The sequence below is a fragment of the Callorhinchus milii genome, unplaced genomic scaffold, assembly GCF_018977255.1.
Source record: "Callorhinchus milii isolate IMCB2004 unplaced genomic scaffold, IMCB_Cmil_1.0 Scaffold3, whole genome shotgun sequence".
Lineage (NCBI taxonomy): Eukaryota > Metazoa > Chordata > Chondrichthyes > Chimaeriformes > Callorhinchidae > Callorhinchus > Callorhinchus milii.
The window spans coordinates 11,193,264-11,333,777 of record NW_024704744.1 but is presented as its reverse complement, the minus strand read 5'-3'; the positions used below and the strand labels follow the sequence as shown (position 1 = coordinate 11,333,777).

Genomic DNA, 140,514 nt, shown 5'->3' with positions numbered 1-140,514 from the left:
ATTGCACGTTGTAAATTATGCTTTCAATTTGTGCCTTCCCTTGAAGATTGATCCTATAATTTGGTTGGACCTGGATTTGCGCATGCACTCACATAGTGCTGAATGAAACACGGGGTCTATTCTGAGAGCTATGTAAATTGAACATAAAAGCATGTCTACAGAGGGAATTCATATGCCCTTAACTATGTAATCAACAACCGTTGACAAGGATATTACAGTTTGATTTTACACCCAGTAATAGCCATGACACAGGTCAGATAGAAATCACAGATATCCTTCCATTAATGGCACAGTGAACCACAGCTCCCAGCTCAACATTGAAAATAATCAATGAATTCAGATAATTACACAACATTTCAGAACACTCACACTATGCATTTGTAAGAGGCTGAGCGCTTTTGCGAGGGCAAAATGTTAAACGGATTTGGCTAGCAAAGCTTTTTCTTTGGTATGTGTGTGTGGGTGTGTATGTGGGTGTGTGGATGGGTGTGCGGATGTCAAAGTTAGATATGTTGCCCACATTCTGAGACGTGATCTGTCGATGTTTATCATCAGCCACCAAATGTCAATCCTGCTATCTGAAGGTTAACATTATTGCTTCTCATTCTAAGAGAAGTTCAGAAGTTAATGATAGATCTTTTCTGCAGTTGCATCTGCCTAGTGCTGTAATAGGACATGGAGAAGCCCAACATCCCCAGCAATACTGCCGAACGTTGCATCAGTCTGTCCGAGGTGTTCAGGGTTATTTTGCCGGCAGCTTGAGTCTAAAAACAGGGAACAAAATGACATTGAGCAAGTAATGAACATTTTATACTGAATTATCATATCAAAATATCACTTCAAAAGTAATTATAGTCCTGTAGCTTAGTGGTTAGAGCACTCGCCTCACAAGCGAGAGGACCCGGGTTTGATTCCCGGGCAGGGCGAAATGTCGGGTAAGTTTTCTTATTCCACATGCCTCTGTTTACCTAGCGGGAAGTAGGAATCCAGTTTTTAGTCGATTGGTGTATTGCTTTTCTGGGGGTAATACTCACTTAAAAAAAATAATTTGGTCACTCAATTCACGAGTGTTTGTGTGCAATTGGCTGCTGCGTTTCGCCCACAAAATATTCATTACACTTTACATTATACTCTGTGAAGCGCTTTGAGACATCTCGAAGACGTAATAAGGTGTTTTATCAAATGCAAGGATTATAGTTATAGTAAACTGTAGTGACTATATATGCAAATTGGCAGTAATCCCTGTGAAGCACTTTGAGATGTCTTGATAACATAAGACACAACGTCAAATGCAACGATTATTATATTTGCAAACAGTTGCAGCCATCATTTACATCAATGAATACAGCACCAATGCAATACTTCCACAGTGCAACATTGTCCTGGAATTACCAGACCAGGTTATAAGTGTAATAATCCTTGCATTCAATATAGCACCTTATCACGTCCTTGAGACGTCTCAAAGTTCTTCACAGAATATACTGTAAAATGAGCGGACTATATAATTTGTGGGCAAAATGCAGCAGCCAATTGCACACAGCAGTGTCCCACAAACAGTCGTGGATTGAGTGACCAAATTTTTTTTATGTTCCAATGCGAGATTTGCACCCACAACCCAGAGTGTTGCTACTAACTGAGCCAGGTCTATTTTTACTTTTTCTTCGTATTGCAGGTAAAGGAACAATGCAAATCTTTATTTGCACAGTTCTTGTATGAAAGCTGCTGAGATAAGTGAAATCATTGAAATTAGTGTTGAAAGCAGTAAGCTTTCAAACCAATTCAATATAATTTTAATTGCCTTACAGTATGTCGCTGTATCAAATGGAAGGATTAATATTATTTTTAACAAAGCAAAGCATGAATGGTACTGTGAAAAGAGATTCCAGAGCTGTTAATAATGCTTTGCTTGATATGAAGGATTAACAGATCAATTGGGATGATGACCTTGAGTACAGTACATGAAGTTCACTTGTTCTTCACAACAACAAGATTAAACAGATTACTAAAACAAAAAACGTTAACCTTTTTGACCTCAAGATAGAAAATCCTGAATGATCATTACGGTCACTATGCTCATGAAATCAGAAATACAGATTCTATTCAGGTTCCATCAAACAATAGAGCATACACATTAAGCAATTTAACTCCTGCAATTCTACATGAGGTGTGGATTAATATTTTGAGCCCCCAGGAGTCGTTACCGCAAAAAAACTCAACCGGGTGGAGGAGGTAAAATGCACCTTGTGATGTCAAGATTGTCATCACTGATATAGTAAAGTGGCATAATAATCATCCTTGCATTTGATACAGTACCTTATCATGTCTTTGAGATGTTTCAAAGCGCTTCACAGAATATACTGTAAAGTGAATTGACGGAATATTTTGTGGGCAAAACGCGGCAGCCAATTGCGCACAGAGGTATCCAACAAACAGTCGTGGATTGAGTCACCAAATTATTATTATTACTATTTATTTTTTGGAGGGATTATTACCCCCAGAAAAGCAATTCCACTAATTGACTACCAACCGGGTTCCTACTTACTGCAAGGTAAACAGAGGCGTGTGGAGTAAGGAACCTTGCCCAACTTTTCGACCCGCCCGGCAATCAAATCCAGGTCCTCTCACTTGCGAGGTGAGTGCTCTAACCACTCAGCTACAGGACTCCACGAATGTCGAATGTCAAAATATCTGCACATCCACATCAGAATCTCAGGCAGACATTAACTCAGGACAACAATACTGACAAAATAAAACAGAAATCCAGCTGTCCAAAAAAAATTAATAGAGTTCTGCCTGGTAGGGGCAGTGATACGAAGAGACTCAGAGTCCTGGGACATTGCGAATGAGGTTTTTCACCTTATCTATGAAGAACTGCACGGACAGTTCACTATTGGAAATTGCCAACTGAACTGAATGTCCCCAGTGCCACACATTAAAACTCACTGTTACAAACAAAAATGTGTTGGCTGATGTTTTCAGAGTAGCGTGGAGGAGGTGCACATGGACAGACAAACACTTTATCACCTCTGCGCTGCCTTGTTAGAAGCCAAAGGCAATATGAAGCCTCTTCATTAAAATCTATATCATCTCCAATGTTCGCTGTGCAGGATTAGGAGACCTGCCTGACAATGTACATACTTTTTGGAAGTGAAAGGAGGTTGGTTAAAGTAAAAGTTATTATTGGTTCAATTTGGAGTTCAAATATATAAAGGCAGATTCCTTCACTGATGTAATGACATTCAAATTATGGGGACCTTGGACTAAAGCCCTGCCATAGTTATTCTTTACCAGATAACAATAAGGTTTATTATTTCTACTGAATATACTTTACAATGCCACTCAAAATGACATATTGCAATGCATTCAAAAATAATAATCCTTGCATTTGATATAACACTTTTCACTTTTCGTATCACTGCCCCTACCAGGCAGAACTCTATTAATTTTTTTTGGACAGCTGGATTTCTGTTTTATTTTGTCAGTATTGTTGTCCTGAGTTAATGTCTGCCTAACACTTCTAGACGTCTCAAACCGCTTCACAGAATACAACAACAACAAGATTACATTTGTGTAGCGCCTTTCACGTCGGGAGGATGTCCCAAGGCATTGGACAGTGCATAGCATTTCAGACCTGAGCTGGGGTCAGGGGGTGAGAAGGGAGGGGAGGGGAGACAAATATAAAGTGAATTAACTGTATATTTGTGGGCGAAACACAGCAACCAATTGCGCACAGCAGTGTCCCACAAACAGTTGTGGATTGAGTGACCAAATCATTATTGTTTTTTTCTTGAGGGATTATTATCAGGCGTGTGGAGTAAGGTAACTTGTCCAGGGTTCCAGGGTTTCATCCTGCCGGGAATTGAACCCAGATCTCTCGCTTGCAAGTCAAGTGCTCTAACCACTGAACTACAGGACTCAACTCACTCAAATATTTACTGTGCATTACTTAGGTATTTTCTGATTGATAAACAACACCCAATCTCAAGTGGTGCTGAAGAGTGAATTAACGTGTACCTTTTACTAAACAGTGTGCGGTTGCACCTATTCTCTTCACAACAGCGAAGATGTTCTCAGCGGTGAAAATTGTCTGTCATACTACAGTGGTACTCTTCAGGAGTGCCATTTTGTGGGAAGATTCAATGCATCAAGTTTGCTCTTCAATACATTGAAGCTATTTTCCTTCAAGCACAGTTTCCGGCAGCGAGTTCCACATTCTCAACAGCCTTTAGTGTTTAAGTGTTTGTCTAATTGCTTTTTAAATGAAACAAGTTTCTGTTTATTCCTGCATAGTGCTGGCCGTTTGCGAGTGCATCAACAATCCAGCACGGGACACGAGGCTTTAAAAATACCTAACTGCAGTGAGATTTATTGTATATTTTAAATGCTGTATACTTAAGCGCTCAGAGACGCTGCCCTCTGTGAAGGGCACTACATAAACACAAGTTGTTGTTGTTGTTATTTTAATTTATTATAGTTTTCAATCACATTCCACATTCTCAAAGCTGTTGCTGGGATCCACAATAAATAATCACTTCTATTTCTATGTAAGGGGTAAGAGACAACATTCATCGGCTTAGCTAAAAGTATCAGACTAATCTCTTTTAGATTATCTCCCAAAAGTAGGTTGACTTATAAATGACTTTTAAATTGATTTCACTGTTCCACAAATTCACCCTGTATCCATGTGGAAGGAAATAAATCCAATGAAATCGCAAGTCTAAAATACATAATAAAATACATAAAATGAGCTCCAAAAAACATTACACAGACTTAGAAAGGTTATTATGAATATTTTAATAATAATATTCGTTGGATTTGATATAGCGCCTTATAATGTCATTGGTGAGATGTCTCAAAGCTCTTCACAGAATATATTGTAAAGTAAATTGACTATATTTTGTGGAAGAAACGCGACAGTGTCCCACAAACAGTGGTGGATTGAGTGACCAAATTATGATTATTATTTTATATATTTTTTTGAAGGGATTATTGCCCCTGGAAAAGCAATCCACCAATTGACTAACAACCGGGTAAAGTAAATTCCTACTTACTGCTCGGTAAACAGAGGTGTGTGGAGTAAGGAAACTTGCCTAAGGTTTCGCCCTATGCAGGAATCGAACCCAGATCCTCTCACTTGCGAGACGAGCACTCTAACCAATATGCTGCAGGAATCCACATATGGTATAGGACTCCATATTTTCTAACTTGTGTCAGTGCTGTAAAAGATCCAGTGCCTTCCTTTAAGAACTTTAAAAGCTCCTCGTCTATATATATGCACCACCTCACAGGTATCCTTAAATATCTTGCTGCGCTGTTAGAATTAATTTGTTTATCCTCAGCCTCAGGTTTCAGCACAACTTTAAGCTTGTTTGAATTTATCACTGCACATTTTGTGTTCACGGCACTAGCTTAACAAGGCTGAACACCCTGTCAGGTACACTGCACCTGCGTCATAAGAAGATAAGAATTTACTCGGTGAAAGAAGACCAAGGTCCATCCAATTCGCCTTCCACCATCCTGGCAGTCCCTTGACATGTTGTGTCCCAAACTATATATTGCATCTCCAGATCTTATTTTCTAGCAAAAATCTTTCTAATGTGTTCTAAACTTATAATTAAACTTTTTTGACAACAGAATTCTTTGTGACCTCTGTGGCAGCTTTTGTTACCTTTGCACCTCTTTGTAAGTTGCTTACTTGCACCCACAGTGAAAAGCACAGACAATCTGATTAAACTACTTCAGACTTAGTTGTGTTTCATGGGTTGTGGAACATCATTGGCAGTGCTTACCTGCAGCAGTCTGATATATCCAGGAGTCAACCTTCGTAGCCTGAAAATCATTCCGGAATGAGTATTATCTTCTTTTCCAGATTCTGCTACAGTTATTAGAGAGGTTCTAGCTGATCTCAAATTAAATATCTCTATATATTAAATATTAAATATTTATGATTCTGATTTCAATCTCTTCAGATTGAGCTTTCTATGGTATTCAAAATGCCACTGGCCTCCGCCACTCCGCATTGAACTCAGCCTCTTTGTGAGCTCTTTATATATTGGTTTGCAGTACATATATAAAGACCAGATAAATTGCTTGAGCTGTCACATGTTATCAATCTGATGTGCTTAGACGTTGGAGGAAGAGCTTGCATGAGAATGCTAGCGGCTAGGACTGTCTACAATAATAGAAATAGGCTTATCTCCATTTTCATTTACACAAAACAGATGGAGAGATTTACAAAAACAGGACATTGTGACTTCTGACTGAGGCTTAGCTGTCCTCGATCATAACTTCTCTTTTCACGCACCAGATATTGGCTGGATATTGGCAAATGTTGAATTAATTGTGAATTTGATGTGTGAGATTCACCCATGGGTGCCTTAGCGTCTCGGATGTCACCATCACCGACAAGGCCATCTCTGATCACTATTTCATCTCCCTCAACTCCTATATCTCTCTCCCCACTTCCTCCAAACCTACCACCATCTCCTACCGCCCGTGTAAGAAGATCTCGCTGCAATCCCTGTCTGCTGCCCTGGAGACCTCTGAACTCCTCTCCCTCTGGCCCACCTCCCGCCCCAACCCATCCTCTGCATTTACTCTTCTCCACAGCACCATCTCCACCACACTCGACGCCCTTGCCCCCCTCACCTCCCGAACTGCCTCCTTTTCCCGATCCTCACCCTGGCTCACCAGTCACTTCCGCTCGCTCAGGGGCCAGGTGCGGAGAGCCGAACGCACTTGGCTCAAATCCGGCCTAACGGTCCACCGGCACATCTGGCTGGACCACATCAAAACCTACCGCTCTGCTCCCGCCTCAGCCAAATCATCCTTCGATTCCAGGTTAATCCTGGAGGTGAAGGGCAACCCCAGGCTCCAGTTCTCCACCACCAACTGGCTCCTCTGCCCTCCCCGACACCCTCACAGATTCTTTCTGCCGACTCCCACTGCAAGGAAATGCTGGACTTCCTTGAGTCCAAAATCGAAGGAATCCGTTCAACTGCCACTGCCCTCCCAACTTCCAACCCCTCCCTACTACGTCCCCCACACACTCTCCAACCACTACCCATACCTTCTTCCATACCTTTGAACCTGTCACCACCTCCTCTGTCATCACCACCATATACTCCATGAAGCCCACCACCTGCTTCCTGGACCCCATCCCCACCCCTCTTCTTAAATCCCAACTCCACCTCCTTGCCCCACTACTCGCCGACATCATCAACCTCTCCCTGTCATCTGGCACTGTTCCTGCCCCCCTCAAAACAGCCTTTATTACCCCACCTTGAAAAATCCTTCCCTTGACCTATCACAGCCATCCAGCTACCGGCCCATCTTCAACCTCCCTTTTCTGTCCAAGATCCATGAGCGAACCGTTGCTACCCAGCTTCACTCTTTCCTCTCCTCTCACTCCCTTCATGAGCCCCTCCAAATGGGTTTCCGTGCTGCCCATAGTACTGAAACTGCTTTGGTCAAGGTCACAAATGATATCCTGACCATGTGTGACCAGGGCTCCCTCTGCCTCCTCGTCCTCCTCAACCTCTCCGCCGCTTTTGACACTGTGAACCATTCAATCCTCCTCCACTGCCTCTTCTCCCACCTCAACCTCCAAGGTTCTGTCCTTGATTGGTTCAGGTCCTACCTTTCACACCGCCTCCACTTGGTCTCAGCAAACGGCTTCTCCTCCAGCCCCCGCACCATCTTGTGCGGTGTTCCTCAGGGCTCTGTCCTCAGTCCCCTCCTCTTCAGCCTCTACATGCTTCCCCTTGGTGACATCATCCGCAGACATGAGGTAAATTTCCACATGTATGCGGATGACACCCAACTCTACCTCTCTGACTCCACCCTCAACTTCAGGACTTCTGGCATCCTGACCGATTGCCTGTCCAACATCAAGTCCTGGACGAGGGGCAGCTTTCTCCAACTCAACATCAGCAAGATTGGCTCCTCCTGATTGGCTCGCGCCAGCACCTCCGCACCTCAGGCACTGGCAGCATCAGCCTCCACGGCTGCACACTCAACCTCACTAAGCCAGACAGGAACCTGGGTAACTTGTTTGACTCTGAACTGTCCTTTCTCCCCCATATCCACGCCATGACCGGCACTGACTAGCACCACCTCCGCAACATTGCCAGACTCACCCCTCAGGCTGCCGAAACCCTCACCCACGCATTCGTCACCTCAAGGCTCCATTATGGAAACTCCCTCCTCATCGGCCTTCCCAATTCTTCCCTTCGCAAGTTGCAGATCATCCAAAACTCTGCAGCTCGTGTACTCTTGTGCACCATCACTCCCATCCTCGCCCGACTCCACTGGCTCCCCATCCCTCAGAGGATCGAATTCAAGATACTTTTCCTCACTTTCAAGGCCATCCATACCCTTGCCCCCTCCTACCTTTCTGGCCTGCTAACTCCTTACCAACCTGTCTGCTCCCTCCGTTCAGCGCGCTACGACCTGCTCCATGTCTTCCGTCCATCGGTGGCCCGGGCTTTCAGTCTCTCTGCCCCCACATTCTGGAACTCCATCCCAAGGTCCCTTCACCTCGTTTCCTCCCTTGCCTCCTTCAAAGCCGGCCTCTTCGATCGTGCCTTCGGTCGCTCTCCCACCTCTCTGCCTTCCCTCACTCCTACTCCACCCCTCCCCCATGGTTGGGTCCTGATCCCTGACTGTCCAGCGCCTTGGGACGTCCTCACAACGTGAAAGGCGCTATACAAATGTAATTTTATTGTTGTTGTTCGCTATAACAATTGCAATTTCCAAGCTGACAAACTCTGGAGAAAGGCTGGGGAATAAGTTGGCGGCTGTTTCCTGATGACTTTTTTCAGACTTTGCCAGCTTTGTGGATTTGTGGTTTTGCCATTTCATTCACCCACAAAACACACACAGTCACCACACTATACATCCCTTGAAGCACTTTGAGTCGGCCCCCTGACTTGAAAGGCATTATGCCAAATGTAAGGATTATTATTATTACAGTATTATTATTTGTGAATTTCACATTCTGGTATTCACAGCTGAAGTCACAATTGGCACAACTGGTGTTGCACTTCAGACGCCAGTGTAGAACGAATCTTTTAACTGCGAATGTTCAAACATACTGCGTGGAGGGCGCCATATAAATCCAGGTTGTTGTTGTTGTTCTGCTGTAATTTTTTATTATTTAATTCTAGCCTGGTCCTGCAGAAATTTACCCTGTTAACTTATTCAAAGAGAGTTAGTCTGCAAGAACTTTAACACAGAGATTTATTCTTCTGGATCTTGAATGTGGAACACCCCCCACAGACTAAACCAAGCCAAATATAAGTGGCACATTGTGACACTATGCTGAGGAGATTAGTAGGAGAAGAGGCTCATATGGAAAATAAACACGGACATGACATGGATGAGTTGGGCTAAATGGCCTGTTTCCATGCTGTAACATTCTGTGCCATTCTATGTAATTCTGGTAATGCGCTATACAAAATAATCTTTTACTATTTCCAAAACCAGTGGAGTCCTGTAGCTCAGTGGTTAGAGCACTCGCTTTGCAAGCAAGAGACCCGAGTTCAATTCCAGGCAGGGCGAAAGCTTGGGCAAGTTTCCTTACTCCACACGCCTAATAATAATCCCTCCAAAAACAACAATAAATTGGTTATTTTCAATCTACGACTGTTTGTGGGACATTGCTGTGGCGCAATTGGCTGCCGCGTTCGCCCACAAATATACAGTCAATGCACTTTACAGTGTGTTCTGTGAAGCGCTTTGGGACGTCCTCCCGACGTGAAAAGCGCTATATCAAATGCAAGGATTAAAAAAATATATTTTTGGATTAATTAACTTATTAATTCACATGGCAGAATGAAAATTCCCAAGAATCAAATATTACCAATAGCCATATCAAGTGTTACCCGTTGCTAACCTGAACTAGGCAATAACTTGTAATGAATCAACTGAAAAATAGTGATAGGTCACTCCAGGCTTCTGTGATTCAAATGTCAAATGAAGATAAAACGATTAGCTTTACCACGGCGACAGAACGGTGTATGAGCTGATAGAAAGGGATGAAAGAACGAGTGCTTGATGAAATGCGACCCAATAAGAGCAATACAGGTCAAACAATCCAGCAGAATGGCTGATATGATTTTCAGTAACTATATTGAATTCCAATCCATATTTTACAGGAAAATTATTACGCGCATCAACCCAGCCCTCGCCAAACTCCATTGGCTCCCTGCTTCCCAGGAGAGCAATTTAATGACCTGACAACTCTGATCTCCTGATTTTCTGTTACCCTCCTCTGCTCATCACCTCCTCTGGGCAAACATGGGCTTGCTGCTCATCCACCACCCGCTCCATTGCCCTCAGCCCCTAATATCTGCAATTCCCTCCCTCTATCTTTCTATCTCATTCCTTCTTTAACTTTGTCTTTAATGTCTCCAAGATGTTACTCTACATGAAGGATGCCATAATAAATGCAAGATGTTGTTGTTGTGTTTGAATGTTTGACTCATTAGTTTGGCCAAAGTTAATCAGACAAAAGTGTCAAACTGTGATGAAGTCTTTCAACTTCTGCTACTGCTCCAAATCAAGGTGTCAGCCTGGCTCAGTTGGTAGCGCTCTCATCCCAGAGTCAGACAGTTGTGGGTTCAAGCCCCACATCTGAACTTCAAAGTCATAGTCTTGGCTGACACACCAATTTAGTGCTCTGCTGCAGTGTCAGGTCTGCCATCCTTCAGATGAAACGTTAAACTGGTGCCCCATCTGCCTGTTCAGGTGGACATGGTACTATTTGAAAAGATAACAGAATTTCACCCAATGGCCTGGCCAACAATCCCTTAAATAAAATTGGTCATTCACTTCACGTCTGTCTGTGGGACAATGCTGTGCACAAATTGGTTGCCGTGTTCACCCACAAAAAACACTCACTATCCGTTGAGGACACCTCAACACCATGATAAATCATCCTATTGTTATGTACTTTATATATATACTAGCTGTACCTGTTCCAGCTTTGCTTGCAACCAAAGGATCCAATGTGGAATGTAAATTGATACACAGACAGACACACAGTCTTTATCTTTATCTATACTCATCTGGGAGGACTCCTGTGGGAAACCTTGGGCAAGTTTCCTTACTTCACACGCCTGATAATAATCCCTCAAGAAAACAAAACAATAATAAATTGCTCACTTCAATCCACGACTGTTTGTGGGACACTGCCGTGCGCAATTGGCTGCCGCGTTTCGCCCGCAAATATACAGTCAATTCACTTTACAATACACTCTGTGAAGTGCTTTGAGACGTCCAGAAGACATGATAAGGCTCTATATCAAATTAAGTGATTATTATTATTATAATAGGACTCAGTTGGAGGACTCGGCGCTTTAAAAATGTAAATTTAAAAATTTTGTTGTTGTCGCTTCTGCCTGCTTAGCTTCATCTGTGCTCTTTATTTTGTTCCCGCCCACAGTTTGGCTATATGCGTGCTCTATGATGCTGGATGCCATAGTGCCATGGTCAGCCGGCGTGGCCACCAGGTGTAACTGCAGCAAAAAACTCACAACTGAAAATAACTCATGACTAATAGGAGATATCTGAAAACAAATATGTCCATGTCATTCCCAGATGCAAGACCTTTCAGATGAGGTATACATCATGTCTCTACGTCAATCGGTTATTGAGATCCTTCTTGAAGCGCAGACAGACATCGTCGTTTTATGAGTATAGAAGATATATATAAGGATTATTATTATTATATCAAATGCAAAGATTATTATTAAATCCATACTGGATTAATCTATACGAAGAGGGTGCAGAGACACTGGAATATCATTGCAATCCCAGCCTCTATTCACTTCAGCACTGCTTATTGCAACACTTTTTGCTTACACCACTGTTAGCCCTAATACAATGCGAACAAAAGGTGTCACATTGCACTGAACTAGCAAATGTTTTTTTCTTAAGCTGAGGTGATGAAATCTCCCTATACAGTAACAAGGTATATTCAATCCAACCACAGGAGTTGAAATAACAATCCATGTGACAAACAGGAATGGCAGATGGCAAGTTAATTCTACATACCCGCTCACGGTCTCAGTTTTTTTAATCAGGGACCAGATGCCTCGCTGAATCACCACTGAATTGTTTGAGCTGGCAGGTAAGGGAATGTCGTGGCAGTACATGTTTCAAATGGGAGCACGTTAACTTAACTCAAAATTCAAACTGTATTCTGCGTGGAAACAAAGCAGGAAGTGCTATTATATAAGAGCATTACTGAATTGTATTTTAGAGCTTCAGGCAGATCATAAATGCAAGTCTGTCATCTAACTTCAATTGTACTATCTGTTTTTACAGCTAAGCCTTGAGCTAGCACCTGCTGAAAAATTCTCCTGTTGAGATTTGCAGCGCACAACAGAATCTCACCCATAACTGGGGCATTGAGGGAAGGATTTGAGGTCCTGGCAACAGCTATGCTTTCAACCCTCTGTGGGTTGGGATCGGTATTGCAGTACTTCCGATCTGAGGAGTTTGATCTGCCCTCATTAAGAAGAACAACAGCAAATTACATTTGTATAGTGCCTTTCACGTCAAGAGGATGTCTCAAAGCATTGGACAGTCAGGGATCAGGAGGAGTAGTGGGCGGGGAGGGTAAGGGTAGAAGGGTGACCGAAGGCACGGACGAAGAGGAGGGTTTTGAGATGAGTCTTGAAGGAGGCAAGGGAGGGAGTGAGGCGGAGGGACTGTGGGATGGAGTTCCAGAGGCTGGGGGCCTTTCCACATTCAAGATCCAGGCCTCTACGAGATCTAAGGCCAATATCAACCTGCCCGCTCCCTCCTGATCCACGTTCCCCCCACCCCAAATCTTCCAGTTAAAAACATGGTCGTGATGAAATTTAGTTAAGTGTGGGAATAAGTGGGAAAATAAGAGACACTCCCACCAAGTGTCCATTTGGTATATTGCATCGTTTCTTTAAAGAAAATCATATTACACTAATTTTGCAATGTTACGCTCACACTAAATCTTGCAAGTACAGTGATAATTAATGTCAACAAATTAATGTCACACATTTATTCTACATGAAGAAGGGAAGAAAACTCCCTATTGTGTTTGAATAGCACCATGGGATCTTTAACATCCACCTGGACAGGCAGACTGGCCTTTGGCTTAACGTCTCATCCGAACGATGGCACCTCCGATAATGTAGCATTCCACCAAAACTGGGTTAGAGGGTCAGCCTAGACGTGAGTTCAAAGTCCCTATGTGGGGTGTGAAACATCTCTCTGACTCAGAGGCAAAAGTGCTACCAACTGAGCCAGCTTGACAGGCAAACACTGAATCAGTACAAAGCCTGACTTGTTATTCTACTGCACAATATGCTGATCATTCATAGCATAACGTACTTCACTCTATTATTGAGTCTATTTGTTTGGATTAACATAAAACATCCAATGATTTATTCAAAAAGAAAATGGGGTTCTGATATCTTGACCTACAATTCCTCAGATTGATTAGACTATTTGAGAGTCCTTGCCTTGCTTTGTACACAAAAGCTGCTGCCTATGCTCAACAGTAATTCCTTGCGAAACACTTTTGAGATATTTTGATATAATGAAGCCTTATAAATCAGCAAACTGTTTCTATCTGTTTAGCCCATTTCACAAACGTTCAAACATTTGCTTTCCTTGCTGTTATTTATTCAATAACTAAACTTTATAAATAATTTTAATCCAGGATATTTATACGTAATGAATGCTACAGGAAGCTTTTAGACAGTAGATAGAGATGGTCTTTTATGGAAAGTTAAGGTAATCATAGAATCCTAGAATTATACAGCGCAGAAGGAGGCCATTCGGCTCCCTGAGCTATCCAATTCAATCCCAGTCCGCTTCTCTTTTGCCATAGCCCTGCAAACTTGTCCTCCCCAAATAATTATCTAAACGTGTAAGTAGGTCCACGTTGTGGCCTGTAGCTCTCACATGGAGTTCAACGTGAAATAATAAGGAATATACATGCTCACAACAGCACTTTAAAGTAGACTTTTAGAAATCTCCCTTCAGCTGTCAAGATTTAAAATCACGTCTTAAAGCTATGTTACACAAACAAGTTAACCCATGGGTCAATCTACGCCTTAACTCCACAGTACACAAGCGTGACTGAGCACTAGACACAAAGCCTGATTGTAATCTGAGAGAACTAATTGTAGACTTTATCTAAATAACACTGTACTTAGTGCCTCCACAGGTCCTTGATCATTCATCTGTGTGTAACTTAAGATAGACCAAGGAAGACATTGAAAAGATGAAATTACTGTGATATTTCTCGATGTTTCTTTTGGTCAGCCACATGCGGAAACCTATTATCACGCTTAATACGTATGTCAATTATGCATAGGCAATTCTGGCTGGGCTGGAATGTACACTCTCCCTGGAGGGACGTAGCCTGCTAATCTAATTCGGAAGAATATTGGGTGCAGGTTGGTGGGGCCAAGGCTTGGGGACTTTAGAGTGTACCTTGAGGTACCATTGGAGGTTAACCAGTTAAAACCACATCATCACTCTTTGTTAAGTGGAAACATTTGGCTGACCAAAAGCAACATATCACAGTAATTTCATCATTTCATCACCACACGAGACAGTGCGGGGCCTGGAGGAAAAGCCATTTGTGGAAACAAAATGAAGACGGTGGAAGAGGTAGGACCTAAACCATTCAAGGACAGGGCCTTGAAGGTTGAGGTGGGAGGACAAGGGGTGGAGGAGGATAGCGTGGTCGACTGTATCGAATGCGGCCGATAGGTCGAGGAGTCAGAGGGAGCCCTGGTCGCAGATGGTCAAGATGTCATTGGTGACCTTGACCAGGGCAGTTTCTGTGCTATGGGCAGCACGGAAACCCAACTGAAGGGGTTCGAATAACACATGGGTGGAGAGGAAATAGCGCAGCTGGGAGGCGACAACTCTTTCAAGGACCTTGGACAAGGACTTGTCTCATGCGGTGTCCCTCAGGGCTCTGTCCTCGGTCCTCTCCTCTTCACCCTCTATATGCTCCCCCTGGTGACATCATCCGCAGACATGGGGTTAACTTCCACATGTATGCCCAACTCTACCTTTCCTCCTCAACCGTCAACGCCACGACCACCGATGTCCTGACAGCCTGCCTGTCTGACATTGAATCCTGGACGAGAGACAACTTTCTTCAGCTCAACATGCGTAAAACTGAAGCCCTCCTGATTGGCTCGCGTCAGCGCCTCCGCACCTCTGGTGCTGACAGCATCAGCATCCAAGGCTGCACTCTCCACCTCTCAAAGTCAGTCAGGAACCTTGGGGTTCTGTTCGTCCCTGAGCTGTCCTTTCTCCCTCATATCCGCGCCACAACTGGCACCGCCTTCCATCACCTCCGGGAACATCGCCAGACTACGGCACTACCTGACCCCTCACGCTGCTGAAACACTGGTCCACGCCTCAAATTCAAGATCCTCATCCTCACCTACAAGGCCATTCACGGTCTTGCTCCCTCCTACCTCTCCGACCTACTATCCCCCTACTTACCTGCCCGTACCCTCCGTTCCTCTGGCTCTGGTCTGCTCCACATACCCCGCCCCAACCGCCCTACCATCGGTGGCCGGGCCTTCAGCCTCTCAGCCCCTAGGCTCTGGAATTCTATCCCCCAATGCCTTCGCCGCTTCCTCCCTTTCCTCCTTCAAGGCTGGTCTCAAGACCTTTCTCTTTGACCGTGCCTTCAGCTCCCCTCTCAACTCGTTACCCCCTCCTTGCTCCCTCCCTTCCCTCCCCTCACGCTGACCATTTCCCCCCTGCTCATGTCCTGACCCAACTGTACAGCGGCTTGGGATGTCCTCCCGACGTGAAAAGCGCTCAATAAATGGAATCTTGTTGTTGTTGTGTTGTTGTTGAAGGCGAGGTTGGAGATGGGCTTGATAGCTGATAGCTGCGATGCATCAAGGGAGGGTTTTTTCAAAGTGGGAGTGATGGTGGCAGTTTTTAGGGGAATGGGAACAGAGCCAGAGGAGAGGGACAAGTTGATGATGTCTGTGAGAAGTGGGGCAAGGAGGTGGAGCTGAGAGGTAAGGAGTGGAGTGGGGATGGGGTCAAGGGAGCAGGTGGTGGGTTTCAGGGACAGGATGAGTTTGGTGACAGAGAGTGGGGAAATGGGTTCGAAGGTGTATAGGGGAGGATGGGTAGGAGTCGGAGTGTGGAAGGGAAAGGGTGGGGGGAAGTTGGAGGGAGAGTGACCGCGGAGCGGATTCCCTTAATTTTGGATTCAAGGAAATCCAGCATCTCCTCGCAGTGAAGGTTGGAGGAGATGACCTGCGCGGGGTGGCGACGGAGGAGTCGGGATGCGGTAGAGAACAGAAGCCTGGGGTTGTTCTTCGCCTCCAGGATTATCCTAGAGTAGAAGGACGACTTGGCCGAGGCTAGAGTGGAGCGGTAGATTTTGAGGAGGTCCAATCAGATTTGCCGGTGGACCGTTAGGCCAGATTTGAGGCAGGTGCGTTCAGCGGCCCGCACCTGGCTGTTCCGTGTGTGGTGAACCAGGGGGAGGAGCGAGAGTAGGAGACAGTACAGGAGATGATGGGGGCAAGAGTGTCGAGTGTGGAGGAGAGAGTGTTGTGGAGGAGGGTGAGAGCAGAAGAGGGGTCAGTGAGGGCTGAAGGCAAGAGGGAGAGGAGTTCAGAGGACTCCAAGGCAGCGGTTACGGATTGTGGGGGTGACTTCTTCCAGGGGCGGTAGAAGATGGTGGTGGATCTGGTGGAGGTGGGGAGGGGGGTGGAGGTGGTGAAGGAGATGAAGTGGTGATCGGAGACAGTCTTGTTGGTAATGGTGACATCCAAGACACTGAGGCCCCGGGTGATCACCAAATCGAGTGGGTGGCCGTGGCTGTGAGTGGCAGATTTGATGTGGAGGGAGAGGTTGAGCGAGGAGAGGAGGGAGAAGTCCGAGGAGATGGAGCAGGAGGGAGTGAAGTGCAGGTTGAAGTCGTCCAGGATGATGAGGCGAGCAGAGCAGAGGGCCGGTGGAGGAGGATTTTGAGTGAGAGAAAGGAGGGGTGGGAAAGGTGAAGTGCTTGGGAAAGAGCCAGAGGAGTAGGGGAATAGAGCAAGTGGTGTCCTTGAGATAAGGGCTACACCACCGCCCTGGCGGTTGGGGCAAGGGATGTGGTGGGAGCTGTAGCCGGGTGGTGTGGCCTCCGTGAGGGGGAAGGTGTCGCCAGGGGTGAGCCAAGTGTCCGTTAAGGCCATGGTGTCAACGCTCTCATCAAGGATGAGATTGTTGATCACCAGAGCCTTGTTACAGGAGCGGACGTTTTGTAGTCCGATGTGGAGGGAGCGGTTGACAGAAGGGTAAAGCAAGGATGAAGGTGAAAGGGTCACAGAGCCTGGTGTCGAAGGCATGAGCTGCAGAGTTCTAGATGACCTGCAGCTTGTGGAGGGAAGAGTTGGGAAGGCTGACAAGCAGGGAGTTGGCATAGTCAAGTCTGGATGTAATGCGTGGATTAGGGTTTGGCAGTCTGAGGGGAGATACAGTGGCAGAGCCAGATGATGTTGGGGAGATGGGGGAAGGCAGAGCGGGTCATAGCACGGATGTGGGGTAGAAAGCATTTGAGGGTCAAACAAGATGCCAAGGTTCTGGCCTGGCTCAGCGAGGTGGAGTGTTTGCATTCATGGATGGTGACGCTGACGGGAACCAATCAGGAAGGTCTCGGTCTTGTTGACTTTGTTGATATGAGCAGCTATTTCTACACTTATATGAAATCTACAAATGCAAAGTGAGGCTATGATTCACTAAGCTTAAATATAAGACTTGTTATTCTAAGTTTATCTTCTTGGTGTTATGAAGTCAAATTTATTGTCAAGGACAAGTTTGTATTCAGTGATAAGATCTCTTACAACATTTCATGTCCAGTTAAATCTGTTATAGCAGCAGGGAGTCATCATTTATAGAACAGATTAAGGACTTAACTGTTATCTCTCTGTATTGCGGAAGCTTTCACTGAAGTCTCTCTGTTGACCTGCCGTCAAATGTCAAAAGATTTTAAGGAAATGTTTTGCTACTTGCTAAATTTACAGGACTTTGAAAGTTGCATAACCATTATTGACTTGATCAAAACAAATTGATTAAACAAAGTTTATTCTACCTCCTAAGCCTGATCATCTTCAAGATTTGTTTGCTCAGCTGGACGGACGCAGAAATTCTTCACCATGCTTCAGACGATCCAAACTATGGCATGCTGAAGGTAATTGACTGGTATGTTCCAGTTACACTTAACATACCTCAGGAATGAAACTTTTAAAAATTCCTGATCTATATAGCTAAATTCTATGCTACTTGCTCAGCGTTCCTATCTCTCATTCCTTCTTGATTCTTTCCAACACTCCTGAGAATTCTTCACATTCTCTTTCCAGAACTCTTTTGTCCTGAAGGTTGAGATGGCAGCTTTACCAACTAAGAGCTGACTTCCAATTCATTTTTCTCTTCTAACTGATCTCGATCTTTGTAAACATCATCAGTTTCCTCTTTAGGACAAAAACTTAGGCACATAGGAATATCGGGGACCAAAAAGCATCTTGTGGTTCACCCTGCTCAAAGAATGAACCAATCATGCACTTCTATCTTGCTCAATTGTTTTTTTCACCAAATAGCTAGAATTTCCTCTTGAATTTTCTGAACAGATTGTTCATTCCATGTACAGTAATATACCACTCTGTATAGTCAGTCTAAACAATCTATTCATCTTCCCCTTTTTGAGATTGTAGCTATGGTAAACAAATTAGAGTTCATTCAATTTCTAATTAGAGTTCAATTAATTAGCATTCTATTTCCCTTTAAGATCTTTTCTGATTTATTTAGTAAAATTAAAAATGTAATTAACTTAAGCATTTAAAAAAACAAATTCAGATCATAAAAGGAGTATGTTGCAAAATGCATACACAATTATGCAGCAATTGTTTCTATTCAGATTGGTTAAGGCACTAAATATTCTCCATTTAGAAAGTACAATAAATCTTGTTTATTCATAAGATTCAATACAGTATTTCAAAAATAACAATCATTGTGATTTGTAACAAGATTCTGTGCAATGCATGTTCTTTCCATAAAATATTTATACATGGCAGTCAATTCAGTTATTTTTTGATTTTTTTTTAAAAGATAAACTATTTAGAAAATCATTCTTGTAATATTATATTTGTTCATTTCTTAGACTTCACCCACAAATAGTCAATTCACTTTACAGTATATATCGTGTGAAGCATTTTGAGATGTCTCAACGACCTGATAAGGCGCAAATCAAATGCAAGGATTATTATTCCGGTTATTCTTATTCATAGACAGGATGTCGGTGACCCAGTAATGGAAGAGAGAACATACTGCAGTGGCCTCTCCTGCAAAAGATCAAAAACAGGCTTTAGAGTATTAGTGTAAATATCAGATTAGTGTACAACATCAATTTAGTGTAATGAGCACAATAAAATATTTCAACAATTAGAGGAAAACCTGGATGAATGAAGGAAATAAAGCAACTGTGATTGACATTCTGCTGGAGGTGTTTGTGTTGGTCAAGGAGATGATCTGGCTCGAATGTTTCTATTACGACGAATAATATAAATAATGTCCAATTGAGCAAGGTACAAGAGGTACCCCTCTTGGTTAATATCTGGCCCAGTTGGTAAATGTGGGAGGATTGTAGCGTGAGTTTAAATGTGGGCCTGCAGATATTAAAAAAAATATTTTTGGGATCAGTCAATGAACCAATGCACCCTTACTTAAAAGTCTCTTTGGTCCAGTCCCGAGTGGTTGCAGGTTTGACTGTATTTAAATGTATGCCTTCTGGTTACTGACTCGTTGACCAGTGGAAATATTCGATTACTACTGACCCTATTGTAATCATTCATAACATTGAAGACTTCTATCAGATCAATCCATAACCTATTCAACAGTAGTAGAAATAACATTTTCAAGTCTCTCTTCATAACTAGCAATATTCTTGTGAATCTACATTGTCCTTTTCCATTACTTTATACCCTTCCTATTATAAAGGGGTTCCCCAAACTGTACAGAATACTTCATTGTAACCTTACCAAGGTCTTCTTCAAGCTCATAATTACTTCATTGCTTTTGTACTCTATATTTCTGGATATAAATCCAAGCATTTTGATTGCCCTTTTTACAATCTTTATTTATCAACCTGCACCACTATTAATGACCTACACAGACACACACAGTCCCTCTGCTCCTACAATCCATTTAAACTGCATTTCCTTATTCTTACACCAACATGTAGTGCTTCACATTTTCCAGCAAAGACATTCTCTCCAGTCTTACCTACGTCCTCCCGTGGTCTTTCACAATTTTTGTTATATCTGCCATGCCATAATGCCTCCACGCCAATTTGATGACATACAGGATTTAGGATCATAGATAAATTTGGATTCATGATTTAAGCCTTTAACTCAGCCACTGGATAATTTCCCCTCCTCTCAGGTGTGATTTCCCCTCTCATAAACCACCACCTATAAACCACTCGCTTAATTTAAAATGTTTTTATTTCAACAGGTGTCCCCACATGCATCACTCTGAATATCTATTGAATAGTCAGCCTAACATCCATTGTGAGCAAACGTTTAGAGACAATACAGGAAAATAATCTCTTGGAAAGATGGAGTTTAAAAGACATTCAACATGGATTTGCTCAAAACAAATCTTGCTCAACAAAGAGTTCTTTCATGAATTCACCTAGAAAACTGATAAAGGTAATGATGTGGATGGGGTGTAATATATATGGATTTTCTGAATGCTTTTGATAAGGTCTGCAGAGGCTTGATGCGTTAGGACCATTGCTTTTCTCCATCTATATAAATGATCTGGATTCTGATATAAAGACTACCATCTCTAAATTTGCTGAAGACAATAAGGAAATGCAGCTTATAGTAGTGAACATGACTAAGAAACTTTAGGAGGACATGGATAGATGAGCAGATTGGATGGAAAAGGACAGATCAAATTTAATGAAAGAACGTTATACATTTTTGAGAGAAAGAATAAAGAAAGGAAGTATTTGATAAACGGTGGGGTGGATAGGGGAGCGAATATGAAGTAGACAGGTTTTCGCTGAATTAAGGGCTGGTAGGGTTGAAGGAGGCCAAAGAGGTAGCAACAAAATCATGCGCAGATTTAAATGCAAGAATGAGGATCTTGTGGAGATTTGTGGAGCCTGGAGCAAGAAAGAAGACCTGGGCTGCAGAGTTCTATATAGTCTGTAGCTTGTCTGGGGAAAAGCAGTTAGCAGGGCATTGGAGTAGCAACCCTGGACATAATAAAGGTGTGGATAAGTGTACAATACAATGTCATTATAACCACTAGAAATCACCATATGGCCACTGACACTGGTTTATTGTGCACTGTTACCCAGGCATCTTCTGAGCATCAATCAAGCATATAGAAAACATTTTGTACAAACCACTGCATACCAGGAGACATCATTGCATTTTCCTTGAACTCCTTCAGGACAATGGTTAATCTGTTAATATCCTGTAGAACAACCAGATTCTTTAAACGATGCAGAAACAGTACATCAGAAGATGGCACTGTGCCCGATTCAAGGCTCTGCAGGATTCTGTGAACGTCTTCCAAGGCAGGACATACATCTTCAGCTCTATTTTTACCTTAGAAATCAAGAAGCACGAAGAGACATTAAGCTTTCCAATTCTGTTTTAAATTTCAAGGAATTTAGTTCCTTTTTGAAACTAATTTCCACAGGTACAACAGAGCACAGATTATCCACATTACAATACAAATTTACATTTAGGAGTACGTTCCAAGGCACTGATCAGTCTAGGGTTGGGGTAGGGGCCAGGAGATGAAAGTGGGAAAAGATGAATGAAAGCATGCCAAAAGAGAAAAATCTGGAGGCCGACTTTGAAAAGGTAATGGAAGGGAAGAGGTGAAGTTGCAATATGGAGTTGCAAGAGTGAATACAGATACACTGAAAGCCTGACTGGAGGGAGCACAGAAATAAACAACACAATAGGTCATCATTCAAACCATTGTATGTACGTCATTGTTTTTCTTCCAATGAAATCTCATCCCAATTTCCTGCTCTCTCTCCACTACTCTTACTCTGTATGCCTTTATCCAATTCCTTCATAAATGCCCCAGTTGACTTTGTTCCAACAATGAACCCTGCCAAATTATTCCATATTCTGATAACCCTCAGAGAGAAAAAAAATTGCTCCTCATTTCCCCGTTCACAATCTATCTTCAAATAACAATTTACATTTAGGTTTTTTTTGTGTCAGGGGGATGACTCACAATACTTCACACAGATGACTGAGCTAGTTGCAGGGTACGAGATGGTGTAGCAGAGAAATAAAAGGTGACCAAAAACAGTGGAAAAGGTAAGTCCTAAACTATAAGTAATATCACCTAATATTATTCCTTCAAACCTTCCTAAATTGAAGTGAATTAGAGCACTGCACAACAGTGGGGTTCCCGCAATCCAGTGGTCTAGAGTTACTGCTCTGTGAATGTTATCTAGAATAAGATTCTTACTATTGAGTCTTACCACCTGCAATATCACACTCTTTCATCACTGTCCTGAAGTTTCTTACAGGTTACCTCAATCCATCATTTTGTTTTCTGCCTCTACAAATTTCGCTGTCACTACGTCCCTCCTCAAAAAACCCACCTTTGCCACCTCTAACCTTACAAATTACCATTCCATTTCCAATCTGCCCTTCCTTGCCAAAGCTCTGGAACGCTTTGTCACTAATCAGCTTTGTTCACACTTCTCCCTCCATGAGCCTCTCCAATCTGGTTTTCTCCCCGCCCGCAGCACAGAGATGGCACTTGTCAAGGTCACAAATGACGTTGCTGCTTTCTGTGATCAGGGCTCCTTCTGCCTTCTCGTCCTCCTGGACCTCTCTCCTGCATTCAACAGTCAATCGCGCAATCCTCATCCACTGCTTCTCCGCCCTCACCCACCTTAGTGGGACCGCACTAGTCTAGGTTGAGTCCTACCTAACAAACCACCTTCATTTTGTCTCTTGAAACGGTTTCTTCTCCCGCCCCCGCCTGGTCACCTGTGGCGTATCCCAGGGCTCCATCCTTGGCCCCCTCCTCTTCCTCATCTACATGCTCCCTCTTGGCGAAGTCATCCACAGACACAGGGCAAACTTCTACACGTATGCAGATGGCACACAAATCTACTTCTCTTCCTCCTGCTGCAACTCTAGGTCCACCGATGTTTTGTCAGCTTGTCTGGCAGCCATCAGTGCCTGGATCAGGTAAACTTCTTGCAACTAAATGTTGACAAGACAGAAGGCATACCCTTTGGCTCCCGTCAACATCTTCTGTCCTGCGGCTCTGAACCCCTCAACATCCCTAGCCTATCCCTCAGACTCACTGAACTGCCTAGGTGCGCAACCTCGGCATCAGGTTTGACCCACAACTGTCTATCCTACCCATCAACAAATGGATCGATTTCAAGATCCTACACCCATTTTCAAACTCTTCACGCCCTGGAACCTCTCTCTACCTATCCGACCTGCTTACTTCCTCTGCTCGACTAGCTCGGCCCCCTTCCGAAGTCCTCAGAAACTGGAGAATAATGTTTATTTTTAGGAAAGATTTGTAATAACTTACCATCAGTAAAATAAATTTCCTGTGTTGCTTGTAAGAAATCAATGATCTCAGATGCCTTTTTTTCACCTTCAGCATCATCTTCTTCACTTCTGCCCTCTTCTGGTTGATATGTGAACTCCAGAGCAGTGGCTTTGGATAAAAGTCCAGCAGCCCTTAGCTTTTCTTTGTGCCGTTTCTTTTTCAATTTTCTTTTCTTGTTTTTACTTAAAGTTTCTGTTGTATGTTTTGCAGAATCTATATGAGTTGTTTGCAAGATGTCTGTTTCAAACAACTTTGGTTGCTGTTCCAGTACGGTTTGTGCATCATTGCTAAAGGAGAAAGAGCTACAAAGCTTTCTTTTATGCCTACGTTTTCTTTGAAATCTTCGGGGACAATCACTTTCTGCAATGAAATAAATAGTGTAAGGTGTTCACAGATTACTGTGCAACATGAAAGTAAACTACTGGCAAAATAAGATCCAACTGTGCCCTTTGTGGAGAAGAAGCCACATATTTCTACTGAAATAGAAGTTTGTTCTAAAGTTGACACAGTATTGATGGGAAAAATAAAGTATTTCTATACAAGGGTAAAAGGGCTTGAAACAATTGTACGGAATTAGAATCTCAGCAACAGATTACGCAACCCAGAAGTTAAAAAGTTACTGATCATCATTGGATTTTTTTTGAAAAAAAATAGAAGACAAAGACGCTGGACAGTTGAGAGTCTGCAATGGTGGATTTGAGAGGATGGGGGTGGGAGGGGAAGATGACAATAGCATAATAAAAGAGGAAGGTGGTCTTGAGTCAGACTGTGAAGGAGGTGAGGGAAGGGTGAAGTGCAGGGACTCTGGGTTGGAGTTCCTGAGAGTGGGAAGAAATGCAGAAAGCCCAGGCTGATGACAAGGTAGGCAGGGTTGGGGACATGAAGCAGACCAGTGCCTGACGAGCAGAGGAAATGGGTGGGTTGGTAGTATTTTAGAAGGTTGCAGAGGTAGGGTGAGGTAAGAGAATGGGGGGGATTTAAAAGTGAGGAGGATGAAGGCACAGGTACAAAGGCACAAATTGAAGCTTTTCTTACCATCTTGTACTTCATCACTTGAGTCATGCGACTTGGGCTGCTCATTTTGTCTGGTTGAGCTCATTTCATATTGAGATGGGGGCAGGCTCACTGTATAGATTTTCCTATGCACAGGAATGGTTTGTTTAACATCTGTAAGGAAGACATCCAACAGCATTGACTTTCTGGAGTGAAAAAGTTTCTCCTTGGGTCTCACTCTTCTTGTGACTGTCGTATAACTATGGCCCCTAGTCACGGACTCCCCCCAACAGAGGAAATAAATCCTTATTTAGCTGTCAAAACCTTATTACTTTTCTCAAGAACACTCTATGGGCAAAGCATTCCCACAGGCTAGTAAACCTAACAATGTTCAAACTTGTACCAACAGAAACATCATGTAGATTTTATCTATTGTATCAATATTTTCTCATTAGCTTTCTAAATTCTAAATAAATAAAATCATAGGATTATTAAATTATTAAACTAAAAGATTATTTTACATCCTACTAATGAGTCTGGAATGCACCTGACACTGTGTCATCTTTTTAAAATGCTTCCAGTACTGCCGAATTTTAGTAACTTACAATAGTGAAGCACTGGAAAGTTCTTACCCCAATTTATCAGACATAATGTAATAAACCCAAGGGGTTGAAGAGTGGCAATGTGAGTTAGAACAATTTTCAGCTGAACCACTGTGGATCTGACCTGATAATTGCACAATAAAGGAATTAATTAAAATATAAGTACAATATTGTACTAGTTTTTCTTTGCAAATCACCTGCGTATATCTTATATAACAGCAAATCTAGCTTTTTTAAAAAAAATTCTGGTTTAGACAATTAAAACATCTATAAAATGAGCTTGAAAAATGAAATAAAATTTTTCAGGTAAAAATGTTAAACTTGCAAAGGAAATAAGACCGGTTTTCTATCCCAAATACTTTTAAAAATCCCCTTTTAAACAGATTATATTGTTACAATAATATTGTTTAAGTATTACAAAATTGAAAATAAGAAAATATTATAATTGTGTATGTGCTCCCTTAAGTATCAAGGCAGTTAAACAAAAAAACATGAATACATTAGAACATACAGCACAGAAACAGGCCGTTCAGCCCAACTGGTCAATGCCGGTGTTCATGCTCCACATGACCCTCCTCCTGCCCTTCCTCAACTAAGCCTTCAAGAATAACCTTCTAATACTTCCATCAACAGAGATGCAATGCACTACACTTGGTAACTGCTAATAATAATTAGAAAAATTAAACAGCAATACTTTTGGATTTTACTATTGGATGATACAGGAATGCTTACAAAACAATTTTGGAATGCTAAAATCATACTGTACTTAACAAAATAAAGCCTTTCTGTTGTGTGGTCAGCTGGATCCAATCGCTCAGCATTATAAATGAAGTGCGCAAATTGGTTAACTTTGGGTTATAAGGCCGTCACAAACTTTTCTATGTGAAGTGATGCCAGCTGCTATCCTTTGGATGTGTGTAAAGCGCATATAGTAAAATTAGTGGCTACCATTTTTTAGCGCCAGAAGCTGGCTAGTCAGTGCCAAAAATCGCAGTTCTGGTTGGTAGATGACCGCAGTGGGCAGCACTATAGCAAAGTTCACTATAATGGGATTCTTTTGTATATTTAGCATCTAATATAGTTCAATTTCCATGGTCACAATATGTACACTGGTTACCTATTGATGAATCACTGATTTTGCTCCTCTGCTCTTGGTTTGCACTTGATTGTTTGGTAGGGGCTTCAAGATTCTTCTCTTCAATGTGAGGTAAACCATACAATTGGTTAAGAACATGCTGTTTAAACACTGAAGGAATGGGGAAGAAAAGAAGAAAGTGTCAAGTGCTTATTTTGTACAAGGCTCGTTGTGCAGAGATTTAAGGTGATGTTAAACTGAGGCCGTGTCTGCCTGTTCAGATGGACATTAAAGATCCGATGGCACTATTTGAAAAGAGAAGGGAGTTTCGACCAGTTCCTGGTCAACAATCCCCCAAATAAAAATTGTTCATTCACTTCATAGCTGTTTGTGGGACACACACACACCTGTGCACAAATTTGCAATTGCATTCGCACACAAAGTATAGTCACTTCACTTAAAGTATACCACGTGGTGCTAATTTTTACCTGACGCGAGTCTCTGGGACAGTCTTAAATAAATTAATGTCTAAAATGAATAAAGGTGCTCCAAGATTCAAATGGTTGTCTATTGTGGTTAGAAAAGCATTGTTATGAAAACAAAAAAATTATTCAGTACTGCAGTGGTAGCCAGTTTTTAAGGTCAGCCAACAAATGTTCTTGATTAAATATTTCTTGTCACTCACTCCATGGCTGTTTGTGAGTAATTGTGGTGTGCAAACTGGCTGCCGCATTTCGTCCACAAAAGAGTCACTCCACTTTACAGTATATCCTGAAGTGCTTTGAGACATCTTGACAATGTGATAAGGCATTATTTCAAAGGCAAAGATTATTATTATTTATTATTAACGATTTAAGCCATAAATCAAGAAATATTTAATATTGAAAAACCTGGAAACACAAGTCGAACACGGACGTACCTGGACAGCATCTTATATAGAAAAGTGTTTGAAGCATTTCATAGCAATTTCTTTAAAGTGTAGCATTTGTGCGTGAACACAGCAGTCAACTTGTATATAGCAATGTCCTTCCTATAATCAGCCATTCAGTGAAAGACCAATTTCATCTGGAGGTTTGTTGGCCAGGACACCGGGAAAAATCTCTTTTCAAATATTGTCATGGGATCTTTAACGTTCAGCTGAGCAGACAGGATATTCGTTCAACAGCTCATCCAATGAATGAGACAAACTATAACAATGCAGCACTTTCCCAACATGATACAGGAATATCAACCTAAACTAAGCAAGCCCAAGACCCCAATATGGGACTTCAACCTACAAGCTGCTGACTCAGGAGGCGACAGTGTTACTATCAACTGAGTTAGTTTAACACCAAAATTAACATCTTCAGAGTCTTGCCTCATTTTACCTGTGACCCCTTTAACCATACAGACTTGGCTGCTCCCTTCACAAACATTGGCTGGTCCGCTTCATGTCCCCACCTCATACACTCACCATCAGTGGGCAGGTTTTCAGCCACTCAGCTCCCAATCTTTGTAACTCCCATCATTTGCTCTCTCCCTTTTTCAAGGCCAGTCTTAAGATGTACTTATTTGACCCGATGACTCATCTTTCCTCTCCCTACCTCCTTCAGTTCTCACCCCAAACTCGGATACCCACCAACAGTGTAATGTTCTTTAAGACATCTTCCTGACGTGCAAGGTGTTGTAGATATGTAAACTGTACTACACCTTACACCAGGTTAGGACTACAACCACAAGAGTAGACCTCAGTTAAACATCTCACCTGAAGGGCAGCGAAAGTGGGCAATAGGAACGGAGCAACCAAAATAAATGTGATGTACTGGAGAACCAGCACACACTATGAGTGCAAAGTCACTACTCTGGGGCCTGAGCCCTTTCATCTCAGGAGGTTTCAAAGCAATTCACAGAATTTAGCATGAAATGAGATAACTGCGTATTTTGGTGTCTAACATAACAGCCAATGTGCCCACAGCAATGTCCTGCAAAGAACCATGAAATAAATGATTGATTGTTGGGTAGGACACCAGCAGAGACTCGTTTGTTTTCGAATGGTGTCTGTTAATCTGAAATGTCCATCTGAACAGTCAGATGGGACCTCAGTTTAACATGTCATCCAAAGGACAGCACCTCCAACCGGGAGGCGAGAGGGCTACCAACTGAGCCACTCTGATTCTCTATTATTTAGTCAGTTCCCTTCAGTAAAGTGCTGACAGCCAGCCAGCCATTTGAAACAAGGTTACCATGCATCCTGATCATCAAGATTCACTTCATTTCTGATCAGTTTACACTGCTTTGAGACAGCATCTGGAGGACACCTCAAAGAGCCTCACAAAACAGTGACCAAAAGACAAAGTCTCCCACAACTTTGTGGGATACTGCTGTGGGCAATGGGCTGCCGCATTTCACTCACAAAATATACAGTCAATTTGCTTGACAGTATATTCTGTGATGCACTTCGAGACGTCTCAACGACGTGATAACAACAAAATGACATTTGTAAAGCGCCTTTCGCGTCGGGAGGACGTCCCAAGGTGTTGGACAGACAGAGTTATGGACCCGAGCTGGGGGTAGGGGTCAGGGAGGGTGGAGGGCAGTGGGGGGGGGGGGAGGGAAGCTGGGAGATCGAAAGCACGGTCGAAGAGGAGGGTCTTGAGGTGGACGCTACATCAAATGCAAAAATTATTATTACAGTAATTACATCAGATAAATAAGTTGCATCAGTTGGGACCGTACATTTAATACAACTTCGGCTAAGTACGAGTTACATCAAACTTTTGTGGGCATAATTGGCTTGGGACAGACGTACGACTTTAGGCGATTTATACAGATCAGACTTACGCAAGTTTTTACTATTATCAGAGATTACGACTAAAAATGGGGCTTTACAGCGGGAGAGGGACGGAGGTGGACTCCTGCAGTCAGCGAGGACGGAGTGGCTGAAAGCTCACTCACTCCCCGCTGTGGGTGGGGGGGGTCAGTGGGGGGGACAGACCTGGGTTCAATCCCAGACAGGGCGACACCTTGGGCACGTTTCCTTACCCCACACACCTAATAATAATCCCTCCAAAACCCAAAAACAATAATAAATTGGGTCCTTTTCAATCCACGGCTGTTAGTGGGACATCGCCGCGCGCAATTGGCTGCCCCCCCCACCCCACCCGCCCCGCGTGTCGCCCACAAATTCACTTGACAGCATATTCCGTGAAGCGCTTTGAGACGTCGGGAAGACGTGAAAAGCGCTCTGTCAAGTGCAAGGATTATTACTGTTATTCTCAGGGAGGGAGCAGGCCGGAGGGAGCCTCCGCTCGGGTCGCAGGAGGTTCCCCCCGAGGGGAGGGGAAGGGGAGAGGGACGTTTTCGTTTGCGCGAACAGCAGAAGCTCAACACGAACGCTCTCGTCTCTCTCTGTGAGGAAGAAAAGGGCCGCGAAAGACGGCCGCGGCTCCGGCTCCCCGAAACCTCGCAGCGCGGCGGCCGGCGACTTAACCCGACTCGCGGGCCGGCGGCCCCGCTAACTTGAGGGGGAGGTGGGTTGGTTGGTGGAGACACTGCAGCGGAACCAGCCGAGCTGGTGGAGCGGGGCCCGCGCTGATCTTACCGTCGCTCCTCCGCGACATCACCTCACGCCACCAACCCTCAACCGCCGCCGCTTTGAACTACAAACTGCCGCAGCTCGAGCGCCGTAACGTGCATCGCGCAGGCGCGCGCGCACGCGCGCATATACACACACACACACGCACACGCGCCAAACGTTGCCCGATTGGGCGGTTATCCGCCCAATTGTGGGCGGGTTTCACGCCCAATTGGGCGCGTTTTTTTGTTCCACTTCGGGGCGGTTGCCTAATTTTTAAAAAAAAACACAAAAGTTAAACCTGCAAAATGTTTGTTTCCTCCCATTCCCCCCCCCACCAACCCACCCACCCACCAATGAAAACCTTTTTTCTCACGGTTTCAAAAGCGCTAACCTAAATTGGCGATCCATAACATCGGGTTATTTTGGGGCTCGTGTTTGATGGATTCTGGGCTACAAATTGTAGTTTAATGTCTGGCCACCCTACTCAAAGCCGCACGGCATCCATCACGATAAAAACCCAGGCTCCGCCAACTCGGATTGTCAGAAATTACAGTTTGTAGCCCAAAGTCCACCAAATACTCACCCTGTTATTCTGCGTTGGCCACCATGACACACAGGCCGAGTTAGGTCAGTGTTTGTTGAGACTGTGCTTTCACGTAAGTTCCTAGTAAGTAGGAAACCTGTTGTCCGTCGAATAGCGAATTGTTTTCCCGAGGGAAATAATCCATTCAAAATAGATTAACAAAATAATAGTTTGATCACTCAATCCACAACTGTTTGTGGGACACTGCTGTGTGCAATTGGCTGCCACGTTTCACCCACAAAATATAGCCAAATCACTCTACAGTGTATTCTGTGAAGCGCTTTGAGACATCTCGATGATGTGATAAGGCGCTGTATCAAATGCAAGTGTTGTATAAGGAGAGGTTTTCGGTGGGGGGATCGTGTCGGAGGTTTAAATTTTAAAGAATCAAAGCATCCACTCAAAGCAGCGTTTTCATGCACCATACAACAAAAGCCATCTGGTAATCTTTCCCGTTGCTTGTCCAGCTCGGACCACAGTACCCGTTAGGGCTTTGGCTTTCAGGGCTCACTGGAGCTGAGCGGGTTGACTCCTTGCCCCCAGTGACGGGTCTGCCCTCCCAGGTCCTGCTGATTGAGCTGTGCCGCCATCAGCAGTGCCCCGGAGTCCTGCAGACCCACCTGTCTCAGGAACGAACCGGACCACGGACCACCGCAGAGGACTGGCTCCATTCGACATTCCATTGCCGGCAAGTTACCTTGGAGCCAGTTCGGTTCCAAGGATAGACGTACAACAAAACCCCACCCAATTGGGTAGGACACCCTCCAATCTGCCAACACTTGCTTCCCCCCTATATATACACATACATACATATACGTATATGTACGCCCTGCACAGGTGTGCGCATATCGCTCTCTCCAGCTGACCTTCCCAGCATGGCCGCAACGTTCACCCATTCCCTCCCTCCCTCCCTTCTTTCAGAGCAACAATAATCAATAATAACAATAACAATAATAATTATTACAATTATTATCATTGCAACAGGTGGCTGGCGCATGCGCTCAGATCCTGCTCTCTTTCTCTCTCTCTCTCCAGCCCTCCCCCCCACCCACCCACCCACCCCGCCCTCGCGCCCCCACGCCCCGCCCCCTCCCCACGCCCCGCCCCCTCCCTACGCCCCGCCCACGCCCCGCCCCCTCCCGCGTGCCCGCCGGGGAGTTTGGCGCAGGCGCAGTTTCACCCGGAGCCAGCGCTCGAGCCGGAGCCGTTGCCGTTGAGGATGGGTTTGAAGTCGGGAGTCGCTGAAGTGCAGCTGCTGTGACCTGACTCGTGCCCCTGAGGAGAGGGGAGGAGAGGGGGGGGGGGTGGGGACGGGGGTGTGAAATAGGATGTCAGCCTTGAAGAAGGTAAATAAAACATGTTGCGTTGGCGGTACATGTTAATAATATACCCAAAGTGGACGGGGATAACACACACATAACAACGTGGAGAAATGTGCGCTGTAAGTCAAGGGGCTGCTCTGTAGCTGTCAACGCACAGGGTTGACTCTATGCCTCTCTCTCTCTCTCTCTCTCTCTCTATATATATATCTTTCTTTCTTTTCACTGTTTCTTTTCTTTCCTCGGCAGTGTTTTTTTTTTGGGGTGGGAGGGGGGTCTGGTTTGTCCACTCCAAACCGAGCTGCTTCCCTGACTTAAGGAGAAGAAGGGAAGGGAAACGGGGTGGGGGTGGGGGGTGGGGGGGCGTGAGTGGCCGCATTGGCAGGTGGTGCTTGTTGTTGTGTTGTTGTTGTTGTTGTTGTGTTTATTTGGGGGTGGGGGAGAGAGGGAGGGAGGGAGGGGCAATTTTGCACCCCCCCCCCCCAACCTGACAGCCCCCCACACCCCCCCACCCACTCCTATTCCTATTTCTTTCCTTTCAACCCTTTTCGTCGTGTCGTTTTTCGGTGGGAGATTTTGTTCTCGGGAAGGAAGGAAGGAAGGAAGGGAGGGAGGAAGGAAGGAAGGAGGGGGTGAGAGCGAGACCGTGTCGGGAGGGGGCGATGGAGAGAGGTGGCATCAGCACACGCTGCAAGGCACGTCCTTTCAGCGCCTCGGGACGGCCCCGACGCGAAAAGGCGCTCCGGAGGTGGAATTTTGTTGTTGTTGTTGTTGTTATTGTCGTGAGCGGCAACAGCACACGTTTGCAGGCATGTTGAGGCGGAGGGGGGCAAAGGCGGCGGCGGGGTGGGGGGGGGCGATGGAGGAGGGGTGAGGGAGCGATGGAGGTGTGGTGGGCAGATGATGGAGGCGGGGGGGGTGTGATCAGGCCGTGGGGAGTGATGGAGGCGGGGGGGCGATGGAGGCGGGGCTGAGGGGCGATGGGGGTGGGGGGGCGATGGCGGGGCAAGGGCATACGATGGTGGTGGCATTGAGGGGGTGGGGAGATGGTGGGGGCGAGGCGGGGGGTCCGATGGCGGCGGCGGCGGCCACAGGACAAGGTTCAGCCATGTCAGGAGGGGCAACAGCAAAAAGTGCAAAAATACAGAGAGAGAGAGAGAGAGGGGCAGGAGAATAAGGTGCAGGCACATCGAGATGCAACAAATTAAAGGATGCGACACCACAGACAGCTTTGGAGATTGGCAACACCAAATGCTTGAGGTGTGTAAAGAGTACAGTGGAGAGCAGGGCTCTGGAAGGGGCAATAGAGAGTTGTGGCTTGTGCAAGTGCAAACAGCTGTGGTTGGGGACCGCAAAGGAAGGAAGGAGTGTGCCAGTGAGGAGCTGGATAATGAGAGGAGCTGAGTATGACATAGGATCAATTTCAAGATCCTCACCCTTGTCTGCAAATCCCTCCACTCCTCTGCACCCCCCTACCTCTCTGACCACCCGTCTTCTCCTCACAACAGTGCCCGTTGTTTTCTCTCCACTGGGTCTGGCCTCCTCCTTATCCACCAAATCCTCCACTCCACCATCGGCGGTCGTGCCTTCAGTCACTGTGCCCTGAGGCTCTGGAACTCCCTTCCTCACTCTCTTCACCTCGCCCCCTTTTCCTATTTTCAGGACTTGGCTGAAGACCTTTTCGACTGCGCCTTTGGTCACCTTCCTTCCCCTCTCCCTGGCTCGGCCCCAGGATCCGTTACTGTGAAGCACTCTGAGACGCTGTCCAGCATGGAGGGCGCTATATAAATCCAAGTTGTTGTTGTGGTTGTTGTTGACATTATGGGACAGCCCCAGGATAGGTTAACATGAGAAGAGTGGATCTTGTCAACAGAGGCTAATCTGGAGAAGAGGTGGAGTGTATTGTAATGCGTCAGCCCCAATGCTAGCGAGATTGCAGGGTAAGGAGAAGGATTCATCATAGGGTTGATGATGGGTTTATTTGAGTAAGGGCAGGATGGAACTTGTTAATGAAATGGAGAGTGGAGAGCTAGAAATTATTAAATGCAGAAATGTGAGGGCTGTTGTAATGTTCTTCTAATGAGCCCCAAAAGACTCTTCACCTGCACTTTTCTTACGATCTTATAAATTGGGATGGTCTAGGCAGAGTTATTGCACTGGGCTGACATTGGCCAATGATGGAGGGAGTAAAATGGGTCAGTGCAGTCTACTGCAGACCACAGTTGAATGCACAGCACAACCTGTCTAAAGAGTTTGCCAACACTATACGACCCAGCTCGGGGCAACGTGTACTAGCATGGTGTTGATTGTTACAGATTGAGTAGATAGATGTCTGAGTGAATGTGTTGTGCTTTAGCTTAGAGGCTGCCTCGCTGAATGATGTTTACTAGAGCAAATGCATGTTAACTTGGATGCTTAGCAAAATGTAGATGATGTGTAGCCAAGGAAATAGTACAGAGTGATAGTGTGGAGCTGTGAGAATAGAGTAACCTTGCATTGACACGAAAGTGGTGCCTGTCTGCCTGTGTGTGTTTTAATAAAGATGGGACTATGAACAAGAACATGAACAAGATCACCCCCTGTGAAAGAACAAATAAATTCAAAGGGGTAGTTTATCCAGGAGAAAGTACTCTTAGCTCAAAGGAGTCTGACAAGGAAGAGCTGCATACACAAATGCATGGAAGCTAAGTGGAAAGTAGTTAGGAGTTTCTGTTTCTGCTGGTGACAAATGAATTTTGCCCTAAGCAATTGCATCCTGGTCCAGAGATGACACATCTCTATTGAATCAATATTGGTGTTCAGGACATGGAAATATTCCTGACACTGATGAGAGTCCCAGATTCTGCACACTAGCAGAGATGAGTTGAAACCCCAAGGAAATGCTAATTAAATTCAGTTTAATTTCATTAGAAAGCAAATGTATGTTGTTGTGGAGATTTGCTACTAATATTAAATATTTTTCAAACTTTATAATCCGAATTTTTTTTCGTATATGCAGTTCTTCATAATTGCACTGAATTTGAATAAGCATTTCATATAGTCTTAACAACTCAATATTTATTACAGGCTTGGGGCTGCTTTTGGCAGTAGTGTTACGGATTGAGTAACATTGCTCGCCTCCGCTACTACCTCTCCCCTCAGGCTGCCGAGACACCTATCCATGCTTTTGTAACATCCAGGTTTGACTATGCTAACTTCCTGCTCACCAATCTTTCCAACTCTTCCTTCCACAAGCTGCAGATTATTCAGAGCTCCACAGCTCGTGTTCTCTCCTGCACTCAGCTCCGTGAGCCGATCACCTTCATCCTTCCCAGCTTCACTGGCTTCCCATCCCGCAGAGAATTGATTCTAAAATCCTTGTCCTCATCTTCAAAGCCCTCCACGGACTTGCTCGGCCCTACCTCTGTAACCTCCTAAAACCCAACCAACTTCCCTCCGCCTGCTCCATGTACCCTGCCCTGCCCGCTCCACCATTGGAGGACCAGCCTTTAGCCTTTCTGCATACACCTTCTGGATATCCCTTCTGGAGCCCCTCCGCCTCGCCCTCTCCCTTGCCAATTTTAAGGCCCATCTCAAGATCTTTCTCTTTGACCATGCCTTTCCACTACTCACCACCCTTGCCCTCCATCCTTCTTACTCCAGCCTGCAGGTTATCTACAAACCCTTGACTGTCCAGCACCTTGGGACGTTCTCCCGAAGTACACAAATGTCGTTGTACTGTGCTGCCGTGAAGATTGATTGTAAATGGTTGCAGGCAGCCTGAAATCTGCTGAATGTTCAGCGTTACGTAAAGTCCTCATAAGGGACATTACCAAGGGATTAATAGTTTTGCAATTCTGCTTGTCTGCAGTGACCTTTACAGTCGTTGGAGGTTTTTGAGGATGATCAGTTGTGATAAGGGGTGAAGTATTGCTGTGTACGACAATGCTGTGGATAAAATTTCTGGTCCAAATGACCCTCATGTAATACTCTTGAAGTAGCAATATGGAGGATGTTATCATAAAGATAAACTTGGGTTCCTTTAAGTATTTAATAGATGGGTGCAGTAACAGTGATGAGATGAAAGGATTTGTCAGGCAACAGTGGTGGGATGAATATAAAGTACCAATATTGTGACCTGATTCCACAGTGTGCTTGTTTCTATTAGGATGTTTTACAGTGGTGGACAAGAGGTGGAAATGTGAGCCAAAATAGATGAAAATTAAATAGATAATGCTGGATACGTTATACTACTGTGACAGTCTTTGAATTTATCATGTGTGCCTAATTTGCCAAGGTGAATGCTGCCAGTTGCATACAGCTAAATACAGAGTGTAGCACAGTGCCCTTTCAAGATTGTGTTGCTAACTTTATCAAAGTATTAGTATGACTCAGTTGGTAGCAGTCTCTGGGTCAGAAGGTTGTGAATTCAAGCTCTATGTCAGGACTTTGAGTTGACAGTCTATGCTGACACTCGCGATACAATGTGGGGGCAGGGGGAGGGAAAGTGCTGCATTGTCAGAGGTGCTGTCCTTTTTAACTTGAGGACTTATTGATGGGTGCTATATAAATGCAAGTTGTTATTAGTATTACAACAACAACAAATTGCATTTACATACCGGCTTTCGCATTGGAGGATGTCCCAAGGCTCCAAAACTTTATTAACCCTGATGGAAGAAGATTTGGGTTTATACTGTACCTTGTATGCTGTGTAATGATCTTTTTCCTCACTGATTTTGAATTCATAGGGGTGTCTCCTTTTAGTGCAGGCTCTTTTTTGTATTGCAATATGCTGTTAGGGTAAATACTATATAATGATTGAAAGTAGATTTCTCCAAATATCGGTAAATGTGAATCTCATGTCTTGTTGTACTGCTAGAGATAATATTGAATTCGACTATTTGTACATAATTTGCTTAATTCAAGTTAATTGAACATAGCTTTTGACTCTATCTAACTTGTCTTGTACTCATGCTATTAGGAATAATGTTTATACAGTGCTAATCAATGTAAGATATCAGTTTGTCAATCTGATAACTATTATACATTGCAATATGACGGTTAAACCAGAACTCCGCCACCCACAGACTCAGCCGCACTGAACTCTGTACTCCATCACACCAGTTCTTACCAGGCTCCACTGGGTCCCTATCAGCGAACAGATCAATTTCAAGATCCTCACACTCATCTTCAAATCCCTTCATGCCCTGGCACCTCTTTACCTCTCCAACCTGCTTACTCACCAATCCACTACCAGTTCCCTCCTATTGACTGACTCCAACCTCCTGCTGGTCCCTCGTGCCCTCCGTTCCACCATCGATGGCCGCACTTTCAGTCACTATGCCCCCAAACTCTGTAACACTCTCCCTCAATTCCTTTGCCTTTCCCCCTCCTTGTCTCGCATGAAAACCTTCCTCCTTCCACTGTACTTACCCCGCCCCTGACTTGGCATCATGCTGCTCCACCACTGTCAAGCACTCTGAGATGCTACCCCGAATGAGGGGTGCTGTATAAATGAATACAAGTTGTTGTTGTTTAAATGTGAAAATTCTTATTCAGAAATCAGAATTTCTCATAGTTTAAATCACATATCTATAAAATTTAGAGGGAATTATGTAAACCATTCCTTGACCTATTTAGGGAAATAGAATATGGTACTATTCTCTGTCTCTGAGTCCCTTTTATCTCTTCCTTTAACCATGCAGCTCCGTTAAGTTAGATAATAATAATCCTTGCATTTGATGCAGCACCTTTCACATCAGGACAAAGTCTCAGAAAGCTTCACAGGATTTACTGTGAAGTGCAATGAATATAGGCAAACGTGGCATCCAATTTGCACACAGTAATGTCCCACAAATAGCAGTTCAGTGAATGACAAATTTTGTCTGCGGGTTTGTTGGCCAGGCCATCAGGAGAAACAGCCATGAGGTGAATTACCAGCATAGTGGGGATTGGGAAATATTTGATTTGAAAGTACTTGCATTTGTATGAAGTGTATGGCACTTTTATGCTATTTATATGATGACGTCATGCATTCTGCAGATACAGGCAATACAGGGAATGCCATCCTGTTCTGTTTCTACTTTTTTTTCAGCAATGGAGATTCCTCCTTCCCAGCCCCCCCCCACCGTCCCCACCTCCATAGTGAAGGGAATTACATGGAATTACACGCACTGTACAGCATTGAAGAAACAGACTATTCATCTCAAACTAACACAATGCTAGGGGTTATAATCCACATTAGGACTCCACCCATCATTATCCTCTTTCCCTATCTCCCTCTTGATTCCTTCTTCCTTGTGTCTACATGAGAAAGATAAGTGGGGAATCAGGAAAATATTTGCTTTGGTAGCGATTACGTATGTGTGATGGGCATGACATCACATCATGTGTATGAAGATGGCATAAATTCTGCACATGCCATGGATTCCATTGTTCCTTTTGCCGCACCAGTTTGATCCCTGATTGACATGGAGAAATTTAGCTGTTTTTTGCTTCAGGCTGCAAATGGAGAAGATCCCACCTCTGCGGACAATCTCATAATTTAGAAGCATGAGAAAAGCATTACACTTTCCCCATTGTTTGACTGTATGGTATATTGTCTGGTCTGCGTAAACGTAGCATTATGTTCATTAAAAATATTTACCAACAACAGGAAGAATTTTGCTCGCAGACATATGCCATGGTTTATTAGGAAGGGACGTTGAAGCCATGAGGTTGGACAAATTTGAAAGAAATCTTGATGCGTTGATGGGAGGCCAGTAGGATGGGTATTTTGGAGGATAAAATCAAATGGCTGAAGGGCATCATTCATCCGAACCTCTCTTGTGATCTTGTGAGTTACTTTTGTTACGAAATGAGAGCTGCAGTGAACTCTGGCAAGCATTGGGAATTATAGCAATATCTCAATCTGCGTTGTATCCATTTTTTTTGGCATTAAAATTCACAGACATTACAATCTTTCCAAACTCTAGCAGTTAAAACCGTTGGATCATATTAACTGCGATCAGACCACTAATGTATCATTTTGTCAAAGATTATCGGGAACAGAGCTTCACAGAGAGAGCAAGAACGAGGTTGATATCTGTTCCTTTCACATTCTAATCAGTCCAACTGCCTCAACAGGCTGCTCACAAAATGAACAGTATTGCTCCTCAATCTGAGGACAGGACAGTTATGTCAAATATGACACACATCTTCCGATTAACTAAATTATGATTGACGTACCCATGACAATCCCAGATATTGTTGTTGTCAAGGAATTGGAAGATACCATAAAATGAAAAGACACCACGTAAATGTTACCCAAAAAGCAAGTAGGGTTGAGGCTTTCTAACCTGAGGGCAGGTATGGTTAACTTCAATGTTAGGAGGAAGTTCACCCAATACAAAATACTCTATGCTGTTAATGTTACAATTAGTACTCTACCTGGAAATATTAATCAGTGACACCTATGGCTCTTAGCCTGAACTGTGCTAAACTCCTTGGTTCAGTTTTGTGTTGAGGAGAAATGACAACTACTCTAGTTTTACGCGTTCAGCCTGGCTCAGTTGGTAACGCTCTTCCCTCTGGGTTTCGAGGGTTGTGGTTTCAATCCTTACAACATTTTATCAGAGGTGTCATCTTTCATAAGAAACATTAAACTAAGACAATGACTCCCTGTTCAGGTGTGCATCAAAGATCCCGTTGCACTATTCAAAAAATTAAGAGAGTTTGCTACAGGATTCTTGTCAGTAATCCTCCAGAGCAAATTGGTCAATCAATTCATGGTTGTGGGACATTGTTATGCGCAAATTGGCTGCTGCTTTCACCTGCAAATACACGGTAACTTCACTTCAAGCCCTTTGAGATGTTGGAATGATGTGATAAGATATTATATCAAATGCGATTATTAGATTATTATTACCACCAATAGAGATCAGCGGGTTTCTTTATCTAGTTTCCAGTATTTGATGGAAGTAAAATATAGATGAAATATCCAATTGATCGATTCCTTGTACGCTACAATATTGAATATTGCCGATTTTAGGTTTCCAGTTGTCTTTCTTCCAAACTTGAAAATGAAAATTATAGGTCAGCTAATGCATTTCGTTTGGACCTGTAAAAATTGCAAGATACCTGTTGTCAAAGATTTTTGATTCTTAGGTGAGGGAAGTTGTGTATCTAGCACCTCCAAAGACTGTAAGTGAGTTGGTTGTAGCTGTCCATGTTTTCAGTTTCTAGCTCGCAACATTCTTTAATACAAAAACAATAACAAAATTACATTTGTATAAACTAAAAAAAAGTACAGTCAATTCACTTTGGAGTATGTTCTGTGAAACGTTTTGAGAAGTCTCAATGATGTGATAAGGCTGTATATCAAATGCAAGGCTTACTATTATTTATTATAAATTATCCTTTTCCAATTAAGGTATGTTTCCAGCGTCATGGCATGTCCTCCCCATGTGAAAGGTGTTCTATAAATATCTATTTGTATTGTATTGTTGAGAAATCATGTGTATTGTAAACTTTTACAATTGTCCAATCGGCGTGGAGGGCGCTATATAAATCCAAGTTGTTGTTGTTTTCGATCTTTCAACTTGAACTGACCTTTAACCTGGCTGATTTCAATTTCATAATCTCTTGAGGAAAGCACAGGTTCTTTATAACTATCTACTCCAATGTATTCTGCTAATTCCGAGTGCTCCTGGGCTATCATCTCTCAGTTCTTAAAATATTCCTCCCCGTATTCTGGCCAAATATTCTCCAGAAGAATTGGTCATTCACCTCCTACAACAACTTCAACAACAACTTGCATTTATATAGCGTTTTTCACACAGGGTTTGGCTGTTTGTGAGATCTGGCTCATGTAAACGAGTGTTGCAAAAATCAACCTTACACTTCACAGTATAATCTGACGATGTTATACAGTGTTTCAATATACAACACATACATAGCGTTGGCGTACTGCAGTATACCATAAGTAGGATACTCTTCTGGTGCATAGCGCAGGTGCAGAAGGTATCCGAGGAATGCAGTGTGGTTTGGTGATGGTTATTGATGAACTTCTGACCTAGAAGTGCTCACCAGCTGCTGCACTATAATGTGACCTGTTGTACTGCATAGTCTGATTTCTATGGAACCATACCACTGCCTTATAACTGGGTTCAGCTGTACTAGCCTGTAAGGCACTTTGAGACGGTTTGATGTGCTAAGGTGCTTTAACAGTGCAAGTTCATCTTGGATTTCTGATGCCTTATGCCTGTTTTTCTGAAGTGTGAGCTGTTGATACCACGCTAGAAATGTAGCTCACTTCTTTCTTGGCAAATCACCGACTCCCCATTGCTCTAGTGCTCTGTTTTGTTTTAAAAATGAGTTCAGTAATATAGTTTTTTTATATTTACATATTGAACTGTAACAAAGTAGTTGATTTGTGAGTAGGAAGATGGATAACTAACTCCTCACATTTCTAATAATAATTCAGTCCTACTTCAATTTGCGTGTCAGATAAGAAAATATTTCAGAATGTCTTGTAACCTAGGAAGCAATTTTGCTCTTAATTCTGCATTTATAGAGGTTTGTGGCTTTAGCATAAATATCTTCAATAAATAACTAGAACGTAGAATTATAGAAGTTAATCTTAGAATGGTTACAGCACCTAACAGTACATTTGGCAAATCATAACTGTGCTGGTTCTAGCTCCACTACGAGAGATGTCTATTCTAATGTCATTACCCTTTTCTCTGCACTTCACTCAATTTGGTTTCAGCCTGGATCACCTGGCAGCATATTTAGAAGGTTGTGGATACCTGCCTCACATCAGGACTTTGAACTCACATAGTCTAGGTTGATACTTCAACCCTATGCTGGGGGAGCTCTGTATTACTGGTGGTGCTGTCCTTTGGATAAGACGTTAAATAAAGTCCCATCTGTCTGTTCAAATGGACATTAAAGAGCCTATGGCATCTTTCGAAAGAGAAGGATGTTTATCCCATTGACCTGGCTAACTAATTCCCCCAGATAAAATCAGTCCTTCACTTTGTGGTTGGGTGTGGGGCATTGCAGGGTGCTAATTAACAGCTGCATTCATCTACAAAATCCACAATCACAACACACAACCGTAAATCATGTGAAGTGCTTTGAGATGTCCTCCCAGTGTGAAAGGCACTGTATCAGTTGCAAGGAATGTAAATCACACAGTCTAAAATACGTAACCCATCAGTTTGAATATAGTTGTTTCACAGTTATCCCACTGTGTGTAATAATGATAATTGACCGTAACTGCAGCAGAAATGCAACCTCTATTGTTCTAGTTTCAACTTCAATTCCTCACCAGTTTCCTTGTGAACTCTCAGTGAGTCGACAATATTAGGATTGAATTTGATGGCAGCTGGGTGCCTGCTTTTGGCTGGGAATAATGCCAAATTAATTTTGCTTTAGATATTTAACAGAATTTTGAAGCATTGCTAAGGTTGAAATTATGATGGAAAAGTCCTGAATTGTAATCCTGTTTGGTCCTCAACACCTATCAGGCAAGTACAAACTGGGTAAAGTACTTGCTCACACTTGCAGCTGAATTTACAATTAAATATGTTGATAAAAGGGACTCTCATCTTCCTCAATAATGAGGCAAATTTATTCAGTGAATAGTTGAGCTATTCAGGCGGGGAAGGTTTGATCTGTGGTAAGTTAGCGGATCGCAGCTATGGAGAATGCATGCCTATGTCCCAAGTTTAGGAGGAGAAAACTCAAGAAAACTCCTTTTCCTCAACTGTACCTTGCAAGTAGGGATGTCAGTGAGGACAGGGTCTGGCTCAACTGTGACGTCCTTTGAAAATAGTCTGCCAACACTGATTGTTAACACTCCCACCAAAATAAACGTGGACAACATATTGGGGGACAGGAAAAGGACATGGAACCGTTCCCCAGAGGAATAAATAAAGGAGTGAAATCCTCCCGGAGAGGAATCGAGGCAGAAAACAGTGTAATTGTTGATGACGGATATCTATATTATTGGTGCAAAATGACTGAGTTTTTCATTTCTTGTTTCTGTTATGGCTGTGAACGGAGGTCCTTAAGGGAGCACGTTCTGCAGTTAGAATATAAACAAATTGCTTCTGCAAAGATCAACATGGGAATAACAACAAATTTCAGTGAAAGATGTCCACGCCTCCATTGTTCTTATTTACTCAGACTAAACTGCCTCCTGAGCATGATTCAGTAAACAAGTAACCTTTAAATTTGGTATTTATTTGCTGTTTTGCCTTCAAATGGTCCCACGCATTGCCACGCTTTGTGGTCTTGACAACTTGTGTTTAATTTAAAAAAAAACAACGTTGCTCTTGCATTTTAGGTTAGAAACATGATAGTGCTATTTACGTAATTAGTCATCTCAAAGTGCTCAATGAAGAGTAATGGACAGCGAGCAAGAAATGGTAGAAATTTAGAGCTAACAGCAGACATTTGTCAGAAGAAATTGAACACAGAAAGGCAAGCAAGTTATTTGGGAAATAAGATCCAGAGAGCAGGTGACCGAGCGAATGGATGCAAGCCATGAAGAGAATTAGATTGGAAGTAAGGCTGACAAAAATTGGACAGATAGGATTCAGCTAGGCCATGGAGGAATTTGGAGTCCTGTAGCGTATTGGTTAGAGCACTCGACTCACAAACAAGAGGACCCGGTTTGATTCCCAGGCAGGGCGAAACCTTCGGTAACTTTCCTTACTCCACATGCCTCTGTTTATCTAGCAGTAAGGAGGAACCAGGTTGTTAGTCAATTGGTGGATCACTTTACTGGGTTAATAATCCATTAAAAAAAAATTTGGTCACTGAATCCACGACTGTGGGACACTATTGTGTGCAATTGGCTGCCGCGTTTCACCCACAAAATATAGTCAATTCACTTTACAGTAAATTCTGTGAAGCCCTTTGAGATGTCTCGACAATGTGATAAGTGATAAACTATATCAAATGCAAGGATTAATATTATTAATAATAATTTTAAAACTTGTTCAAGGCAGAGCACCCCCAACAGAGTACCAGTCGCTAATCCGTACTCAACATTAGCTATCGAGAGCGTGGAAGATTCTCGTGAGGACAGCAGTGGACATTCTGTCCAACAGGACAAGGGCATGGTTCACGAGGGCAATACAGTTGTGATAGGGGATTCAACAGTAAGAGGCACTGACAGGATCTTCTGTAATCAGAATCGTGAGGCTAGGATGGTTTGCTGGCTTCCTGGTGCAAGGGTATTGGACTTCACAGAGCGCATGGACAAGATTCTTTGAGGGGAAGGAGAATGTCCAGAAGTCGTGGTCCATGTGGGGACCCATGATATTGGTAAGAAGAGGGCTGAGATGCTCCAGGGCGAGTATCAAAAGCTGGGGAGCAAACTCAAGTCCAGAAAATCCAAGGTGGTGATCTCTGGGTTACTCCCGGTACCTCGGGCAACAAGGCACCTTAATGAAAGGATCAGGCGCATGAACGATTGGCTGGAGAAATGGTCCGGAAAAGAAGGTTTCCGTTTTCTGGACAATGGGGACCACTACTGGGGGAGGTGGGATCTTTACCTTGAGGATGGGCAGCACTTAAGCAAGGCAGTGATGAGCTTCCTTGCCAAGAGATTATCAAATGCTGTAGGGGCGGATTTAAACTAGTGTTGAGGGGGGATGGGTATCCAAGGATAAACAATGGATTAGAGGTTAGAGAAAAAAGACAAGTGGGAAGTGTAGAGCAGGTACAAGCAGACAATTTCCTCAAATGCATGTACCTAAATGCACGTAGCTTAGGTAATAAGGTTGATGAGCTGCAGGTTCAACTGGCCGTAGGGGGTTACGATGTGGTGGCAGTAATCGAGACATGGGTCAAGCCAGGACAGGTATAGGAATTAAATATTCCAGGATATAACGTGTTCAGGAAGGATAGAGAAGGAAGAAAGGAGGAGGGGTGGAAATATTAGTTAAGGATACAATTATAGCTGTAGAAAGGAACGAGGCTCTCGAGGGCCCGACAACAGAATCCATCCGGTTAGAGATAAGAAATAAGAAAGGAGTGGTTACACTGATAGGGGTTTACTATAGACCACCAGACAGCGGGAAGGAGATAGAGGAGCAGATCTGCAACCAGATCGTGAATAGATGTAAGACGAACAGAGTTGTGATAATGGGGGATTTCAATTATCCCAATATAGACTGGCAAAATAGCAGCACTAAGGACAAGGCAGGAGAAAGATTCATAAACTGTGTACAGGAAAATTTTCTTGAGCAGTATGTCTCCAGTCCTACAAGGAAGGAAGCATTGCTGGATCTAGTCCTGGGGAATGAAATAGGTCAAGTTGAACAGGTTTTGGTAGGGGAGCATCTAGGTAACAGCGACCATACTATTATTAGATTTAGATTACTCATGAACAGGGACAAAGTACAGTCAAGGGTGAAAATGCTTGACTGGAAAAGGACTAATTTTGATGGGCTAAAATGGACCTAGAGTTGGTGGACTGGCCAGTAAGACTAATAATAATAATAATAATCCTTGCATTTGATATAGCGCTTTTCACGTCGGGAGGACGTCCCAAAGCGCTTCACAGAACACACTGTAAAGTGAATTGACTATATTTGTGGGCGAACGCGGCAGCCAATTGCGCACAGCAATGTCCCACAAACAGTCGTAGATTGAAAATGCCCAATTTATTATTGTTTTGTTTTTTGGAGGGATTATTATTAGGCGTGTGGAGTAAGGAAACTTGCCCAAGGTTTCGCCCTGCCAGGAATTGAACTCAGGTCTCTCACTTGCAAAGCGAGTGCTCTAACCACTGAGCTACAGGACTAGCAGGTAAACGACTCATGAGCAATGGGAGATCTTCAAAGATATGATAGCTCAAGGTCTAAATAGATATATTCCCACAAAAGGGAAATGTGCGACAACCAAGCCGGCCTGGATGACCATGGATATTCTGTCTAGGATGAAAAAGAAGAAGACGGCGTACGACAATTGGAAGACGCAAGATACTGAGGATAGCAAAGCGCATTATAGAGAATGCAGGAGTGATCTTAAAAGAGTGATAAGACAGGCTAAAAGATCGCATGAGAAGAGCTTCGCGGGTAACATAAAGGGCAATCCTAAAATATTTTACAAGCACATAAAGGAAAAAAGGTTAGTTAAAGGTAGGGTGGGGCCAATCAAAGACAATGATGGCAATCTTGTTGTGGAGGCAGAGGGCATGGCTGATGTACTGAACGAGTACTTTGCATCTGTCTTCACAACGGAAATGGATGCCCCAAATGCCATAGTATTGGATGAGAGGGTAGAGGAAATAGATCAGATTACTATAGAACAGAGAGGAAGTTCTGAAAAGATTGTCTGGGCTCAAAATTGATAAGTCACCAGGACCAGATGGGTTTCACTCAAGGTTGCTGTGGGAGATACGGGTTCAAATAGCGGAGGCTTTGGCCAATATATTTCAATCTTCATTGGACACAGGAGTGGTGCAAAGAGACTGGAGTGTAGCTGATGTTACCCCCCCTCTACAAAAAGGGGCAGAAAGACAAACCCGGAAATTACAGGCCAGTCAGCCTAACTTCGGTAATAGGAAAACTACTGGAGACCATAATCCGGGACAGAATAAATCTCTACTTAGAGGAACATGAGGTAATTAGAGACAGCCAACATGGATTTGTTAAAGGCAAATCTTGCCTAACAAATCTAATAGAATTTTTTGAAGAGGTGACTGCGAGGGTTGATGAGGGAAATGCGGTGGACGTTATTTACATGGATTTCAAAAAGGCTTTTGACACAGTACCGCATAAGAGATTAATAAAAAAATTAGAGGCCCACGGTATTAAGGGGACAGTGGCAGTTTGGATTAAGAACTGGCTGAGTGACAGAAAGCAGAGGGTTAATGGGTGTTTCTCGGAATGGAAGGAGGTGTGCAGCGATGTCCCCCAGGGATCGGTATTGGGACCACTGCTCTTTCTAATATATATTAATGATCTGGACTTGGGCATAGAGAGCACTATTTCCAAGTTTGCAGATGATACAAAGTTAGGTAGGGTAGTAAATAGTGAGGAGGACTGTAACCAACTGCAAGCAGACATACACAGAATGGTGGAATGGGCTGACATGTGGCAGATGGATTTCAATGTGGATAAGTGTGAGGTGATACGCTTAGGTAGGAAAAATGATAGGAGGCAATATAGACTTGGTAGCTTAATCTTAAGGGGGGTGAACATACAGAGGGATCTGGGTGTTCAAGTAAGCGAATCATTAAAGGTAGCAGGGCAGGTAGATAACGCAGTAAAAAAGCCATTTGATGTACTGAGCTTTATTAGTAGGGGCATAGAGTATAAGAATAGGGAGGGTATGGTTAATCTGTACAAAACACTGGTTAGGCTTCAGCTGGAGTACTGCGTCCAGTTCTGGGCACCTTACTTCAGGAAGGACAACAACAACAAGATTCCATTTATTGAGCGCCTTTCACGTCGGGAGGACGTCCCAAGGCGCTGTACAGTTGGGTCAGGACCCGAGCAAGGGGGGAAATGGTCAGGGTGAGGGGAGGGAAGGGAGGGAGCGAGGAGGGGGTAGAGAGTCCAGAGGGGAGCTGAAGGCACGGTCAAAGAGAAAGGTCTTGAGACCGGCCTTGAAGGAGGAAAGGGAGGAGGCAAGGCGAAGGCACTGGGGGATGGAGTTCCAGAGCCTAGGGGCTGAGAGGCTGAAGGTACTGGATAGGGTGCAGAGGAGATTCACGAGAATGATACCAGGAATGGGGAACCTTAGCTATGAGGACAGGCTGGAGAAGTTAGGACTTTTCACATTAGAGCAGAGAAGGTTACGCGGGGACCTGATAGAGGTCTTCAAGATCATGAAAGGTTTCGACAGGCTAGATAAGGAAAAGCTGTTCCCGCTGGTAGGAGTGTCTGTGACTCATGGTCACCGTCTTAAGATATCTACCAAAGGAAGCAGAGGGGAGGTTAGAAGAATTTTTTTCACTCAGCGAGTTGTTCGAATTTGGAATGATCTGCCTGAAAGGGTAGTGAAGTCCGATTTGATAACAGCATTTAAGAGAGAACTGGATAGGTATCTGGGGAAGACGGGTTTGCAGGGTTATGGGGAGAAAGCTGGTGATTGGAGTTAGTGAAAGTGACTTGCTCTGTCAAAGAGCCGGCACAGACTCGATGGGCCGAATGGCCTCTTCTGTGCCGTAACATTCTATGAATCTATGAAAAAAAACTAGGATAGCATTTTACAATTAATCCTTGAGGAGCAGGGAGCTGGTCAAACTTTAATTTTGTGAAGGTGAGTCAAGGAGTGAAAGAAAATCAGTGGAGAAATCTAAGCGATAACTGATGCACAGATAAGTAATTTTGCTTGATTTGAGTTGCAATTCTTGGAGTACTTTTGTTCGATTTCTGTCATAAACCCACAGCTTCTTGTTAGACTATTGTTAGTGTTATTGATTCGCTTAGGTTTGGCTATTTCTTGTGTGTGTATATCCGCAATAATAAATTAGTATTCTTGAGAATCTCTAGTTGTCTCTTTACTGATAACCTGTCTATGCTCCTACTGATTGAATACATTCATAGAAATTTTCCACACAAAAGAAGGTTATTAGCTCATGTGCCTGTGTTGGTGTGAGTTTCTCCCACTGGATTTAGATAGCTATACAAAGTACTGAAAAAAAGTTTTTTTTTAAACAATGCCTTTTATCCACATGTATGTGAATGACACACAAATCCACTTTGCCTCTTCTAGCTGTGACGCTAGGTCCGCTGATGTTCTATCAACTTGCCTGGCAGACATCAGGGCCTGATGAGTGCAAACTTCCTGCAGCTGAATGTGGACAAGACGGAAGCCGAACTCCTTGGCTCCCGTCAAAGTCTTCACTCCTGTGGATCTGAACTCCTCAAACTCTTCGGGCTCTCCTTCAGACTCTCCGAACCAGTGTGGAATCTAGGCATCTGGTTCGACCCCCAGTTGTCCTTCCTTCCCCACAACTGGTCCCTGACCAAGACCGCTTTCCTCCATCAAAGCTGTGTCTATGCAGAGAAGTAAGAAATCAGTCCAAGTTTGCATTTTTGCATTCTTGCAAGCCAAGAATCTTTTTCTCTCAATTCCTTACCTTCTAACATTGTGTAAAAACAAATGACATTTATTTGTGAGAATTTTAGAACATCACGAAAAAAGATGAACATCGATGTTTACACATTTTTTTATCACATCCAGGCAAGCCTACGTAACTGACTGAACTAATGTTTTTATGTTGAAGATTTATGACCATTTTAAGATGTATATTTGACTGATGAAATCCTCTGTCAGTTTGAGTACAGCACAGCACAATACCTTTCTATGAAATTGCTGAACTTGTCAGCCATCTATAGTGGATAGGTTTGCTCAACCTTTCTATTGTAAAATACTGTAAATAATTGCTGATTTGCTGTCCACTGCACGGGTGTAGAAACTGAGAGTTCAACTATTAACTGGTTAAGATTGGGGTCCTTATGTGGAGTGTTCTAACTGGATTGTTTAATAAGGAAAAGTGAAGCCAGTCATGTTGGCTTAGCTCCAATGCGATCTACTTTCCGATAGAAGTTTGTACAAGTCATTGCGTTGTGCATGATGCAGTTCCAGTTACAATAAGACGTTTTGCTTCCCCCCACTTTCTTCATTAAGTTTTAAGAATTAGGTGAAAGGCATTTGGAAAATTGGATAAAATGGAGGTTTTTGTTGAAAAAAACAGTTCTTCACGGGCCAAGAGCAAAATATCCGCACCCCATCTAGGAGTCATGGTCTAAATCTGACTAGCCATTGGGGGAAATTTTAGTTTCTCGAAAAGTGTGTTGATTATGAGGCATTCCTTTTTTAAAAAAAATCCAAATTCTGATCAATTCAGAGATTGTTTTCATCCAGTCTGTGTTTTATTTTTCAGTTTGTTTGTTTATTGCAACAAAGTTGTTGAAATGTGACGCAGTTATACATCTTTGTCAAGGCTGGCAGGAGATGTAAAATCAGTCTAATCCAAATTAAAGCCTGAGAGTGTGTGAGTTGCACATGTACTCGGTAAATTACTGCCGCAGTTATATGACAGGCGATGCGGTACTTGTAGTGGAGCTGCATGTGACCTGACAGCCCTAGTTTGCAACAGATGAAGTTTGACAGATGAAAGCTTGGTTGGTAATACTAATCTTTGCAAAACCTGCAGTGGTTGCGTGGTAAGCATAAAATTGAGCCTGAATCCACCAAGATCAATAAAGTGAACTTTGGTTGTTGAGACTAGAGAAGATGCCTTGCAAACTGAAGTGCCAAACAAAATCCATTTAATATGTGCTGTTTCAGTGTAGGTTAGTCTCAAAGATCACACAGCTATTCAATAATTTTCTACTTTAAATTGTTGCATCTTCCTGTCTGGCTTGCGGACCAATTGAAGATGGAAACAATTCCTGCTAAAAACACAATACCTCTTGTTGAATCTAATAACTATAAACATTCTTTTCCTTTTAAAAATTGTTGTACTTTGAGCACCTCAAAAGAATAATTTGATTTCTGTTGCACATTGGCAAAAAAAAAACTTTTGAGTGGTTCATTGCTTCATTCATATATAAGGAGAAGAAGATCCAGTCTTTTGCTAGGACAATTTTTGCCTCTCCTGGCACAGCTCAAGAATATTTCTGGCACAGTTTAAAGTATAACAATAAATAATAATCCTTGTATTTGATGTAGCGCCTTTCAGGTCAAGAGGCCATCTCAAAGTGCTTCACAAGATTGAACTGTAAACTGTATTTTGTAAGCAAATGCACTCGCCAATTTGCACACAGTAGTATTACAGAGCCAGCCATGAAGGGAATGGCCAATTTTGTCCAGGGGTCTTGTCGGCCAGGATACCAGGAGAAAATCCCTTCACTTTTCAGGGCTCTCTCTGCCTCCTTGTCTTCCTGGACCTCACTGCTGCGTTCAACACAATCGATCACGCCATCCTCCTCCACCGCCTTTTCTGCGTCATCCACCTCAATGTGACCGCACTTGCCTGGTTCGAGTCCTACCTCGGCTTCTCCTCCCACTTTCACCCAGTCACCTGCGGGGTACCTCAAGGATCCATCCTGGCCCCCTCCTCTTTCTGATCTACATGCTCCCTCTTGGGGATGTCATCTGCAGACATGGAATACATTTCCGCATGTATGCGGACGACACCCAACTCTATTTTTCCACCTCACTTTGCGACTCCCAGGCCCCTGATGTTCTGTCAGACCTCAGGGGCTGGATGAGCGCAAATTTCCTTCAGTTGAACGTTGACAAGACGGAAGCGATATTCTTTGGCTCTCGTCAACGTCTAAAATCTCACGGTTCTCACCTCCTCCACCTACCCAACCTCCCCCTAAAACTCTCTGAACCCGTACGCAGCCTAGGCGTCAGGTCTGACCCCCAATTATCCTTCCTCCCCCACATCCGGTCCCTCACCAGCACTGCCTTCTTCCACCTCCGACACATCGCCCGTCTCCGCCAATACCTCTCTCTGAAAGCCGCTGTAACCCTGGTCCATGCCTTTGTCACCTCTCGGCTGGACTATTCTCACGCCCTCCTCGCCGGCCTCCCCTCCACTACCATCCATTAAATCCAGATTATTCAAAACTCCTCCGCCCGTATTCTCACCCGCACCAAAATCCGCTCCCCGATTACCCCGGTCCTTCCCAGACTGCACTGCCTTCAGCCTCTATGCCCCGAGGCTCTGGAACTCCCTTCCTCACTCCCTTCGCCTCGCTCCCTCTCTTCCTATTTTCAGTCTCTGCTGAAGACCTTTCTTTTCGACCGCGCCTTTGGTCACCTTCCTCACCCTCCCCCTGGCTCGGCCCTGGGATCCGTTACTGTGAAGCACTCTGAGATGCCGTCCGGCATGGAGGGCGCTATATAAATCCAAGTTGTTGTTGTTGAAACGCGGCAGCCAATTGCGCACAGCAGTGTCCCAAAACAGTCGTGGATCGAAAATTATCAATTTATTATTGTTTTGTTTTGGAGGGATTATTATTAGGCGTGTGGAGTAAGGAAACTTGCCCAAGGTTTCGCCCTGCCTGGGATTGAACCCGGGTGTCTCGCTTGCAAGGCGAGTGCTCTAACCACTGAGCTACAGGACTCCAGGACTTGTTGATTCCGCATTCACAAAATGTGGGAAATTATCATGTCTCCACGGGCAATTGAGTACTGAAAGTTTTCTCTCATGAAAAAGGAACCAGGTGGCCACTGCTGGTATCTGTGCTTCAGAAGGCAGAGTATGTTTTTAAGTCAGGTTCAGTGAAATGGAGGGGGCACTTTTCAATGATTGATTAATTAATTGATGCCCTAACCCCTCCAAAGGCAAAGGTATAACTAATGAGACTGCACCATAATGACAGGACATCTCCTGCTCACTCTTTCTGGGGGAAGTGATACAGCCTTCGAGCAGGACCCCACGCTGAATTCTGTGTGTGACACTAGGAGCCCGAAGTGTTGGGAACACATTAAAATGAAGCGGGGAAATGTCTCTTTTTTAATCAAAGGTCACAGATTTTTTTTTAAAAAAAGCTATTTGCCCTTTGACTTTCTTGGGTCAGCTAGCACCTCAGCCCATTCCCCAATGAGAGACCAAACAGCAGACCTTCTCCAAAGCCATCAATGCTTTTTTCCCCCAAATCAGCTAGGATGAACAAAGCCATTTTTAAAACTGTAACTACCTAGAACAAATGAATTCTCAACTTTAACGAGACAACAATTAGGGAGCCTTTATGGACTCTGGAGAGGAAATATCCTGTTTCTGATCTCCTGTGTATGGGGACCCTTGTGAGAATAGACCAATTCACAGCTGTGATGCTCACCCACAACTATTTAAATACTGCAACCACACGTGAAGAAGAGAACCTCAGAGGGCACCTGGCACCAGTGGATCTGTGATCCTGCCTGAAGATTGGAGAGGAAAGGGGAGACAACTGGAAGGAAAATTTGAGGAGAAAAAAAATACAATGAATATAGAGGAAAAATAACATGTATTTGTCCTTCAGTTAAAAAAATTGTACATTATATAATTAGTCCTGAACGTAAATACCTTCCAGGATAAAAATGCATCCATTAAGTAGCTTTCTTCATGTGTGAATATGGAAAGTGAGTGGTTGTGGTCTGTGTGACCAGGAAATGCTGAGGTTTGACTGATCCCATCCTTACTCGTGCGTGTGCCCTCCCTACACAACCCCGTGTGTGTAACTGCAGCGTACGTGTAACTGCTGTATATGTGTGATGAGCTTGTTTAGTGTTTAGGTCATAGCTCATCAACGATAGGAGATTTCCGCCCCCACCCCTGCAAGACTTTACATTGGTAGACATTACGTCTTTTTAGTATAGAAGATTTGCTGCACATTTATCTAGTTTGTTCAATCTTTTCTCTTGCAGTTTTCATTTGTTTTTGTACAACTTGAGCAGATTTTAAAACCTTGTTGTATGATATAGTAAGATTGATGAATGGATAAGTTAAGTTACCTCATAACACCGTCCTGAACAAAGAAAAGCTGACTCTTAACCAGCAAAGCACTGCACTGAAGTATTTCAGAATATTATTAACGAAGTGTCCTCTTGTGGGGACCTTCAGTTGATTTATTGTACAGTGTTTGTTGAATGTGCAATCTTCATTCATTGAAAGCTTTTCTTCCCCACTGTATTTCACTTTTGGTCGATCATAGGACCAACGCTATGAAGAGCTGTCTTGATAGATGTTTCAAGTAGCCTTTTTGTCTGTTTGGAAATGCATAACATGATGCCATGAATCTTATTGAAATGCATCATTGTACAACTTGCAGTGATAAAAATAATGTTTGCTTCCCCTGAATCTTCCCCTTCATGAATCAAAGGGTTTGATGAATAAACTGACTTTTTCAAAAGGTTGATTGTGAGAGTGAAAACTGCTGCCTTTTCAATGGCATTTTGGTGTATTATCATGCTCTAGACCCTTGTAATACGCACTACATGTAAACTGAGTTTTGTCAGTCAATCACTTTTTCAATTACGTAATTAAGGGCATCTATAATTGTATCCATACACAAGTTTTCACATGGTTTACCAAGGATGCATAATATGCTTCATTTGCACATGGCTTGCGTACAATAGACCCCAGATGTTAATGATGTGTTGTATATTGTATGCCATATCATCACCATCAATATCCACAGCTTGCAGTTGTATAGTGCTCTTCATGTTGGGTAACTTCTCAGAGGCTTTACAATGACGGGGTTGGAGGCTGAACAACAAGGGGAAGGTGGCCATAGGTGTGTTTTGAAGAGGTAAGTTTTAAAGTGTGTTTAATGACCGATAGGGGTGGCGGGGTTGGCGCAGAGGTCGCGTAGGAGCCTGGCAGAGTTGATAGCATTCATTTTTGAGTCGGAATGTTTTGGGTTCAATCCTTACGTTAGGACTCGTAGTCTAGGCTGGCACTCCATGAATTGCTGGGAGAGCACTGCATTGTCAGAGGTGCTGTCCTTTGTATGAGACATTGTAAAGATCCCATGGCATTATTCAAAAATAGAAAGGAGTTTCTCCCGGTGTCCTGGACAACAATCTCCCAGATAAGGTTGGATATTCCCTCCATGACTATTTATGGAACATTCTTGTATGCAAATTGACTGCCACATTTGTGTAGAGAAATATATAGTGACTAAACTTTACAGTAAATCCTGTGAAGCACTTTGAGACTTCCTCCTGGTGTGAAAGGATCTAAATCAAATGTAAGGATTATTAGTTGTGTTTATTGAAATTTGAAAATGCAACCTAGTATTTCTTCAAATTTAAACTTGTCTAGCTAGGTCAGTGGTGGGCAACTTATGGCCTGTGGACCGCCAAACATTTACACTTGTCTACGTAAGTCCCTGTTGAATCAGTAGCATTTCCGTTTATTCTTGATTGAAATTTTCTTGATTGATGGCATAAAACAGTGTGGCTATAATGAAATTGGATTTAATCTTTTGTTCAATGCTGATCTGGCCCAATCAATGTACCTTGTTTACTGCCTCCTAAATGGAACATGTACATTGATTAGCTAACCCTGTAGCTGAAACAACTGATCATTTCACTCTAAACCAGCCCACATACCTAAAATTATGCTGGTCGAAGTCAATTAGGTGAATTCTAGGCAAAAGGAATTTAAACAATTGATTTACTTTCTCTTGTATAAAAATAAATCTGGAATTGTAAAATATCAAATTACAGACAAATCATAACTAATCATTTAAACTGAGAAAAATTATGCTGCAGATTTAGTTAGTGGTTACTTAACTTCAGCTATGGCCAAGGGAATTGTAAACATACGTCGTATTATTGCAGTGTAATAACGTGTATGGCAATAGCAATAAATCATTGCATTGGTGATTGGATGAAGTACAATTGCACATTGAGGAATAGTTCACATGGTAGTACATGATGTTGAACAGCGAATTGAGCATTCACTTCATATCTGATGGTGGGACATTGTGTGCAAATTGGCTGCTGTGTTTGCTTGAGAAATATACAGAACAGACACTTTACAGTAAATTCTGTGCAAAGCCCTCCCAATTTGAAAGGCTTTATATTAAATGAAAATATTATTTAACTTACATTTATATTGGTGTGTTTCATGTCAGAAGACTGTTTCAAAATACTTTGGAGACACTGACTGTGAGCTCGAGTTGGCTGAGGAGAGTTGGCCAAAAGCACAGTGAAATAAATGAGTCTTTAGGTGTCTTTAGTGCAAAAGGGGAGGAGGTGAGGCGGAGGGACTTTGGAAGAGAGATCAAGGAGAGGAACAAAGTAGCTGAAGGCTCATCCACTGATGGTGGGGCAGAATGGATGAGGGATGTGGAGCAGGGCAGAGTTGTTGACTGAACTGTGCCCTTGTGGACGGTACTAAATGGACAGCAAGTATTTCACCACCTCCTTAAGGTCTCGGTCAGTAGGAGGGTGAATATTCTCTAGACTGCTCTCATATGTCCTAGTTATCTGGCTGAAATAATACAACAGTTTTACATTTACAGTACCTTTCACATCAGGGGACATCTCAAAGCACTGAACAAGCACTTTAACCTGGAAGTCCAAATTGAGGGTGGGGAAAGCAGCGGTAGCTGAGAAATGTGGGGTTGGGAGAAGATAAGCAAAGTGCAGTTGGAAAGAAAGGTTATAAAGAGGGCGGAGGAGGTGTAACATTGATTCAGTCCTCGAAGCAGGGGCTCTCCAAGCAAGAGCTGGCTGTTGGGCCAGGTGACTGGGGAAAAGGTGAGAAAAGAATTTGTGGGAAAAATCTATTGCCATCCTCATAGTAAACAAATTACAGTCAGGTTTTCAATGAGTATTCAATAATGTAGTGGAACACTTGTGTCATCTCAAATTTGAAGCAAAGCACACTGCCCGAGTGTGTGTCTGTATTAAGGAAATAGGGAAAGGGCAAGGAAATGGGATTAGAATAGATAGTTTTGATAGGGGTGCGAATATTAGCACAGACACAATAGGCTGAATGATAGCCTCCTCCTGAGCTGTAAATGTTCCATGAGTCAATGATTCTACGTTCAATTATTTTCCATTATGTAATACAAACCACTCAATGCAATTATTGCTGAACATTGAGTATTTCTGTGTAGGAATGGTCCTTCTGAAGCTCTAAATTCCTTTCAAGGGTCCACTTCAAAAACATATCTGAAAATGTGAAACCATGTGTTTGATGTAAATGCACAAAAGCCCAAAGCCCTCTCGGACTATACCTAACCTGGTTGTTGGTACTTAACTAATCAATATTGAATCCTACAGAGAGAGCTTCCTGTAATGGATGTTGAATAGATTGACTGCTGGTTTTCAAAATTCCCAGTGTTTACAGAGGAGGAGGCATTTAAAACCAAATAAACCAATTTATTTAAACGATAAATAGCTTATCTTTCTAGAGTTAGGTATTTCTGTGTTGAACCATCATTTATGAACTTGACACAATTCTCAAGAGACCATTGACCTCGTCATTAACCTCTGGTATGCAGAATCTCCTTGGAGCTGAACTGGCTCCAAGGTGCCATGCCTGGCAATGGAATGTTGGATCGATCCAGCCCTCTGTGGTGATCTCAGTAGTCCAGTTCCTGAGCCAAACGGGTCCACAGTATTCCAGGGCGCTGTTGATGACAGCACAGCGAGCCTGACTAATTGTCAGGACCTGAAAGGGCAGCCCAGCCACTGGGGGCAGGGAGTCATCCCACTCAGCTCCTGTTAACCCTTAAAGCCAAAGCCCTAAGTGTACTTTGGTCCAAGCTGGACAAGCAGTGGAAAAGCTGGCCAGACAGGAATATCAATGGCAAGCTGTGCGGTTTTAGCTGGTTAGACTACAGCAGTTACCCCAATGCACACTGGAGCCCCCAAGCCTTGGCTCTTGCCAACCTGCGCCTAATACTTTCCCGAATTAGGTGAGCAGGATGTGTCTCTCCAAGGAGAGAGTGCATATTCCATTCCAACAATCTCTGGGATTTCCATGTGTCGGTGGGATGCATGCGAATCTCAGCTTGGTTTGGATACACTTATGCATGGTGATGGGTTTCTGTATGTGTCAGACATCCAGCTGACAAAAGAAGTTAATTGACATCTGAATATAAACAATTCCACTTAGTTTTTTTATTTGATGCCAATTGAATCTTAGCTATACATGTTGAAATACATGATAAGTGCTAGAATGTCACATAATACGTGCATTGCTATTGCAATATGCACCAACACAACACTGAAGACTCCCTTCATCATAAAATCAAAGTACCTACATTATTTGCATGAGAATCTCTTATTCACTGGTTCCCAATACTAATTGAAATCTGAGATTTTTGTCCAGTCCAGTTCCAGTCTCTGTTTACTTTGAATATTGCTTATTGTAAATCAACCCGAATGGTCCTTGATTTTAATGATAAACCTTGCATTTGATATGGTGCCTTATTACATTGTTGAGATCTCAAATCACTTCTCAGGATTTTACTGTGAAATATAGCAATTGTGTATTTGCAGACTAAACATGGCAGCAAATTTGTCTGCAGCAATGTCCTACAAACAGCCATGAAGTGAATGATGAATCATGTCTGAAGGATTGTTGGCTAAGACATCAGAAACTCCATTCTTTTTTCAAATATTGCCATGGGGTCCTTGAGGTCCATCTGAACAACCAGATGGGACCTTTGTTTAACATCAGAGAATGTCAGCAAGACCGAGGCCCTCCTGATTGGCTCACGTCAGCACCTCCGCACCTCTGGCACTGGCAGCATCAGCATCCAAGGATGCACACTCTACCTCACCGAGCCATTCAGGAATCTAGGCATCTTGTTCAACCTTCAACTGTCCTTTCTCCCCCACATTTGTGCCATAACCCGCTCTGCCATTCCCCACCTCCACAACATCGTCCGATTCCGCCACTGCCTCACCCCTTAGGCCGCCAAACCATCATACACGCCTTCATTACAACCAGGCTCGACTATGCCAATGCCCTGCTTGTCAGCCTTCCCAACTCTTCCTTCCAAAAGCTGCAGAACTCTGCAGCTCGTGTCCTCTCCCGTACCAGGTTCCGTGACCCCATCACTTTCACCCATGCCCGGCTCCACTGGCTCCCCATCCGTCAGAGGATCAAATTCAAAATTCTCGTCCTCACCTTCAAGGCCTTCCATAGCCTTGCCCCCTCTTACGTCTCTGAACCTGTCCGCTCCCTCCCCTCAGCAGCCTAGACTATGAGCCCGGTGTGGAGTTTGAATCCACAACCTTTTGACTCTGAGGTGAAAGTGCTATCAACTGAGCCAGGTTGATGCCTTTATGAGCCAAATGTCACTCATGGGACATGGAAGAGTAGAAACAGTGCTGTGCGCTAAAACTAGGATTTTTCCCAAGCCCTGTGAAATCCCAGCAGCATAATGTTGATGTTCACCTCAGTTTATTCTGAAGTGATGTGGACTAGGTAAAGTGGATTTGGATTGCGCCTGCTAGAATTTTTTTTAATGAAGTATTTTTAGTTCTCTTTACATCTAGAAAGAAATTTTGCGATGAATGTTTCTGAATAGTACCCAAATCTTTCTGCCTACTCATTCTCTTGTGAGTAACACCACCATGGAATCGACTTCCTTGGAGCATAGGACTTCTGTTGCTGTCAAAAATGTTTTTTTTTGTGTGTGTGGGTGTATCACACAGGAGGATACGTGTCATTCTGTGACCTCTGTGAAAGGAAATGACTATTTTTGGCCAGCAGAAGAAACTAACAGACTGCCACAGAATTTTGATCTGAAGAAAATCTCCACCCATTACTAAACTGGATAGCAGTGCAGAGGAGCACAATTCATATGTGCAGGGTAATGCACCCACATGTGGCATCTTGGTTCCATTGCAACAGTTAGAATATAAGTTTGCAGAAAACCCTTGAATCTGATCCCTGCTAATGGCCTGAGCTCTTTATTTCCTATTCTAGGTCACAGATATGCGCTCTTTTTGGGGGAAGAGAAACGTAGATGGAATTCCTGTGCTGAAGAGACTTTGCCATCAAAGTAAATTCCAAACTTGACTAGAAGACAAGATAGAAAGGTCTTCAAAATAACACTAGACAAGAAAACATTTACATGGAGCAACAAATATCTGGTAAGTTTAATGGTTGGTTCCTCCTCCAATACATTCAAAATAGTTGCCAAAGTGCACTAACTATAAGTTAATTATAACAAAAGTCTTGTGATACATACAGCTCTTTATAAAATAGTTCCCAATTGCACTTTGCCTTCATATGTTTCTTACAAATTTACGTCTGCAACTAGTCTTCAGCTCCAATTAATTTGTCTGCAAATATTAGTTTGTCTATTGTACATTTTTGTCTTAACAGCTGCAGCATTGTCATCCATCCAGTTCCACTCCATTCACCGCTGAGTCCATAAGTAATTTTGAACACATCCATGAGCTACCAGACAATGAAAAGCCCACTGACCAGAAGAAATTGTCTGGTCCAAGCATCCACCCTCGAAGAGGAATACAGTCAGCTGTTTGACATAGAACAAACTTGTCCTCTGGAATATCTGCCTGGAGGTACTTCAAACATTCTGGAGGATCTACATTGGCTGATGGGAGAATATGGGACTAGTATTGCTTTATTTCCCTCAATAACCTACATCCTTTCAGAGGAGAGTATACGCATCTGAAACAGGCACTGGCAATGATCTGGGCCAAAAGAAAAGTGCGGAAATATTTGCCTGAAAATGTGGGGGAGTTTGCCAGATTTTATGGAAAATTGCAGGGGGTTGATTGGTGCTATTGAGGTACATTTTGCTGCCAACCTACATTTTTTCGCTTTATTGTTAAAAACTAAACATGAGGAAATCAACACATATTAAATTGTTGCAATTTTTAAAATTAATTTCTTCTTTAACAAAACTGTGTGGCCCATTTTGGGGTGGTGATGGGGGCGCGGAGGGACACCAGTGCAGGCTGTGGGGCCTGGAGATCCACCAAAAAACAGACACTCGGAACCAGTGTCCTGACTCCGGGGCTATAGGAGCTCACCACCTCCTGCCTCTAAAGGGCCCAGCACTGCACACAGACACAGAGACAAAGACCCAGAGAGAAACACACAGACACAGAGAGACACACATTCTCAGAGAAACAGACACACACACACTCATAGATGCAAAGAGACATAACACACACACACACGCAGAGGAGAGAGAGAGCCAAATCCACACAGAGACACCCATAAACCCACACACATATTGAAGACACAGACACACTCACAAGCACATACATATACATACACGCATGCAAGCACGCACGCGTGTGCGCGCACACACACACATACATAGAGAGGAGAGACAGACACACCCATACAGAGACGTTTACAAACACACACATACAGAGGAGAAAGACGCACTCACAAACACAGAGGGAGAGAGCCACACACAGACACTGGGCATGCACATCTGGAGCGGTGCCGCGCACAGTAACGTCGAATAAACAGCGCAAGAGGCTCGGGAGCAGAAACTAGACTTTTTAGTGATTTTAATAGTGGAGGGCGGATATAAGCAGATTCCGAGGAAAGATTGTGGCTGCACTTATCTATTGGCACAGGCAATGACTAGATACCTGTAACTTTGGTGTCATGTCAGTTATAAAATACATTGGATCCTCAAAAACCTTCCCTGGACCCATCCCTTCTCTCAAATTACCGTTCCACCTACAACCTCCTTCCTTTCCAAGGTCCTTGAACAAGTTGTTGCTTCGCTCCTTCCTCTCCTCACAAAACCTCCAATCGGATTTCCGCCCACAGCACAGAAACAACTTTGGTCAAAGTCACTAATGATATTCTATCTCCTCATCCTCCTTGATCACTCTATCCTCCTTCACCACCTCTCTCACCTCAACCTTCATTGGAGTCCTGTAGCTCAGTGGTTAGAGCACTCGCTTTGCAAGCGAGAGACCTGAGTTCAATTCCAGGCAGAGGGCGAAACCTTGGGCAAGTTTCCTTACTCCACACGCCTAATAATAATCCCTCCAAAACCAAAAAAAAAATAATAAATTGGTCATTTTCAATCTACGACTGTTTGTGGGACATTGCTGTGCGCAATTGGCTGCCGCGTTCGCCCACAAATATACAGTCAATTCACTTTACAGTGTGTGCTGTGAAGCGCTTTGGGACGTCCTCCCGACGTGAAAAGCGCTATATCAAATGCAAGGATTATTATTATTATTATTCATGGCTCTGTCCTTGAATGGTTCAGATCCTACCTGTCACACCGTCAGATGTATAATTGACTAATACAGTAATAAACAATAAAGTTATTTAATCTATTCAATTTCACAAAATACCTTAGACTTTTTTGGAGGCAACAGTTATTGTTTTTACTTTTCAGTAGAATATTAATATTTTCCTGTAATATGTTTCTAGTTATTGAAGTAAAAGCTATTTCTTCTTGCTCTCGTCTCCAATGTCATCTTTTCCTCCTCCAAGACAGCCGTTTCGGAATGTACCATTGAAGTTGCCTTTCCTATCTTCAAGGGTCTAGGTAGCAGTGGAAACTCCCACCATGAGCCCAGGAAACATGTTAAGAAGCAACAAGCTACAGGTTGTTACTGTATTGGGTTTTCATGATTTGCTCTCACTCACTAGTTCATTTGCAGTTCCTGTAGGTGAACGCCTCTCTTGCTCTTTGCAGTAAGAACACTGCGCTTTGGCTTACACTGGATATTTACCCTGATTGTAATTAGCTGTTGGATACTGTCTGTCTGTTAGGGTGGCTTGAAAGGGTGGCCATTACAACATTTCAGAAGTTAACCATGATTTTTCTACAAAAGTTCAATTGCCAAAAGAATTATAATAACAATAGGCAAAATGCTAAAGGTCATAATACTAGAAAATAAAACAATTGTTCTTAAAGTTTTAATTTACCCTTTTCCCCCCTCCCCAGCTCGGCCTGAAAACCTTCCCCCACCTCACCCACCCCCAGCTCGGAGTCAGGCTCTGCCACTGCTAAATGCTCCGAGATGGTACATTGCATGGAGGGCGCTATATAAGTGCAAGTTATTGTTATTTTTTCCACATTCATTTTTCACACAGGGCTGTCTTGGTTATAGGTGATACCCAGCCTATTTGGCTGTACTAAAATACAGCAGTGTTGAGTTACATGCTTACCATTCCTCTACATCAATTCTTGGTGCCTCTACACACATCACTAGAGAAAGGTAGCTCACGTTTGCTACATTATTTTTGTATATTTTTAGTGTAACGCAGTGCCAAAATGTTTTGGTTCATGTTCAAGTGTTGTTTGCCTCCAGATCTGTGCAACTTCTGCCCCTCCCCACTCAAAATTTTGCCCACAAAATACACAGTCATTTTACTTTACAGCATATTCTGTGAAGCGCTTTGAGACGTGTTGAAGATGTGATAAAGCGCTATGTCAAATGCAAGTATTATTATATTATTAAATATTAGCATAATTACTGTTTTGAAATGCCTGCTGTAAAACGTTTACTGCTCTGTAAATTTGTGTTGGAAACTGCAAGCTCAAGTAAAGTTAAACACTGGTCAAAGCATGCTTGAGGGATTATTTTCCACTCGACAATTTAACATGTGGGCCTGATTCATATGTTTTTCTTCTTAAATTTAATTACATTGTGGCATTAAGATTTTAAATACACAATGTCAATGGTTATTTCTTGCATGATAATCATTTAATTACCTCTGCGACCTCCTAACTCCCTACCAACCCTCCGCTCAGCCGGCTCTGCCCTACTCCACATCCCCCGACCCACCCGCCCCAACATTGGTGGGAGAGCCTTCAGCCACTCTGCCCCCAACCTCTGGAATTCCATCCCCCAGTCACTCCACCTCGCTCCCTTCTTAGCCTCCTTCAAGTCCCGCCTCAAGACCCTCCTCTTCGACCATGCATTGGCCATCCCCCTTCCCCTCCCATCCCGCCCCCCTGACCCCAGCTCGGGTCTGAAGTGCTGTACACTGTCCAGCGCCCTGGGACGTCCTCCTGATGTGAAAGGCGCGATACAAATGTAATCTTGGTGTTGTTGTTAATGTGAAAATTAATCAAAATAACCATCCTTGTATTTGAAATGCCTTATCACTTCAAAGTCTAAAGAGCTTCAGAGAGTTTTCTGTAAATTTTCAAGCAAATTGCAGTTTCTGAATTTGTTTGATAGAGTCGATGGGGAGTTTGTCAACCCTGAAAAATTAAGTGCCAAGTTTAAAATCAAGAACAAGTGAACTACATATATAGAGACCGGTGAGTATGTGGAGTAGACTAATCCGGTGAGGCAGTAGAGCCAAATTATGAATTAGATTGCTATTTGGTAACAAAGCTGTATGATAGAGAGAATAATGTGGGATTATTTTGTTCTACTTCATATCTTTACCCATGTGGTAATTAATGACCAGAATGGGTTACTGAGAAGGGTGGTTGAGGCCAGAACGCTGGATGAGTTTAAGAAACAGCTTGATGCTGTAATGGGAAGATGGTTCTGTGTTACCATGTATTCAGATTTCTACTTGTTTTTCAACTTTTTAAAGATCAGAGTTTTCCGAGTTATTTCTGAAAAGCTATTTCAATGAGATTTATTTTAAGATCCAGATTAAAAGGCATAAGGCAAAGAGCAATAGCTCTTGGAGAAATCAGTTTAATTATTTTTTGCCTGAGCTCATTTGGGTATTGACATTTTACCGCTTGCGTAAATTGCAAAAGAGATTCAATATGTGGGTTCAGATTTCTAATGATCTGACCCAAATAATCAAAGATGTGCAGATTTATTCATGGAAAAAGCTAATTTTCTTTTTTGCTCATTGAAGTGCTATTCCTGTTATTTTGTATACCACTCATATAACAGGTGGTCCAATTTTGTGGAGCTCTTTAACGAGTGTAATTTGAAGCAAGAACTAACTAAAAGATGATCAATAAAATCTGTTGACTCCATGCAATCTATTAAACAACAACAACAAGATTACATTTGTATAGCGCCTTTCACGTTGGGAGGACGTCCCAAGGCGCTGGACAGAGTACAGCATTTCCGACCCGAGCTGGTGTCAGGGAGGGGAAGGGGGGTGACCAATGGCATGATCGAAGAGGAGGGTCTTGAGGCGGGACTTGAAGGAGGCTAAGGAGGGGGTGAGGTGGAGTGATTGCGGGATGGAATTCCAGAGGTTGGGGGCAGAGTGGCTGAAGGCTCTCCCGCCAATGGTGGGGCGGTTGGGTCAGGGTATATGGAGCAGGCCAGAGCCTGATCTACGGAGGGAGTGGGCAGGTTGGAAGGGGGTTAGGAGGTCGCAGAGGTATGGTGGGGCGAGGCCATGGTGGGCTTCGTAGGTGAGGACCAGGATCTTGAACTGGATCCTCTGAAGGATAGGGAGCCAATGGAGTCGGGCGAGAATGGGAGAGTTGCGGTCATGGAGTTTGGTGTGGGAGAGGACACGGGCTGCAGAGTTAACATAACATAACATGTAGGAGCAGGAGTAGGCCATTCGGCCCTTTCAAGCCTGCCCCGCCATTCAATCATGGCTGATCTTCTAATCTAACTCCAGCTAATAACGTAGCTGGAATAAGAATAACCTAGCTTGCAATAAGAAATCTATCTATCTCAGTCTTGAATATGTTCAAGGAATGAGCGTCAACAGCCCTTTGGGATAGCGAGTTCCATACATTCACCACCTTTGAGTGAAGAAGTTCTTCCTCAACTCAGTGCGAAACTCTGATTTTAAGGTTGTGACCCCTGGTTTTAGTTTCTCCAACAAGGGGAAACCATCTCCCACTATCTACTCTATCATGCCCTTTGATAATCTTATAGGTTTCTATAAGATCCCCTCTAATTCTTCTATATTCTGGAGAATATAGGCCCAAATTGTTCAGCCTATCCTCGTAACTCATCCCATTCATCCTTGGCATTAACCTAGTAAATCTACGCTGCACCCCCTCCAAGGCAAGTACATCCTTCCTTAAATAAGGAGACCAAAACTGCACACAGTTCTGGATTATCTGCAGCCTGTGGAGGGAGGAGTTGGGAAGGCCGAGAAGCAGGGGGTTGCATAGTTGAGCCTGGAGGTGATGAAGGCATGAACAAGAGTTTCAGTGGTCTGAGGGGTGAGGTAGTGGCGGAGTCGGGCAATGTTACGGAGGTGAGGGAAGGCAGAGCGGGTCATGGCTTGGATGTGGGGAAGAAAAGACAGTTGAGGGTCAAACAAGACACCGAGGTTCCTGACCGACTTGGTGAGTTGTAGTGTGTAAACATGGAGGTTGATGCTGCCAGAGTCTGAGGTGCAGAGGCGCTGGCGTGAGCCAATCAGGAGGGCCTCAGTCTTGTTCACATTCAACTGTGGAGTCCTGTAGCTCAGTGGTTAGAGCACTCGCTTTGCAAGCGAGAGATCTGAGTTCAATTCCAGGCAGGGGTGAAACCTTGGGCAAGTTTCCTTACTCCACATGCCTAATAATAATCCCTCATAAAACCAAATACAATAATAAATTGGTCATTTTCAATCTATGACTGTTTGTGGGACATTGCTGTGCGCAATTGGCTGCCGCGTTCGCCCACAAATATAGTCAATCACTTTACAGTGTGTTCTGTGAAGCGTTTTGGGACGTCCTCCCAACGTGAAAAGCACTATGTCAAATGCAAGGATTATTATTATTATTAACTGTAGGAAATTTGCCCTCATCCAGGATTTGATGTCCGACAGGCAGTCTGTCAGGACAGCAGTGGTCCTGGGGTTGACCCCATGTCTGCGGATGATGTCCCCAAGGGGGAGCATGTAGATATTAAAGAGGAGAGGGCCAAGGACAGAGCCCTGGGGGACGCCAGACGTGACAGTGCGGGGGCTGGAGGAGCAACCGTTAGAGGCAACAAAGTGGAGACAGTGAGAGAGATAGAATTCGATATAGGCAATTAACCACAATCTATTGATCTGCAAAGCAAGACCTGGGTTCGGTTCCCAGGCAAGGTGAAACGCTCGGCAAGTTTCCTTACTCCACACGCCTCTGTTTACCAAGCAGTAAATAGGAATCCGGTCGTTAGTCTATTGGCCGATCGTTTTTCTTGGGGTAATAATCCATTTTTAAAAAAATATATAAATAATAATAGTTTGGTCACTCAATCCATGACTGTTTCTGGGACACTGATATGCAGTCAATTCACTTTAATGTATATTCTGTAAAGCCCTTTGAGACGCCTCGAAGATGTGATAAGGAGTTAAATCAAATGCAAGGTTTATTATATAATCCCTACAGCTGTTTGGATTAGTGCCATTACAGGTCAGGTGCTTCTGTAATAAAATCACACATTCATTTGATATACCTTAACATCTCAAAGTGTTTTCACACAATGAGTTCCCAATGAGTTGTTTTTTCTAACTGTGTTGACTGCTCTTTATGTTGGAAAATGCAGTTGCTAATTTGGAAAAGCTAGATCCCAGAAATTGCAATGTGATTGAATGATCAAAATTAATTTATTTTTGAGGCAAATTCGATGAGGGATGAATATTAACCCGACCAACACAGGTTTACGATTTGAATGGCATAATAATGATAATAATAATATTGATGATAGTTCTTGCATTTGGTATAGCGCTTATCACGTCTTCAAGATGTCTCAAAACACTTCATGGAATATATTGTAAAATGAATCGAGAAATGCAGCAGCCAAATTTAGATTTTTTTTGAAGAGATTATTACCCCAAAGAAGCGATCCACCATTCAAGTAACAACCGGTTCCTACTTGTTAAAGCTCTCTGTCTAGCGACCCTCCAGGGCCCAAATTCAGCAATTGAGAGGATACAGAGGAGGGCAACCAAAATATTGAGGGATTGGAAGGACTGGACTTCAAGGAGCGATTAGGTAAACTGAACACGTTCACACTGGAGAAGAGAAGGTTGAGAGCGATATGATCACAGTCTTTAAGATTCTAAAGGGACTAGATAACGTAGACCATGATAAGCTGTTTTATCTTACTAAACAATAGAATCAGAGGACACAGCTGCAATTGAAGAGGGGTAAATTCAGAACAAATCTAAGGAAACGGTACTTCAGTGAGCAAGTAGTAAATGTTTGGAACAGGCTCCCTAGGGAGATGGTGGAAGCAGAAAGTGTAGATTCTTTCAAGAATAAATTAGATAGATTTCTGTAAGGAAATAATATTTTGGGATACAATATAGTTTGGGACACGACATATGCATATGATTGCCAGGATGGTGGAAGATGGACTGGATGGACCTTGGTCTTCTTTCGCCAAGCAAATTCTTCTATTCTTACGTATTTACTGCTAGGTACACAGAGCCTTTGGAGTAAAGAAACTTGCCTAACGTTTCACCCTGCCTGAGAATCAAACCCAGGTCCTCTCGCTTACGAGGCGAGTGCTCTAACTAATACACTACAGGGCTACAGGCATGTTTCAGATAGGCACTGGGAAGTAGTTCTTTAAATAGTTGGGGATTGTAAAACACCACTCTGCCTTATAACCTGGGTGTATTCAAGACGAGATGCCAGTCACCACTTCTGAGTCGTGACATACTGTACCTGTTACCCAAACACCAACTGAACCAGGTTGGCACATGTTGTAAATTGTATTCTAGAATGGTGAGGTTAAATGTGTCAGCTTGGCGCATTTGGTTGGACTCTCGTCTCTGAGTAGGATGATTGTGAGTTTAAACCCCTTTGAGGACTTTGGGATAGGCGAGACTGACACTCCAATGCAGTGCTGGCACAGCATTGCAATGTCACAGGTGCTGTCTTTTGTTTGAGGTGTTAAGCCATGGTCCTGTCTGCCTGTTCAGGGGGATGTTAAAGATCCCATGTTACTTTTCAAAAAGAAGGGAGTATCTCCCACTGTCCTGGCCAACCTCCCCCCCCCCCCCCCCTGCCAAAATATAATTTATTGGCTTATTGTGGGACATTAGTGCAAATTGGCTGCAGGGTTCACCTACAAATACACAGTTACCTCACTTCACAGTGACTCCTCCGAAGCACTTTGATTTGTCTCCACGATGTAATATGGTGCTACAGCAAATGCAAGGATTATAAATGGCAAGGAGCCTTCTTCCACTGAGATTTTTGTATGATTTTATTAACAATGGTAGATCTGGACACGAAGGGAAGTAAAATCATAGGTAATTTGGTCATACTGTTGTGCATGTTCAAGTGGACTGGATACAGAACAATAGCAGCCAAGTCCCAGGAGAGGACAAATGTTTTCCTCTTATTCCTTCTGTTTCTAAATACGTGAATTTGCAATGGAGTCCGTCAATCTTTTTGGTATAATGATGAGACTTTTGGGTGTTTCAGCATTTTATTCTGTGCATTAAATCCAAGCCATTTGATGTTTAGTAGAAGCACATTTGCCTATTTTGAAACCACTCTCATTAGCGTTGACCTTGTGTTGTTTCTGTTATCAGTATAGTTTCCATTAATATTTTATTATCTCTGTTAAATAAAGGAATGGGCGACCTGCATTAAAATCCTGATTTGTATTTTTTTTATTTTAATGGGATCATCGATTTGCTCATTATATGAGAAAAAGCAGCACTTCCCAAAGTCTGATAAAAAAACTTCTAAGAAGAATAGACACAGCCGTTCAGAAAATGAGCAGTAGTAGTTATAGGATTTTCTGCAGGATTAGATAAAATTACAGATTCAATTCCTTGACTTGTGACAGGTTATTTCACATTGAGTGGAATCAGAGTAGGCAGCTAAGATCTTACAAAGACAACTTAACAGGGTATGCACCTCCACTGATTACTGGCAAATGAAGTTCATTGCAGATAAATGAAAGGCATTGTGTGAAGGAAGTAAAAATAGGAGGCAGATGAACTCAGTGGATGGGAAGAAGTGAAACCGAAAGGAAGTTGAAAGAGATTTGCAGGGGGCAGGGTTGGTTGACGTATCTCTCACAATGGCCAGACAGTGTGAAGCAGTAATAAACAAGACAGCCATGATAATGAGCTAATTCCCAAGTCAATTAAGCTCAGATCCGCAGACGTCATGCTGAAGGTGTACAGGACCTATGTTAGGCTGCACCTGGCAAACTGCGAATGGGTCTGGTTACTGCAGTATAAAGAGACTAGAGCCAGGTGAGCAACACGATTGAGCCTCGGTTTCAAGGAAGAGCTACGAGAAACAACTGAATAAAGTAATTCAGCGCCTTGGGACGTCCTCCTGACGTGAAAGGCGCTTTATAAATGGAATCTTGTTGTTGTTGTTGTAATGCTATTCAGGGAGTAAATGTATCTGTTCTATTGGATAACAAGGACTATAGATCTATACCTTCAGTTTGACTTGGAAAATGGTACAAGCACACAACTAAATTCCAGTATACACCTTTAGATGGGCAAACTTCAGGGCATGACTGAGGATAAGTGATGTACACTGGTAAGCTTGACCCAAGGGAAAACATTTTTTTTTTTTCTATTGGTCAGCCATGTTTCTGGCACATGTAAAAACTCATCACCGTGCTTAAGAGTATCTAAACCAGACGGAGTCCCACAGATGTATACCACACGCATGTGAAAATATCCCCGTGAAATTTGTATTTTATTGGATAAATGTATCTATTTATTTAGCACATGTATTCTGTTTCAAATCCATTCACCTCACACTCGTGTTCACATCCATTCACTCCCTGGCACCTCCCTATCTCTCCAACCTCTTCATTCCCCAATCCATCACCCGGTGTCTCCACTCGATTGGTGCCAGCTTCTTGCTCATCACTCGCACCCTCTGCTCCACCCTCTGGAGGTCGTGCATTCAGCCACTAGGCCCCAAAACTGTGGAAAACTCTCCCTGAATCCCTCTGCCTTGCCCACTCTTCCCTTTTTCAAGTCCCACCTGAAAACCTTCCTTTTTCAACCGTGCTTACAGTCACCTTCCCCCCCACATCCCCCGGCTCGGAGTCAGGCTCCACCACTGTTAAATGCTCTGAGATGCTACCCTGCATGGAGGGCACTATTATAAGTGCCAGTTTTTTTTGTTCCAATGTGCATTTATCAGCATTAAAATCCATCTGCCACTCTTTGGCTCATCTGCCGAATTGATCCAGATCTTCTTGTATGTTATTTATTTTTCTTTTTATATGATTCACCGGCCCATGTAACTTGGCATTATCAGAGAATATATAATATTTCATCCCATTTCGCCCACAAAATACACAGGCAATCCATTTCACAATATATTCTGTGAAGAGTTTTGAGGTGTCTCAATAACGTGATCAGGTGCTACATCAAATGCAAGGATTATTATTATTAATATTACAAGAAAGATTCTTCAAGCTTTTTACGCACAATGTGAACAGCAGGGAACCCAAAACAGTCTCTGAAGAAATTCCTAAATCTGTCACTCTCTCTTCCACTCTTCACCTCCAAAACTTTTTCAGTTTATTATCTTCTGCTTCCTATTGCTAAGACAGTTTACAATCCAGCTACCTTATTTGCCACGAACTACGTGAGCTTTGACCTCGCTTAGAAGTCTTACGTGTGCAACTGTATCAAATACTGTTGGAATTGCTTTGCAAGGCATGACATTTTGCTTCTAAACCCATGCTGACTTGTTGTCTTGTGACACTTCTGCTCTTTAGACCTAGTTCTTTATTGCATCAAATGTGACTTTCCAGATCATACAGCTTCATGCATTAACTACTAACCTATTCTTGTGTCTTTTGTTTTTATTTAGATGTGTCCAGTGCACCATCTGAGCTTAGTGATATGTCATGCCTAAATGGGGCTGTAATAATAATAATCCTTGCATTTGATATAGTGCCTTATCAAGTCTTCGAGATGCCTGAAAGCCCTTCATGAAAAATACAGTAAAGTGAATTGACTGTATTTTGTTGGCGAAATGTAAAATAGAATATGTTACACCATGGATCCATGTCAGGACTTTGAGCGTACAATTTAGGCACTCCAGTGCAGTGCTGGAGGATTGCTGCATTGTCAGAGATGCCGTCCTTTGGATGAGATACTAAACATCTGCTTGTTTAGATGGAGCTTAAAGAACCCATGGAGCTGTTGAAAGATTGCCAATAATTGCCCAGATAAAATTGATCATTCACTTTACGGCTATTCGTGGAGTCCTGTAGCTCAGTGGTTAGAGCACTCGCTTTGCAAGCGAGAGACCTGAGTTCAATTCCAGGCAGGGCGAAACCTTGGGCAAGTTTCCTTACTCCACACGCCTAATAATAATCCCTCCAAAACCAAAAACAATAATAAATTGGTCATTTTCAATCTACGACTGTTTGTGGGACATTGCTGTGCGCAATTGGCTGCCGCGTTCGCCCACAAATATACAGTCAATTCACTTTACAGTGTGTTCTGTGAAGCGCTTTGGGACGTCCTCCCGACGTGAAAAGCGCTATATCAAATGCAAGGATTATTATTATTATTATTATTTTATTTGTGGGATATTGTTGCATGCAAATTGGCTGCTGTATTCGCCTGCAAATTGTACAGTTACTACACTTTACAGTAAGTCTTGTGAAGCACTTTGCTATGTCTTGGCGATGTGATAAGGAACTATATCAAATGTACGTATTATTATTACTTAACTAAGATGAGTTTTTCCACCTCTAACTAAATTATAAAAACAGGAAATAATTTGTTACTGCTAGGCAAAATGAATCAGTGACCTCTCTGTGAATGTCAACTATTAGCCATGATTTAGTGCTCAAGCTATGTAATTGGAATCACAAAGAGCCAGTGAAGACCTAAACAATATGCTGCATTAAACTGCTCATGCTTCATTTGGCGGTAATCCCTGTTCTTGGTCTTTCCCTCTTCTACCTCCTTCCTCACAAATATACAGTCAATCCACTTTAAGGTACCAAAAACAGAAGTCACTGAGAACACTCAGCAGGTCAGGCAGCATCTATGGAGAAAGAAAAGTGAGTCAACGTTTCGGGTCCACGACCCTTCTTCAGAACTGTTCTTCCTCCATAGATGCTGCCTGACCTGCTGAGTGTTCCCAGCGACTTCTGTTTTTGTTTCATATTTCGGGCATCTGCAGTTTTTGTGTTTTGTTTCCATTTTACAGTATATCTAAGTGACGTCTGAACGATGTGATCCGGTGTTGTATCAAATGCAAGGATTATTATGATTTATTATATTAGGAATTAGGGGCTTCAATTATGTGGAGAGACTAGAGAAACCGGGATTGTTCTGTTAACCTTCTCTGCTCTCAGGAGAACAATCCCAGCTTCCAGAGTCAACAACAACTTGCATTTATAAAGTGCCCTTCACGCGAGGTTGCGTCCCGGAGCGCTTAACAGTGGCAGAGTCTGACCATGACCCAGGGAATGAGGGAGGGGCGAGGTGACCATGAGCACAATATAGTCTCCATATAACTGAAATCTCTTGTCCCTGTATCATTCTGGTAAATCTCTTTGCAGCTTCTCCAAGGCCTTGACATCCTACCTATTTGTCCAAGAGTAGAGCAAAATAGTTTGGTTGTTGAGAAGCACATTTTGGACTTTCCATGATATGAACTGTGATTTGCATTTCCTTTGACGTTTTTAACATGATTGTTCCCCACCCTTAAAAAAAAGATTGTAGCAAAGAATTTACAGTTCTAGCAATTGACATTTTTATTGAAGATGGCCCTTATGATCAAAAACATTCTTTAACTAATAGAATTAATTGGTGTATATATTTTTGTTGCAAAATATCTAGAAGAAACAAATTTCACAGACATTATTTCCTTCTGTATTTTGGAATTTTTTGTAAGCGTATTAACAGTTTGATCTCTATGTAGGTCATGCATTTGATTTGCGATACACAAAGTAAAATCCTACTATTAAACATAAACTATGATGTCTTTGATTTCCTTCCAGGACAGATAAAAGACACAGACCAGAATTTTTATGTTACATATACAAGATAGGAGAGATTGAGATTGACATAATGTCATCAAAATAGTGACAGATTTGTTCTTGATGGGTCTGAAAACCTTTCTCTATAGCAATGTCAATGATAATGTCAAGTTTCCTGAATGTTATATAATATTGAATTATAGTCATTTTGCAGACTGCATTCAAGCTCCAATAATCCATGATAACATTGTTAATCAAAACAAATCAGATCACTGTGTACATCGTAGGAAACTATTGGAAAGAGAAGGGAATTTCTCCTGGTATCCTGACCAACAATTCCCCAGATAATAATAATCCTTGCATTTGATATAGCGCTTCTAACGTTGTTGAGACGTCTCAAAGCGCTTCACAAAATATAGTGGATTGACTGTATTTTAAGGGCGAAATGCAGCAGCCAATTGTACACATCAGTGTATCACAAACCGTCGTGGATTGAATGACCATTTTTTTTCTAGGAAACGGAATTATTATTCTCAGAAATAAAGTTGGATATATAATTGGTCATTCACATCATGACTGTGGGATATTGCTGTGTGTAAATTGGCTGCTACATTATTGAGACGTTTGGACGGCGTGATAAGGTGCTATATCAAATCCAAGGATTATTATTATTATATTTGTCAAATATTATTTGAAGGAAAGCATGCTGGTCTAATTTTTAGCTGTGATTTATTTTTAGCTTGTGTTTTCCGCTCTGTTTGTGAACAGCTGAGGATATGTTGATTTGGGAGTGATAGTCCAGCAATGCACCATCTAGAATTGTCTCCAAATCTGTGTTCAAGGTTTGTTGGTTTGTTAATTCTGAGCAATTCTATGAGCTGATTGTGATTTACACTGTGATGTAAATGTGTATCATTTTGACACAGGTGAAAAAAAGATTTAATATTGTTGTTGTAGTGCAATAAACTTTTCCCATTATTATCTGAGAAGGCTTTCATGGAATGTATTTTTCCCACCAATTTGTTTGTTCTCACCTGAAGGCAGTTAACTCTGACTTTTTCATTTGACCTGGGTTTGTTTCAATAGTCACTGGACAATAGACACAGGACATTTATCTGTGAGTCTTTATTTATGTGTGAGCAGCGACATTATACTAGGGGGAGTGGGTCACCGAGTGAAGAGGACTGGGGTGGAATGAAAATATAATTTTTCTCATATTTTTAAAATAGCCACTTTAAGGAATTAAAGAAGATGTACCAAAATGAAGTTCAACCAATTTGTGTGCAATGGTTTATAACTGTAGTCTTTTTCCTGCAGAATATTCGTGTTATATGTCAAGTATTGCTAGTTTACATAATTTGTATCTTCAAAGCGATGTTGGAAAATTGCCCCCAAAATGGAAATCTTAGCCATTGTTCCTGTGGCATTCTACAATGCCATTTTTGAACACAATAAAACATTTTTCTTTTCTTCAGTAGCTGAATAAAGTGCAGTTGAGCAGATCTCCATTTGTTTTAAATAATGATCAAATAATAAATCATTGAGTTAGATATCAAAAAAAATCCTCCGCGCCTCCCCAGGGCTCGCACCAGGGAACATTATGCTCCTGTTGGGTTGGCTGCCCAAGCCCCAGCCTATGGGCTAATGTCCTCCACCTGACCGCTCGCTCCCGGTCCCCGCGTGCGCACTATGGCTGCCGCTCTGACCCTCACCCCCTCACCCACTCCCTCCCTCCTCCCTCCCCCCAAACCCTCACCCCTCTGCATCTCTCCCGCTCTGTCCTCCTCTCTCTCCGTGCCCCTCGCCTTCTATCCCCACTTGACCCTCCCACAACCTCCCTCTGTTCCAGCCTGGGAATCCTCCGCCGGGCTCACCGTGGCACTCGGCGTTGGCTGTCCAGCAGCAGCCACATCGACTTCCCCATTCCCCACCACACTCGCCAGCCACCCCGGACACAAACCCGGGGAGCCAACCTCTCCTCCCTCATCCCTATCGCCCCCACCCCTGCCTCACAACCTGGAACCCCCTCCCTCCCCACACACCATTCTGTCAACCGCTCCCTCCACATCGGACTACAAAACGTCCGCTCCCTCTGTAACAAGGCCCTGGTCATCAACGATCTCATCCTTGATGAGAGTGTTGACACCATGGCCTTAACGGAAACCTGGCTCACCCCAAGCGACACCTTTCACCGCACGGAGGCCACACCACCCGGCTACACCTCCCACTATATCCCTCGCCCCAACCGCCGTGGCGGTGGTGTAGCCCGTATCTCAAGGACACCACTTGCCCTATCCCCCTACTCCTCTGGCTCTTTCCCCTCTTTTGAGCACCTCACCCTCTCCCACCCCTCCCACCTCTCACTCAAAATTCTCCTTCTCTACCGGCCCCCTGAAACCTCTCCCACCTTTATCTCCGATTTCTACCCTCCTAACATCTCTCTGCCTCTACTCTGATCACCTCATCATCCTGGGAAACTTCAACCTGCACTTCACCCCCTCCTGCTCCATCTCCTCGGACTTCTCCTCCCTGCTCTCCTCGCTCAACCTCTCCCTCCACATCAACTCTGCCACTCACATTCACGGCCACCCACTGGATTTGGTGATCACCCGGGGCCTCAGTGTCTCGGATGTCACCATTACCGATAAGGCTGTCTCCGATCACCACTTCATCTCCTTCACCACCTCCACCCCCTCCCCACCTCCACCAGACCCACCACCATCTTCTACTGCCCCTGGAAGAGGTTACCCCCACAATCCCTAACCGCTGCCTTGGAGTCCTCTGAACTCCTCTCCCTCTGGCCTTCAACCCTCACTGACCCCTCTTCTGCTCTCACCCTCCTCCACAACACCCTCTCCTCCACACTCGACACTCTTGCCCCCATCACCTCCCGTACTGTCTCTTACTCTCGCTCCTCCCCCTGGTTCACCACCCACCTCCGCTCACTGAAGAGCCAGATGTGGGCCGCTGAACGCACCTGCCTCAAATCTGGCCTAACGGTCCACCGACAAATCTGGCTGGACCTCCTCAAAATTTACCGCTCCACTCTAGCCTCGGCCAAGTCGTCCTTCTACTCCAGGATAATCCTGGAGATGAAGAACAACTCCAGGTTTCTGTTCTCCACCACATCCCGACTCCTCCGTCCCCCGTCCCCCCCGCTAAAATAAATTGACTATATTTTATGGGCGAAACGCGGCAGCCAATTGTGCACAGCAGTGTTCCACAAACAATCGTGGATTGACTGATCAAATTATTATTAAACATTTTTTTAAAGGGATTATTAACCCCGGAAAAGTAATCCACCAATTGACTAACAACTGGGTTCCTACTTACTGCTAGGTAAACAGAGGTGTGTGGAGTAAGGAAATATGCCCAACGTTTCACCCTGCCCAGGAATTGAACTCAGGTTTCTCACTTGCGAGTTCTCTCACCACTAAGCTGGAGGACTCCACATGAAGTCATGAATGTTTTGAACTCGACATTTAAAATAAATTAAAAATAAATGCTTAAAACTCACATACACACACCCACAGGTTGAAGGAATTAAAGTCCAAATGAGACGTGCTGAAATAATCTTAAAATCCAAACAAGCACACGTCTCTCTATTATCCATATCAGTCCAGGCTGAGAAAACTCACTCTCATTGTGCTAAGACTGTGCTAAACTACAGGACTCCACAGCAATATAATAATAATAATAATCCTTGCATTTGATATAGCGCTTTTCACGTCGGGAGGACGTCCCAAAGCGCTTCACAGAACACACTGTAAAGTGAATTGACTGTATATTTGTGGGCGAAGCAGCAGCCAATTGCGCACAGCAATGTCCCACAAACAGTCGTAGATTGAAAATGACCAATTTATTATTGTTTTGGGTTATGGAGGGATTATTATTAGGCATGTGGATTAAGGAAACTTGCCCAAGGTTTCGCCCTGCCTGGAATTGAACTCAGGTCTCTCGCTTTCAAAGCGAGTGCTCTGTAGTAGGCAGACAGTGTATTACATTTCTCAGGATTTGCTCCAACTTTGATTCAATAAAGTGTAGACAAGTGAAATAAACGCGCTCACTAAAGGCTGGGAATGCCAACCTGTAACACAGAGTGAAGGTAGTTAGATTACTCCTAAGGTAGTTAGATTACTCCTATTAGTCCCAAAGTGGACCTTAGAACCACAATAATCTGACACAATAATCTGAGGTGAGAGTTCTACCAAATAAACCAGACTAACGCTAAGTGCACTTAAGCATAAGATTTAAAATGTGAAGCAGGTCTGAGTTTATCCTAATTGTAAGAAAGATTGAGCACATTTTAATTAACAGTTTGACTGATTATAGTGTGATAGCCAACTTTAACATGGAAATTACATGAATGCTGTTATCTTGTGTTACTCGAAACAGGCACTACCTGGCATTCTGAAGAAGCATTGCTGTATGTTACCTGAAAAAAATGCAGGTAAATAATTTCCTTTATGTCATTTGGGAATTATGTTGGTATATAAGTCATTTTGATAATTTTTGCTGGTTTAAAATTAAATGATTTAATTAAAAAAAACTCTTCTTGTCATCTTCGTTCAATATTATTTTGAGTAGCGTGATTGCTGTCCATCCTTTGTTCCACAATAGAGGTTCTTATCAGATAATTGCTGAAGCAGTATAACCTCTGCATTCCTAACATTGCTCTAACAGATTTAGCCATTACATTTCTGTGAGCACAAAACTATGAACAATGATGTACTTGTCAAATCTTCTAACTTATGACAACCAACTTTGGAGCTTTCGGCAAAGCAGGGAATCGTTTCAAATCGCCCATTGATATATTTGTTCAGTAGTTGGGAAACGGCTGAGCATAGGAAAAATGGCTGATGCATAGCACTCAAATTATTTTGGGAAAGATATAGAATTTTCAAAACGCAGTACGATATTGTCAAATTGGATGCATTACAATAATTGCAACTTCCGTTTTTCAGTTTCAGATGTAATGAAAATCCTCCAACTTTTAAATGCAGATAATCAGTAAAGGTTGACGAAAGGGCTTTGCTTTCTGGACTTAAATCTGGGCCTTTCCTGCCTGAACAAAAAGCCACCTGCAATTTGCTTTCAGGGGGCTGCTTTTCTGCAGAGAAAAGGAAATGTTTTTTGACAAAAGGAAATAAATTTTGAGAGGGGTTTCACATCTCAAACAATTCATGAATCGCAAACTGCAACTTACAATTAACAAATTCTGTTTATAAATATCACATTTTTGGCTCTGTTGTGTTCGTTAAGTCTGAGTATTGGGCAGCAATTGTTTGTAACATATGCTTGAAACTTGATGTCCATCTACAGTCATCATGTTTTTGTGGATTAATTGTTTTTTTCCTGAACAGTTGTAATACTTACAACATAGCCTTGTTTTCTTGTGCTCATTTTCCAGCCATCTTTACAGGTTTGTTTATTTAACACTATTAACTTTTTCTTGGAGAAATTCATTTTGATATCCACACGTTTTCTCATGTTATGATCTCTAATAGCTGTAAGCCATTCTTGTCAATTTTCTAAATTCATTTTAGACGTTTTAGACTATATTTTGAAACACTGGATTTGTAGATCCCTGGAATATAAATTAGGTTTGTAGGCAGGAGAAAATGCTTCGAACAAGAATGATTAACTGTAAAGATCTGCAGCTAATGGCTATTACTCTGAGGTTTTCAAGGTTGATTATTTACCTATTACCTGCCTCTGGTTATCTCTCTAGAAGTGTGAATGCTTTCTGATTTTATATTTGCATAACTTGATGCATTGGTTATTGCTATCTGCTATCACCAATTCTCCATCTGGTGTCAAAGCCAGACCTTGTGGTCCGCCCAGTCCTATTGTCATGACATCAATTAGCCATTGTCGCTGTATATTTAGAAGTACCACTTTGTTTGCTGTATATCAGATACCAGGATATGATTATCTCCATCCACACAAACACCCATTGGTTGTTGAATTGTTTGATTACTCACGAATTCTGGACCTGCGCTCCACAGCAGTGTACCGTTAATGCCAAATAACTTGACCCTATTATTGGTTGTGACAACAATGCTATCATCTTGAGTGCATGACAAGAAACTTGGATCATTAGATCTCTCACTATCTGCAAATGTAAGATTTTGCCACTGGTCCAGTCAATGATCATAATATAAAGATCTCTTAGTCCACAATTGCCTGTCACTAGAATCTGTCCCTTTTGAATTTACAGCACCACCAAATGGAGATTCCCAGTCCAACTTTAAATGGAAAAGCAACTGTTCATTCCTAGAATACACATAAACCTGCTGCTCATTACACTCAACAACAAGGACTAAATAGCCAAGGTTAATAATTGCTATACCAGTTGGACTGTATGGTCTTTTAAAATTTGACCATTGCATCTTGTTAAAATAGGTGTAAAATCTGCCCGAACAGTCTATAGCTTGAACCGAGTGAGTTTTTGTGTCTGTCACAACATAAAGCCATCATGAACTACTGCAACCCCCGTCGGGCATCTGAAAAGACCCTCATCTTTGCCACAACTGCCAAACTGTTGATCTACCCTGTTGGAGAAAAGAGCAGTGTAGTTTGCAGCTCGAGCTGTCCATCTTCTCGAGATAATGGGCTCATCTTCTTCGAGACTTGAAATGCACCAGAATGCCGGTGGGACTACATTCTGTACTCTCGTCTCTTTCCATTGTGTGAACACCTTAGGCGTAAGAAAATCAATTGAATCAGATGCTTGAAGGGAACGGGACATCCAATTATCCAGTTGTTTGAGTGTTTGCCTCTGTGACAATAATTCCACATCAGATTCTTTGTTCATAAGATATTCTAAAGACTGTGCAACATCTTTAGACTGTTGTTTCTGTTCAGATGCTTCTTGAACAATCTTCTCGAGCTTTTTTTGTTTTTCTTTACAGAAATCCCAAACTATGCAAATCTGCTCTCTGTAGTTCAACGCTGCTGACTCTGCATTCATTATCTGGTGCAGATTTTGTGACGTGTGGTTAAGAGCACAGCTAGGACATAACAGCCTGGCAAGGGGGAAAAAATAAATTGGTATCTGTTCAACTTAATAAAATACCTAAAGAATTCAGCAGTTTTGTAAAATGCTTATTTCCTTCATTCCCGTGTGTTGTGCTGTGCAACCTTGTCAGCATTAACAATCTAACCTGATGTAAAGGCAATGCATAAATTAGGTTGAGGAGTCATAGTAAATTCTAATGTTCATGTAAATGTTACATTAACAGAATGTTTTGCATGAGTGAGTTGGAATGCCTACAGATATGTAATAAGCACTGTGGAATATGCATAAAAATTAAAGTTTGATTAATTAATCTGCTAAAGCGTGTAATTTGTTTGTTCCAAAACTGTTTGTAAAATCAACGTTCATTTACTATAGTTGCTTAGCGATTTGCATACAAACAGAAAAACAGGATTGCTATTGAATCTCGAATGTAAGAGAAAATCCAAGATAGCAAATTGCTGAGCCCTTTCAAGCGCTTTGGGACGCTTCCCTGTGTGAGACATGCTATATAAATGCAAGTTGTTGTTGCTGTATGGAAGCTGTCTCAGATTTTCACCTTGAAAGCTCTGGTCCAAACTATGATCAGCAATATAGCTTTCAGTATGGTTGGTCTTGCCTATATTTCATAGCTGTGGAATTATTGCTTTCAATGTCTTTAATAGCCTATAACATAATAATAATAATAATAATCCTTGCATTTGATATAGCGCTTTTCATGTCGGGAGGACGTCCCAAAGCGCTTCACAGAATATACTGTAAAGTGAATTGACTGTATATTTGTAGGGGAACGCGGCAGCCAATTGCGCACAGCAATGTCCCAGAAACAGTCATGGATTGAAAGTGACCAATTTTTTATTATTTTTTTTTTTGGAGGGATTATTATTAGGCGTGTGGAGTAAGGAAACTTGCCCAAGGTTTCGCCCTGCCTGGAATTGAACTCAGGTCTCTCGCTTGCAAAGCGAGTGCTCTAACCACTGAGCTACAGGACTCCGAACATGATCTGGCATTGTATGTTATCGCTATATTTGTGAAGAAGCCTCTTACGTACGACCGATGCTATATTCTGATTCTGTTTGGTATGCTCTCTAATGCTCTGCATCTTTAAATTCCACCTGAATTGGCAGAAGGGACCTCGGTTTAATGTCTCATCTGAAGGATGGCACTTCAAACAATCCAGCACATACCCATCACTGCATTGGAATGCCGGCCTAAACTATGTAAGTCCAGACATGGGGCTTGAACCCACAACCTTCTGACTCTGAGGCGAGAGTGCTACTGACTGAGCCAGGCTGACACACAAAGGCTATTGTTCTTAATACCCTTCAATGGGGCAATGATAATCTTATTTCTTTGAACTCTTCAAACACAGTTTCTTCATGACTCCTGCAGTTATAACCAGCCGCTTCCATATATATCACTTACCTTTGAAGGCTCCACTCTTAATCCTTCTCTTTATATTCTGTATTCTGCATCTCCTTTGATCTCAAATAAAACTCTCACACCTCCTCCACTACTAAAGCTGCCTGCAAGAAGCATGCTTTTCATGCCAGATATTTCTTTTCACTTCAACAGCTTCTAATTTACGACAAACTAGTCTTGAACACCGCGCTGCATATATAGTATGGAGAGAGAGTTCTTTTTAAATCAGCTCTCATAATCAGGAGAGAAAAAAAATGGATTGCTGGATAGTTTTTTGCACATTATTGGCTTCAAACTTCATCTTCTTTGCAAACTTTCCGAGCTCTCTGTTTTATTAATACTGCTTAGTCATTAACTGCCCAAACGTTTCTGTAAACCTAGCAGTAAGTAGGAACCCGGTTATTAGTTCAATTTCCAGCAGTAATAATCCCTGCAAAAATAAATAGTGATAATAATTTGATCGCAACTGTTTGTGTGCGATTGGCTGCTGCGTTTTGCCCACAAAACTATATGGTCAATTCATTTTACAGTAGATTCTGTGAAGCGTTTTGGGACGTCTCGATGATGTGAGAAGGCACTGTATCAAATGCAAGGATTATTATTGGTAGTACTAGTAGTGTTATATCCAGAATTTGGAAAATTGTTGAATTTAATCTTAGCTTTAATCTTAATCTTGAAAAAAGTTTTCTGTAGCTCTTAACCTTTTTCTAATTCAATTTACCTTCAAACTGAAGGCTGTGTTTAAGAATTTGCCAAATTCTGGCAGCTCTGAAATGTCACATGAATAGAATAAATCCCAGGTGCAATTTCTCCACATTGATGTGAAAATTGTGTTACTCTGGTAAGGCTAAAGAGGTAATATTGTAAAACTAATCTCATGTTGTAACACAACCGTACATTGTTAAACAATTCTGATCCCAATATTAATTTCTTCACTCGCCTAACAAAAATAATTCAATATTGTTTTAAAGATCTGTACCCAATGTGTGCAGCAGATCAATTATTAATACAGCATTCAATGGTGACAGGTTGCTCATGGGTGAAATTACAATGAATTACTCAACTCTTTTCCCAAATAATAAATCTGTTTCAATCAAATCATGGAAATTTACAGCACTTTGGCCTATTAAAGCTACTGCCTCTTTCACTTTAAACCCAATCGTGTGTTCAATCATTGGGACTTTAAACTCACTTAGGCTGATACTCCAATACAGTGCTGATGTGCTGCAATGTTGGAGATGCCATCTTCTGTACGAGAAATTAAACTGAGTTCCATTCCATTTACCTGTTCAGGTGGGTGTTCAAGATCCTCTGGGGACTATTTGAAAAGACAAGTAAGTTTCTCCCAGTGTCCTGGCCTACAATCCCCACTTTATGCCGGATAGTGGAGCCTTGATATGTGTGAATTGGTTGTCTGCAAAATACACAGTCATTGCACTTTACAGTAAAATCCTGCAAACCTCTTTAAGATGGCCTACCGACGTGAAAGACGGGTTGTGGGGGTATAAAAAACCTTCGCCTGTTACAGATTCTAATTTCAGCTGGAAAAAAAACACAGATGCCATTACTGCCACCGGGGATAACATTTTCCCATAGCAACGGTGGCAGTGTGCCACAGCATTGATCGGGATTGCCACAACAAGGGTGTCGGTCTTCACGCACTTCAGAACAAACCTGTCACTGCATTAATTCAGTGAATTCGATCCTTTTAATTTTTAACATGTGACACAGAATGATCTTTGAACTATTCTGCATACATTGGACTCTAAGAAACAGTTTTGCATTGTAAAGCAATAGTTCCCATGCCAACAATAACATTTGCTTGGAAGTAGACTGCACTAATGGCAAAGACTTGACATTGCACTTTTTTTTAACGCTGATACAGAATATTTATGTTTCAATTCATGGTGGAAAAGCAATATGGTTTGGACTTAACAAATTTAACGACGTTTGTATTTTTATTTATGAAGACAATTTTGATTTCACAAAAGTTTTCTTCAGAAGCAATGGTGCTACTTTTCCTAAAATAAATATCTGATTTAACTGTTGGGACTTTAATTGCAACCATAATTATCTGTTTGAAAAATACTGTAAAAAAAATGTAAGTTTAACAAGCCTTTCATGTTGGGAGTATGTCTCGAAGTATCTTACATAGCTGTTTGGGCTCCTAAGCGTGTGGTGGGGAGGAAAATGACTGAAAGCACAGTAAAAAAAAACGTCGGTATCAAGGTGCGCTCTAAAACTGGGGAGGGAAGTGGCAAAGCAGAGGGACTTTGGGATGGAGTTCAGGAGAGTAGGGGCTGAATGCTTGACCATTGATGCTGGGGTGTTATCAGGCGGGGGACATGAAGCAGGCCAGTGTTTGCTGGACAGAGGGAAAGATAATGAGTGAGGATTATGAACAGTACATAACTGCCAATACAACAAAGCGTTACAGTGTGATATAGAACTTCTCCATATTCATTTTTATTGACCGTGCTTACAGTCACCTCCCCCCAAACCCCCACCGGCTTGGAATCAGGTTCCGCCACTGTTAAGCGCTCTGAGACGCTCGCTACCCTGCGTGGAGGGCGCTATATAAGTGCAAGTTGTTGTATACTCTAGAGCAGTAATATGGATAATCATAACAGTTGTTATTTCATGCGCTGTTCTGCTGGATTTTTGTATCTGCTTACCTACCATATTAGGACCCAATACTGATCCCTTCACAGTTGTTGATTTTAATGAGGTGATTACTCGAGGTAGTGTGAAGATGATGATAATAATCCTTGCTTTTGACATAGCGCCTCATCACATCGTCAAAGTGTCTCAAAGTGCTTTACTGTATCATTTCACAGGTAATATTGTAAAACTAATCTCATGTTGAAACACAACTGTTAATTTTATTGTGAAATGTAGTGACTCAGTATTTGTAGGTGATTGCGAAAGCCAATGTGCACACAACAAATTGCATTTATATAGCACGATTCACGTCAGGAGGACACACACAGCAGTGTCCATTAATCGGTTTCATAGAAAATGAGCACATTTTATTCGGGGAGGGGAGAAACTCTCTTCTGTTTTTGAACAGTGCCATGAGATCATGCCACCTGAACAGGCAGAGGTGATCTCGGTTTAATGTCTCCAGCACTGCACTGCACTGTGCACTATTAGCTAAAAATTCCAGATTGGGGCGTGAACCCACAAACGTCTGAGTCAAGATGAGAGAGTGCTACTGAGAGTGCTGACACAACAACAACTTGCATTTATATAGCGCCTTTCACGCGGGGTAGCGTCCTGAAGTGCTTGACAGTGACAGGGTCTGACCCTGAGCCAGAGTGAGAGGGAGGGGGGAGTAAGCACAATCAAAAGGAAGGTCTTTAGGCAGGATTTGAAAATGGAGAGGGAGAGGGCAAGGCAGAGGGGTTGAGGTATGATGGGGGTATGGAGTTTTGTGCGGGTGAGAACCTGGGCGGCGGAGTTCTGAATTAGTTGTATTTTGTGTATTGTGCATGACACACTCCTACTCTGCAGTATATATTTTTCTTTAAAAATGAGATCTCCAGCCTGTCTTTATTTTTATTCATTTGTTTTTGTCCCATGGAAACTACTATTTTAGGTTTTCACATGTACCCAGAGCTGCTCTGATGACATGCATGAATGACAGTGCATCCTGGAATAGCTTTAGCTGTTATATTGGAGTCAGTTCTTCAAACTGGCCTAGAAGGAAAGGAAAGTCTTTGATTCTCTTTCCATCACGACATTTTGGGCAATGCCCCATAGACTTATGTGCTTTGGTGTACTGCTGTCTAGATAAATAGTTGGTGTTTTTTTTCACTTTGTAACTTTGTAAAAGACGCTTTAGTTGAAAATGACTTTGGGCTAATAATAATAATAATCCTTGCATTTGATATAGTGCTTATCAAATTGTTGATATAGTGGTCGTATGTCTTGTTACGTCATGGAATATACTGTAAAGTGAACTGACTATATTTTTGTGGGTGAAATGCGGCAGCCAATTGTGCACATGATATTGGATTAACCTCTTCATATGTCCCAGAAACTTGTTTTGATCCTCAATTTTTTCTCCGTCTCTTACAAAATTTCACTGAAAACGTTTATTAAAACTTTATTTTAGATCATCAGCATAGTTCATTATTTATTAATGCATTCTGTCAGATGGGACTCTGACACCAACAATAACTACTTGCATTTATATAGCGCCCTTCATGCAGGGTAGCGCTTGGAATGCTTAACCTTGGCAGAGCTTGATGGGGGAGCTGACTGTGCACACAGACGAAGAGGAAGGTTTTCAGGTGTGTTCTGAAGGAGGAGGCAAGGCGGAGGGGTTGAGGAAGAGAGTTCTATAGTTTTGGGGGGTAGTGCCTGAAAGCATGGCAGCCAATGATGGAGCAGAGGGGAGGACGGTTGTGTAGGAGGCCAGAGTCAGCTGAGGTAGCGGAGTGGGGCTTAAGCAGGTCGGAGAGGAAGGGAGGGCATGAAGTCAAACCTGTGGCTGGCATGTGTAAATGTTCATTTCTTAACAGAGTTGCTGCGGTTATGATAACAACATCACTTGTGTCAACAGTAAACCATTTATTTTCCATTATTCTGAGCTTAAGTCTAACTCCTTCCCAAGTATCACCTTGCAAACATTACTACTTTTCGGCATGTTGCACAAAATATTATATGAGTTGAAGCTTTGCAATTTTACAATTTTTACATTGTATTACTTTTCCTTGACTCTGTAGTTGATAGGAACCAGAAATCATTCTATTTGTCAAAGGGTTTTTATTTGGAATTGGTTATATCAATGCGATAACATTTGCGGTATTCTTTCAGTATTCCTTAAATTAGCAAGTAAATTAATGTTCCTTGTTTCACATGAAACCTGCTATAAAACAGCCAACGGCCACTAGGCAGCAGTATCACACACTTCTACATCAAGTGCTCCAGTTTTCAAATTCATCTGCCACCGTGTTGGACTGGTGTTTCTTTTTAGGAAAACCAATGTCCTCTCTGCCTGTTCAAGTGGCCATTAAACATTCCATGTTTTTTTGGTCAGCCGGGTGTCTGATACGTGCAGAAACCCATCCCCATGCTTACAAGTATCCAAACCAGACATAGTTCCATGCATCAATGGAAATTCTTGTGTTTGCAATGGAATGTGCACTCTGTCCCTAGGAGAACGCATCCTGCTTCCCTTGGCACTATTTGAAAAGAGAAGGGAGTTTCTCCCTGTGTACTGGTCAATAATCCCCCAGATAACATTGGTCATTAATTAATTGTCTGTTTGTCTGTCGTGTGTAACTACGAATGTGCAACCACTTTAGAGTAAACTCTGTAATGCGCTTTAAGATGTCTTGATGATGTGATAAGGAGCTATAGAAAATGAAAGGATTATTATATGCTTTTTTGTTTTGTTTTCATACTGTAGTTTTTTACTGGGCTGAATCCTTGGTCCTTCTTCTTTTCCTCATCTACACGCTCCCCTTTGTTGATATCATCTGTAGGTATGTGGTCCACTTCCACATGTGCACAGATGATACCAACTCTACCTTTCTGTCTCCATCGTTGGCTCCAGATTCATTGCTGTTGTGACCAACTGTCTGTCAGACATCAAAGCCTGGATAAGCTTTAACATTCTCTTACTCAATGTCCACAAAACCGAGGCTATGATGCTCATCTCCTATCAGCACCTCCTCACCTAAGGCACTGCGGATAGACCTACCCGGTTGCTTTCTCTTTCTCAAAGTCTATATGCAACCTCAGTGTTTTGGTTGATCCTCAACTCTGGGCTCTGACCAAGTCAAGCTCCATCTCCACAAGATCACCCACCTCGGCCATAACCTCAGCCTCCACACAGCTGAAATTTTCAACGACATCTTTGTTACCTTCAAGCTCTGCTTTTCCAATGATCTGCTCAACGATCTCCCAAGTTCCACCCTCCATAAGCTCCTGACCATAAAGAACTCAGCAACCCATATCCTCTCCCGTACCATCACCCCGTCTTTTCTCAGCTCCACTGGCTCCCTGATTTCACCGTCTTCTAAATTTCATCACAGAAATAGCTATTAACTATTTGTGGAGTCCCATAGCATAGTGGTTTAACGCACTCGCCTCGCAAGTGAGAGAATTCGGGTGAGGCGCAACCTTAGGCAGGTTTCCTTACTCCACACGCCAATGTTTACCTAGCAATAAGTAGTAACCTAGTTGTTTATCGACTGGCAGATTGCTTTCCAGGTGTAATAATCCCTCAGAAATAAATATTGCTCATTCAGTCATGATTGTTTGAGGGACGCTGCTGTGCGCAATTGGCTGCTGAATTTCACCCACAAAATAGACAATCAATCCATTTTACAATATATTCTGTGAAGGGCTTTGAGACGTCTCAACGATGTTATAAGACGCTATATCAAATGCAAGGATTATTATTAGTAAAACAAAAAAAGTACAGGAAAGTGAGTTAACATTAAAAAATACTTACCGCACTCTCTAAAGGCCAGAAAACAAAGAAATTCTACTTATCATCTCAAATATAGTAAACCAGCATGGCAGCACAATAAGGCTGGAAATCAGAACGCTTGGGCAATGTCCACTGCCACCTATAGACTATTCAGTGTATTAAAGCAAGCTCAGTGTGAGGCTGCAATAAGAGTCTCAGTTCACACTTGTTGCAACTAACTAACACTGGCATTAATTTAAGGAACGCTGAACTCATTCCTAAATTGAACAAAGAGGTTGTATCTTAAATATCATTTTATAGTGCAGGCTAATTTTAAAACAGCACGATCATTTTCACATACTGTATTTAAGTTCTTAAATGTACATTGTGAACCTTACAACCTCATTGCCTTTACCAGTACATTCATGCATATGCCAGTTTTTTTCATTTGTAACACAAGCCCTCCTCAATTTACGAAATTATGTCATTAAAAAAGCGTATTACATATACATTTGAGGAACAAGGTTATAAAGTTTGGGGCGGGGGAAGGGGAAGGCAAGAGCGAAGAATGAGATTACAGTAGATAGCTCCAACAAAGAGTTTTCCCCACTTTGGCACAATGTTCCATCTGCTCTAAAAATATTCAATCCACAGTACAATATATTCTGTGAAGCACTTTGAGATGCAATTGGTTGACGCATTTCACCCACAAAGCATACCGTCCATTCACTTTACAGTATATTCTGTGAAGCACTTTGAGACGTCTCGAAGACGTGATAAGGCACTTTATCAAATGCAAGGATTGTTATTATTAAATGTCTATGATTCTAATACCAACCTTTGACACACTGTGCAGAAGAACTTGAGCCTTTCATCTCTGTGTTTTTTGCAGTAAAGATGTGACTCCTCAACTTTGAGGCTCAGGTACTCAATGATGGCAAAGTTATCGGTAAGATCGGAGGCATTTAGGGTCGGGAGGGATGTTGTCTGCTGACATGTAGGGCATGGAAGCCGTTTTTCTGTGTTATCCGAGTCTTCACTTCCACTCGCTTCCTTGAAGAGTTCCTCCAGGCACCTTAGGCAGAACGTGTGTCCACACTACAGAAGCTTTGGACGTCAATCGCCTTCATTGTATCTTTCAATACAAACTATGCAATCCAGAAGCATGTTCAGATTGGAAAAAGAAAGGCTCATTTTTTTCTCTTTCTCGGTGGCGGCAGCACAGATTTACCTTGTAATGAAAGATGGGTAAGTTAATAGAAGTAATAACAGCACCTTCGTTGTTTGCCTCAGTGGCAAGGAGAAAGTAACAATCACTCACTTGGAGATAGTATCAGGAAATAAGGTCATGGTAACCTATTTATTTGTTTGCACTTTGCATTAAGGAGAATAATGCTTCATGTATGCTTGGTTGTTTTAGCTTTTGCAATAATGCTCTTAGAGCAAATATTTGCCCCCGGATAGGGTATGTTGCATGTGAGCTGGGTTGCTCATATTGCATATGAGTAGGCAAATGACCCAGCTCCACTATCCACAAAATCCAACTAATTCAAAACTCCAGCGATCGTATACTCACCTGCTCTAAACTCCATACCCCCATCGCACCAGACCTCGCCAAGCTCCACTGGCTCCCTATTGCAGATCAATTTCAAGATCCTCAGACTCGTGTACAAATCTCTTCACTCCCTGCAACCCCCTACATTTCCGACTTTCTTACTCCCCACTTCCCACCTGCCTCTACTCGGCTGGCTCCAACTTCCTTCTTTTTCCTTGCCCCTTCCACTTAACTATCAGCGGCTGTGCTTTCAGCTACTATGCCCAGAAACGTTGGAACTCTCTCCCTCAATCCCTCCACCTTGCCTCCTCTTTCCCCATTTTCAATCACCGCTGGTGACCTTCCTCTTCGACCGAGCTTACGGTCACCTTTCCCTGCCTTGGCATAAGGCTCTGCCACTGTTAAGTGCTCTGAGTCACTACCCCATGTGGAGGGCACTGTATAAACACAAGTTGTTGTTTACCAAAACCATCTTTATGGAGATGGCAGTGGCCAAAACTTTGTGTTTAAATGACAGTTATACAAAACAAGTAGGTTACCACAACAAACCTTGTGTTGACACTTGTCTCAGAATGTTTCACTAAGTCGGGGTTGGATGCTGAGCAAGGGAGAATGAGGAGAATGATCTCATAGGCAAGCTTGGGAGGTAGGTTTCTAGGTGGGATTTAAAGACAGTTAGATATGGGGTGAGCCAGTGGGCTAGAGGGAGGGATTTCTCATGGTTAATTGGGGGCATAGTAGCTAAAGTCCAGGTACTGATGATGGTATTAGGGATCCCCTGCTCACATTATTCATAAAGAGTTTGTAGAGCATTTCTTGTTATATTAATGATAATAATAATAATCCATGCATTTGATATAGCACTTTATCACGTCGTTGAGAAGCTTCAAAGTGCTTCACAGAATATACTGTAAAGTGAATTGACTGTATATTTTGTGGGCAGACTTGCACACAGCAGTGTCCCACAAACAGTCGTGAATTGAGTGATTGCAATTATTATTATTTATTTCAGGCAAATGTTCGGCAAAGAGTGCTCTAATGTAGCATTCCTCCAAGCACTGCGATAGAGTGCCATTCCAGACTGTGAGCTCAAAGCATAGATTAACACAATTCCAACAGGGATCCTTAATAAGCAAAGGGAAAGTGCATCAAGCTGACTTAGTTCATAGCACTCTCGTCTCTGAGTCAGATGGTTATGAGTTCAAGCTCTGTGAATTTACAGGTTTATAAATTGGCTGCCATGTTTACCCACAAAATATACACTGCGCTTACAGTATATCCTTGGAAGTGCTTTGAGACATCCTCCTGACTTGAAAGGCACTATATTCAATGTAAGCATTATTATGTTGTTAGCAAGTCCTTCACTAATCCCAACCCCCCAGGTGCTCTTCCCTCATTTGGTAAAATTGCAGAAGATTGCTGCACTGAACACTGAATATCAAAAGAACAAACTTAAATTGCCTACATGGGTTACAATGGAGATTGTGTGTTTTTCAAATGCCTCATGAAAAATCTACGGTGAGTATTATTTTCCTGAAAGAAAGTGAATGGATTTTGACTTTGTACACCAACACCAGGAATATCTCATTTATAAGTCCACATACTGCAGTAAACTTGGGCAAGAAGAATTTAATGTTTTCGCCCACAAAATACACAGTCAATCCATATTACAGTACATCCTGTGAAGCGTTTTGAAATATCTCTACTATGTGGTAAGGCACTATATCAAATGCAAGGATTATTATTGTTGTCTTTACAAATAAATCTGTGCTGTAGTCTACGAAACACAAAATACTGCAGATACTGGAAATCTGAAACTAAAACAGAAGTCGCTGGGAACATTCAGCAGGTCAGGCAACATCTATGTAGAATACCTGTACCTGTATGGGATCTGTGCTGTATCACAATATTATTTTTTTATTCGTATGCTGCGGTTTTAATGGCTCAGTGATTTTATCCAGTGAATAGGTTTATGTATGAATGAATTAAAGTTATGCTACTACAGTGGATATAGAGTGTGTATTGGTCCATTGCACATATCCATTTATCACTGGCAACTAAGTTGAAAACAACTAAGAGCTGATGTGGTTTTGGTGGATGTAGTTAAATAACATCTAACAATTGGGGAATAACCATAGGTGTGCTGAGTGCCTTTTAAGCCAGGTGTCAGTCTGGCTCAGTTGAAAGCACATTCGGCTTTGAGTCAGAAGTTTGTGGTTCACGTCCCACGTCGGGACTTGAACTCATAGTCTATGCTGACACTCTGATGGAGTACTGGGGGTGTGCTGCATTGTCAGGGTTGTTATACCAAGGTCCCGTCTGTCTTTTCAAATGCATATTAAAAATCGATACTATCTGAAAAGAGAAGGGAGTTTCTCCTGGTATCCTAGCTAACAACCCCCAGATAAATTGATCATTCACTTCACGGCTGTTTGTAAGATGTTGCTGTGCACATATTGGCTGTCCAGTTTGCCTACAAATACACAATCCTGCGAAGCACCTACAAGGATTATTATTATAAAGCCGATCACAGAACAGTTTCTACTTCCGGGCAGATTGCAAGAAAGTTTCATTATTTGATACGCTAGATGTTCCAGGCGCTTATAATAAGTACACTGTACAAAGTTGAATTAAGAAATAAATGTACCCTGCATGATTTGTTTGCCGCAGGCTTGGGACCTGAGAGATTTTTCAATGTTGTACAACATTGTAACATAGAAACCTGACATTTTGTGATACAATGGAGATGACACAGGTTATGGTGTTACGGATGGTCTGCAGTTTATGTAGGAAGGAGCTGTGGAGTCCAGTGATAATAATATACTAATAATCCTTGCATTTGATATAGCGCTTTATCACGTCTTTGAGACGTCTCAAAACGCTTCACAGAATACACTTTAAAGTGAAAACAAAAACAGAAGTCGCTGGGAACACTCAGCAGGTCAGGCAGCATCTGTGGAAAAAGGAAAGTGAGTCAATATTTCAGGTCCACGACCCTTCATCAGGTCGTGGACCCGAAACGTTGACTCACTTTCCTTTCTCCATAGATGCTGCCTGACCTGCTGAGTCTTCCCAGCGACTTCTGTTTTTGTTTTCAGATTTCCAGCATCTGCAGTATTTTGCGTACTGTAAAGTGAATTGACTGTCCATCTTGTGGGCAAAACATGGCAACCACTTGCGCACAGTGGTGATCCACAAACTTTTGTGGATTGAAGTGACCAAATTATTTTTTTTAAGGAATTATTACCTCCAGAAAAGCGATCCGCCGATCGACTAATGACTGGGTTCCTACTTACTGCTAGGTAAATAGAGGCGTTGGAGTAAGGAAACCTGCCAAACATTTCTCCCTGCCGGGAATCAATCCCAGGTCTCTCGCTTGCGAGGCAAGTGCTCTAACCACTAAACTACAGGATTCCGATGTAAGTAGTTGAGACTGGAAGTGATGAAGGTGTGGAGGATTGTCTCAACAAGGTGGGAGAGGTAGAGGTGGAGATGGTAGGTGTTGTAGAGATGAGAGAAAGCTGAGTGAGTGAGTGCCTGGATGTAGATTCTGAAGGATAAACTGGGGAGAGGTCACCCAATCCCACAAACAGTTGTGGATTGAGTGACCAAATTATTATTATTTTTTTGACGGGATTTATCCATGGATAAACAATCCGTCAATTGACTAACAACCGGGTTCCTACTTACAGAGGGTAAACAGAGGTCTGTGGAGCCGGGAATCGAACCCAGGTCCACGCATTTACGAGGCGAGCACACTAACTAATACGCTACAAAACTCCACGATAGCAGGAAGAATACAAAAAATGTAAATGAGGGAACTGATCCTGTGAGGAGCTGGAACTCATTTGCATGCAACAAGTCTGGCATCTCTTTACTCACACTAATAGTCCAGGTGGTCTTTGACTGAAAAGACCAATTTAATGTCAATTAGTTCAGAATCATGGGAGGTTTTGCACTGTTGGCTTAAGCACTTTGAATCCTCCTAACATAAAGGCATTATATAAATGTGAATTGTATTGGATTAATATTATCCAAAGGCAATTTTTGTAGTGGATTCAAACTTAGATAAAGGATTGGTGTTGTACCTCCCCCATATCATTGAAATCCCTTTGAAAGTGAGCCTTCTGATGATGTAGCAAATATTTGCTTTCAGTTTCTTTGTATTTTCAGCTGCGGACATATCTGAATCTTCAAAGAAGAAAACGACATAATTTCTCTGTGTAACTGCTTGAGTTTTTCTCATTCACATTACATAATTTTTTTNGGATACATGAAGCAGAGATCGAACAAAATATACGTTTTGTTTTTAAAGTAACATAAATTCTTTAAACATCAATCGAGGATGTTGTTTGGTTGCACGCTCAATATACAATACAAAGTTACATTTGTAAAGCGTCTTTCACGTCGGAAGAAAGTCCCAAGGCGTTGAACAGTCAGGGATTAGGACCCGAGTGGGGGGAGGGAAGGAGGTCAGGGAGGGTACAACAACAACAACAAGATTCCATTTATAGAGCGCCTTTCACGGCGGGAGGACGTCCCAAAGCGCTGGACAGTTGGATCAGGACCCGAGCAGGGGGGAAATGGTCAGGGTGAGGGGAGGGAAGGGAGGGAGCGAGGAGGGGGGGAAATGGTCAGGGTGAGGGGAGGGAAGGGAGGGGGCGAGGAGGGGTAGAGAGTTGAGAGGGGAACTGAAGGCTCGGTCAAAGAGAAAGGTCTTGAGACCGGCCTTGAACGAGGAAAGGGAGGAAGCAAGGCGAAGGCACTGGGGGTAGGAGGGTGGCTGAACGCACGGTCAAAGAGGAGGGTCTTGAGACATGCCTTGAAGGAGGCAGAGGAGAGAGCGAGTCGAAGGAAATGTGGGATGGAGTTCCAGAGGGTGGGGGCAGAGAGGCTGAAGGCCCGACCGCCATGAAGGGCCTTGAAGGTTAGGACAAGCATTTTGAACTCGATTCTCTGAGGGATGGAGAGCCAATGGAGCCAGGCGAGGGTGGGTGTGATGGGGTATCGGAGGCTGGTGTGGGAGATGACACAAGCTGCAGTGTTCTGGATGGTCTGCAGCTGGTGGATGGAAGAGTTGGAATGGTCGACAAGCTGTCGCTTATCCAGGACTTGATGTCCTCCAGGCATCATTGGTCCTGGGGTCGAGGGTGGAGGCAGAGAGATAGAGTTGGGTGTCATCCGCGTACATATGGAAGTTGACTCCATTTCTGCGGATGATGTCACCAAGAGGGAGCATGTATGGGTTGAAGAGGAGAGGACTGAGGACAGAGCCCCAAGGAAAACTGCACAAGATGGTGCGGGGGCTGGAGGAGAAGCCATTTGTGGAGACAAAGTGTAGCCGACATCAGAGATAAGATCTGAACCATTCACGGATAGAACCTTGAAGGTTAGGGTGAGAGGAGAGGCGGTGGAGGAGGATAGAGTGGTCCACAGTGTCAAACAAAGTAGAGAGGGAAGAGGACGAGGAGACAGAGGGAGCCTTGGTCACAGATGGACAGAATGTAATTTGTCACCTTAACCAGCTGTGGGCAGCACGGAAATCCGATTGGGGTGTTTGTGAAGGGAGTGGCAGGAGAGGAAGGAATGACACTGGGAAGCAACAACTCTTTCAAGGACCTTGGAAAGGAAAGGGAGGTTGGAGATGGGGCGGTAGTTAGTGAGCAGGGATGGGTCCAGGGAAGCAATATTGCCACATCAATAGCACTGCAGCATTGAACTGCTTTCATTATAACCGTCCATCACTCCTGTGTGAAACCTTTCATGCTTATCTTTGCCACCCATATTAAATGGATGGCTACACAGGCTGGAGCAGAGTAGGCTAAATTTAGATGACCTTGCTGGTAAATGTGATGTTTCTTGTACCATTAGTTCTGAATTGGCACATTAATACACAAATTGTACATTAATGTGCCAATTCTCTCAGAGCTAATGGTATGAGTAATGGTAACCACAATGAATTAACCCAGGAATTTATACTGCTGTTTGAAGCATCCACTTCACGATAACAATAATCCTTGCATTTGATACAGCGGTTTTCAGGTCAGGAGGGTGTCTCAAAGTGCTACACAGGATTTACTGGATCAGGATCGCCACCTTGGGATATCCTGCTGACGTGAAAGGCGCTATACAAATGTAATTTTGTTGTTGTTGTACTGTAAAGATTCAAGACTGTATTTTTTGGCAAACACGGCTGAAAATTTGTGCACAGGAATATCCTACAGATAGTAGTGAAGTGCATGATCAATGCTGTGTGATGGATTGGCCAGAACACCAGGAGAAACTCCCTTGCCTTTTTGAATAGTGTTACAGGATCTTAAACATCCACCTGAACAGACAGACGATTAAAGTCATATGTGAAGTATGGCATCTCCAACAATGCAGTGCATCCCTAGGACTGTACTGAAACATAAGGCTAGTTTATGAGTTCAAAGTCCTGATGTGAGCATGAACCCACAAGCTTCAAAGTGGTGTGAGTGCTACCAGCTAGACTGACACCTTTATTAAGATGAAAAATGGCCTCTAGGTGAAGGAGTGTGAAAAACCTGCTTTCAGTCAAGCTGTTACACACATCGGGTATAATCAATCTAACTCCACATGGATTATTTTGTGTAATTGTTGAACTGTGTTATGTAACAGGATGTGACAAGATTTAATGAAGTGCAAGCATTAACAAAACATAACTTGTTATGAAAAGACTACCTAATGGGAAAGAGGGAGTGTCGTAATTAACTAAGAACTGTATCATTTATGCAGATTTTAATATCAGGAATTCCTTCTGGTTGAGTTATCATTTTATTTAATTGAGTAACATTTTTTAATAAAAATGTTGTAATGAAATATTCACATAATGAGACTTTTCTTTCTGCAATGCAGTTTCCCTGAATTGATCAATCCACTCATAATTATTCAGAATGCAGTGCAGTAATGCCCATGTATGTTTCACTGTTTTTCTTTAAGGTGCTTAACAGTGTTATTGCATTATATAATTTTTAATTAATGCATTTAGTGACATCCCTCTTTCCTTTGAGCTTTAAACATCTCAACATGCTACCATGCTTAACATTGAAGGACCGGGCTGAAAATAATCCTTGCATTTGATATAGCGCCTTTCATGTCGTTGAGACATCTCAAAGCTTTTCACAGAATATGCTATAAAGTGAATTGACTGTAGATTTTGTGGGCAAAATGCAGCAGCCAATTGCGCACAGCAGTGTCCCACAAACAGTCGTGGTGAAAAGGTGAAATATTTAATTGCAGGTCATTTGTGACATTAGGGAGCTTAACAAAGAGAAAATTTCAAAGTTATTAATACAGGATCACAAGATTGGTTTGGATGATGAAGGCCCTTTGGCTCATTTGATCTGATCCTTCCAGAATACCCACTCTGCTGTCCTCCCATCATAGTATCAAGCTGTTTCTTAAATGAGTCCAATGCCCTGAGCTCAACCACCCTTCCTAGCAACCCTCTGGGTAAAGTAAAACTTTCTGGTGTCTGTTCTGCAATTGCCCTTTGCAGCTCTAAACTTATGTCCATTGGAGGCCTAAATTGTCAATGTCACTACATAGACATTGATCAGAATTGCAGCCCCTATTGATGTTGGGCTCCTGCACAACAGCAAGACAACCTTCCACTGATTGTATGGAAGCCAGTGAATCATCAATATTCCTCGGTGCCCGGTGAGACTTCATTCGAAAACTGGCTCACTACAGTCTTTTTGCAAAGTAGTTGATGCACTCGCCTCGCAAGGGAGAGGATCCAGGTTGGATTCCTGGGCACAGTGAAACCTTAGACAAGATTCCTTACTCCACATGCCTCTATTTACCTAGTAGTGAGTAAGAACCTGGTTGTTAGTTGATTGGCGCATTGTTTTCTCAGAGTAATAATCCCTCAAAAAAAAATTGGTCACTCCATGCCACCACTATTTATGGGACACTGCTGTGAGCAATTGGCTGTCGTGTTTCACTCACAAAATACACAGTCACTCCACTTTACAGTATATCCCATTAAGTGCTTTGAGACATCTCAATGACGTGAGAAGGCACTGTATCAAATCAAGGATTATTATTATGTTATTTTTTTTGTCCCAATACAATTTAGTTGGGGACATGCACATTGCTGGTTCTCCAGCCTGAAATAGACTGCAGCTCATTAGCTTACGCCATGTGCATTTCCCAGTAGGAGATGTATTGGATGGCGAAAGGGGCATTCTGTTCCAGACACAGGGAATTTAGGTGGCATATATAAACAAACTTCCAGTTTAGATAAAAATGGCATTAAAATAAAAATGCCAGTGACTCAGTTGGCAACATTCTCACCACTAAGTCAAAAGGTTGTGGGAATTTGAACTCTTACAGTTTAGACTGACATTGATACAGCGCAATCCTGGGGGTGTGCTCTATAGTCGGAATTGTGGTCCTTCGGATAAGATGTTAAACCGAGGGCTTCTCTGCCTGTTCAAGTGGCTGTTCAAGGTCCCATAGCACTCTTCGAAAAGCTCCCAGTGTCCTGGCCAACAATCCCCCAATTAAAATTGTTTATTCACTTTATGGCTGTTCGTGGGACATTGCTGAGCAGAAATTCACCTGCAAGATACACAGTATCAACAACAACAAGATTACATTTGTATAGTGCCTTTCACATCGGGAGACACAGTCATTACACTTGACATAATAATAGTAATCATTTGGTTACTCAATCCACGAATGTTTGTGGGACCACTGCTGTGTGGAATTGGCTGCCACGTTTCGCCCACAAAATACACAGTCAATTCACTGTACAGTATATTCTGTGACGTGCTTGGAGACATCTCAAAGATGTGATAAGGTGCTATGTCAAATGCAAGAAAGTAAATTAAGACATCCTATGAAAGACTATGAAACACTTTGAGACGTCCTCCTGGAATGAAAGACATTATTGTTATTAATTATTATTATTGTTATAAATACCCCAATAAGCTCAGCTTTCACAGCCATCAATGGTAAGGCAATCCACATTTTTATAACCTTCTGTATTAAAAACAATCTTCTAACCACCCGTTTTTTTCTTTTCTGGTAATAGATTTGTGCTTGAATAGTGTCACTTGAAAAATGGTACAAATACCAGATGCTGTCATTTTATACTTGTCACTTACAAAACAACACAAATAATATTTTGCAAAATGCTTGTTTTCCGCGTTTGGCAGAAGGCAGTTTTAAGGAGAACACATGTTTCGGGTCTATTTAATTTGTCCCTAACAATGATTGAGGCAAAGGCCAAAATAGCATACCTCCTACACACTGATGTGTCAGCGTGGACAAGATTGGTGATAGTATGGTACCACAGACAATGCAACACAACATTTACAGTGGAAACATTGGTAATAATTCCTGTGGCTAAAATATGACATTGATCCTTAAATGCTCCGAGTTCCTAGGGAGAATGAATAATGGAGTTGATGACCTTTGGTACATAGTGCAGCATGTTTTCATACAGCAAAACAGTTGGTAGTATAAACATTAATTTTCTGGCTGACATCTTATATTGGTGTAAATATACAACAATAACAATGAAATTACCATTGGAAGCGCCTTTCACATCGGGAGGACATCCCAAGGCGATGGAGAGGCTTGAGACTTAATTTTTTCTTCTTCAGGATATTCTTCTACATTCTACATAAAAAGGTCGAATGTATAATTGAATTGGTGTTTAAAAGTCCTCTATTATAATAATAATAATAATAATAATCCTTGCATTTGATATAGCGCTTTTCACGTCGGGAGGACGTCCCAAAGCGCTTCACAGAACACACTGTAAAGTGAATTGACTGTATATTTGAGGGCGAACGCGGCAGCCAATTGCGCACAGCAATGTCCCACAAACAGTCGTAGATTGAAAATGACCAATTTATTATTGTTTTTGGTTTTTGGAGGGATTATTATTAGGCGTGTGGAGTAAGGAAACTTGCCCAAGGTTTCGCTCTCTGCCTGGAATTGAACTCAGGTCTCTCACTTGCAAAGCGAGTGCTCTAACCACTGAGCTACAGGACTCCACTCTAGGAAGGATGTTATCACTCTAGGAAGGATGTTAAGGCATTGGAAAGGGTGCAGAGGAGATTTACGAGGATGGTACCAGGAATGAGGGACCTTGATTATGAGGAAAGGCTAGAGAGGCCGGGATTATTCTCATTGGAGCAAAGAAGGTTACGAGGAGACCTAATAGAGGTCTTCAAAATCATGAGGGGATTTGTTAGGTTAGAAAGGGAAAAACTCTTTCCACTGGTGGGTGTGTCGGTGACTTGAGGTCACAAATTCAAAATAGTATCTAAAAGAAGTAGAGGGGAGGTGAGAAGAAATTTTTTCAAGCAGCGAGTTGTTCAAATCTGGAAAGCATTGCCTCAAAAGGGAGGTCGAGGCCGATTCGATAACTACTTTTAAAAATGCGGTGGACGGATATTTCAGGAGGATGGGTTTGCAGGGTTATGGGGAAAGGGCTGTGGAGTGGGATTGACATTAATTGTACTATTCAGAGAGCCGGCACAAACTCGATGGGCCGAATGGCCTCTTTTTGTGCTGTACGATTCTATGATTCTATGATTCTGTTAACACTTAGCAAAACCTTTCCTAATTGACTGAATCAATATACGCCATTTATGCAGTTTTGAATGTAATTCTTAGTTTTTTTGGTTTATTTACTGATTATCTTGTCTTATATTCCTTCCATCCAAATTCACCGGAAGCATTTTAATTCATTGGCAACTCGCTTCCTCTACCCTACGTGGAGGGCGTTATGTAAGTGCAAGTTGTTGTTTTTGTTTTTCTTGTGACAAGTTCAAATTGGCTGGAGCTTTTGCCTACAAAATGGCAAATTCTATAAAGTGCTTAGAGATGTTTTTCTACATATCACAGCATTAAGAGCATTCCTAAGTGAAGTAACTTTGCTAAAGATGCAGGAGTTTTGCACAAACGTATAACATCCCATCAGTATAAAATTCTACGTTTCACACATTTTGGACAATGTGTAATATTCACTTTGTATATATTACAAAGCAAGATAAAGTCATCATAGGATATCGCACAAAGATGTGAAATATTTAGCACATGATTCAGTAATCCTGGATTATCTACGGACATCAGGAATTTGGCCTTTAAAATGCAATTTATTATGGTGCTCATGTAGCAGCTGTTTCACTCCACATCCAAGATTTTGGTGGGGAGGTAGTGTCTTGTTTAATGAATGATATCTGGCACATCAAGTCTCTGCCCCAAGTTAGACTCAGTCGTCTATAGATCTGAGTAGACCAATTTCGACTCAGTGGGAGTTAAATTAGTTTTACATTAGGTGATTTAACTTCTAAGTCAATTTGCCCTGAAGTTTCTGTAATGAAGAACTCTCTCCTTGGTGGTCCTCTTCTCAAAGTGAATAGCAGATTTTGATGCGCTACCCTGTAAACCTACAAACGTTTCACAATTACCTGGTTTTCCCCCAGTGTAATTGCATTCCAATTAACTGAATAAATCATCAAACAGCAATTGGTTCCTGTTCCCTACATATTGCAACTGGGAGTAAGTTCTATTCTTTATAGATGTGCAGAGATGTGGTCCTTTATTACTGAAACATAATACTTTCTTGAGACAAGTGGGTGATAAATTACATCAGCCATCGACAGGCTGGAGCAAAGGGCCGTCAAATGGGAAAATAATAATAATAATTGTTGCATTTGATATTGAGCCTTATTACATTGATGAGACGTCTCAAAACGCATCACAGAATATATTGTAAAGTGGATTGATGTGGGCGGCAGCCAATTACACACAGCAGTGTCCCACAAAAAGTTGTGTATCGAGTGACAATTTTTCAAATGAAAAAATACACTTTATCTTTGGACTGCTCAGACTATTGTATTAAGCAATCCAGGTCTTTCACCTTCCTGTGAACTTCCTATGGTTAATATTTGACCAAAGCTTCTGATATTTTTGCCGAGCTGTTCATATTAAAGTTGAATCTACCACTTCACACTCCAAAAGAAGAATAGTAAGTTAATGTTTTACTGGAAGCCTTAATGTTAGAATGCAATATTTAAAGAAAAGAGAAGTTAAGTTGTGAATATTAACATGTATATTTTACATAAGAAGAGATTTGTGTATGCGCATGTATTTGTTTGGATTCCGTAATTTGTCTTTCGTTATATTTAATAATCTGCAATTATTAGAAGATTGGTAGTGCGAGATTTGAAAAGTGTTTACAGAAAGTAATATGTAAAGAATACATAAATAGTTGAGTTGAATATTGCAGTGTGACTTCAAGCCCCCACTACAACAACAACTTGCATTTATATAGTGTCCTTCACGCAGGTTAGGGTCCCGGAGAGCTTCACAGTGGCGGAGTCTGATAACGAGCCGGGGGAGAGGGAGGGGGGAGGTGACTGAAAACACGATCAAAAAGGAAGGTCTTTAGGCGGGATTTGAAAATGGGGAGAGAGGGGCTATGCCAGAGGGATTGAAGGAGAGTGTTCCAGAGTTTTGGGGTGTAGTGGCTGAAGGCACGGCCACCGATGGTGGAATGGAGGGTACGAGGGACAAACAGGAGGCCAGAGCCAGCCGAGCGGAGGCAGCGGGTGGTGGAATGGGGAGGGAGTAAGCAAGTCGTGTAGTTGGGAGGTACGAGGGCATGAAGGGATTTGAAGACAAGTGAGATGGTCTTGAAATTGATGCGTTCGGTGATTGCGAGCCAGTGGAGCCTGGCCAGGACTGGTGTGACGAGGGCTGTGAGGCATGGCCAGAGGCGAGTATTGTGGTGAAGGAGGAAAAAGTGGTCCTGGTTGGGGAACAGATGTGTGGTAGAAGGGAATTGAACCTGACGTCTAAATTGACCACGGGTTTGGAGAGTCTGAGGGAGATCCCGGGGAGCTTGAGGAGTTCAGACCCGCAGGAGAGAAGACGCTGATGCTGTCTTGCTAACATTCAGCTTCAGGAATTTTGCGCTCATCCAGGCCTTGATGTCCGTCAAACAAGCTGACATTAGTGGACTGAGAGTCGCAACTGTAAAAGAAGTAGGTTTGAGTGTCATCCGCATACATGTGGAAATTGACCCCTTGCTGCGGATAATATCACTGAGAGGGAGCAGGGAGCACTGCTTCAAATAGATGTCACTCCCAGTTTATCTTTATAGATAAATAATCTTTGGTTTTAATATAGCATCCATAATGTCTAAATGTCTCCAATTGCCTCACAGGTCATTTGATAAGTGGAGTGACTATGTGTTTCTAGGCAAATGTGGCAGAAAATTCGTAGTCATGAATTGAATAACCAATTTATCTGGAGGATTGTTGGCCAGAATACTGGGAGAATCTCCCTTCTTTTTTGAAATAGGGTTTCAGGATATTTAACTTCTATCTGAGTAGGCAGATGAAACTTTGTCTTAACTTCTCTTTTAAGGATGCACATTCTACAATGCAACCTCCCCTAATACTGGAGTGTCATCTCAGATTTATAGGTGTAAGTCCCCAAAATGGGCCGTTCTTGAATTCACAATCTTCTGCCCCAGAGGAAGAATGTTACTGACTGAGCAAAGTTGACTGATAAATCATCACTTCAGTGTTTCTGATCTGAATTCTGAATTGGCTACCGCATTTTGCCCACAACATACGCAGTCAATTCACTTTACAGTATATTCTATGAAGCGCTCTGAGACGTCTCAATGACAGGATAAGACACCATATCACATGCAAGGATTATTATTATTAGCAGTAGATTAAATGTCAGATGATCTGATACCAGCTCAGGTTATAAGTGGAATCTCAGCATTTTATTTAGCAATCAGTTTTTAAAACCATTATGCAATATCAAATGTCGTAGATAATATAATAATAGTAATAATAATAATAATAATAATCCTTGCATTTGATATAGTGCTTTTCACGTCGGGAGGACGTCCCAAAGCACTTCACAGAACACACTGTAAAGTGAATTGACTGTATATTTGTGGGCGAACGCGGCAGCCAATTGCGCACAGCAATGTCCCACAAACAGTTGTAGATTGAAAATGACCAATTTATTATTTTTTTTTGGTTTTGGAGGGATTATTATTAGGCGTGTGGAGTAAGGAAACTTGCCCAAGGTTTCGCCCTGCCTGGAATTGAACTCAGGTCTCTCGCTTGCAAAGCGAGTGCTCTAACCACTGAGCTACTGAGCTCAGTGGTTAGAGCACTCGCTTATACGTTACTGCTCAATATATACCTTGAGCTGGAAGAGAGCTGATTTTGCTCAGCAAATTCTCAAAATTATGAAGAGATAACCTTTTGATGACTTGGAGGGGGTGTGAGGTCCACCGGTGGATAGAGTTCAATGAAGTGTTACTTGGGGATGATAAAAAGGTGCCTTCAAGAGTGGTGGATTGGTCACATATTATTTGTGTCCTTTGGTTAGAAAGCACCTATAGTTTGCAATCAATGGTAAGTGCTGCGAGGATAGCTCTTTGTCATTTGCCATGTGTCCAGAATCTCTTCCAAATATCTCCTGTGCAGCTGCCTTTGTGAACATCTCATGGGATTGTATTTTTCAATTATCCATACATTGCCTTCACAGGATCAAATGCAGCTCTCAATCTTGTTATGTATCTCAGCATTTTGACAGGCATTTTCAAGGAATTTTTATTCCCCTATTACTGCTGTAACTAGAGTGCAACAAACCATTTATGGCTCGGAGCCTCTACTTCTTATTGGTAATGTCAACTTAATAATAATAATAATCCTTGCATTTGATATAGCGCTTTTTACGTCGGGAGGACGTCCCAAAGCGCTTCACAGAATATACTGTAAAGTGAGTTGACTGTATATTTGTGGCGAACGCGGCAGCCAATTGCGCACAGCAATGTCCCACAAACAGTCATAGATTGAAAATGACCAATTTAATTATTGTTTTTGGTTTTTGGAGGGATTATTATTAGGTGTGTGGAGTAAGGAAACTTGCCCAAGGTTTCGACCTGCCTGGAATTGAACTCAGGTCTCTCGCTTGCAAAGCGAGTGCTCTAACCACTGAGCTACAGGACTCCACAACTTATAGAAGTATTGAAGATGTTTGATGAGTGAAAAAGCAAATTTCTATTCATGTGCTTTTTTTTGTAAGAACTGCATATTAAATTGTGCTTGGAATATAGTAAAGTATATAGTGACATTCACAAGATCACAAGTGAGGTAAAGATGAAAACGCCCTTTAGTTCTTTGATGTTCCTACAGAATACCTACTCTACATTCTTTCCATTAGACTTTTTGTTTCTTAAGAGTCCAGAGTCCTAGACTCTACCTTGTTCCTTGGTGAACTGCCGATTACCCTTTGTATAAAGAATATTTACTTGTCCTTTGCAACACTGATCGCAGGCCCTCTTGCCCTGTATTGATGTATCTGAAAGTATTGTTTTAACATTACTTTCTTCTTCCCATTCAAAAATCTTATAAATCACGGTCCTCTCTAAAACGTCTATTTTCAAGGTCCTTAATGGCACGATGTCCAGAATTGTACTCAATACTCCAGGTACAGTCTGACTGCCTTAGGCATGATGTCTGGGGATTTGAACGCAAATATACTTTTATTGTAGAGAAAAGCCTCCTGCTTGCCTTGTTTATTGTTGCCTCTCTTTGTTTGGATGTGGATTTCCCACTGCTTAGTCCCTCATTCTGCTCTGACAACCTTACTGTGGACAAGAGCTCGGCACTGGGAGTTGTGATCTCAGTGGAGCTCTCTGTAAGGTGTAGCGACTGTGTATTTTGTAGATGAGATTCCTTTTTTCAATGGCAGCACAATGATATTTAATAATCCCCATACTTGGTGGTATAGATTATTTGCCACTAAACTAAAATAAAAGCAAAGCAGTCTCTAAAATAAAAATGAAAACAACACAATCGTATAATATAAAACTCATGAAATAAAAGCTTAGCCTTGAGTGAAATATGGATTTCCTGTCTGCCATTGTTTTCCTCCTGGCTGGTGATGTTCCCACCTGTCTGGCCACATTTTGCCTATTAAATGCATTGAAAATCTTGTTAACCTCTTATTGTGAAATCGTTTTCTGCTTCACACAACCTGTTCTCGAATGGTTCCTTTACTTAGCAAACCATAGGAGCACGGATTGATTTATCCCACTTTCAGTACTATAATCAGATGGAATTACTGCCCAATTTCCCTCCAAATGGCTTTAACAACAGACATGAGGAAATTTGCTCAATAATGTTCATTTTGGCAATATGTTGAATGTTGGGATCCCAGCAACGGTAGAGACCTCCTTGTAACTTGTTTGCTTCTTTACATCACAATTGTTTGTCAGGGACTCAAGAGCATGCGACTAATTGCACTGAAAGCAATGTAAAGTGTTCCCATTAAAATGACATTATCTCTCTTCACATTCACTTGGGTCTTAAATGTGATCTTAGGCAATACAAGATACTGAAAATTAGCTAGTTTCATTTCAGTAGATAATTCCAAGGAACATATCTTGCAATTGGGTATGTATTATTCAGTGAAAGCTTCCATGTAATGTGCTAAAGCCCTACACATGACATATTTATGGCACTTGACCTGCATTTGCCCTGTGATAGTCTATCAAGCACTTGTGATGTGAAGTACAGGAGCGGGGTTTGTGATGTGCAAAAAAGACTTTAGGTTTAAAAGAAATCCTTCTTTCTGGCCTAAACAAACAGTCTATACTAATTGTTTTTCACATAATCTGCATAATTTAGTATTAAATGTCTTAGTCTTTGCACTTAATGTTCATTTCAATGTATTAAAATGACTGTGTTGCTGCAGCTGAAGTGATCCAATAAAACAACAAATTTAAAACCTGCACTGATACCAAATATCAATTTATCGCTATTAATGGGATGTTGTTGGTTGCCCAAGCAACCTTGAAGCAGGACCCGGCACCTGCTTCATGTCCCCTGCCCTACCAACCTTACCAGCGGCGACCGGATTTTCAGTCAATTTCTCTGGAACTCCAAATTAGAGTTCCACTGACTTGCCCCCTCCCTCACTTTGATCAAGGGCCATCTCTTGACTTACCTCTTTGACTGTGCTTTCGGTCTTCTTTCTCCTCCCCACCCCCTCGGCTCCCACCCCCAGCTCGGGTGCCAAGTCAGGATTGTTAAGCACCTTGGGACATCCTCCCAACGTGAAAAGCGCAATATAAATGTAAATTTGTATTGTATATAACAGCATTAATATTCATTCATACTGTGTGTCAGCCTAGCTCAGTTCTGACAGCTCGAGCACTCACCTCTGAGTCAGAAGGTTGTGAGTTCCAGCGCGATCTTGGGACTTGCACCTGTATAGTCTATGCTGCCTCTCCAGTGGGGTGAGCTGCATTGTCAGAGTTGCCATCCTGCAGATGAGAATTTAAACCAAGGTCCCGTCTGCCTGTTCAACTGAACGTTAAAGATCCCATTGGCACTATTCAAAAAGAGAAAAATCACTCACCTCCCCCCAGTTCGGCGACAGGCTCCACCACTGTAAAGTGCTCCAAGACAAGAGTGCTAGATAAATGCAAGTTATTATTATTTGAGTACAAATGTTATACTTTGTAGTTTACAGCATGTCCCTCACTATTCAAGGTGAAGAAATACGTACAGTATTTTGCAGATCAAAATACCTCTCCAAATTATATGCATTTATTTTCACAACCGAAGTACTTTTGGTTCCTGTTAATTACTTCTTGAAACAATTGGGTAAAATTGTAGTGTTCAATCTGGCTGAATTAGTAGCACTCTTAGCCTCTGAGTCAGAAGGTTGTGGCTCCCATGTTGGGACTTTGACCTCACATTGTTGCATTGCTAATGTGCTGCATTATTGGCTCTGTCTCTTTGGATGAGATGTTAAACTGACGGAGTGTCTGTTTATCCAGGTGGACCTTAAATGTTCCATGGCATTTTTAAAAAAAAGGAATATCTCCCAAAATTTCTCCTCCACAACAATCCCCCAAATAAAATTGCAATTTAACACATCCTCCCGATGTGAAAAACACTATATCAAAAGCAAGAATTATTATTAGTAACATTATTATTATTATTAACAGTATTAAAATGTGCATTTCGAAATATAATTTTAATGCTGATCCTTAACAATAATCCTTGCATTTGATATAGCGCTTTTCATGTCTTCTAAGCACCTCAGAGAATATACTGTAAAGTGAATTGAGTGTATATTTGTGGGCGAAAGCAAATATTAAATCTTCCTTAAAGAAGGAGCGTGGTGTGGTTCAGAAACACATCAGAAGAGCACTCATTTCACACCTTAATGGCTTTGAGTTTTGCATCCCCATGTAGTCTTACACTCAGTTACCCGCTTGTCACTGATGCTGAATTGCACTGACAGCCTACTGATAGGTACATTAATAGCCACAGGCTTATAGTGGCTGATGTGCAATGTTAGATTGTTGAGTGTCGATCACTAGCTCCAATGTTAGCTATTCACGTTGATGCTGCCTGAAATATTGCAATTCAAGCTATCTTGCTAAAGCTGCACAGAGTTGTTTGTAATGATTATTGATATAACTTCTGATGAAATTGCTTTTTAGAACTGTGAGATCCCAAACTTAGACCGAATTTGTGAGAATTTTCCACCATTCTGCACAAGTTTCAAAATACCATCTGCCTCAACTATCTACAGGCAGGGCAAAATGTTATACAAGTTGCCTTGCTCCACACCCCTCGGTTTACCTAGCAGTAAGTCCTCTCTATGTGAAAAGGCGCTTTACAAATGTAATTTTGGGGGTTTGGGGGTTGTTGTTGCTGTGTGCAACTTGGCTATTGTGGTCACCTAGAAAATACAGTCACAACTCTTTACGGTATATCTGGAGTCCTGTAGCTCATTGGTTAGAGCACTCACCTCGCAAACGAGAGAGCTGGGTTCGATTCTTGGCAGGGCAAAACTTTGGGCAAGTTTCCTTACTCCACATGCCTGATAATAATTCCTCAAGAAAAAAAAACAATAACTAATTGGTCACTTCAATCCACAACTGTTTGTGGGACACTGTTGTGTGCAATTGGCTGCCACGTTTTGCCCACAAATATACAGTCAATTCACTTTACAGTATATTCTGTGGAGGGCTTTGAGACGTCTGCAGACGTAAAAGGTGCTATATTAAATGCAAGGATTATTATTATTATCTTGTGCACCACTTTGAGTTGAGATGCTCTCCTGACATGAAGGACATTATATTGATTGATGCTTTTTAAAAATGATTATTAATTTACAGGAAATCCCGTGAAACATTCAAGACATTTAAGACATTGCAGTGATGCAATTTGGCACTAAATTAAATATAATATTAGATTATTAATATTACAACACATGGGCACACTGAGCTTTGTAGCTTTTGTACAAATATAGTTAGAGACCACCAAGGAGTGATTTATTATAGTTTCACTTTTAGCATTTTCATTATGCTCCTTTTATAGTGTTACTTTCCAGATTACCATGGTGTTCAAAACGCCTACGTTATTTGAAACCTTGCAATGCCTGTCATTGCATTATTTCAGTGGGTGTGTGAGAAGAGAAGAACTCATAACGTGGGTGAAAATCTCAACAAAAGGAAGCACCTTCATTTATATAAAAAATAATGTTAATACAGTATAGTGGTGAAAGATGAAACATGATGGCATAATTATCACCAGTGATAATTAGGCCATCACCGAAGCATTGCAGTCAGTTCAGTCGAGTGGTTATAGATGTAAACCTTTCCCCCCCCCCCGCCCCATTCACTTTGGCACACTGTTTGATCTGGGAGCCATTGAGTGTCATTTCATTGCATTGCTGCAAAGATGCTCTTGAATGCTTGACCTTGCTCTATTAGTATCGGGGGAGGTTTTGGGCCACAAGAATCTGCCAAAGGCTGAGGTAGCGGGAAAGAGGCTAACACCTAGTTATGGTTTGAATACAATTTTCAGTGATGCCATTATTATCACCTGGTAATGATTGTGATGTGTCAATTGAAACCAATTGTGGTTTGCGCACGGATTTATTTTATGTCTGGTCAGCTGGGTGTCTGACACATTGGGAAACTCATCACCATGCTTAAGAATATAATAATAATAAGCCTTGCATTTGATATAGCGCCTTATCACATTGTCAAGATGCCTCAAAACGCTCCACTAAAAGTGGATTGACTGTGTATTTTGTGGGTGTATCCAAACCAAACTAAGAGTTTCATTCCATTCATATCACTGATCACATGAAATTCCTGTGTATTGGAATGGAATAGAATGTGCACTCTCTCTTTCTGGAGGGATACATCCTGCTTAACTAATTCTGGAGTGTGTTTGACAGAGACTGGCAAGAGCCAAGTCTTGGGGAGCCCAGAAGCCCAGAGTGTACACTGCAGTATTGCTGGAGGCCAACTAACAACAACAACAACCTGCACTTATATAGCGCCCTCCACACAGGTTAGCATCTCAGAGTGCTTAAACCAGCTAAAACCATATAGCTAAAACCATTGATAGGATTGCCTGTCAAGCTTTCCCACTGCTTATCCAGCTAGGACACCCTACTCGTTATGGCTATCCTGCCCCCAGTGAATGGTCTGCCCGTCCAAGGCCTACTGATGAGCCAGGCTTTGCTGGGATCTGTTATTATCAGTGCTCTGGAATACTGTGAACCCGCCTGGTTCAGGAACCGGACTACCAAGACCGACATTGCCAAGCAGGTCACCTCTGAGCCAATTCAGCTCCAAGGAGACCCTGCTTACTTCTCCCAAGGAGGATCGTACATGCATTGGAAAGACTAAAGCAATGAACTTGGGTGCAGTGTTTTGAAAGATTTCATTGTGTATTGCTCTCTAGCAAACACAGGTAATTCATTCTGTACACTCTGTGACCAGGATAACTTGATCCCCAAATAACTTCCCTTATTGTTGAACAGTCAACAAGGTTTCACTGAAGATCTTTAGCAGCAGTGAGTGTTCTGAAAGGAGACAATTTGACATTGAAAATGTGATTAACAATACTTGCTCTAAATTGGATACAAAGAAAAAAACATGAAGCACAAGGATTAAAATCTTGTATTGGGAATTAGCTGTCTTGTTGCTTTGAGATCCATGCCAGATAATTGTCTAATATTTTACTCGAAAAAAACCTTACCACTGGGTTTTATTATTATTATTATTTCATCCTGTGCACACAATGCACTCTGGATGTAACTGCGCTACATCAATGGCAATGACAGAAATCTTTACAGGACCACAGAACAGACTTCTGTTATATCCGTGTTCATAAGACCGAATGTACCATTGGATAGGGCGGTACTGTTACAGTCAGACAAGACAATAGACAGACTAGATGAGAGAGGCAAAGCCATTGGCAAGGAAATCATATGCATTTAGTTAGCAGCATGATAAGGCACCAGGAACTGTCACAGCTACTCTGCATTATAAATACACGTGACAAACACATTTGCAATAAATTTAAAGTTAGACAACTAGATTATTCCAAAATAACAAGATTTGAAGTCATTGCATCCTCACACTGCCCTGGAGTGCCAGCCTAGACTGTATGAGTACGAAATCTCAATGTGGAACTTGAACCCACAACCTTTTGACTCAGAGGCGAGAGAGCTCCCAGCTGAGCCAGGCTGACACACAAAGAAGGATAAAATGTGATGTACAATAAGCAGAATAAACATCTGATGTTGTATTGATACATGAAGATTGCAGGAAGCAGATCAATTACTTGAAAAGATTCATATAGTACCAAAGGCAAAAATTGAAACTCACGATGACCCAATGATCTCTCAAGGTGGATCAAAGCCCATGCGCAGCCTCTATGATTCTACTGATTCTGGTTAGAGTTCCAATATTTCTGTGAAAATTCACCTTTCATTTTGTATATTGCTCTCAAAGGTAATAATAATAATCCTTGCATTTGATATAGCGCCTTATCACAACATTGAGACATTTCAAAGCGCTTCACAGAATAAATTGTAAAGTAGATTGACTGTGTATTTTGTGGGTGAAACGCGGCAGCCAATTGCGGACAACAATTCCCACAAACAGTCATGGATTGCGATTGAGGTTATATAGAATATAATATGGATTTCAGTAATTTTGCATGGGAATTCACAGCCTTCATTTCCTTCTTCCTTTCCTCATCCTCCTTTTCTGATGTCATATGTGCGGGGCATCTCCTCGATACTTGCTCAAATGGTCATTGTTTATGTGTGAGCTTTTACTGAGTGTTTATTGCTGAGAGCATCACAGTCAAGCCCAACCCTGCCTTCCTTATCAATGTCCTTATGTGTACCTTCCAGCACAGTGACCAGGAGCAGGAGTTCTGGCTGATTTTCTCCCCCTAACCCAGCACTGTTGAGACACATTGAGAACTGCTGATCTGAGACCAACTAAATAAATCTGAAATTTTCCACTTTATATGATTCACTTTCTGACCTGCTTTCTTCCCACTCCACTACCCGCTGCCTCCACTCACTTGGCTCTGGCCTTCTGCTTGTCCCTCGTCTCTTCCACTCCACGATCGGCCTCTGCGCTTTCAGCCACTATTCCCCGGAGTTTTGGAATTCTCTCTCCAATCCCTCCGCCTTGCCCCATCCTTCCACTCTTTTAGATCACAACTGAAGACCTTCCTCTTCGATAGTGCTTACTGTCATTTCTTCCCTCCACACAGCTTGGTGTCAGGCTCCATTACTGTTAAGAGCCCTGAGAAGCTGCCCCTGTGAAAGACACTATAGAAATGCAAGTTGTTGTTTAGGACTGTACCACATGGTTGTCATTTTATTGGCTATCAGGGGTGGGGCAGGTTGGAGGGTGGAGTGTGTGATGAAAACAATTTCTTTAAAGCACATTCTTACTCATAATTTCTTCCTGTGTCATAATTCAAATCCAGTTTTCCTCAATGTTCAGAGTGCCTGTTTTATTGTCATATCGTACTTCAGTCTATGTCAGCAGGAAGTAAGTTGTCAACAACAACAACCAGGGGATGAAATCAACGAGGAGCAACGAGGGAGCTAAGGAGAGGAAAGGAAAGATGGAGTTTAAAAGTTGGGAGGCTCGAGGAGTGGCAACAACAACAACAAAATTACATTTGTAAAGAGCCTTTCACGTCGGGAGGATGTCCCAAGGCACTGGACAGACAGAGTTATGGATCCGAGCTGGGGGTTGGGGTGGGGGAGGGTGGAGGGCAGAGGAAGAAGCAGGGAGATCAAAAGCGCAGTCAAAGAGGTGGGTCTAGAGATGGGTCTTGATGGTGGCAAGGATGGGCGTCAGGTGGAGGGACTGCGTAATGGAGTTCCAGAGGGTGGGGCACAGTGGCGGAAGGTCCGCCCACCAATAGTGGGCTAGCCAGGCGGAGAACGTGAAACAGGCCGGAGCCCGCTGAGCGGAGGGAGCAAACAGGATAGTAGGGGGTTAGGAGGTCGGAGAGGTAAGGGGGAGCAAGACCGTGTAAGGCTTTGAAGGTGAGAACCAGGATCCTGAACTGTTTCCTCTGTGTGATGGGAAGCCACTGGAGTTGGGCGAGGATGGAAGTGATAGGATGCGGGACAGGACACAGGCTGCAGAGTTCTGGATGATCTGCAGCCTGTGGAGGGAGAAGTTGGGTAGAAAACATAGTTGAGCGTCAAACCAAGGTTCCGGACTGGCTTAGCAAGATGGAGTGTGCCACCATGGATGGTGATGCTGTTAGGCCATGAGGTGAGGAGGCGCTGACGGGAGCCAATCAGGAGGGTCTCGGTCTTGATGATGTTCAACTGAAGAAAGTTAGCTCTCATCCAGGACTTGATGTCTGATAGACTCTGGAATGGGGATCCAGAGAACAGGGACAGGATGGCTGAAAGCAAGCCACCAATGGATGGGCAGATTGGGTGGGGAACCTGAAGCAGGATGCTGTTAGCTGATGTTGTCCTGATAAATCCACAGATGACTTTGCCGAATCTACCTCCTTGAAGTTGGAATGAAAGCTCATTGTTGTGATGTGTCTGATCAGAACAGAGTAAAGGTGACTGAAGAAGAGATAGAAACAGAAGATGTACAACCAAGTCTGCTGGGGAGCAGATTCTTGAGGGTAATAATAATAATAATAATAATCCTTGCATTTGATATAGCGCTTTTCACGTCGGGAGGACGTCCCAAAGCGCTTCACAGAACACACTGTAAAGTGAATTGACTGTATATTTGTGGGCGAACGCGGCAGTCAATTGCGCACAGCAATGTCCCACAAACAGTCGTAGATTGAAAATGACCAATTTATTATTGTTTTGTTTTTTTGGAGGGATTATTATTGGGCGTGTGGAGTAAGGAAACTTGCCCAAGGTTTCGCCCTGCCTGGAATTGAACTCAGGTCTCTCACTTGCAAAGCGAGTGCTCTAACCACTGAGCTACAGGACTCCACAGTAATGTTGGCTCAAAGGAGACATTTCTAACACATGACACTATTTTACACACGGCAGCTCAGGTAAGTGGAGCCAGACTTCACGGAATGCCCTTCATTTCTCTCACCACAATCTTGAAACATGCTTGATGAAGAACTGAAGACCTATATAAGAGAGGCTAGATGCACTTGTGAAACCGTTATTCAGGGCTACAGTATGCAAGTTACAATGATCTACACATATGCAGAACATTCAGCGATGTGCTTTGGGAAATGAGCATATTGCAAAATCTGGTATTTCACAATTTACCCCAGATCATTTGAGAATAAAGTTTTGTTCTTACCTTACTCTTTGTATTGTGTTTCTTCTTGTCTGTGATAGTGGTTCATTCACATTTCATCTCTTGTGATATTGCAATTAAACCCGCAGATGTTGATTTGGCATAATCAACACGATTGATGGATTGATACCCTTTCATTTCCTCAACAAATATCATTATTTTATTCTTTGTTTGAATATTGATGTTTTCGATGCCTAGCCTCTTGAAACATACTGTAATAGTGTACTCTACTTACTCCAATTGTCTTAAATGTAACTGCACTTAATGTAAGAGAAAGGAGTTTCTCCCGGTGTGCTACCAGACAAATACCCACCTAAAATTGATCATTCACTCCATGGTTGTTTGAAAGACATTGTGAGCGGAGAGTTTACATTGTAGAAGAGAACCATTAACCCAGGAGAGTTCAGTAATATAATTCCACCTGACTTATGAAAGTTGCTCTATCTCTTTCTCCAATTCAGATTTACAAACTCCCAAAGTGTTTTTTTTATATATTTCACCCATAAAATATAGTCAATTCACTTTACGGTATATCCTGCAAAGCACTTTGAGAAGTCTCGAAGACTTGACAAGGCGCTTTATCAAATACAAGGATTATTATTATAAAGTTATAATTTTTCAACTTTTGCACCCACTCTTTAACAAAATATCTTAAACAAGAATGAAAGAAGACAATGCAGTGAATGCCACTTCTTTTAATAGGAATATTTCTCCTGGGTTAATGGCTTTCTTCTGCTATTGTTGATATTACAGTAATAATAACTATACTAACATTTTAGTAGCTTCATTACTGTAATATTAGTATTTTATTCAGGCCTACAGTATGCAAGTTACAATGATCTACACATATGCAGAACAGCACAGAGACAGGAGCACTTCGGGATGTTATCCTGCATGAACGATACTATATCAATGCAAATTGTTATTACAGAAGCAAATCATTTGGCATCAAATCTACAGTGATATTTTTTGTCCACTTTATCCACATAATCTAATCCCGGTCTCCTGCTCACACTTCATTCTTCTTTTCCAACATCTATCTAATTCGATTTTTAAATAAATAATGGACTCAACAATGGGTCGTGGCGGAGAATTCAATATTCCAGTCAGCTTCTGAGCGAAGATCTGTTTGACCATAATAGACAGATTAATTATTTTAATGCTCTGTTGAATTGTACACGTCAATAAATTGACCCATGGGCCATCAGGATTCAAAATGCTTCTTGTCTGATATAAAACTAATGTCAAAGTCAAGATATTTGTTCAGATGGATTTTAGCACTGAATAACTTAATGAGCAATAATTCACTAAAAGCACTAAAATAGCTTGAAGAGATTTTATGTTTTATGTTATCCCTAAAATGATAGCATAGAATTACTGAAGGCATGAACAATTTTGGACACATCTAAGATTGTATCAGTAGTCAAGGTCAAGAGGTGCCTTAATAGCTGAGATTTTCAGGATCAAAGCATCTTTCCAACACCAGGCAATGCATACAATGCAATTTACATTTATATAATGCCTTTCATGTTGGGAGGATGTCCCAAAGGGCATCCACAGTCAAGATGGACACCCAAGTTGGCAGGTGGTGTTTTAAAACGTTCATTGAAAGAGGCGAGGGAGAGAACATCTTGTGTTAGTTCCTCTTTTATGATGAAGATTTTCTTCATCATATTCCCTGTTCTTCTGCCTTATTATTTTGTTTTTCCTGAGCCTACATAGCAATAGAGTAATAGAAATTATACTGCAAAAGAAGGCCTTTAGTCCATTGAACCCATACTGACTCTTCCACTGAAGCTAAGTACTGCAATCCCAAGTGTGTCTGCTTCCTCCTTATGCTCTTTTATGTTCAACCTCTTCAAATGTTTACCTGATTCCCTTTCAAATGTTAAAGTCTCAGCTACAATCGTTACTTCTAACAAGCGTTCCATGCTTTAATAATCTTCTGCTTGAAAACGTTCCTCCTGATCTTAGTACAGGCCCAGGTCACAGGGATTCTTCTCACTTGGCTCCTGTCCACCCTGCAAACCAAAGCCTTAATGGGCAGGGTGTTCCTAGCTGGACAAACAGAGGGAAGCTTGCCAGACAGTGCTCTCAATGATTCCAGCAGTAACCCAACACACACTCTGGGGCCCACCAAGCAGGTAAGCAGGATGCATTCCTCCAGGGAAAGAGTGGACATTGTATTTGTGTAGATGGCACACATATGTGGATCTGTTCGTCTGATTTGGATGGTATCAAGCAAAGTGATGGGTTTCTGCATATAACAGGTACCCAGCTAACCAAACTAAAATCAATACAGTACAAGTTTCCAATTTGTTGTATTAAGGTACAGTATGCTGATGCTTAAAGAGCTGTGCTGTTTTCTTATGCTGGGTAAGTACTTCATAAATTATTTAGATGCTCCCTGTCTTGACATGAGTTGCTGCATATTGTTTGCAATTTAATGGTCTGATCTACATATTACACTGAGGTCAATGAAACATTAATCTAATGTGAATTTTTGATGGTAACCTGCTTTACATTTCAGTGCATGCAGTATTGGAAATACTTCGAAACAGTTGGAGCCATAAATAAATTAAAAACAGTTAAAGATGGAAGTAAACTGGTCTGCAGATTCTTTGTACAAAGGGTTGCACACTACAACTCACCAAGCCAGTCAGGAACCTAGGTGTCTTGTTCGACCCTCACCTGTCTTTTCTTACCCACATCCAAGCCATGACTCGCTCTGCCTTTCCTCACCTCCGTAACATTGCCCGACTCCACCACTACCTCACCCCTCAGGTCACTGAAACTCTTGTTCATGCCTTCATCACCTCCAGGCTCGACTGTGCAAACTCCCTGCTTGTCGGGCTTCCCAACTCCTCCCTCCACAGACTGCAGATAATCCAGAACTCAGCAGCCCGTGTCCTCCCCCGCACCAAACTCCATGACCCCAACTCCCCCACTGTCGCCCGACTCCACTGGCTCCCTATCCTTCAGAGGATCCAGTTCAAGATCCTGGTCCTCACATACAAAGCCCTCCATGGCCTTGCCCCACCCTACCTATGCGACCTCCTAACCCCCTACCAACCTGCCCGTTCCCTCCGCTCAGTCGGCTCTGGCCTGCTCCACGTCCCCCGACCCACCCGCCCCACCATTGGCGGGAGAGCTTTCAGCCACTCTGCCCCCAATCTCTGGAATTCTATCCCCCCATCACTCCACCTCGTTCCCTCCTTAGCCTCCTTCAAGTCCCGCCTCAAGACTCTCCTCTTCGACCATGCCATTGGCCACCCCCCTTTCCCTCCCCTCCCTCCTCCACCCCAGCTCGGGTCTGAAATGCTGTAATCTGTCCAGCGCCTTGGGATGTTCTCTGGACGTGAAGGCATTATACAAATGGAATCTTGTTGTTGTTGTTGTAAATATCCAGAACACGTAATGAGAAAGGGTTGTGTAGGGCAGGATGCTTATTTCATTTTTTAGCCTGGCTCAGTTGTTAACACTCTCAATAACAACAGCAATCTTCCACATGCAGGGGTACCATCCCAGAGCTTGATATGGGCGGAACGTGACCCTGAGCCAGGCAGAGGGGTGAGTGACTGAAGGCATGGTCGAAGAGGAAGATCTTCAGGTGTGATCTGAAGATGGGGAAGGAGGGGGCAAGACAGAGTGATAGTGGAAGAGTGTTCCAGAGTTTTGGGGCATAGTGGCTGAAAGCGGGGCCACCGATGATGGAATGGAGGGCACGAGGGACAAGCAGGAGGACAGAGCCAGTCGAGTAGATGGCGGTCCACTGGAAGAAACTCCTTTTAAGTCATGCCATGAGATCTTTAATGTCCACCTGAACAGAAAGAGCAGATCTTGGGTTAACATCTCAACTGAAGGACGCACCTCCTACAATAGAGCACACCTTCTGCACTGTATTAGAGTATTAATCAACAAGTTGAATTCAAAGTCCCAACATGGTGCTTGAACCCACAACATTCTAACTCAGAGATGAAAGTCCTACCACTGAGCCAGGCTGATACTATTTAAAAAGAAGAGAGTTTATCCTGCTATATCAAATGCAAGAGTTATTATTATTTCAGTAAGAAGCAGAATGATGCTGTGTTGAGAAGATAGTAAGTTGAGTTTTCTAAAAGAATGAGAACAATACAGCAAAGGGTCTTCTTCATCAACCTGTGTCAGCCTAAGACAGGTTGAATTCAACTGTTTTGCCTTGCTTCTGGGTTAGAAGGTTGCGAGTTCAAGCCTCATGACGGATCTTGGAATTACATTGTCTAAGCCAATACCCTGATATGGTGCTGGGTGTTGTCATCCTTTGGATGAGACATTAAAGCAATGTCCCATCTGCCTGTTCAGGTGAACCTTAAAGATCCTATGGCACTATTCAAAACGATAAGGGAGTTTCTCCAGGTGTCCTGGCCAAATTGCTCAATGACTCAAAGGCTGTTTGTGGGACATTTCTGTGCACAACTGGCTGCCATACAATACACAGTCTGCACTTTACAGTAAATCATGTGAAATGCTTTAAGATGTCTCTACAAAGTGAGAAGGCAAGGATTATCAAATTCAAGGATGATTATTATGAACCTCTCTTGTAATCTTGTAAATCCATGCTGCTTTGCAACATTTTTTATGGGAACAGCCTATTTAAAAGCAGATGTAAATTGTTTTGAATGCTTCCATTTGAGATTTTTAAGATGGCATTAACTTGGCCCAGAATTTCTTCCCACCTGACAAACCATCCTGATCAGTGAATTCTTTTTTCTCAGATTTACCTACCATTTTTGTAGCTTACTCAAATATTTGCTGTGAGAGGTTGTCTGTGATGCAATTGTGGATGATAGTTATTTTTCTCTTTGCGATAAAACTTCTGGCACAAATTGTCATGAAGTAAGTGGATAGTATAGGGAAGTTAATGTACCACTCTCATGTTTGTACAAATTACTTACATTTATCACGTCATTGAGACGTCTCAAAACTCCTCACACGATATAACAATAATAATACTTGCTTTTGATATCGCACTTTTCACGTCTTCAAGACGTCTCAAAGCGCTTCACAGAATATACTGCAAAGTGAATTGACCATATATTTGTAGGCGAAACGTGGCAGCCAATTACGCACAAGTGTCCCACAAACAGTCGTGGATTGAGTGATCAATTTATTATTTATATTTTTCTTGAGGGTTTATTATCAGGCGTGTGGAGTAAGGAAACTTGCCCAAGATTTCGCCCTGCCATGAATTGAACCCAGGTCTCTCACTTGTAGGCAAGTGCTCTAACCACTGAGCTGCAGGACTCCAATATTGTAAAGTGAATTGACAGTATATTTTGTGGGCGAAATACCAGACTAACTTTCAAATACAATTTGTATACGGTGGGGCGTGCCTGTTAGCGATTGTTAGAATACAAGGTCCTCAGGCATTTGCAGAATTCAAAGCTGGCTGGAAGGATTGAGTTCTGCTCTTTAGCAGTGAGCTGGGTGAATATGTTGCAAAGTGGGAGAATTGGATTAAGAACAATGAGTGAAGAGGAGGTGGGTGGCTGGAAGAGAGAACATGAATATTTTGAAGGTTGAGAAAGTGAGGAATTGCCTAAATAAAACATATGCGGAGAAATGAAAAGGAGTCTTGAAATATGATGTGCTGCTGGAAATAGGAACTAAATAGGAACTATGAATTCAAAATGACCCAATTGCTGAGGAATATCTGATAACCTGCCAATCGTTTGTGGTAATGGAATAGAGATTTAATCACAAACAGCCTGCTTCCCACTTAATATCGGATTTGCAATATGATGCATGTACAGCATGCAGCATTATAGATGAAACTCAAGCAGCCAATGCTGCTTTCAGCTGGATAGAAGTAGATGGGTTTAAGATGGTTTCCTGTACTGTTCCAGTTCTGCCACATTGGTGCAAATATGTCATAGGAAAGGCTAGACTTAAACCAATATATTTCTACATTGGATCTAATAATAACAATAATAACCCTAGAGTTTGATGTAGCATCTTACTTATCATGTCATCGAGATATGTCAAAGCATTTCACAGGAATCGTGGGAAAGTACACTGGCGCAAGTTCTTACCTCGCTCTACCCACCATTGGCAGCTATGCCTTCAGCCACTCTATGTCCATGTATTCAGTTCACTGTGGAACTTACTCGTTCAACTCTGACGTCTTGCCTTCTCTATCTTCAAATGCCATCTCCAGACCTACATTTTAGACTTCACGCATTGCCACCTCTCTCCTCCCTCTGTCTGGCAGTGTCTCTGTGAAATGCTCTGAAGCATTACTCTTAAGAATAAGTGTACTACAACAACAACAGCAAGATTACATTTGTGTAGCGTCTTTCAAGTTGGGAGGTCGTCCCAATAGGCTGAGAAACATTTCAGACCCGAGCTGGGGTCAGGGGAGGAGCAGGGAGAGGAAGGCAAGGAGGGTGACCAATGGCATGATCGGAGAGGAGGGTTTTGAGGCGGGACTTGAAGGAGGCTAAGGAGGGATGAGGCGGAGTGATTGGAGGATGGAATTCCAGAGGTTGAAGGCAAAGTGGCTGAAAGCTCTCCCACCAATTGTGGGGTGGGTGGGTCAGGGACGTGGAGCAGGCCATAGCCGGCTGCGCGGAGGGAGCGGGCGGATTGGTAGGAGGTCGCAGAGGCCATGGAGGGCTTTGTAGGTGAGGACCAGGATCTTGAACTGGATCCTCTGAAGGATAGGGAGCCAATGGAGTTGGGTGAGAATGGGGGAGATGGGGTCACGGAGTTTGATGCGGGAGAGGACACGGGCTGCAGAGTTCTGGATTATCTGCAGCCGGGGAGGGAGGAGTTGGGAAGGCCGACAATCAGGGCGTTTGCATAGTCGAGCCTGGAGGCATGAACAAGAGTTTCAGTGGCCTGAGGGGTGAGGTATTGGCGGAGTCGGGCGATGTTACGGAGGCGAGGGAAGGCAGAGCGGGTCATGGCTTGGATGTGGGGAAGAAAAGACAGTTGAGGGTCAAACAAGACACCGAGGTTCCTGACTGGCTTGGTGAGTTGTAGTGTGCAACCATGGAGGTTGATGCTGCCAGAGCCTGAGGTGCTGAGGCGCTGGCGCGAGCCAATCAGAAGGGCCTCAGTCTTGTTCACATTCAACTCTAGGAAATTTGCCCTCATCCAGGATTTGATGTCCGAGTACTATGTAAATCTAGTTGTTGAATTGGAAGGCATTTACACACAATGACAGTTTCTTCATTGTAAGAGAGATACAATCTTTACAAGATTTATCCACCTTGTGTATTTTCAGTCTTTTTGTTTTGACAATGTCATGACAAAAATATAAAGAGCAGATTCCCTCTGGAAGACCATTGTTCTGGTGAACCCCAATGTTCATTTAACAAGCAACAACAACAACAAGATTACATTTGTATAGTGCCTTTCACGTCGGGAGGACGTCCCAAGGCGCTGGACAGTGTACAGCATTTCAGACCTGAGCTGGGGTCATGGGAGGAGAAGGGAGGGGAGGGGGATGGCATGGTCGAAGAGGAGGATCTTGAGGTGGGACTTGAAGGAGGTAAGGAGGGGTTGAGGTGTAATGATTGGGGGTTGGAATTCCAGAGGTTGGGGGCAGAGTGGCTGAAGGCTCTCCGCCAAACCACTCGTAATTATACATGGAGGCCTGCAGCATATTGATTAGAGGACTTGCTTTGCAAGCGAGAGGACCCAGGTTTGATTTCTGGGCACAGCGAAACGTTAGTCAAGTCTTTTTATTCCACACGTTAGTCAAATCTGTCTGTTTACCTAGCAGGAAGTAGGAACCCATTTATTACTTGATTGGTGGATCATTTTCTGGGGGTAATAATCCTTTCAAAAATATAAATAAAATAATAATAAATCACTCAATCCACGACTGTTTGTGGGACACTGCTGTGCGTAATTGGCTGTTGCGTTTCACCCATACAATGTACTTTACAGTAAGTCAATTCACTTTACAATATATTCTGTGAAATGCTTTGAGACAGCTCAACGACATGATAAGGTGCTATATCTAATGCAAGGATCATTATTATTATTAAATACTGGTGAGATATTCTGCTTTGTAATTTTAGTTTGCATAAAATCACAGAAATTACACGGCAGGAAGCCATTCGGTCTATCGAGCCTAAAATGGTGCTAACCTCTCCATTGGAGTTAATGGACTCTAATCCTGACTGCTGTGGCTGCCATCCATTCCTCACAGTTTGTGCAGCCAGTAAAATGCCGTTCTTGCCAACTGTAACAAGTTGGCATCTCTAAAAAATTCCACCAATTGAACTATCGAGCCAAGCACAGCAAGTCATAAATTGGCAGACCTGATTCCGCAAGATGCAACAGCTTTATGGTAGGACAATGTAATATTATTTAGCCCCAGACATATGTTCTGCATTCACCACTCATCGACATGTAACAGGAACTGTTAATATTACTGTACTCATTCGACACACTAAATTCAGGCTTTTTTTTCTGGAGGGAGTAAATGGAGGTGCTACAACAACAACAACTTGCAATTATATGGCGCCCTTCACGCTGGGTAGCGTCACGAAGCATTTAACAGTGGCAGAGTCTGACCCCGAGCCAGAGGGAAGAGGGAGTGGGGAGGTGACCATAAGTACGATCATAAAGGTGCTAGGGATTTACACATGAGTTTGAGGCTCTTGAAATATATCCATTGTGAGACAAGGAGGTAGTGGAGCCTAATAAGGATTGGGGTAGTGGGCATTGAGAGTTTTGTGCAGATGAGGATATAGTTGGAGGACTTTTGGATTGGGGAGTTTCTCCCAATCCCCTGGCCAACAAGCCCCAAATAAAATTGGAATCATTCACTTCAACCCTCAACTGATTTTTCTCCCTTCATTCAAGCCATGACCTGCTCTGCCTTCCCTTACCTCCGCAACATCAACCAACTCCGCCACTACCTCATCCCTCAGGCCGCTGAAACTCTTGTTCATGCCTTAATCACCTTCAGGCTCGACTATGCAAATGCCCTGCTTGTCGGCCTTCCCAACTCCTCCCTCCATAGGCTGCAGATAATCCAGAACTCTGCAGCCCGTGTCCTCTCTCGCACCAAACTCCATGACCCCATCTCCCCCACTCTCGCCCAACTCCACTGGCTCCCTATCCTTCAGAGGATCCAGTTCAAGATCCTGGTCCTCCGCGCTCCCTTCACTCAGCCGGCTCTGGCCTGCTCCACATCCTTCGACCCACCCGCCACACCATTGGCAGGAGAGCCTTCAGCCACTCTGCCCCCAACCTCTGGAATTCCATCCCCCAGTCACTCTGCCTCGCCCCCTCCTTAGTCTCCTTCAAGTCCCACCTCAAGACCCTTCTCTTTGACCATGCTATCGGCCACCCCCTTCCCCTCCCCTCCCTTACCCCCTTAACCCCAGCTTGGGTCTGAAATGCTGTGCTCTGTCCAGCGCCTTGGGACGTCCTCACGACGTGAAGGCACTATACAAATGTAATCTTGTTGTTGTTGTTGTCTTGGCTCCTGATGGGGCATTGCTCTGTGTAAATCGGTTGCCATTTTCAGTTACAATCACACAGTCACTACACTTTACAGTAAATCCTACAAAGAGCTTTGAGACGTCCTCCCGACGTAAAATAGAATGCAAGAATTTTTTAATATATATGTTATATTTATATATATATTTTAATTCTTTGTTCTCAAGTAACAACAGAGAAACACAACATAAAGCTGAATTAAATGCAATCAAAGCAAAGAATGCAAGTTCAATTAGACAAAACCAGAACCACCATATATGAAAAAAATACTACTTAGAGTGAAATCCAAGCGAGATATACATAATGCATAGTTGTATGTAGACTGAAAGAAAATTATCCATCCTTTATGCTCAGCTAACAGAAACCACTTGAGCTACACCTGGATTAGAGCATAGCCTTTTCGTGTACTGCAGTAAAACATTATCCTCTGTTTATCCTAGAAGATTAATGCTAATGTTACAACCCAGTGGAGTGAGAATTCACACGTGAAACACAAAGGCATTCCACACATCTGATACTATCACTTCACAGTTGGCGACTGTGCACTACATTCTGGAGATGGTTTCCTTCCTTATAAGGCAGTATGTTGAAGTGTTATCAGTACCAGTGTTAGGAACATTTAGGGTTGACTTTTATTAAATATTTTTATACTTTCAGTAGGATTTAGTCTTAAGGCTTTGAGTAATTTTAGATAAATAGAAATCAGTTTGAGAATGAAATTCTGGATCCTTTCGCATATATATCAGATTCCTGTAGGATGGTAGTTAGAGCACTCGCCTCACAAGGGAAAGGATCTGGGTTTGATTCCCTGGCAGTGCGAAACATTAGGCAAGTTTCCTTACTCCACATACCTCTGTTTACAAAGCAGTAAATAAAAACCCGTTGTTAGTCGATTGGCAGATCACTTTTCCGGGGATAATAATCCCTTCAAAAAGATAATAATATAAATTTGGTGAGTCAATCCATTACATTGGATTATATTACATTGTTTATCTAGATCCAATGAAAACATATGCTCAAGAAGGATTTATAGATTTTGATAGGAAACTCATCTTCCTCTTTCTCTCCTTTGCTCTACTTTTGCATCAAATCATGTAGTTCTTTACTATATACAAGGTTGTAATGGGAACTCGCATGAGAAACACTTAAGGAAAAGATAACTGGTGGCAGCAATTGGTTCCATTGTAATTTATAAATAATCTATACTGAAGATCTGCTAATATCAGGTGTTATTAGAATCTACAATTTGGTACAAATGTATTCAGTCCTTGTGCATGTCATACAAAGTAATAATGGGATCTCCCATGATGAACACTTAAGGAAAAGATGACTTGTGCCAGAAATTGGCTTCATTGTGATCCGATACCCTATATAGTGCAGTGATGTTGTAAAGACCTCTGTACAGTGTACAGTACTGTTTCATTTATAATATGTTAATAATATTCCTTGCATTGGATATAACACCTTATCACATTGTTGAAAAATGTGTAGTAACTATATATTTGTATTTCTAACACGAACGAGGTGCGATTCAGTTGCCAAACGCACAAGCTTCCTGCCTAGGGTGACCAGAGTGTGGGCAGTTCTCCACTGTTCTCTTGCATAATGCTGAAAATTCTGTTTTATCCACAAGGTGGAAGTCTAGCCAGGTTTGCCATAGATTAGAGTCAATTCTTGTCGGCTCATTGCTGGAACTGAGCTGGTGGCATCGGAGTTAAATCCTAACTTCTTCAATAGTTTGCTGCATCAACAAAACATGGCCAGTGGTACCTGATTTTCAGCTATAGATCACTGCTTGTCGCAACATAGACTACAGTAAAATCCTGTGAAGTTCTTTTTGACATCTCATCAATTTTCCGGGTGGTAGCTGTTAAGACTAGAGTTGATCGGAGAGGGGAGGGGGTTCAAAAAAGTATTGGACAAACGTATGAAGAAGGAGGGTCGTAGAGGGTACATGAAAACAACAACAAAATTACATTTATAGAACGCCTTTCACGTCGGGAGGATGTCCCAAGGCGCTGAAAAGAGGAAGGAATTGATAATAATAATCCTTGCATTTGATATATTATTACGTCATCGAGAGTCTCAAAGGGCTTCACAAAATATACTGTAAAGTGAATTGATTGTATATTTTGTGGGTGAAACGCGGCAGCGTGTCTGATCTTCTATTGCTGCTGTATAAAGATGTGCCTCCAGGCCAACTATGTTAATTGATGTGCAGTTTATTTCCAACTTTTATTTCAGCAACTCTAGTTCACTGGGATGTCCTAATTACCTCGGCAATTATAGTTGTAGTTAGCGAGCTTCTGTATAGAATTGAGAAAAGGAGCACCCATGTTGGATGTATATTGTCTGTGTCAATGTTTGCTGTACTCAGTGATGCTGTTACAATAGGTCTTTTAATCTCATCTAGAACAATAATAACTTAGTGACATTAGAGGCAACCCAATGACCTGAAGCACTGACCCACGACTATTTTCATGCTATTATAACACTGAATTATGGATCGACACCATTATGTTACAATAAATAAGAATAATAGTTACAGTTAATATAAGGCCTTTTGCATGGGGAGTACATCTTACAGGGATTTGTGGAATCCTGTAGCTCAGTGGTTGGAGCACTCGCTTTGCAAGCAAGAGACCTGAGTTCAATTCCAGGCAGGGTGAAACCTTGGGCAAATTTCCTTACTCTACACTCCTAATAATAATCCCTCCGAAACCAAAAACAATAATAAATTGGTCATTTTCAATCTACGACTGTTTGTGGGACATTGCTGTGCGCAATTGGCTGCCGCGTTCGCCCACAAATATACAGTCAATTCACTTTACAGTGAAGGGCTTTGGGATGTCCTCCTAACATGAAAAGCGCTATATCAAATGCAAGGATTATTATTATTATTATATATCACGAAGTGCAGTGACTGTGTATTTTGCAGGCAAATGTGATAGCCGATTTGGAAACAACAATATCCCACAAACAGCCATTAAGTGAATGACCAGTTGTATTAAAGGAATTGAAACATAGAAACAGGAGTAGGCCATTCAGCCCCTTGAGCCTGTTCTGTCATTCTATAAGATCGTAGCTGATCTGTACCTCAAGTCCAATGACCTGCCATATCCCTTAATACCCTGACCTAACAAATAGATAGATCAGGGAATCGCTGGCCAGGATCAGAGAAGCTCTGTGTCAGTCTGTAAGTAGATAAACACGGGAATCAGCGTGTGTTTATTGTGCGGCTGCACAGTTGATTCCTGGGAACCCAGCGATGGCATGGCTGATGCTGGTTGGCACTTGGGCTTTCGTTAAATTGGGAGCCATTTTCACAGGGAAGCTCGGGAACCATTCACAGAGGCACTCAGGAAATTTCCCAATTTTCTGAATAGCCAATCCGACCTTGTCGATTTCCATATCCAGAGCCTCTCAGTCTGTAAATATACCAAGTGAGATGATCTGTTGTAGAAAAACTTCTAAATTGCCCTTCCTCCCTGCTTTCAAAACCCACATTAAGATCAATCTTTTCGACTCTGAGTGAAGCGTTTTGAGGCATTCTCCCAATATAAAAGGCACCATAAAAATGTAAATTGTTGTTGTTGTCGTCTTCTCTCCTTTTCTCAATCCTAGTTAACTACGTGCCCGCCCCCAGCCGTTTCAGACTTCCACTAAAAACCCACAGTTAATTAAAGAAGACTGCTCGTTCAGTGTTGTGCTGGGTATAAAGAGCCCAGCTGTGTGCCACATTGATATGTAAATTATTGTTAATGAGGTGAATGACACAAATGCATGTCATTTGTTGCACTTTTCCTTCCTTGATATCGTTGAGTGAATCTAGCTCAAGGTCGCCCACCTTCTTAACTATTCTCTTGCAGTAATCGTTGCTGCTGAAATACTTTTATCAGGGAGTAAACTGCTTACAAAGGTGAGAAGGGAAAATTGTTTATTTTTCTTTGATTATTGTGCCTGAAATTGAAACGGTAATACCAAGAGATTCAGGCTCTGAACTTATTGTAAAAATACATCCTTCGGATGTGAGATTAAGCCGATTCAGGTGGATGTTAAAGAGTGCAAATTCCATTCCGACAATCTATCTCTGGAATTTCCATGTGTAGGTGGGATGCATGGATTTCTCAGCTTAGCTTGGATACTCTTAAGCATGGTAATGGGTTTCGGCATGTGTCAGACACCCGGCTGTCCAAAACAAAATGGATGTTAAAGATGTCCTGGCACGATTTGAAAATAGATGGAAAATCCTGCTACCATGGCCAACAATTCCCCAGATAAGATTGGTCATTCACTTCATGGCTGTTTGTGGGACATTGCTGTTCACAAATGGACTGCTGAGTTGTCCTACAAAATTCACAGTCGCTACACTTTGCAGTATAATCCTGTGAAGCGCTTTGAGATGTTTTGACGAAGTGGTAAGGCACTGTGTCAAAATGCAAAGGAAGGAAAAGCTGAGATCGGAAAGGATATTGGCATACGTCTTAGAGATAGAGTAACAAAGCTGTGGCTTCACAAATATACATTCTTAAAACCAGTTGTATCCACTTAGTTGACAGGAGCTAGGCAAGGTACTATCAGCTGAAAGGTTTCAGAGTAAATAGATTGAAGAGATAGATTTGTGGGAGAAATCTTGTGCGAAATTGGATGGATAGACGAAATGGAGCGGTGATCTTACATTGTCGTTTCGCTCTGCAAGATAAATTTGTGTTTTTGCTCAAGGTGTTCTGTGTGTTGTTTAGCATGAGAGTTAAGGAACATCATTAATTAATTCCTTAAATAACTCTGGCGCTAACCCTTTGTGGACAGAGTGCATCTGCTCCCACACAGTCCGCTTCTCCCCATCATCTCCCAACTTTTTCCTCTCCTGTTCTCACTCAACAGGATTCGCTTGCAAGGCGAGAGCACTCAGGTGAAACGTTGGGCAAGTTTTCTTACTCCACACCGCTCTGTTCACCTAGCAGTAAGTAGGAATCTGGTTGTTAATTGATTGGCGGATCACTTTTGAGACGCCAAAAAAAAAAATTTGATCACTCAATCCATGACTGTATGTGCGACACTGCTGTGCGCAATTGGTTGCCGAGTTTCGCTGTTGGTCTGTTGGTCTGCACCAAATTAGTTGATCTCAGATGTGGTCATACAATTTTCCTTTTTGCCCCAAGGTTAGGAAGGGAAAAAAAGACTAGGTAAGTTTCTCATTTCTAATTGTTACATGTCAGGTTGGGCAGCAAAATCAGGCTATCTAGGCATTCAGATGAAAAGATTTGCCAAGATCTAATAAGCTTGATGGGCTGAATTGCCTCCTCCTGTTCCTATTTCCCTATGTACTCCCTCTACCTGCTATTCTCTATGGTTGAATAATCCACCTACACTCACAGTCATGTTTCATACAGGCAGGTGGCACTTTGGTAGAGATCCAAGAGGACCTCTGGAGCCCAGGGAACTACCTCAGCAGAAAGAAAAATAAGTCGATATCTTCAAAAGAGGATGTGGGAGGGAGGAAAACTTGGCATGGATTTTCTCACAACCACACATCAAAAAATATTTCACACACAGTAATAACTATAATAATTCTTGCATTTAATATAGTGCCTTATCATGTCTTCGAGACATCTCAAAGCACTTCACAAAACACACTGTAACATGAATTGACTGTATATTTTGTGGGCGAAACGCGGCAGCCAATTGCGCCACAGCAGTGCCTGACAAACGGCCATAGATTGAGTGAACAATTTATTATTATTTTGCTATGTAAACTGAGGCGTGTGGAGTAAGGAAACTTGCCCAAGGTTTCGCATTACCGGTAATCAAACCCAGGTCTCTCGCTTGTGAGGTGAGTGCTCTAACCACTGAGCTACAGGACTTCACAGTAGAAAAGCATTGACATTTAATGCAGCTTTGTTGTGGTGGAAGGCACTGTTAGAGAAGCCTACGAGAAATCACTGTTATACCCTGATTTACGGTGACAATAACATAAATAGGAAAGCACAGAAACCACCACTTCTTTCCCCACAAAACTTTATTATCAGAGACAATTTAAACAAGCTCACCATGCACACCATCTGAACTGTAAACGTATACTGAGCATTTTAGTGAACTGAAAAATCTACACAGCCCGAAATAAAAGCTGCAAGTGCTTGGCAGGTCAATCAGCAATGAAAGAAAAAGAAAGGTTAATGTCTTTGGCGCGACCTTTCATCAGTACTGAAAGATACAGGGAATATATAAAAGGAAAACCCCTGTATATTCAAGACAATTTACATGTTGGGAGGACATCTCGAAGCACTTTGACATACACACCAGACATCGGTGCTTGGTTTTTGGGTTAGTGCGAAAATTGATTTTTTTTGGACAGCCTGGTGTCTGATACATGCAGAAACTTATCAATCACCATTCTTCAGAGAATCCAAACCTAACTGAGAGTTTCATACATCCCACCTACACCTAGAAATCCCTGTATATTGGAATGGAATGCACATTCTCTCCCTGGAGAGACGCATCCTGCTTATCTAAATCTAAATCTAGAGAGTATTAGATGTAGGTTGGCAACAGCGAAGGCTTGGGGAAAATTGAAAAAGGAATCAATTCTTTTTCACATTGTCGAGATGCCTCAGAGAGTTTCACTTTTATACCAAATGTAAGGATTGTTATATTTTTGGGCCTCTATTAAATGCCCACACAATCTCTCTCTACTGTGATATTTATCTCTTGCCAATATCAGCATGTAAGTTTTCTATGAAAGTCTCTTGCCTTCTATTAAAGTCCTACCCTAAAGAACTCTCCTTCCCTTATTTTCTCTCAAACCCCCATCGTCAAAACCTCTTAACAAACAGAACTCATTGATTGTGTATTAAGTCGAAACCCTTAATTCTTCCTTCTCAATGCCCCTTATATCTGTTAAGAGCTTCAGAGGTTCATCTGACATAAAAGCTGTTATACAAATGTATGAGATGAATTTGACAGATATTTTGTTCAGCAAACAAGTGGATGTGTATTTATTTTGGACTTTAGCATAAAATAAATAATAATAATCCTTGCATTTGATATACAATGCAATATACATTTATATTTATACTATATGCCTATTCACATTTCGAAGCGCTTCACAGGATATACTGTCAAGTGTAGTGACTGTGTATTTTCATCGAAAACAATGCCATCTGATGGAGAGTGGCACTGACATGGAAGTGAAAGGATGAAAACATCGCGCTTAGAATTGCTTGTATTTTGTAGATTATCTGCAAGATTTCAGCAGCATTTCTTTATGCTCCCAATTTTTTCCAATCAAAAATGTAAGATTGTAAAATATACCATCACGTTAAAGGTACCACTTCCGACCCAGAGATCAATGTTGTCTGAAATTACAAAGCTGGTTGCTAACGCGAACTAAAAATCTGTGCAGATCTGTTCCATATGTATGCGGATGACACCCAACTCTATCTTTCTGCCTCCACCCTCAACTCCAGGACCACTGCTGTCCTGACAGACTGCCTGTCGGACATCAAGTCCTGGATGAGGGCAAATTCCCTACAGTTGAATGTGAACAAGACTGAGGCCCTCCTGATTGTCTCGCGCCTGTGCCTCAGCAACTCAGGCTCTGGCAGCATCAACCTCCATGGTTGCACACTACAACTCACCAAGCCAGTCAGGAACCCTCAACTGTCTTTTCTCCCCCACATTCAAGCCAGGACTATCTCTGCCTTTCCTCACCTCTGTAACATTGCCACTACCTCACCCCTCAGGTGACTGAAGCTCTTGTTCATACCTTCATCACCTCCAGGCTCGACTATGCAAACGCCTTCGGCCTTCCCAACTCCTTCCTCCACAGGCTGCAGATAATCCAGAACTCTGCAGCCCGTGTCCTCTCCCGCACCAAACTCTATGACCCCATCTCCCCCACTCTCGCCCGACTCCATTGGCTCCCTATCCTTCAGAGGATCCAGTTCAAGATCCTGGTCCTCACATACAAAGCCCTCCATGACCTCGCCCCACCCTACCTCTGCGATCTCCTAACTCATTACTAACCTGCCCGTTCCCTCCGCTCAGCCGGCTCTGGCCTGCTCCACGTCCCCCGATTGGCGGAGAGCCTTTAGCCACTCTGCCCACAACCTCTGGAATTCCATTCCCCAGTCACTCTGCCTCGCCCCTTCCTTAGCCTCCTTCAAGTCCCGCCTCATGACCCTCCTCTTCGACCATGCCATCGGCCACTCCCCTTCCCCTCCTCTCACTTCCCCCCCCAATCCCAGCTCGGATCTGAAATGCTGTACTCTGTCCAGCGCCTTGGGACATTCTCCCGACGTGAAAGGCACTATACAAGTGGAATCTTGTTGTTGTTGTTCGTCTCAAAAATAGCAGCAAGTTTCACTGAGTTAACACCAGCAGATCTTTATGATTTTTATAGCAGCTGTGTGTGATGTAATTACATTATTGCAGTGGTTAGGTTTCATTCACGTTTACAATACCGGGGTATCTTAAATCCCATTAGTCAAACAACAGTTGCATTTCAGTCATATTGAAAGATTGCACTCAAGTTGCTTGGGGAGTGAATTCCCTCTCACAGTGTACACAGTTAATGAAAAATGCCTGCCTTAGTGTGTGTAGTCAAAGACAACAAGAGGAATCTCTCAATCAGTTTTTCTTCTGTGTAAATAATGAAGTATTTCCCACCTGGCTATGGAACTTGTCATCCTGTCAAGTATGAATGATGAGAGATTGTAGGACCATATTCTACACATCCTCTTGGTGGAGCTATGCGCTTGAAACTCTGAAGATCTGCTGTGAAGGGTATTTCTGAATATGCAGGACGATATTACCCAATAACAATTAATAATGCACTCACTTAAATAAAAATGTGCATTAACTAGGATGGCTTTGATTAGCGTTGAATTTGCCAAGCAGACCGCTGCAAATTTGAACCACAGAATCGAATCAGTGTTATTCTGACTCCCCTTTGACTTTAACTGGTTCGCGATAAAGGATAAATGACAAACTGAATTGAAATGCCCAAACGATCAGAACTGGGCAATTTCAGCTTTCTAGTTGAACAAATTCTCCTTTCTAACCAACAGTAACAAATTTACACTCATATAGGACCTTTCACATCAGGGAGAATGTCTCAAAACATGGTACAAAGACTGATTTGGAAAGCTAGCACATACACACAACACAATGCTTACTTGGAAATAGAGTCCTTTGGTTAAATCCAGAAGCATAGACTTTAAAAGTAGAGAAGTAAACCTTGATGTCACCATATTTGGAGTATATTCTGGTCGTGATATTACAGGAAGAATACTGTAGCATTGGCGAGTGTCCAGTGTAGATTTACAAGGATGTTAGCAGGGATGGGTGGATGCAGCTATCAAATGAAATTGGACACATTTTTTCTCTAACGTTGAGGGGATTGAGAGAAGACTTAATAGAGGTGTTAAAGTTTATAAAAGGATTCAATAAGATGGACTTATAGAAGGATTATGAAAGGTTATAAAAGGATTCAATAAGATGGACTTATAAAAGGATTATGAAGGTTATAAAAGGATTCTATAGGCTGGTATCACTTGTTGGTGAGTCTAAAGCTAGATGCCATAAATATAAGATTGACAGTAGTAGATCTAATAGGGAGTTTAGGAGGACCTTTTTTGAAGGGAGGAACCTCTGCTGGAACCTGGGGTTGAAGCAAAAGGCAGAGAAAAATTGATGTAGACATGAGGAAGAAAGGAATATAGGAGAGTGGAAATGGAGAGGTGGGAGCTCGTGTCGAACATAAGCACTAGTGTGGATTAGATGGGTCAAATTACTTGTTTCCGTTCCATATGATTCTATGTGTTTACACATGGTACATAATAGCCCTTGATTTGATCACTGTGGGTTACGAATTGCCTATTTCTTTTTATTATTTCTTGTGGATAAAGGGATTAAGGGATATAGGGATAAGGCGGGTAGGTGGAGTTAGAATAGATCAGCCATGATCTTATTGAATAGCGGGGCAGGCTAGAGGCTTTTTTATTATTACCTCTCTCTTAATTATTTTCTCACATCCTTTTCTGAAGGTCTCTACAGATTTTCCGTTCTATTCTCAGTCCTGGCTGCTGAGGAACTAATACATTGTCAGAAGTCCTTTTGTCCTTTTAGATCATATGTAAAGCTGAGGTCCTGTCTGCTTGTTATAATAAAAATAATAATCCTTGCATTTGATGTAGCTCCTTATCATGTCGTTGAGATGTCTCAAAGCATTTCACTGGATATATTGTAAAGTGGATTGGCTATGTATGTTTAGACGAAGGTGCATGTTAAAGATTCCAGGACACAAAAAGAGAGGAGAGTTTCCTGGCCAACAATCATCCAGATAATTTAGTCATTCACCCCATGGCTTTTTGAGGAACATTGTTAAGTGCAAAATGTTGCATTTGCCTATAAATACAGTCACTACAATTACTTGTGAAGCACTGTGAAACATTCTGATGTTGTAGGTGCTGAACAAATGCAAGCATTATTATCATAAATGCTCATTCTATCTGCAAAACAAAAAAAATGCTTTTCTACAAATGTAATTCCTTCCTACACAAACCATTGAAGTCAATTATGCTAATAAGTCTTTCCTGGATAATACTGGAAGCTAACCAGAAATGACTACCACTCTCCACTCTTTGCTTTAAGTCCCCCACAAGCTTCGTATATTCTTTCTTTAGTTCCTCAGAGTTTCTGTCCGCAGTACTCTTTGTCTCCACTTATACAAAATGTCTAGATTTGAGGGCATCAATTTAAGATAATTAGCAAAGGAGTAAAAGCATTATTGTATAAAGAGGATGTGAATTCTTTTTATAGCTGTTAGATGTGGGATGCCCTGCTGGGTGCAGTGGTTAAGGCAGGATGTATATTAGCTTTCAAGAGGAAACTAGACATATATCCAAAAAGGAAATACAATGCAGGGGTATGGGATAAGGCAGGTAAATGGGAGTTATTAGATTGCACTTTCAAAGAGCCTGCACAGGTGGGCCAAATGGCCTTCATCATTGCTATAAATGGTCTATGATTCTATCATAATTTGTTATATCAGCAGTCCTTGCTTCCAAATCCCTTAGCTTTGGACTTAGCAGAATACAGTCTTATTTATGGCTTCATCTCTGTGGCTCACTTTATTGTTGGTTTACCACTGCACCCATTAACAGGATTGACATTGAATGGAGCCCATCAACCACACTCTTCTCACACTGAAAAATTGCTCTTGTTTTATTCATGTACAATGCTTCTAATTGGAAAGTGGAGCCAAATTTCCTGACGATCAATTCATTTGAGATGTCGTCCCAACAACAACCACCACCACCACTACCAACAGCAAATAATTGCATTTATATAGTGTCTTTCATGTTGGGAGGATGTCACAAGGCACTGCACAGTTAAAGGTTTGCACCTGAGCTGAGGGTTGGAATCAAGAGGAGTGGAAGGCAAGGGTGGTGGGAGTGGCAGGATGACCGAAGGCACAGTCAAAGAGGAAGGTCTTGAGATGGGCCTTGAAGGAGACAAAGGAGGGGGTGAGATGAAGGGATTCTGGGATGGAGTTGCAGAAGGTGGAAACAGAAAAGCTGAAGGTCCAAACACCAATAGTGAAACAGGACAGTACTCGCTGACTGGAAGGAGTGGAGAGGTTGGTAAGATTTCAGCAACTCACAGAGGTAGGGAGAGGCAAGACCATGAAGGGCTTTAAAAATGAGGATAAGGATCTTAAACTCCATCCTCTGACTAATCTGCAGCTTGTGAAGGGAAGATTTGGGAAGTCCGGTGAGTAGGGAGTTAGCATAGTCAAGCCTGGACACAATGAAAGCATTAATGAGGGTCTTGGCAGCCTGAGTGGAGCTGGGCAATGTTGCGGAGGTGAAGACAGGCAGAATGGGTCATGGCACGATTGTGGGGTTTAAACGGCAGTTGAGGGTCGAACAAGGTACCATACTGGCTCAGTGAGGTGGAGAGTGCATCAGAGAATAGTGATGCTGTTTGCACCTGAGGTGCTGATAGGAGCCAATCAGGAGGGCCTCGGTCTTATTGACATTCAACTGGCGAAAGTTGGCTCTCATCCAGGACTTGATGTCTGACAGGTAATCCATCAGGACAGCAGTGGTCCCGGATGCAAGGGTAGAGGCAGAGAGATAGAGTTGATTGTCATTCCTCATACATGAAGAAGTTCATCCCATACATGTGGACAGTGAGTCCTGTAGCTCAGTGGTTAGAGCACTCGCCTCACAAGCGAGAGACCTGGGTTGGATTCCCGGTAGGGAGAAACCTTTGGCAAGTTTCCTTACTCCACATGCCTGATAATAGTCCCTCAAGAAACAAAATATAATATTGGTCACTTCAATCCTCGACTGTCTGTGGGACACTGCTGTGCGTAATTGGCTTCCGCATTTCGCCCACAAATATACACTGTGCAGTATATTCTTTGAAGCGCTTTGAGATTTGTAGAAAATGTGAAAAGCTCGACATCAAATGCAAGTATTATTATTAATATCCCCGAGTGGGAGGATGGAAATATGAAAGACAGGACCAAGGACAGAGCCCTGAGGAATGCCGCACGTCATGATGCTATGTGTAATGTGAAAGGCGCTATCTAAATGTAAATTGTATTGTATTTGGTAAATTTGGCTCTCATTTGTGCCTTTCAACAAAAAAAATTGAAAATATCTCAACAATGAATGACTCCACAAGAAATATCACTTCCTGCAAATGTTTTAAGAAATTACTCTTCACTTGCACAAGACCCAATTACAACCTATTTAAAGAATATAGCATTTTCCTCCAAAGTAATTGTGTCCCCACTGTCTGCATTGCATTTCATCTGTACAAGTGGATTTTTGGGGGTTATATAAAAGAATTGGTATTTTTTTCCAAGGGCTACAATTTCTTCTTTACAAAGCTATCTTTTAATCGCTTTGAGATGTTCCCCCCAAAGTGAAAGGCACTATATAAATGCATATTGTATTGTAAATTTTATTGTAGCCAACTGCCATGCTAGGATTTATGGAAAAAGTGTCTTTTTAAAAATATATATACTATTATTCTATGAAAAGAAGCTACTGAATGAAATTGTCAAACTGGGAATACAGCTAAGACTTGGAATGTATTCACATATTTTTTGTGCGTTGTGGCACAGAAACCTGCAGTTGAATGATATTAAATAAAAAATTTCTGGGGTGTTTCCAACAAGAAATTGCCTCAGCGTTAATGACTGACAGCTTGATGATGGACAATGCCTCTAATTCAAATCCTGCTGCAGCCAATAGCGAATGTTTGTCTCCCATTCCCTCTCCACTGCCCTATCCCCACTTCAAATTGGTTCATTCTCTGTATTGATTCAGAGATTCATAGAGGCTCATTAATCAGTCGCTTGCAGGTACGGCTGTGTCAGCCGTGCTAGCCCCAAAAAATAGGATTGATCGTTTTGCAATAACTGATGTGGCCAAATTGAACCTGGATGAAAGCACTCAGGGGTTCCCTGCCATCTGTTGTCCTCCGTTTTTTGGTGCACAATTAAACAAATGGCATTTCCTGACTTAAAATAGCTTCTTTTGTTTTAAAAAATCAAGACAACATGGAATAAATTGAGTAACACTGAAATTATTATCAATACAACAAGAGTCGCCCAGTGTCAAGGAAGATATCCCTGTAAATTTGATATTTTTTTAAAAAAAAGCCCACTGCGTGTTTATACAACAACAATTTGCATGTAAATAGCGGCCTTCACAAATCATCTCGCAGCTCTTACTGTCGGATTGGCTCAAGGTCTGGATTATATTGTAGAATTCACAGTGGTTTGCCGCCAAGTGGTGCGATCTAAATCGAGGTTGGTTCAGCATGAATTATACTCGACCCCACCCTGACAATGCAATACAAATTTACATTTGTGTAGTGTTTTTCACATCAGGAGGACTTTCCAAGGCCCTAAACAGTCCTGGTTTGGAACCGAACTAGGGCTAGGAGACGAAGAGGGGAAAGATGAATGAAAATTCAGTCAAAGAGGAAGGTCTTGAGACAGACCTTGAAAGAGGTGAAGTAGTGAGAGGGTTGAAGGAACTCCATGATAGAATTCTAGTGTGGGCAGATAAGATGAAAGCTCAAGAACTGATGGTGGGGCGGGTACAGTAGGGTGCAAGAAACAAGCTGGTGGCCCTTTGAGCGAAGGGAATGTTGGGTTGGTATGGCTTGGTATGGCCAGAGGTATGGAAGAGGCAATTTCAGTAGAAAGATGGTAGATTCATGGGATTTTTACACAAGGAAACCATTTAGACAATCTTGCCAGTGCTTGTTCTTGCGAGAGGAATCATAATAATAATAAATCATCATAAGCCTTACATTTAATAGAAAGCCTTTTTTGTTAGGTGGAAATCTCAAAGCTCTTCACAGGATTTACTACATATGGCAGTGACTTTGAAAGTGGCAGCCAATTTGCACGTAACAATATCCCACGAACATTGTCCCATGAAGTGAGTGGCCAATTTTATCTGGTGGATTCTTGTCCAGGACACCAGGAGAAACTCCTTTCTCTTTTTGACTGGTACGACAAGATCATCAACATAAACCTGATCAGGCAGATGGGACCTTGGTTTAGTGGCTCACCAAAATGACTATACCTCCACCAATGCAGCACTGCCCCATCACTATATTGCAGTGACTAACTGGACAAAGAGTTCAATATCCTGATATGGAGCTTGAACTCACAACGTGGGATTCCTTGCAGTAATTGGATTTTACATTCCCCAAATACCTTTTTTGATGGGCTTTTATCATTCAGAGTTGGTAGTGATGGAACTCAACAATTAGGTGAAGGTGAAATAGGCCAATTATGGACTTTCCTTCAAAAAGGGCTTCCACTGGAGTTGATTTAAAGATGAGAGGTGAAGAAACAGCAGCAGTGTTGGTGATGGGGAAGAACTAGAGTTGGACACAGCATCCTTCTGACCAGGAATCCGTTAAATGTTTCATGTGTGGTTGTCTGAGGGGGAATGGGAGCCAATGCATAGCAGCTGTCATATCATTTGGAAGGCTTCCCGCGAGGCTGCGCTGCTGTCAGACAGCAATACAACACTTCTGAAAGTGGTTTGACGAAGAGAGCGGCTTTAAACCACTCCCAAACGTATTGTGCAACAGGCTATAAGCAGGAAGAGGAAAGGTAGAACTACCTGAGGTTAAGTAATTAAGGGACTCGAGTGTGGTACATGGAGCTGGAAAACCTGGCTGATGAATTATGTAATTTTGCCAACCATGCTAATTGTCAAAAATGTAATATTAACATGAGGCAGCACTCTGTGACTAGCAACCTCCTTATCACTGGTCTTGCTGATGCCAGTGTTGGACAGATATTGTCATATAAGACAGGCTAATTGGGAGGATGCTCTCCAATAACATAGAGAGCAATACTCATGTTGAGCTTGACTGTTGTGCCAGAAAAGCATCCCCTGAGCTGGGAGTGAACAGCACAGTAAGGAAAGCTGTATGCAATAATAATAATAATAATAATCATAATGTAAATTCTTTCTGATGTTCCATCTTAGCACAAGACTGCAAGAGAGGTTCAGATGAAGAAAAATGGATTTAGCTCTTTCTTCCAGAGTCCCCACCCACCTGTGATTCCTTTGCTGTCTCATTCGAAAACCGAAGGGAGCATCTCCTTGGTTCCTGGCCAACAATCCACCAAATAAAAGTGGTCACTCAGTACATAGCTGTTTGTGGGATATTGCTGTGTGCAAATTGGCTGCTGCGTTCACCTTTGCTCGCAGCTACTACACATCACTGTAATCAAACTCTGGAGGCTTCCACTGAGGAGAACAGCAGAAAGGCAGTAGGCATGGGGTGGGGCGGGTGGGGCTCCATCAGGTAAGATTCCTGCAAGTGGAGCCTGTAATGTGGTGGTTAGAGCAATGGCTTGGGTTTGATTCCTGAGCAAGACGAAACCTTAGGCAACTTTCCTTACTCCACACAAACATCTCTGTTTACCAAGCAGTAAGTAGAATCCTGCTTGTTAATATTGGCAGATCACTTTTCCAGAAGTAATAATCCCTCCAAAATATAAAAAAAATAATTATCATTTGGTAACTCAATGCATGATTGTGTGTGGGACGTTGCTGTGTGCAATTGGCTGCCACGTTTCACCCACAAAACACACAGTCACTACACTTTACAGTTTTAGCTGTGGAGCACTTTGAGATGTCTCAAAGACGTTATAAGGCACTATATCAAATGCAAGGATTATTATTATTATTATTTTAGTAAAAATCCTGTGAAGTGCTTTGAGACATGCTGACAATGTGCTATCTTTAATGCAAGGATTTTTAAGAATTATATTTCAATCACAGCATCAAATAGTTTCTTAAATGAGTCTAACTTCCTGGCCTGTACGGTCCTCCTAGTAGCCAGTTCCATTTCCAGTTGTTAATTATTTTCTGTATAAAGAGATACCTTTTGGTGTCTGTCTTGAAATTGCCCTTCACAACACTGAATCTCTATGCCTGTTGCTTTGAGGTATCTGAAATATTATTTTGTGTTTGCTATTATCTTATGTGCTTTTATGAGATCCCCTTCTAAGACACAGCGAAGATAATCTCCGCAGTAGTATTTACCAAGCTTGGCATTGATTCCCTGGACAAAACTGAATTCCATATTCCCTCAAAAGTAGGTGGATGATAATAATCCTTGCGTTTGATATAGAGCATTGTCACATTGTTAATAAAATGTGGTGCATTCAAATGACCTTATAAGATGATTTGAATACCCTACTTTGGGTCCCATCCATGAATCTGGATCATTTGTCACAAACATCATTGAAGCATAGGAGTATAGAAGACCAGAGAAGACTATTGCTGTCCATCATATATTAGATCTCTTATAGCCCGCAACAGATTTCTTCACTAAACAGCAA

The 140,514-nt window shown here is 42.4% G+C and overlaps 1 protein-coding gene and 2 long non-coding RNA genes across 3 annotated transcripts; 2 read left to right on the top strand and 1 right to left on the bottom strand.

Annotated features, from left to right (window-relative positions):
• Positions 1-18,989: 18,989 nt before the first annotated feature.
• LOC103178984 (glutamate-rich protein 1) lies at positions 18,990-30,014 on the bottom strand. Its single transcript, XM_007894017.2, has 6 exons — positions 29,900-30,014; positions 26,362-26,490; positions 24,685-24,816; positions 23,629-24,009; positions 21,456-21,650; positions 18,990-19,370 (listed from the first exon to the last, which is right to left on the bottom strand). The coding sequence occupies exons 1-6, from the start codon at positions 29,916-29,918 to the stop codon at positions 19,276-19,278; spliced, it is 951 nt and encodes a 316-aa protein (XP_007892208.1). The 5' UTR covers positions 29,919-30,014; the 3' UTR covers positions 18,990-19,275.
• A 1,738-nt stretch (positions 30,015-31,752) lies between these two features.
• On the top strand, positions 31,753-80,102 carry LOC103178987. The gene is made up of 3 exons (XR_006084912.1): positions 31,753-31,804; positions 77,408-77,462; positions 79,927-80,102. It is a non-coding gene; the product is annotated as an uncharacterized LOC103178987 (long non-coding RNA).
• LOC103178985 lies at positions 53,953-60,014 on the top strand. Its single transcript, XR_487928.2, has 3 exons — positions 53,953-54,018; positions 59,169-59,335; positions 59,571-60,014. It is a non-coding gene; the product is annotated as an uncharacterized LOC103178985 (long non-coding RNA).
• Positions 80,103-140,514: the final 60,412 nt, after the last annotated feature.

What these genes read in the sequence shown, in the direction of transcription:
- LOC103178984 (XM_007894017.2), bottom strand. An exon ending in AATCAGTGATTCATCAATAG is followed by an intron (nt 24,817 to 26,361) that starts GTAACCAGTGTA and finishes TCTTCCTTACAG; the next exon opens with ATGTTAAACAAACCATTCCT. An exon ending in AAGTGATGAAGTACAAGATG is followed by an intron (nt 24,010 to 24,684) that starts GTAAGAAAAGCT and finishes ATTTCATTGCAG; the next exon opens with AAAGTGATTGTCCCCGAAGA.